The sequence below is a fragment of the Chiloscyllium plagiosum genome, unplaced genomic scaffold (genome assembly GCF_037043375.1).
Source record: "Chiloscyllium plagiosum isolate Xiang-an unplaced genomic scaffold, Cpla_swu_hap1 HiC_scaffold_50, whole genome shotgun sequence".
Classification (NCBI taxonomy): domain Eukaryota; kingdom Metazoa; phylum Chordata; class Chondrichthyes; order Orectolobiformes; family Hemiscylliidae; genus Chiloscyllium; species Chiloscyllium plagiosum.
Window position 1 is genome coordinate 47,989,422 of NW_028270188.1, and position 140,865 is coordinate 48,130,286.

The window sequence follows — 140,865 nt, forward strand, 5'->3', positions numbered from 1 at the left end:
GATGCGGCGGAGACGAAGGAATTGGGAGAATGGGATGGCGTTTTTACAGGGGGCAGGATGGGAGGAGGTGTAGTCCAGGTAGCTGTGGGAGTCGGTCGGTTTATAGTAGATGTCCGTGTCGATTCGGTCACCCGAGATAGAAATGGAAAGGTCTAGGAAAGGGAGGGAGGAGTCTGAGACGGTCCAGGTGAATTTGAGGTCGGGGTGGAAGGTGTTGGTAAAGTGGATGAACTGTTCAACCTCCTCGTGGGAGCACGAGGCAGCGCCGATACAGTCATCAATGTAGCAGAGGAAAAGGTGGGGGGTGGGGCCAGTGTAGCTGTGGAAGATGGACTGTTCCACATATCCTACGAAGAGGCAGGCATAGCTGGGGCCCTTTGCTGGTGCCCATGGCTACTCCTTTGGTTTGGAGGAAGTGGGAGGATTGGAAAGAGAAGTTGTTCAGGGTGAGGACCAGTTCAGTCAGTCGAAGGAGGGTGTCAGTGGAAGGGTACTGGTTGGTACGGCGGGAAAGGAAGAAGCGGAGGGCTTTGAGTCCTTTGTGATGGGGGATGGAGGTGTACAGGGACTGGATGTCCATGGTGAAGATAAGGCGTTGGGGACCGGGGAAGTGAAAATCATGGAGGAGGTGGAGGGTATGGGTGGTGTCCCGAACGTAGGTGGGGAGTTCTTGGACTAAGGGGGACAGGATCGTGTCAAGGTATGCGGAGATGAGTTCGGTGGGGCAGGAGCAGGCGGAGACAATGGGTCGTCCGGGGCAGTCAGGTTTGTGGATTTTGGGCAGGAGGTAGAAGCGGGCGGTGCGGGGTTGTGGGACTATGAGGTTGGAGGCGGTGGATGGGAGGTCCCCTGAGGTGATGAGGTTATGGACGGTCTGGGAGATGATGGTTTGGTCAAGGGAGCAGTAGGAGGAGGTGTCCACGAGCTGGCGTTTAGCCTCAGCAGTGTAAAGATCAGTGTGCCAAACTACCACCGCGCTTCCCTTGTCTGCCGGTTTGATAGTGAGGTTGGGGTTGGAGCAGAGGGAGTGGAGGGCTGCACGTTCCGAGGGTGAGAGGTTGGAGTGGGTGAGAGGGGTGGACAGGTTGAGGCGGTTAATGTTGCGGCGGCAGTTGGCTATGACACTTCCACTGACACCCTCCTTCGACTGGCTGAACTGGTCCTCACTCTGAACAACTTCTCTTTCCAATCCTCCCACTTCCTCCAAACCAAAGGAGTAGCCATGGGCACCCGCATGGGCCCCAGCTATGCCTGCCTCTTCGTAGGATATGTGGAACAGTCCATCTTCCGCAGCTACACTGGCCCCACCCCCCACCTTTTCCTCCGCAGCATCGATGACTGTATCGGCGCTGCCGCATGCTCCCACGAGGAGGTTGAACAGTTCATCCACTTCACCAACACCTTCTACCTAGACTACACCTCCTCCCACCCTGCCCCCTGTAAAAACGCCATCCCATATTCCCAATTCCTTCGTCTCCGCCGCATCTGCTCCCAGGAGGACCAGTTCCAAAAATGTACAACCCAGATGGCCTCCTTCTTCAAGGACCGCAATTTCCCGCCAGACGTAGTCGACGATGCCCTCCACCGTATCTCCTCCACTTCCCGCTCCTCCACCCTTGAGCCCCACCCCTCCAACCGCCACCAGGACAGAACCCCACTGGTCCTCACCTACCTCCCCACCAATCTCCATGTACAGCGCATCATCCGCCGTCATTTCCGCCACCTCCAAACGGACCCCACCACCAGTGATATATTTCCCTCCCCTCCCCTATCAGCGTTCCGAAAAGACCACTCCCTCCGTGACTCCCTCGTCAGGTCCACACCCCCCACCAACCCAACCTCCACTCCTGGCACCTTACTCTGCAACCGCAAGAAATGCAAAACTTGCGCCCACACCTCCCCCCTTACTTCCCTCCAAGGCCCCAAGGGACACTTCCATATCCGCCACAAATTCACCTGCACCTCCACACACATCATCTATTGCATCCGCTGCACCCGATGTGGCCTCCTCTATATTGGGGAGACAGGCCGCCTACTTGCGGAACGTTTCAGAGAACACCTCTGGGACACCCGGACCAACCAACCCAACCACCCCGTGGCTCAACACTTTAACTCCCCCTCCCACTCCACCAAGGACATGCAGGTTCTTGGACTCCTCCATCGCCAGACCATGGCAACACGACAGTTGGAGGAAGAGCGCCTCATCTTCCGCCTAGGAACTCTCCAACCACAAGGGATGAACTCAGATTTCTCCAGTTTCCTCATTTCCCCTCTCCCCACCTTGTCTCAGTCCCAACCCTCAAACTCAGCACCACCTTCCTAACCTGCAATCTTCTTCCTGACCTCTCCACCCCCACCCCACTCCGGCCTATCACCCTCACCTTGACCTCCTTCCACCTATCGCAATTCCAACGCCCCTCCCCCAAATCCCTCCTCCCTACCTTTTATCTTAGCCTGCTGGATACACTTTCCTCATTCCTGAAGAAGGGCTTATGCCCAAAACGTTGATTCTCTTGTTCCTTGGATGCTGCCGGACCTGCTGCGCTTAAATTTACCTGGACCATCTCTGACACCTCCCTCCCCTTCCTGGACCTCTCCATCTCCATTAGTGACGACCGACTTGACACTGACATTTTTTACAAACCCACAGACTCCCACAGCTACCTGGATTACACCTCTTCCCACCCTATCTCTTGCAAAAATGCCATCCCATATTCCCAATTCCTCCACCTCCGCCGTATCTGCTCCCAGGAGGACCAGTTCCACCACAGAACACACCAGATGGCCTCCTTCTTTAGAGACCGCAATTTCCCTTCCCACGTAGTTAAAGATGCCCTCCAACGCATCTCGTCCACATCCCGCACCTCTGCCCTCAGACCCCACCCCTCCAACCGCAACAAGGACAGAACGCCCCTGATGCTCACCTTCCACCCTACCAACCTTCGCATAAACCAAATCATCCGCCGACATTTCCGCCACCTCCAAACAGACCCCACCATCAGGGATATATTTCCCTCCCCACCCCTTTCCACCTTCCGCAAAGACTGTTCCCTCCGTGACTACCTGGTCAGGTCCACGCCCCCCTATGACCCACCCTCCCATCCTGGTACTTTCCCCTGCCACCGCAGGAACTGTAAAACCTGCGCCCACACCTTCTCCCTCACCTCTATCCAAGGCCCTAAAGGGGCCTTCCACGTCCATCAAAGTTTTACCTGCACATCCACTAATATCATTTATCGTATCCATTGCTCCCGATGCGGTCTCCTCTACATTGGGGAGACTGGGCGCCTCCTAGTACAGCGCTTTAGGGAACATCTCCGGGACACCCGCACCAATCAACCACACCGCCCTGTGGCTCAACATTTCAACTCCCCCTCCCACTCTGCTGAGGACATGGAGGTCCTGGGCCTCCTCCACCACCGCTCCATCACCACCAGACGCCTGGAGGAAGAACGCCTCATCTTCCGCCTTGGAACACTTCAACCCCAGAGCATCAATGTGGACTTCAACAGCTTCCTCATTTCCCCTTCCCCCACCTCACCCTAGTTTCAAACTTCCAGCTCAGCACTGTCCCCATGACTTGTCCGGACTTGTCCGACCTGCCTAGCTCCTTTTCCACCTATCCACTCCACCCTCTCCTCCCTGACCTATCACCTTCATCTCCTCCCCCACTCACTCATTGTACTCTATGCTACTCTCTCCCCACCCCCACCCTCCTCTAGCTTATCTCTCCACGCTTCAGGCTCTCTGCCTTTATTCCTGATGAAGGGCTTTTGCCCGAAACGTCGATTTCGAAGCTCCTCGGATGCTGCCTGAACTGGTGTGCTCTTCCAGCACCACTGATCCAGAATATGGTAACACCACCTCCAGCAGGTTCCCCTGCAAGACACTCCCCATCCTGACTTGGAAGTATTTCTCTGTTCCTTCACAGTCGCTGGGTCAAAATCCTGGAATTCCCTCCCTCAGGGACACTGTGCGTCCACCTACAGCACATGGACTGTAGATGTTCAAGGAGGCAGCTCACCCCCACCTTCTCATGGGGCACCTAGGGACGGGCAATAAATGCTGGTCTGGCAATGTCCACATCCCACAAATGAATCAAGCAAAAAAATCAACACCACAACTTTGGACCAACCAGTCTGCAGAGATGCTGCAGCCACATTCTACGACAATACAAGTACAGATTCGTGGAACAGAGTAAAAACCTGAAGGAACTGTGGATGCTGTAAATCAGAAACGAAAAACACAACTTGTTCGAAAAGAGAAGTGACAGAGGAGGATGAAATGGTGTCAGGGATACTGCAGAGAGAGATAAATCACCATAAGGAAATCAGAGATTTATGACTAAATGAGGATTCTGAGAGTTTGATACCAAGGTGTAGTTTATTTACATAATACCCTTTTGAAACATACTGACATGTTAGTAAGTACAAAAGGAGAAATGTATTTGGAAGGCCTGTAGTTGCAGTTTTGCTTTAAATCTCACACTGCTGTGCCCTCTCGGGGAAGAGAGGGTGGCATATACCAGACCAGGAAAGGAGCAGAGGCACATAACAGCATGACCCGAGACTCAGGGGCCAGCTCCCACTCTCAGCCACAAGTCTACAACGCCCCCTTCACAAAGGCTGGGGAGACAAGCAGAGTGAGAATTTACACAGCTCTCATCCTCAAGCAGAGTAGGCCTAAACCCGGAGCCACAGCCAGGAGAGGGTGGTGTCGCTGGGCATTTCGAAGGAACAGAGCAGCTGATGTCATTTCCTGAGCACCCTCAACGTGGACTCCGGAGGCTGACTCATCTGACTGCGATACTTTATTAACTCCTGGGTATTCTCCATCCAGAAACACTGCAGGAAAAACAATATACTGGTGATTCTCTGGAAGGTGAACCCATGATTATAACCAAGTACAAATCTCACAGAGAAACGCAAACTGCACCCGGGAGACAAGCAGAAAGGCTTGGTCACGGTTGCAGTGAATGAAGTGAGAGCCACCCAGATGCTGAGATTTCTCACATGACCAATACCTGTAGAATTCTCTGCCTCAGCAAACTGTTGAGGCAAAACATTGAACATTTTCAAGGAGGAGTTAGATATGGTTTTTAAGGGCTAGAGCATTCAAATACTTTGGGGGAGCAAGTGGGAACCAGGGCCTGAGTTGGATAATCAACCGTGATCATATTGAAAGGGGGAAGCAGGCTCAGAGGGCTGAATGGCCTCCTCCTGGTTTCTGTGTTTCTATATTATCTCGATTATGACCAAATGTGGCTCTTTGCTGTCCCAACACGGGTGCTGGGTTTTTCCCCCATTCATGTCTCGTATATTGATGAGCTGGTGATGTACAAGCCGTAAGCAAGGCTGTAAGTCCCCAGGCGGGTCGCTCTCTCTCTCTCACACACGCACACAGACAGACACAGACACAGACACGTAGAGAGGCATGCTTACCAACACAGAGATACACACAGGGAGACATGGACATGCGTGCATTCACACATTGGCAGACATGCACACAATTACACACACACACACACACTCTCACGTGCACAAATACAAGGCACACACAGGCACACACATACGCACAGTTGCACTCATGCACATACACTCTATATGTTTTTTCAAATGTGAGTAAATCCTGTCTCTAAGAATCTTTTCCAATAATGTCCCCGACATAAGGCTCACTGGCCTGTACTTTCCCAGATTATCCCTGTTGCTGTTCTTAAAGGAACAACATTGGCTATTCTCCAGTCCTCTGGGACCTAGAGAGTCGTGGAGATGTACAGCATGGAAACAGACTCTTCGGCCCAACCCGTCCATGCCGACCAGATATCCCAACACCATCTAGTCCCACCTGCCAGCACCCGGCCCATATCCCTCCGAACCCTTCCTATTCATATACCCATCCAAATGCCTCTTAAATGTTGCAATTGTACAAGCTTCCACCACATCTTCTGGCAGCTCATTCCATACATGTACCACCCTCTGTGTGAAAAAGTTGCCCCTTAGGTCTCTTTTATATCTTTCCCCTCTCACCCGAAACCTATGCCCTCTAGTTCTGGACTCCCCGACCCCAGGGAAAATACTTTGCCTATTTACACTATCCATGCCCCTCATAATTTTGTAAACCTCTATAAGGTCACCCCTCAGCCTTCGACGTTCCAGGGAAAACAGCCCCAGCCTGTTCAGCCTCTCCCTGTAGGTCAGATCCTCCAACCCTGGCAACATCCTTGTAAATCTTTTCTGAACCCTTTCAAGTTTCATAACATCTTTCCGATAGGAAGGAGACCAGAATTGCACGCAATACTCTAACAGTGGCCTAACCAATGACCTGTACAGCCGCAACAGCCTCCCAACTCCTGTACTCAATACTCTGACCAATAAAGGAAAGCATACCAAACGCCTTCTTCACTATCCTATCTACCTGCAACTCCACTTTCAAGGAGCTATGAACCTGCACTCCAAGGTCTCTTTGTTCAGCAACACTCCCTATGACCTTACCATTAAGTGTATAAAGTCCTGCTAAGATTTGCTTTCCCAAAATGCAGCACCTCATATTTATCTGAATTAAACTCCATCTGCCACTTCTCAGCCCATTGGCCCATCTGGTCCAGATCCTGTTGTAATCTGAGGTAACCCTCTTCGCTGTCCACTACACCTCCAATTTTGGTGTCATCTGCAAACTTACTAACTGTAGCTCTTATGCTCGCATCCAAATCATTTATGTAAATGACAAAAAGTAGAGGATCCAGCACCGATCCTTGTGGCACTCCACTGGTCACAGGCCTCCAGTCTGAAAAACAACCCTCCACCACCACCCTCTGTCTTCTACCTTTGAGCCAGTTCTGTACCCAAATGGCTAGTTCTCCCTGAATTCCATGAGATCTAACCTTGCTAACCAGTCTCCCATGGGGAACCTTGTCGAATGCCTTACTGAAGTCCATATAGATCACATCTACTGCTCTGCCCACATCAATCTTCTTTGTTACTTCTTCAAAAAACTCAATCAAGTTTGTGAGACATGATTTCCAACGCACAAAGCCATGTTGACTATCCCGAATCAGTCCTTGCCTTTCCAAATACATGTACGTCCTGTCCCTCAGGATTCCCTCCAACAACTTGCCCACCACCGAGGTCAGGCTCACCGGTCTATAGTTCCTGGCTTGTCGTTACCGCCCTTCTTAAACAGTGGCACCACGTTAGCCAACCTCCAGTCTTCCGGCACCTCACCTGTGACTATCGATGATACAAATATCTCAGCAAGAGGCCCTGCAATCACTTCTCGAGCTTCCCACAGAGTTCTCGGGTACACCTGATCAGGTCCTGGGGATTTGTCCACCTTAACCATTTCAAGACATCCAGCACTTCCACCTCTGTAATCTGGACATTTTGCAAGATGTCACCATCTATTTCCCTACAGTCTATATCTTCCATATCCTTTTCCACAGTAAATACTGATGCAAAATATTCATTTAGTATCACCCCCATTTTCTGTGGCTCCACACAAAGGCTGCCTTGCTGATCTTTGAGGGGCACTATTCTCAACCTAGTTACCCTTTTGTCCTTAATGTATTAGTAAAAATCCTTTGGATTCTCCTTAATTCTATTTGCCAAAGCTATCTCATGTCCCCTTTTTGCCCTCCTGATTTCCCTCTTAAGTATACTCCTACTGCCTTTATACTCTTTTAAGGATTCACTCGATCTATCCTGTCTATACCTGACATATGCTTCCTTCTTTTTCTTAACCCTCAATTTCTTTAGTCATCCAGCATTCCCTATACCTACCAGCCTTCCCTTTCACCCTGACAGAAATATACTTTCTCTGGATTCTCGTTATCTCATTTCTGAAGGCTTCCCATTTTCCAGCCGTCCCTTTACCTGCAAACATCTGCCTCCAATCAGCTTTCAAAAGTTCTTGCCTAATACCGTCAAAATTGGCCTTTCTCCAATTTCAAACTTCAACTTTTAGATCTGGTTTATCCTTTTCCATCACTATTTTAAAACGAATAGAATTATGGTCGCTGGCCCCAAAGTGCTCCCCCACTGACACCTCAGTCACCTGCCCTGCCTTATTTCCCAAGAGTAGGTCAAGTTTTACACCTCTAGTAGGTACATCCACATACTGAATCAGAAAATTGTCTTATATGCACTTAACAAATTCCTCTCTATCTAAACCTTTAACAATACGGCAGTCCCAGTCGATGTTTGGAAAGTTAAAATCCCCTACCATAACTACCCTATTATTCTTACAGATAGCTGAGATCTCCTTACAAGTTTGTTTCTCAATTTCCCTCTGACTATTGGGGGAGTCTATAATACAATCCCAATAAGGTGATCATCCCTTTCTTATTTCTCAGTTCCACCCAAATAACTTCCCTGGATGTATTTCCGGGAATATCCTCCCTCAGCACAGCTGTAATGCTATCCCTTATCAAAAATGCCACTCCCCCTCCTCTCTTGCCTCCCTTTCTCTCCTTCCTGTAGCATTTGTATCCTGGAACATTAAGCTGCCAGTCCTGCCCATCCCTGAGCCATGTTTCTGTAATTGCTATGATATCCCAGTCCCATGTTCCTAACCATGTCCTGAGTTCATCTGCCTTCCCTGTTAGGCCCCTTGCATTGAAATAAATGCAGTTTGATTTATTAGTCCTACCTTGTCCCTGCCTGTTTGACTCACTTCTGTTCTCAGCTGTACCCGTCTCAGATCGATCTCTTTCCTCACTATCTCCCTGAGTCCCACCCCCACCTTACTAGTTCCTTCCTCATTCCTGAAGAAGGGCTTATGCCCGAAATGTCGATTCTCCTTCTCCTTTGATGCTGCCTGACCTGCTGCGCTTTTCCAGCAACACATTTTTCAGTTCTAGTTTAAATCCTCCCAAGCAGTTCTAGCAAATCTCTCTGCCAGTATATTAGTCCCCTTCCAAGTTAGGTACAATCCGTCCTTCTTGTACAGGTCACTTCTACCCCAAAAGAGATTCCAATGATCCAAAAATGTGAATCCTTCTCCCATACACCAGCTCCTCAGCCATGCATTCATCTGTTCTATCCTCCTATTCCTGCCCTCACTAGCTCGTAGCACTGGGAGTAATCCAGATATTACTACTTTCGAGGACCTCCTTTTTAAATTGCTGCCTAACTCTCTGTAATCTCCCTTCAGAATCTCAACTTTTTCCCTTCCAATGTCGTTGGTTCCAATGTGGACAATGACCTCTTGCTGGCCCCCTCTCCTCCTCTGCACCTTCTCTGAGACATCCTTGATCCTGGCACCAGGGAAACAACACACCGTTCTGCTTTTTCTCTACTGGTCACAGAAATGTCTGTCTGTACCTCAAACTAGAGAATCCCCTAACACAATCGATCTCTTGGAACCCGACGTACCCCTCGTTGCATTAGAGCCAGTCTCAATACCAGAAACTTGGCTGTTCGTGCTACGTTCCCCTGAGAATCCATCACCCCCTACATTTTCCAAAACAGCATACCTGTTTGAAATGGGTATATCCACAAAAGATTCCTGCACTAGCTGCCTACCTCTCTTACCCTTCCTGGAGTTAACCCATCTATGTGACTGTATCTGAGACTTTCCCCCCTTCCTATAACTGCCATCCATCACATACTGTTACTGTTGCAAATTCCTCATCGCTTCTATCTGTCTCTCCAACCGATCCACTCGATCGGATAAGATTCGCATCCAACAGCATTTATGGCAGATATAATCCGCAGTAACCCTTAAACTCTCAGTGACTAAAGAGACAAAGATTTTGTTCAAGGCCGCAGCAGTTTCCTCACCTGGCTCCCTCAGCATTCTGGAACAGATCCCATCAGGTCGTAGGGACTTGTCCAGCTTAATATCTTTCAAAAGACCCATTTCACCATCCATGTCATTCTCCTTTGTGAAAACTGCTCCTAAAGGTTCTGCTATTTATACTTCCCTCCTGCACTCAACCTCCCAAAATGCATCACCTCACATTTATCCAGATTGAACTGCACCTGCCATTTCTCTGCCCAAGTCTCCAGCCTATCCCTTATCCTGCTGTATCCTCTGGCAATCTTCCTCACTTTGCACAGCTCCCCCAACCTTTGTGTCGCCCACAAACTACCTAATCAGACATTCACCTCCAAATTGTTTATATATATATCTCAAACAGCATGGGTCCCAGCACTTAACACTACTGGTCACAGATTTCCACTCAGAAAAACACCCTTCTCCCACTACTCTCTGTCCTCTAAACCAGCCTAGCAGCTCACAGTGATCCCATGCGACTTCACCTCCTGTGCAGGCCTGCCATGAGAGACCTTTGCGATTTTTGAGAAGATTTGTAACTCGAGTTGAGGTTCAGGTTGTAAGTTAGCTCACTGAGCTGGAAAGTTTGTTTTCAGATGTTTCGTCACCACACTCGGTAACATCATCAGTGAGTCTCTGGTGAAGCACTGGTGTTCTGTCCCACTTTCTATTTGTGTGTCTCAGTCTGTGAAGGTGAGGGTGAAACCATTTCTGGTTCTTTTTCACAGAGGTTGGCAAATGGGGCATCATGGTAGCGCACAAACCTACCAACACACTGAAACAGCTACTGATGAACCTAAAGGACCCTGTACCAGCAAACAGCAAAACAAATGTCATTTAAAAAACTACCATGCAAGGCTTGCAACAAACACTACATTGGTCAGAGAGGCAGGAGACTAGTCACCAGGATACACAAACACCAACTAGCCACCAAAAGACATGACCAGCTATTATTAGTATCCTTACACACAGACAAAGAAGGACACCACTTCGACTGGGACAACACATCCATCCTAGAACAGGCTAAACAGAGAATTCCTAGAGGGCCGGAAATCCATCAATAAACACACCGATTTGGACCCCCTTTACCAACCTCTGTGAAAAAGAACTGGAAATTATATCCCCCACCTTAACAGACCAAGGCACACAAATAGAAAGTGGGACAGAACCCCAGCGCTTCACCAGAGGCTCACTGATGATGTTACCTAGCGTGGTGACGAAACCTCTGAAAACAAACCTTCCAGCTCAGCGAGCAAACTTGCAACATGACAGACCTTGTTAAGACCTTGCTAAAGTTTAGATTCAAACTGCTGTTGCTTGTTAAATGTTTTCCCCTGACAGGGTACAGGCAGATGTTATCGATCTAACAGAGAACACATCTTCAGTCAGTACACTTTCCCAGCTGGATAGGCTGGGATTACTTTCCCTGGAGGGTAGGAGGTTGAGAGGTGTCCTTATAGAAATTTATAAAATTACGAGGGGTATAGATAGGGTTAATGGAGGCTGCCTTTTCCCTCGGATGGGGGATTTCAAGACTAGGGGCACAGTTTTAAGCTGAGAGAAGAGAGATTTTAAAAAGGCAGAGGTTTTACACAGAGGGTGGTTCGCATGTGGAATAAACTTCCCGAGGAAGGGGTGGGGGTGGGTACGGCTACAACATTTAAAAGACATTTGGGTAAGTACGTGAATAGGAAAGGTTTGGGAGGGATATGGGCCAGGAGCTGGCAGGGTGGGACTAGGTTAGTTTGGGATTATGGTCAGCATGGACTGGTTGGGCTGAAGGGTCTGTTTCAGCGCTGGATGTTCATTCTGGAGTTAGGGCAATCTAATGATGGATTCCTTTGGAGAGCTCATTGTCCATGTGGTGGTGCTGGTCATCATCACAGAGACCAACTATAATCTGATGGAACGGAGGAACAGACTCAAGCAGCTGACAGGAGATGGATAATGGGTTCCTTTGGACTAGGCTGTTTATAATGTCTTTGGACATAAGGTCACATCCTCTCGGATGTAACAAACAATCAGGATTGCCTTCTCCCTCTGCATGGAAGATATAGATTCATAGAGATGTGCAGCAAATTCACTACCTACTCACGACTCCACTTTCAAGGAGCTATGAACTTGCACTCCAAGGTCTCTTTGTTCAGCAACACTCCCCAGGACCTTACCATTAAGTGTATACGTCCTGCTAAGATTCGCCTTTCCAAAATATCAACACTGTTCAAAAGGAATTGGGCCCAGCACCAAGAAATCTTTCATCCTGACAAACATGTAACCAGAGGTTAATCCAATCTTATCTCAGCATTTTGGAGGAGCTGATGGTATCACCTCTAGATTAGTCACCCCGAGATTCTGACCCCCCTCCTGGTGACCAATCCTGCTCCACAGCACACAGGCAGAACGGAATTTAACAATCGCCTGGACATAACGCTCTAAGGTTGACTGTTACTATCACAAAGTCCCATTTTTACAGACACGCTGACAGAAAGGGAGTGAGACCTCGGAACGCTGGACTCTGACGGGGGGACATTCAGCGTGACAGGGATGTGTGTTGCGCTGCAGCCCAGTGACTGGGACACAGCAGCAATCAGCTTCTCACCATGAGCTTATTGACTCGGAGCAGTGAGGCCTGGTACTCGGTGATCTTCTCCATATTCTGGTTAAACCTCTGCATCTCTGTCGCTAGTTCCTGAACAGCCTGAGTCAGCTCTGGGGACAGGACAACATCAAACAGTAAGGAGAGAGTTAATGACAGGGTCATGTTCCAGCAACGACAGAGAGAGGCCGAGAGGGAAACGGGGGCAGGGCAAAGGCAACTGAGGGAAGGAGCAGCACCCTCAGTCACTGAGGCTCCCTCACTCCCTCTCTCCGAGGCTCCCTCACCCCCTCTCTCTGAGGCTCCCTCACTCCCTCTCTCCGAGGCTCCCTCACCCCCTCTCTCCGAGGCTCCCTCACTCCTTCTCTCCGAGGCTCCCTCACTCCCTCTCTCCGAGGCTCCCTCACCCCCTCTCTCCGAGGCTCCCTCACCCCCTCTCTCCGAGGCTCCCTCACCCCCTCTCTCCGAGACTCCCTCACCCCCTCTCTCTGAGGCTCCCTCACCCCTCTCTCTGAGGCTCCCTCACCCCCCTCTCTCTGAGGCTCCCTCACCCCCCTCTCTCTGAGGCTCCCTCATCCCCTCTCACTGAGGCTCCCTCACCCCCCCCTCTCTCTGAGGCTCCCGCACCCCCCTCTCTCTGAGGCTCCCTCACCCCCCTCTCTCTGAGGCTCCCTCACTCCTTCTCTCCGAGGCTCCCTCACTCCTTCTCTCCGAGGCTCCCTCACTCCTTCTCTCCGAGGCTCCCTCACTCCCTCTCTCCGAAGCTCCCTCATCCCCTCTCTCTGAGGCTCCCTCACCCCCCCTCTCTCTGAGGCTCCCTCACCCCCCCTCTCTCTGAGGCTCCCTCACCCCCCTCTCTCTGAGGCTCCCTCACCCCCCTCTCTCTGAGGCTCCCTCACTCCCTCTCCGAGGCTCCCTCACCCCCTCTCTCTCTGAGGCTCCCTCACCCCCCCTCTCTCTGAGGCTCCCTCACCCCCCTCTCTCTGAGGCTCCCTCACCCCCCTCTCTCTGAGGCTCCCTCACTCCTTCTCTCCGAGGCTCCCTCACTCCCTCTCTCTGAGACTCCCTCACCCCCTCTCTCTGAGGCTCCCTCAACCCCCTCTCTCTGAGACTCCCTCACTCCCTCTCTCTGAGGCTCCCTCACCCCCCCTCTCCGAGGCTCCCTCACCCCCCCTCTCCGAGGCTCCCTCACCCCCTCTCTCCGAGGCTCCCTCACCCCCTCTCTCCGAGGCTCCCTCACCCCCTCTCTCTGAGACTCCCTCACTCCCTCTCTCTGAGACTCCCTCACCCCCTCTCTCTGAGGCTCCCTCATCCCCTCTCTCTGAGGCTCCCTCACCCCCCCTCTCTCTGAGGCTCCCTCACGCCCCCTCTCTCTGAGGCTCCCTCACCCCCCTCTCTCTGAGGCTCCCTCACCCCCCTCTCTCTGAGGCTCCCTCACTCCTTCTCTCCGAGGCTCCCTCACTCCCTCTCTCTGAGACGCCCTCACCCCCTCTCTCTGACGCTCCCTCAACCCCCTCTCTCTGAGACTCCCTCACTCCCTCTCTCTGAGGCTCCCTCACCCCCTCTCTCTCCGAGGCTCCCTCACCCCCCCTCTCCGAGGCTCCCTCACCCCCTCTCTCCGAGGCTCCCTCACCCCCTCTCTCCGAGGCTCCCTCACCCCCTCTCTCTGAGACTCCCTCACCCCCTCTCTCTGAGGCTCCCTCACCCCCTCTCTCTGAGACTCCCTCACCCCCCCTCTCTCTGAGACTCCCTCACTCCCTCTCTCTGAGGCTCCCTCACTCCCTCTCTCTGAGGCTCCCTCACCCCCCCTCTCTCTGAGGCTCCCTCACCCCCCCTCTCTCTGAGGCTCCCTCACCCCCCTCTCTCTGAGGCTCCCTCACCCCCCCTCTCTCTGAGGCTCCCTCACCCCCACTTTCTGAGGCTCCCTCACCCCCTCTCTCCGAGGCTCCCTCACCCCCTCTCTCCGAGGCTCCCTCACCCCCTCTCTCTGAGACTCCCTCACCCCCTCTCTCTGAGACTCCCTCACCCCCTCTCTCTGAGGCTCCCTCACCCCCTCTCTCTGAGACTCCCTCACCCCCCCTCTCTCTGAGACTCCCTCACTCCCTCTCTCTGAGGCTCCCTCACTCCCTCTCTCTGAGGCTCCCTCACCCCCCCTCTCTCTGAGGCTCCCTCACCCCCCCTCTCTCTGAGGCTCCCTCACCCCCCTCTCTCTGAGGCTCCCTCACCCCCCCTCTCTCTGAGGCTCCCTCACCCCCTCTCTCTCTGAGGCTCCCTCACCCCCACTCTCTGAGGCTCCCTCACCCCCCTCTCTCTGAGGCTCCCTCACTCCTTCTCTCCGAGGCTCCCTCACTCCCTCTCTCTGAGACTCCCTCACCCCCTCTCTCTGAGGCTCCCTCAACCCCCTCTCTCTGAGACTCTCTCACCCCCTCTCTCCGAGGCTCCCTCACCACCCTCTCCGAGGCTCCCTCACCCCCTCTCTCTGAGACTCCCTCACCCCCTCTCTCTGAGACTCCCTCACCCCCTCTCTCTGAGGCTCCCTCACCCCCTCTCTCTGAGACTCCCTCACCCCCCCCTCTCTGAGACTCCCTCACTCCCTCTCTCTGAGGCTCCCTCACTCCCTCTCCCTGAGGCTCCCTCACCCCCCCCTCTCCGAGGCTCCCTCACCCCCCTCTCCGAGGCTCCCTCACCCCCCCTCTCCGAGGCTCCCTCACCCCCTCTCTCCGAGACTCCCTCACCCCCTCTCTCTGAGGCTCCCTCACCCCCTCTCTCTGAGGCTCCCTCACCCCCTCTCTCTGAGGCTCCCTCACCCCCTCTCTCTGAGACTCCCTCACCCCCCCTCTCTCTGAGGCTCCCTCACCCCCCCTCTCTGAGGCTCCCTCACTCCCTCTCTCTGAGGCTCCCTCACCCCCTCTCTCTGAGGCTCCCTCACTCCCTCTCTCTGAGACTCCCTCACCCCCCCTCTCTGAGACTCCCTCACTCCCTCTCTCTCTGAGGCTCCCTCACCCCCCTCTCTCTGAGGCTCCCTCACCCCCCTCTCTCTGAGGCTCCCTCACTCCCTCTCCGAGGCTCCCTCACCCCCTCTCTCTCTGAGGCTCCCTCATCCCCTCTCTCTGAGGCTCCCTCACCCCCCCTCTCTCTGAGGCTCCCTCACCCCCCCTCTCTCTGAGGCTCCCTCACCCCCCTCTCTCTGAGGCTCCCTCACCCCCCTCTCTCTGAGGCTCCCTCACCCCCCTCTCTCCGAGGCTCCCTCACTCCCTCTCTCTGAGACTCCCTCACCCCCTCTCTCTGAGGCTCCCTCAACCCCCCCTCTCTGAGACTCCCTCACTCCCTCTCTCTCTGAGGCTCCCTCATCCCCTCTCTCTGAGGCTCCCTCACCCCCCCTCTCTCTGAGGCTCCCTCACCCCCCCGCTCTCTGAGGCTCCCTCACCCCCCTCTCTCTGAGGCTCCCTCACCCCCCTCTCTCTGAGGCTCCCTCACTCCCTCTCCGAGGCTCCCTCACCCCCTCTCTCTCTGAGGCTCCCTCATCCCCTCTCTCTGAGGCTCCCTCACCCCCCCTCTCTCTGAGGCTCCCTCACCCCCCCTCTCTCTGAGGCTCCCTCACCCCCCTCTCTCTGAGGCTCCCTCACCCCCCTCTCTCTGAGGCTCCCTCACTCCTTCTCTCCGAGGCTCCCTCACTCCCTCTCTCTGAGACTCCCTCACCCCCTCTCTCTGAGGCTCCCTCAACCCCCTCTCTCTGAGACTCCCTCACTCCCTCTCTCTGAGGCTCCCTCACTCCCTCTCTCTGAGGCTCCCTCACCCCCCCCTCTCCGAGGATCCCTCACCCCCCTCTCCGAGGCTCCCTCACCCCCCCTCTCCGAGGCTCCCTCACGCCCTCTCTCTGAGACTCCCTCACGCCCTCTCTCTGAGACTCCCTCACCCCCTCTCTCTGAGGCTCCCTCACCCCCTCTCTCTGAGGCTCCCTCACCCCCTCTCTCTGAGGCTCCCTCACCCCCTCTCTCTGAGGCTCCCTCACCCCCCCTCTCTGAGGCTCCCTCACCCCCTCTCTCTGAGGCTCCCTCACCCCCCCTCTCTCTGAGGCTCCCTCACTCCCTCTCTCTGAGACTCCCTCACCCCCCCTCTCTCTGAGGCTCCCTCACCCCCTCTCTCTGAGGCTCCCTCACCCCCTCTCTCTGAGACTCCCTCACCCCCCCCTCTCCGAGGCTCCCTCACCCCCCCTCTCCGAGGCTCCCTCAACCCCTATCACTGAGACTCCCTCACCCCCTCTCTCTGAGGCTCCCTCACTCTCTCTCTCTGAGGCTCCCTCACCCCCTCTCTCTGAGGCTCCCTCACCCCTCTCTCTGAGGCTCCCTCACTCCCTCTCTCCGAGGCTCCCTCACCCCCTCTCACTGAGACTCCCTCACCCCCTCTCTCTGAGACTCCCTCACCCCCTCTCTCTGAGGCTCCCTCTCTCTGAGGCTCCCTCACCCCCCCCTCTCTCCGAGGCTCCCTCACCCCCCCTCTCCGAGGCTCCCTCACCCCCTCTCACTGAGACTCCCTCACCCCCTCTCTCTGAGGCTCCCTCAACCCCTCTCTCTGAGGCTCCCTCACTCCCTCTCTCTGAGGCTCCCTCACTCCCTCTCTCTGAGACTCCCTCACTCCCTCTCTCTGAGGCTCCCTCACTCCCTCTCTCTGAGGCTCCCTCACCCCCCCTCTCTCTGAGGCTCCCTCACCCCCCCTCTCCGAGGCTCCCTCACCCCCTCTCACTGAGACTCCCTCACCCCGTCTCTCTGAGGATCCCTCACCCCGTCTCTCTGAGGCTCCCTCAACCCCTCTCTCTGAGGCTCCCTCACCCCCTCTCTCTGAGGCTCCCTCACTCCCTCTCTCTGAGGCTCCCTCACTCCCTCTCTCTGAGGCTCCCTCACCCCCTCTCTCTGAGGCTCCCTCACTCTGAGGCTCCCTCACCCCCTCTCTGAGGCTCCCTCACCCCCCCTCTCTCTGAGGCTCCCTCACCCCCCCTCTCCGAGGCTCCCTCACCCCCTCTCACTGAGACTCCCTCACCCCGTCTCTCTGAGGATCCCTCACCCCGTCTCTCTGAGGCTCCCTCAACCCCTCTCTCTGAGGCTCCCTCACCCCCTCTCTCTGAGGCTCCCTCACTCCCTCTCTCTGAGGCTCCCTCACTCCCTCTCTCTGAGGCTCCCTCACCCCCTCTCTCTGAGGCTCCCTCACTCTGAGGCTCCCTCACCCCCTCTCTGAGGCTCCCTCACCCCCTCTCTCTGAGGCTCCCTCACTCCCTCTCTCTGAGGCTCCCTCTCTCTGAGGCTCCCTCACCCCCTCTCTCTGACACTCCCTCACTCCCTCTCTCTGAGGCTCCCTCACCCCCTCTCTCTGAGGCTCCCTCACCCCCTCTCTCTGAGACTCCCTCACCCCCTCTCTCTGAGACTCCCTCACCCCCCCCTCTCTGAGACTCCCTCACTCCCTCTCTCTGAGGCTCCCTCACTCCCTCTCTCTGAGGCTCCCTCACCCCCCCCTCTCCAAGGCTCCCTCACCCCCCTCTCCGAGGCTCCCTCACCCCCCCTCTCCGAGGCTCCCTCACCCCCCTCTCCGAGGCTCCCTCACCCCCCCTCTCCGAGGCTCCCTCACCCCCTCTCTCTGAGACTCCCTCACCCCCTCTCTCTGAGACTCCCTCACCCCCTCTCTCTGAGACTCCCTCACCCCCTCTCTCTGAGGCTCCCTCACCCCCTCTCTCTGAGGCTCCCTCACCCCCTCTCTCTGAGGCTCCCTCACCCCCTCTCTCTGAGGCTCCCTCACCCCCTCTCTCTGAGACTCCCTCACCCCCCCTCTCTCTGCGGCTCCCTCACTCCCTCTCTCTGAGGCTCCCTCACCCCCTCTCTCTGAGGCTCCCTCACTCCCTCTCTCTGAGGCTCCCTCACTCCCTCTCTCTGAGACTCCCTCACCCCCCCTCTCTGAGACTCCCTCACTCCCTCTCTCTCTGAGGCTCCCTCACCCCCCCTCTCTCTGAGGCTCCCTCACCCCCCCGCTCTCTGAGGCTCCCTCACCCCCCCGCTCTCTGAGGCTCCCTCATCCCCCTCTTTCTGAGGCTCCCTCACCCCCCTCTCTCTGAGGCTCCCTCACCCCCTCTCTCTCTGAGGCTCCCTCATCCCCTCTCTCTGAGGCTCCCTCACCCCCCCTTCTCTGAGGCTCCCTCACCCCCCCTCTCTCTGAGGCTCCCTCACCCCCCTCTCTCTGAGGCTCCCTCACTCCTTCTCTCCGAGGCTCCCTCACTCCCTCTCTCTGAGACTCCCTCACCCCCTCTCTCTGAGGCTCCCTCAACCCCCTCTCTCTGAGACTCCCTCACTCCCTCTCTCTGAGGCTCCCTCACTCCCTCTCTCTGAGGCTCCCTCACCCCCCCTCTCCGAGGCTCCCTCACCCCCCCTCTCCGAGGCTCCCTCACCCCCTCTCTCTGAGACTCCCTCACCCCCTCTCTCTGAGGCTCCCTCACCCCCTCTCTCTGAGGCTCCCTCACCCCCCCTCTCTCTGAGACTCCCTCACCCCCCCTCTCTCTGAGACTCCCTCACTCCCTCTCTCTGAGGCTCCCTCACTCCCTCTCTCCGAGGCTCCCTCACCCCCTCTCTCTGAGACTCCCTCACCCCCTCTCTCTGAGACTCCCTCACCCCCTCTCTCTGAGGCTCCCTCACCCCCTCTCTCTGAGGCTCCCTCACCCCCTCTCTCTGAGGCTCCCTCACCCCCTCTCTCTGAGACTCCCTCACCCCCCCTCTCTCTGCGGCTCCCTCACTCCCTCTCTCTGAGGCTCTCTCACTCCCTTTCTCTGAGGCTCCCTCACCCCCTCTCTCTGAGGCTCCCTCACTCCCTCTCTCTGAGGCTCCCTCACTCCCTCTCTCTGAGACTCCCTCACCCCCCCTCTCTGAGACTCCCTCACTCCCTCTCTCTCTGAGGCTCCCTCATCCCCTCTCTCTGAGGCTCCCTCACCCCCCCTCTCTCTGAGGCTCCCTCACCCCCCCGCTCTCTGAGGCTCCCTCATCCCCCTCTTTCTGAGGCTCCCTCACCCCCCTCTCTCTGAGGCTCCCTCACTCCCTCTCCGAGGCTCCCTCACCCCCTCTCTCTCTGAGGCTCCCTCATCCCCTCTCTCTGAGGCTCCCTCACCCCCCCTTCTCTGAGGCTCCCTCACCCCCCCTCTCTCTGAGGCTCCCTCACCCCCCCTCTCTCTGAGGCTCCCTCACCCCCCTCTCTCTGAGGCTCCCTCACTCCTTCTCTCCGAGGCTCCCTCACTCCCTCTCTCTGAGACTCCCTCACCCCCTCTCTCTGAGGCTCCCTCAACCCCCTCTCTCTGAGACTCCCTCACTCCCTCTCTCTGAGGCTCCCTCACTCCCTCTCTCTGAGGCTCCCTCACCCCCCCTCTCCGAGGCTCCCTCACCCCCCCTCTCCGAGGCTCCCTCACCCCCTCTCTCTGAGACTCCCTCACCCCCTCTCTCTGAGGCTCCCTCACCCCCTCTCTCTGAGGCTCCCTCACCCCCCCTCTCTCTGAGACTCCCTCACCCCCCCTCTCTCTGAGACTCCCTCACTCCCTCTCTCTGAGGCTCCCTCACTCCCTCTCTCCGAGGCTCCCTCACCCCCTCTCTCTGAGGCTCCCTCACCCCCTCTCTCTGAGACTCCCTCACCCCCCATCTCTCTGAGACTCCCTCACTCCCTCTCTCTGAGGCTCCCTCACTCCCTCTCTCTGAGGCTCCCTCACCCCCTCTCTCTGAGGCTCCCTCACCCCCTCTCTCTGAGGCTCCCTCACTCCCTCTCTCTGAGGCTCCCTCACCCCCTCTCTCTGACACTCCCTCACTCCCTCTCTCTGAGGCTCCCTCACCCCCTCTCTCTGAGGCTCCCTCACCCCCTCTCTCTGAGACTCCCTCACCCCCTCTCTCTGAGACTCCCTCTCTCTGAGACTCCCTCACCCCCTCTCTCTGAGACTCCCTCACCCCCTCTCTCTGAGGCTCCCTCTCTCTGAGGCTCCCTCACCCCCTCTCTCTGAGGCTCCCTCACTCCCTCTCTCTGAGGCTCCCTCACTCCCTCTCTCTGAGGCTCCCTCACTCCCTCTCTCTGAGGCTCCCTCACTCTGAGACTCCCTCACTCTGAGGCTCCCTCACCCCCTCTCTCTGAGGCTCCCTCACCCCCTCTCTCTGAGGCTCCCTCACTCCCTCTCTCTGAGGCTCCCTCACTCTGAGGCTCCCTCACCCCCTCTCTCTGAGGCTCCCTCACCCCCTCTCTCTGAGGCTCCCTCACCCCCTCTCTCTGAGACTCCCTCACTCCCTCTCTCTGAGGCTCCCTCACTCCCTCTCTCTGAGGCTCCCTCACTCCCTCTCTCTGAGACTCCCTCACCCCCTCTCTCTGAGATTCCCTCACCCCCTCTCTCTGAGGCTCCCTCACCCCCTCTCTCTGAGGCTCCCTCACTCTGAGGCTCCCTCACCCCCTCTCTCTGAGGCTCCCTCACCCCCTCTCTCTGAGGCTCCCTCACTCCCTCTCTCTGAGGCTCCCTCACCCCCTCTCTCTGAGGCTCCCTCTCTCTGAGGCTCCCTCACCCCCTCTCTCTGAGGCTCCCTCACCCCCTCTCTCTGAGGCTCCCTCACTCCCTCTCTCTGAGACTCCCTCACCCCCTCTCTTGGAAGGTCCCTCACTCCCTCTCTCTGAGACTCCCTCACCCCCTCTCTCTGAGACTCCCTCACCCCCTCTCTCTGAGGCTCCCTCACCCCCTCTCTCTGAGGCTCCCTCACCCCCTCTCTCTGAGACTCCCTCACCCCCTCTCTCTGAGGCTCCCTCACCCCCTCTCTCTGAGGCTCCCTCTCTCTGAGACTCCCTCACCCCCTCTCTCCGAGTCTCCCTCACTCCCTCTCTCTGAGACTCCCTCATCCCCTCTCTCTGAGGCTCCCTCACTCCCTCTCTCTGAGACTCCCTCATTCCCTCTCTCTGAGGCTCCCTCACCCCCTCTCTCTGAGACTCCCTCACTCCCTCTCTCTGAGGCTCCCTCACCCCCTCTCTCTGAGGCTCCCTCTCTCTGAGACTCCCTCACCCCCTCTCTCCGAGGCTCCCTCACTCCCTCTCTCTGAGACTCCCTCACCCCCTCTCTCTGAGGCTCCCTCACTCCCTCTCTCTGAGACTCCCTCACTCCCTCTCTCTGAGACTCCCTCACTGAGGCTCCCTCACCCCCTCTCTCTGAGGCTCCCCTCACCTCTGAGGGCTCCCTCACCCCCTCTCTCTGAGCGCTCCCTCACCCCCTCTCTCCGAGGCTCCCTCACCCCCCTCTCCGAGGCTCCCTCACTCCCTCTCTCTGAGGCTCCCTCACCCCCTCTCTCTGAGGCTCCCTCTCTCTGAGGCTCCCTCACTCCCCTCTCTCTGAGACTCCCTCACTCCCTCTCTCTGAGGCTCCCTCACCCCCTCCTCTCTCGAGGCTCCCTCACTCCCTCTCCGAGGCTCCCTCACCCCCTCTCTCTGAGGCTCCCTCACCCCCTCTCTCTGAGGCTCCCCTCTCTCTGAGACTCCCTCACCCCCTCTCTCGGAGGCTCCCTCACCCCCTCTCTCGAGGCTCCCCTCACCCCCCTCTCTCTGAGGCTCCCTCACCCCCTCTCTCTGAGGCTCCCTCACCTCCCTCTCTCTGAGGCTCCCTCACCCCCTCTCCTCTGAGGCTCCCTCACTCCCCTCTCTCCGAGGCTCCCTCACCCCCTCTCACTGAGACTCCCTCACCCCCTCTCTCTGAGACTCCCTCACCCCCTCTCTCTGAGGCTCCCTCTCTCTGAGGCTCCCTCACCCCCTCTCTCTGAGGCTCCCTCACCCCCCTCTCTCTGAGGCTCCCTCACTCCCTCTCTCTGAGGCTCCCTCACCCCCCCTCTCTCTGAGGCTCCCTCACCCCCTCTCTCTGAGGCTCCCTCACCCCCTCTCTCTGAGGACTCCCTCACCCCCCCTCTCCGAGGCTCCCTCACCCCCCCACTCCGAGGCTCCCTCAACCCCTATCACTGAGACTCCCTCACCCCCTCTCTCTGAGGCTCCCTCCACTCTCTCTCTCTGAGGCTCCCTCACCCCCCTCTCTCTGAGACTCCCTCACCCCTCTCTCTGAGGCTCCCTCACTCCCCTCTCCTCCGAGGCTCCCTCACTCCCTCTCACTGAGACTCCCTCACGCCCTCTCTCTGAGACTCCCTCACCCCCTCTCTCTGAGGCTCCCTCTCTCTGAGGCTCCCTCACCCCCCCTCTCTCCGAGGGCTCCCTCACCCCCCCCTCTCTCCGAGGGCTCCCTCACCCCCCTCTCCGAGGCTCCCTCACCCCCCTCTCACTGAGACTCCCTCACCCCCTCTCTCTGAGGATCCCTCACCCCGTCTCTCTGAGGCTCCCTCAACCCCTCTCTCTGAGGCTCCCTCACCCCCTCTCTCTGAGGCTCCCTCACTCCCTCTCTCTGAGGCTCCCTCACTCCCTCTCTCTGAGACTCCCTCACTCCCTCTCTCTGAGACTCCCTCACCCCCTCTCTCTGAGGCTCCCTCACCCCCTCTCTCTGAGACTCCCCTCACCCCCTCTCTCTGAGACTCCCTCTCTCTGAGACTCCCTCACCCCCTCTCTCTGAGACTCCCTCACCCCCTCTCTCTGAGGCTCCCTCTCTCTGAGGCTCCCTCACCCCCTCTCTCTGAGGCTCCCTCACTCCCTCTCTCTGAGGCTCCCTCACTCCCTCTCTCTGAGGCTCCCTCACTCTGAGACTCCCTCACCTCTGAGGCTCCCTCACCCCCTCTCTCTGAGGCTCCCTCACCTTCTCTCTCTGAGGCTCCCTCACTCCCTCTCTCTGAGGCTCCCTCACTCTGAGGCTCCCTCACCCCCTCTCTCTGAGGCTCCCTCACCCCCTCTCTCTGAGGCTCCCTCACCCCCTCTCTCTGAGGCTCCCTCACCCCCTCTCTCTGAGACTCCCTCACTCCCTCTCTCTGAGGCTCCCTCACTCCCTCTCTCTGAGGCTCCCTCACTCCCTCTCTCTCTGAGACTCCCTCACCCCCTCTCTCTGAGATTCCCTCACCCCCTCTCTCTGAGGCTCCCTCACCCCCTCTCTCTGAGGCTCCCTCACTCTGAGGCTCCCTCACCCCTTTCTCTCTGAGGCTCCCTCACCCCTCTCTCTGAGGCTCCCTCACTCCCTCTCTCTGAGGCTCCCTCACCCCCTCTCTCTGAGGCTCCCTCTCTCTGAGGCTCCCTCACCCCCTCTCTCTGAGGCTCCCTCACCCCCCTCTCTCTGAGGCTCCCTCACTCCCTCTCTCTGAGACTCCCTCATCCCCTCTCTCGGAGGCTCCCTCACTCCCTCTCTCTGAGACTCCCCTCACTCCCTCTCTCTGAGACTCCCTCACCCCCCTCTCTCTGAGGCTCCCTCACCCCCTCTCTCTGAGGCTCCCTCACCCCCTCTCTCTGAGGCTCCCTCACCCCCTCTCTCTGAGACTCCCTCACCCCCTCTCTCTGAGGCTCCCTCACCCCCTCTCTCTGAGGCTCCCTCTCTCTGAGACTCCCTCACCCCCTCTCTCCGAGGCTCACTCACTCCCTCTCTCTGAGACTCCCTCACCCCCTCTCTCTGAGGCTCCCTCACTCCCTCTCTCTGAGACTCCCTCATTCCCTCTCTCTGAGGCTCCCTCACCCCCTCTCTCTGAGACTCCCTCACTCCCTCTCTCTGAGGCTCCCTCACCCCCTCTCTCTGAGGCTCCCTCTCTCTGAGACTCCCTCACCCCCTCTCTCCGAGGCTCCCTCACTCCCTCTCTCTGAGACTCCCTCACCCCCTCTCTCTGAGGCTCCCTCACTCCCTCTCTCTGAGGCTCCCTCACTCCCTCTCTCTGAGACTCCCTCACTCCCTCTCTCTGAGACTCCCTCACCCCCTCTCTCTGAGGCTCCCTCACTCCCTCTCTCTGAGACTCCCTCACTCCCTCTCTCTGAGGCTCCCTCACCCTCTCTCTCTGAGGCTCCCTCAGTCTGAGGCTCCCTCACCCCCTCTCTCTGAGGCTCCCTCACACTCTCTCTCAGAGGCTCCCTCACTCCCTCTCTCTGAGACTCCCTCACCCCCTCTCTCTGAGACTCCCTCACCCCCTCTCTCTGAGGCTCCCTCACCCCCTCTCTCTGAGGCTCCCTCACTCTGAGGCTCCCTCACCCCCCTCTCTCTGAGGCTCCCTCACCCCCTCTCTCTGAGGCTCCCTCACCCCCTCTCTCTGAGGCTCCCTCACCCCCTCTCTCCGAGGCTCCCTCACCCCCTCTCTCCGAGGCTCCCTCACCCCCTCTCTCTGAGGCTCCCTCTCTCTGAGGCTCCCTCACTCCCTCTCTCTGAGACTCCCTCACCCCCTCTCTCTGAGGCTCCCTCACCCCCTCTCTCTGAGGCTCCCTCACCCCCTCTCTCTGAGGCTCCCTCACCCCCTCTCTCTGAGGCTCCCTCACCCCCTCTCTCTGAGGATCCCTCACTCCCTCTCTCTGAGGCTCCCTCACCCCCTCTCTCTGAGGCTCCCTCACTCCCTCTCCGAGGCTCCCTCACCCCCTCTCTCCGAGGCTCCCTCACCCCCTCTCTCCGAGGCTCCCTCACCCCCTCTCTCTGAGGCTCCCTCACCCCCTCTCTCTGAGGCTCCCTCACCTCCTCTCTCTGAGGCTCCCTCACCCCTCTCTCTGAGGCTCCCTCACTCCCTCTCTCCGAGGCTCCCTCACCCCCTCTCACTGAGACTCCCTCACCCCCTCTCTCTGAGACTCCCTCACCCCCTCTCTCTGAGGCTCCCTCTCTCTGAGGCTCCCTCACCCCCCCTCTCTCCGAGGCTCCCTCACCCCCCCTCTCCGAGGCTCCCTCACCCCCTCTCACTGAGACTCCCTCACCCCCTCTCTCTGAGGATCCCTCACCCCGTCTCTCTGAGGCTCCCTCAACCCCTCTCTCTGAGGCTCCCTCACCCCCTCTCTCTGAGGCTCCCTCACCCCCTCTCTCTGAGGCTCCCTCAACCCCCTCTCTCTGAGACTCCCTCACTCCCTCTCTCTGAGGCTCCCTCACCCCCCCTCTGTCTGAGGCTCCCTCACCCCCCCTCTCTCTGAGGCTCCCTCACCCCCCTCTCTCTGAGGCTCCCTCACCCCCCCTCTCTCTGAGGCTCCCTCACCCCCTCTCTCTCTGAGGCTCCCTCACCCCCACTCTCTGAGGCTCCCTCACCCCCCTCTCTCTGAGGCTCCCTCACTCCTTCTCTCCGAGGCTCCCTCACTCCCTCTCTCTGAGACTCCCTCACCCCCTCTCTCTGAGGCTCCCTCAACCCCCTCTCTCTGAGACTCTCTCACCCCCTCTCTCCGAGGCTCCCTCACCACCCTCTCCGAGGCTCCCTCACCCCCTCTCTCTGAGACTCCCTCACCCCCCTCTCTCTGAGACTCCCTCACCCCCTCTCTCTGAGGCTCCCTCACCCCCTCTCTCTGAGACTCCCTCACCCCCCCCTCTCTGAGACTCCCTCACTCCCTCTCTCTGAGGCTCCCTCACTCCCTCTCCCTGAGGCTCCCTCACCCCCCCCTCTCCGAGGCTCCCTCACCCCCCTCTCCGAGGCTCCCTCACCCCCCCCTCTCCGAGGCTCCCCTCACCCCCCTCTCTCCGAGACTCCCTCACCCCCTCTCTCTGAGGCTCCCTCACCCCCTCTCTCTGAGGCTCCCTCACCCCCTCTCTCTGAGGCTCCCTCACCCCCCTCTCTCTGAGACTCCCTCACCCCCCCTCTCTCTGAGGCTCCCTCACCCCCCCCTCTCTGAGGCTCCCTCACTCCCTCTCTCTGAGGCTCCCTCACCCCCTCTCTCTGAGGCTCCCTCACTCCCTCTCTCTGAGACTCCCTCACCCCCCCTCTCTGAGACTCCCTCACTCCCTCTCTCTCTGAGGCTCCCTCATCCCCTCTCTCTGAGGCTCCCTCACCCCCCCTCTCTCTGAGGCTCCCTCACCCCCCCGCTCTCTGAGGCTCCCTCACTCCCTCTCCGAGGCTCCCTCACCCCCTCTCTCTCTGAGGCTCCCTCATCCCCTCTCTCTGAGGCTCCCTCACCCCCCCTCTCTCTGAGGCTCCCTCACCCCCCCCTCTCTCTGAGGCTCCCTCACCCCCCTCTCTCTGAGGCTCCCTCACCCCCCTCTCTCTGAGGCTCCCTCACTCCTTCTCTCCGAGGCTCCCTCACTCCCTCTCTCTGAGACTCCCTCACCCCCTCTCTCTGAGGCTCCCTCAACCCCCCCCTCTCTGAGACTCCCTCACTCCCTCTCTCTCTGAGGCTCCCCTCATCCCCTCTCTCTGAGGCTCCCTCACCCCCCCTCTCTCTGAGGCTCCCCTCACCCCCCCGCTCTCTGAGGCTCCCTCACCCCCCTCTCTCTGAGGCTCCCTCACCCCCCCTCTCCTCTGAGGCTCCCTCACTCCCTCTCCGAGGCTCCCTCACCCCCTCTCTCTCTGAGGCTCCCTCATCCCCTCTCTCTGAGGCTCCCTCACCCCCCCTCTCTCTGAGGCTCCCTCATCCCCCCCTCTCTCTGAGGCTCCCTCACCCCCCTCTCTCTGAGGCTCCCTCACCCCCCCTCTCTCTGAGGCTCCCTCACTCCTTCTCTCCGAGGCTCCCTCACTCCCTCTCTCTGAGACCCCCTCACCCCCTCTCTCTGAGGCTCCCTCAACCCCCTCTCTCTGAGACTCCCTCACTCCCTCTCTCTGAGGCTCCCTCACTCCCTCTCTCTGAGGCTCCCTCACCCCCCCCTCTCCGAGGGCTCCCTCACCCCCCCTCTCCGAGGCTCCCTCACCCCCCCCTCTCCGAGGCTCCCTCACGCCCTCTCTCCGAGACTCCCTCACGCCCTCTCTCTGAGACTCCCTCACCCCCTCTCTCTGAGGCTCCCTCACCCCCTCTCTCTGAGGCTCCCTCACCCCCTCTCTCTGAGGCTCCCTCACCCCCTCTCTCTGAGGCTCCCTCACCCCCCCTCTCTGAGGCTCCCTCACCCCCTCTCTCTGAGGCTCCCTCACCCCCCCTCTCTCTGAGGCTCCCTCACTCCCTCTCTCTGAGACTCCCTCACCCCCCCTCTCTCTGAGGCTCCCTCACCCCCTCTCTCTGAGGCTCCCTCACCCCCTCTCTCTGAGACTCCCTCACCCCCCCCCTCTCCGAGGCTCCCTCACCCCCCCTCTCCGAGGCTCCCTCAACCCCCTATCACTGAGACTCCCTCACCCCCTCTCTCTGAGGCTCCCCTCACTCTCTCTCTCTGAGGCTCCCTCACCCCCTCTCTCTGAGGCTCCCTCACCCCTCTCTCCTGAGGCTCCCTCACTCCCTCTCTCCGAGGCTCCCTCACCCCCTCTCACTGAGACTCCCTCACCCCCTCTCTCTGAGACTCCCTCACCCCCTCTCTCTGAGGCTCCCTCTCTCTGAGGCTCCCTCACCCCCCCCTCTCTCCGAGGCTCCCTCACCCCCCCTCTCCGAGGCTCCCTCACCCCCTCTCACTGAGACTCCCTCACCCCCTCTCTCTGAGGCTCCCTCAACCCCTCTCTCTGAGGCTCCCTCAACCCCCTCTCTCTGAGGCTCCCTCACTCCCTCTCTCTGAGGCTCCCTCACTCCCTCTCTCTGAGACTCCCTCACTCCCTCTCTCTGAGGCTCCCTCACTCCCTCTCTCTGAGACTCCCTCACCCCCCCTCTCTCTGAGGCTCCCTCACCCCCCCTCTCTCTGAGGCTCCCTCACCCCCCCTCACTGAGACTCCCTCACCCCCTCTCTCTGAGGATCCCTCACCCCGTCTCTCTGAGGCTCCCTCAACCCCTCTCTCTGAGGCTCCCTCACCCCCTCTCTCTGAGGCTCCCTCACTCCCTCTCTCTGAGGCTCCCTCACTCCCTCTCTCTGAGGCTCCCTCACCCCCTCTCTCTGAGGCTCCCTCACTCTCAGGCTCCCTCACCCCCTCTCTGAGGCTCCCTCACCCCCTCTCTCTGAGGCTCCCTCACTCCCTCTCTCTGAGGCTCCCTCTCTCTGAGGCTCCCTCACCCCCTCTCTCTGACACTCCCTCACTCCCTCTCTCTGAGGCTCCCTCACCCCCTCTCTCTGAGGCTCCCTCACCCCCTCTCTCTGAGACTCCCTCACCCCCTCTCTCTGAGACTCCCTCACCCCCCCCTCTCTGAGACTCCCTCACTCCCTCTCTCTGAGGCTCCCTCACTCCCTCTCTCTGAGGCTCCCTCACCCCCCCCTCTCCAAGGCTCCCTCACCCCCCTCTCCGAGGCTCCCTCACCCCCCCTCTCCGAGGCTCCCTCACCCCCCTCTCCGAGGCTCCCTCACCCCCCCTCTCCGAGGCTCCCTCACCCCCTCTCTCTGAGACTCCCTCACCCCCTCTCTCTGAGACTCCCTCACCCCCTCTCTCTGAGACTCCCTCACCCCCTCTCTCTGAGGCTCCCTCACCCCCTCTCTCTGAGGCTCCCTCACCCCCTCTCTCTGAGGCTCCCTCACCCCCTCTCTCTGAGACTCCCTCACCCCCCCTCTCTGAGACTCCCTCACTCCCTCTCTCTCTGAGGCTCCCTCATCCCCTCTCTCTGAGGCTCCCTCACCCCCCCTCTCTCTGAGGCTCCCTCACCCCCCCGCTCTCTGAGGCTCCCTCATCCCCCTCTTTCTGAGGCTCCCTCACCCCCCTCTCTCTGAGGCTCCCTCACTCCCTCTCCAAGGCTCCCTCACCCCCTCTCTCTCTGAGGCTCCCTCATCCCCTCTCTCTGAGGCTCCCTCACCCCCCCTTCTCTGAGGCTCCCTCACCCCCCCTCTCTCTGAGGCTCCCTCACCCCCCCTCTCTCTGAGGCTCCCTCACCCCCCTCTCTCTGAGGCTCCCTCACTCCTTCTCTCCGAGGCTCCCTCACTCCCTCTCTCTGAGACTCCCTCACCCCCTCTCTCTGAGGCTCCCTCAACCCCCTCTCTCTGAGACTCCCTCACTCCCTCTCTCTGAGGCTCCCTCACTCCCTCTCTCTGAGGCTCCCTCACCCCCCCTCTCCGAGGCTCCCTCACCCCCCCTCTCCGAGGCTCCCTCACCCCCTCTCTCTGAGACTCCCTCACCCCCTCTCTCTGAGGCTCCCTCACCCCCTCTCTCTGAGGCTCCCTCACCCCCTCTCTCTGAGACTCCCTCACCCCCCCTCTCTCTGAGACTCCCTCACTCCCTCTCTCTGAGGCTCCCTCACTCCCTCTCTCCGAGGCTCCCTCACCCCCTCTCTCTGAGGCTCCCTCACCCCCTCTCTCTGAGGCTCCCTCACCCCCTCTCTCTGAGACTCCCTCACCCCCCCTCTCTCTGAGACACCCTCACTCCCTCTCTCTGAGGCTCCCTCACCCCCTCTCTCTGAGGCTCCCTCACCCCCTCTCTCTGAGGCTCCCTCACCCCCTCTCTCTGAGGCTCCCTCACTCCCTCTCTCTGAGGCTCCCTCACCCCCTCTCTCTGACACTCCCTCACTCCCTCTCTCTGAGGCTCCCTCACCCCCTCTCTCTGAGGCTCCCTCACCCCCTCTCTCTGAGACTCCCTCACCCCCTCTCTCTGAGACTCCCTCTCTCTGAGACTCCCTCACCCCCTCTCTCTGAGACTCCCTCACCCCCTCTCTCTGAGGCTCCCTCTCTCTGAGGCTCCCTCACCCCCTCTCTCTGAGGCTCCCTCACTCCCTCTCTCTGAGGCTCCCTCACTCCCTCTCTCTGAGGCTCCCTCACTCCCTCTCTCTGAGGCTCCCTCACTCTGAGACTCCCTCACTCTGAGGCTCCCTCACCCCCTCTCTCTGAGGCTCCCTCACCCCCTCTCTCTGAGGCTCCCTCACTCCCTCTCTCTGAGGCTCCCTCACTCTGAGGCTCCCTCACCCCCTCTCTCTGAGGCTCCCTCACCCCCTCTCTCTGAGGCTCCCTCACCCCCTCTCTCTGAGGCTCCCTCACCCCCTCTCTCTGAGGCTCCCTCACTCCCTCTCTCTGAGGCTCCCTCACTCCCTCTCTCTGAGACTCCCTCACCCCCTCTCTCTGAGATTCCCTCACCCCCTCTCTCTGAGGCTCCCTCACCCCCTCTCTCTGAGGCTCCCTCACTCTGAGGCTCCCTCACCCCCTCTCTCTGAGGCTCCCTCACCCCCTCTCTCTGAGGCTCCCTCACTCCCTCTCTCTGAGGCTCCCTCACCCCCTCTCTCTGAGGCTCCCTCTCTCTGAGGCTCCCTCACCCCCTCTCTCTGAGGCTCCCTCACCCCCTCTCTCTGAGGCTCCCTCACTCCCTCTCTCTGAGACTCCCTCACCCCCTCTCTCTGAGACTCCCTCACCCCCTCTCTCTGAGGCTCCCTCACCCCCTCTCTCTGAGACTCCCTCACCCCCTCTCTCTGAGGCTCCCTCACCCCCTCTCTCTGAGGCTCCCTCACCCCCTCTCTCTGAGGCTCCCTCTCTCTGAGACTCCCTCACCCCCTCTCTCCGAGGCTCCCTCACTCCCTCTCTCTGAGACTCCCTCATCCCCTCTCTCTGAGGCTCCCTCACTCCCTCTCTCTGAGACTCCCTCATTCCCTCTCTGAGGCTCCCTCACCCCCTCTCTCTGAGACTCCCTCACTCCCTCTCTCTGAGGCTCCCTCACCCCCTCTCTCTGAGGCTCCCTCTCTCTGAGACTCCCTCACCCCCTCTCTCCGAGGCTCCCTCACTCCCTCTCTCTGAGACTCCCTCACCCCCTCTCTCTGAGGCTCCCTCACTCCCTCTCTCTGAGACTCCCTCACTCCCTCTCTCTGAGACTCCCTCACCCCCTCTCTCTGAGGCTCCCTCACTCCCTCTCTCTGAGACTCCCTCACTCCCTCTCTCTGAGGCTCCCTCACCCTCTCTCTCTGAGGCTCCCTCACTCTGAGGCTCCCTCACCCCCTCTCTCTGAGGCTCCCTCACTCTGAGGCTCCCTCACCCCCTCTCTCTGAGGCTCCCTCACCCCCTCTCTCCGAGGCTCCCTCACCCCCTCTCTCCGAGGCTCCCTCACCCCCTCTCTCTGAGGCTCCCTCTCTCTGAGGCTCCCTCACTCCCTCTCTCTGAGACTCCCTCACACCCTCTCTCTGAGGCTCCCTCACCCCCTCTCTCTGAGGCTCCCTCACTCCCTCTCCGAGGCTCCCTCACCCCCTCTCTCTGAGGCTCCCTCACCCCCTCTCTCTGAGGCTCCCTCTCTCTGAGACTCCCTCACCCCCTCTCTCCGAGGCTCCCTCACCCCCTCTCTCCGAGGCTCCCTCACCCCCTCTCTCTGAGGCTCCCTCACCCCCTCTCTCTGAGGCTCCCTCACCTCCTCTCTCTGAGGCTCCCTCACCCCTCTCTCTGAGGCTCCCTCACTCCCTCTCTCCGAGGCTCCCTCACCCCCTCTCACTGAGACTCCCTCACCCCCTCTCTCTGAGACTCCCTCACCCCCTCTCTCTGAGGCTCCCTCTCTCTGAGGCTCCCTCACCCCCTCTCTCTGAGGCTCCCTCACCCCCCCTCTCTCTGAGGCTCCCTCACTCCCTCTCTCTGAGACTCCCTCACCCCCCCTCTCTCTGAGGCTCCCTCACCCCCTCTCTCTGAGGCTCCCTCACCCCCTCTCTCTGAGACTCCCTCACCCCCCCCTCTCCGAGGCTCCCTCACCCCCCCACTCCGAGGCTCCCTCAACCCCTATCACTGAGACTCCCTCACCCCCTCTCTCTGAGGCTCCCTCACTCTCTCTCTCTGAGGCTCCCTCACCCCCTCTCTCTGAGACTCCCTCACCCCTCTCTCTGAGGCTCCCTCACTCCCTCTCTCCGAGGCTCCCTCACTCCCTCTCACTGAGACTCCCTCACCCCCTCTCTCTGAGACTCCCTCACCCCCTCTCTCTGAGGCTCCCTCTCTCTGAGGCTCCCTCACCCCCCCTCTCTCCGAGGCTCCCTCACCCCCCCTCTCTCCGAGGCTCCCTCACCCCCCCTCTCCGAGGCTCCCTCACCCCCTCTCACTGAGACTCCCTCACCCCCTCTCTCTGAGGATCCCTCACCCCGTCTCTCTGAGGCTCCCTCAACCCCTCTCTCTGAGGCTCCCTCACCCCCTCTCTCTGAGGCTCCCTCACTCCCTCTCTCTGAGGCTCCCTCACTCCCTCTCTCTGAGACTCCCTCACTCCCTCTCTCTGAGACTCCCTCACCCCCTCTCTCTGAGGCTCCCTCACCCCCTCTCTCTGAGACTCCCTCACCCCCTCTCTCTGAGACTCCCTCTCTCTGAGACTCCCTCACCCCCTCTCTCTGAGACTCCCTCACCCCCTCTCTCTGAGGCTCCCTCTCTCTGAGGCTCCCTCACCCCCTCTCTCTGAGGCTCCCTCACTCCCTCTCTCTGAGGCTCCCTCACTCCCTCTCTCTGAGGCTCCCTCACTCTGAGGCTCCCTCACTCTGAGACTCCCTCACTCTGAGGCTCCCTCACCCCCTCTCTCTGAGGCTCCCTCACCCCCTCTCTCTGAGGCTCCCTCACCCCCTCTCTCTGAGGCTCCCTCTCTCTGAGACTCCCTCACCCCCTCTCTCCGAGGCTCCCTCACTCCCTCTCTCTGAGACTCCCTCACCCCCTCTCTCTGAGGCTCCCTCACTCCCTCTCTCTGAGACTCCCTCATTCCCTCTCTCTGAGGCTCCCTCACCCCCTCTCTCTGAGACTCCCTCACTCCCTCTCTCTGAGGCTCCCTCACCCCCTCTCTCTGAGGCTCCCTCTCTCTGAGACTCCCTCACCCCCTCTCTCCGAGGCTCCCTCACTCCCTCTCTCTGAGACTCCCTCACCCCCTCTCTCTGAGGCTCCCTCACTCCCTCTCTCTGAGGCTCCCTCACTCCCTCTCTCTGAGACTCCCTCACTCCCTCTCTCTGAGACTCCCTCACCCCCTCTCTCTGAGGCTCCCTCACTCCCTCTCTCTGAGACTCCCTCACTCCCTCTCTCTGAGGCTCCCTCACTCCCTCTCTCTGAGGCTCCCTCACCCTCTCTCTCTGAGGCTCCCTCACTCTGAGGCTCCCTCACCCCCTCTCTCTGAGGCTCCCTCACCCTCTCTCTCAGAGGCTCCCTCACCCCCTCTCTCTGAGACTCCCTCACCCCCTCTCTCTGAGGCTCCCTCACCCCCTCTCTCTGAGGCTCCCTCACTCTGAGGCTCCCTCACCCCCTCTCTCTGAGGCTCCCTCACCCCCTCTCTCTGAGGCTCCCTCACCCCCTCTCTCTGAGGCTCCCTCACCCCCTCTCTCCGAGGCTCCCTCACCCCCTCTCTCCGAGGCTCCCTCACCCCCTCTCTCCGAGGCTCCCTCACCCCCTCTCTCTGAGGCTCCCTCTCTCTGAGGCTCCCTCACTCCCTCTCTCTGAGACTCCCTCACCCCCTCTCTCTGAGGCTCCCTCACCCCCTCTCTCTGAGGCTCCCTCACCCCCTCTCTCTGAGGATCCCTCACTCCCTCTCTCTGAGGCTCCCTCACCCCCTCTCTCTGAGGCTCCCTCACTCCCTCTCCGAGGCTCCCTCACCCCCTCTCTCCGAGGCTCCCTCACCCCCTCTCTCCGAGGCTCCCTCACCCCCTCTCTCTGAGGCTCCCTCACCCCCTCTCTCTGAGGCTCCCTCACCTCCTCTCTCTGAGGCTCCCTCACCCCTCTCTCTGAGGCTCCCTCACTCCCTCTCTCCGAGGCTCCCTCACCCCCTCTCACTGAGACTCCCTCACCCCCTCTCTCTGAGACTCCCTCACCCCCTCTCTCTGAGGCTCCCTCTCTCTGAGGCTCCCTCACCCCCCCTCTCTCCGAGGCTCCCTCACCCCCCCTCTCCGAGGCTCCCTCACCCCCTCTCACTGAGACTCCCTCACCCCCTCTCTCTGAGGATCCCTCACCCCGTCTCTCTGAGGCTCCCTCAACCCCTCTCTCTGAGGCTCCCTCACCCCCTCTCTCTGAGGCTCCCTCACCCCCTCTCTCTGAGGCTCCCTCACCCCCTCTCTCTGAGGCTCCCTCACTCCCTCTCTTTGAGGCTCCCTCACTCCCTCTCTCTGAGACTCCCTCACCCCCTCTCTCTGAGGCTCCCTCACTCCCTCTCTCTGAGGCTCCCTCACTCCCTCTCTCTGAGACTCCCTCACTCCCTCTCTCTGAGGCTCCCTCACCCCCTCTCTCTGAGGCTCCCTCACTCTGAGGCTCCCTCACCCCCTCTCTCTGAGGCTCCCTCACCCCCTCTCTCTGAGGCTCCCTCACCCCCTCTCTCTGAGGCTCCCTCTCTCTGAGGCTCCCTCACCCCCTCTCTCTGACACTCCCTCACTCCCTCTCTCTGAGGCTCCCTCACCCCCTCTCTCTGAGGCTCCCTCACCCCCTCTCTCTGAGACTCCCTCACCCCCTCTCTCTGAGGCTCCCTCTCTCTGAGACTTCCTCACCCCCTCTCTCTGAGACTCCCTCACCCCCTCTCTCTGAGGCTCCCTCTCTCTGAGGCTCCCTCACCCCCTCTCTCTGAGGCTCCCTCACTCCCTCTCTCTGAGGCTCCCTCACTCCCTCTCTCTGAGGCTCCCTCACTCCCTCTCTCTGAGGCTCCCTCACTCTGAGACTCCCTCTCTCTGAGGCTCCCTCACCCCCTCTCTCTGAGGCTCCCTCACCCCCTCTCTCTGAGGCTCCCTCACTCCCTCTCTCTGAGGCTCCCTCACTCTGAGGCTCCCTCACCCCCTCTCTCTGAGACTCCCTCACTCCCTCTCTCTGAGACTCCCTCACTCCCTCTCTCTGAGACTCCCTCACCCCCTCTCTCTGAGACTCCCTCACCCCCTCTCTCTGAGGCTCCCTCACCCCCTCTCTCTGAGGCTCCCTCACCCCCTCTCTCTGAGGCTCCCTCACCCCCTCTCTCTGAGGCTCCCTCACCCCCTCTCTCTGAGGCTCCCTCACTCCCTCTCTCTGAGGCTCCCTCACCCCCTCTCTCTGAGGCTCCCTCTCTCTGAGGCTCCCTCACCCCCTCTCTCTGAGGCTCCCTCACCCCCTCTCTCTGAGGCTCCCTCACTCCCTCTCTCTGAGACTCCCTCACCCTCTCTCTCTGAGGCTCCCTCACTCCCTCTCTCTGAGACTCCCTCACTCCCTCTCTCTGAGACTCCCTCACCCCCTCTCTCTGAGGCTCCCTCACCCCCTCTCTCTGAGACTCCCTCACCCCCTCTCTCTGAGGCTCCCTCACCCCCTCTCTCTGAGGCTCCCTCTCTCTGAGACTCCCTCACCCCCTCTCTCCGAGGCTCCCTCACTCCCTCTCTCTGAGACTCCCTCACCCCCTCTCTCTGAGGCTCCCTCACTCCCTCTCTCTGAGACTCCCTCATTCCCTCTCTCTGAGGCTCCCTCACCCCCTCTCTCTGAGACTCCCTCACCCCCTCTCTCTGAGGCTCCCTCACCCCCTCTCTCTGAGGCTCCCTCTCTCTGAGACTCCCTCACCCCCTCTCTCCGAGGCTCCCTCACTCCCTCTCTCTGAGACTCCCTCACCCCCTCTCTCTGAGGCTCCCTCACTCCCTCTCTCTGAGACTCCCTCACTCCCTCTCTCTGAGACTCCCTCACCCCCTCTCTCTGAGGCTCCCTCACTCCCTCTCTCTGAGACTCCCTCACTCCCTCTCTCTGAGGCTCCCTCACCCTCTCTCTCTGAGACTCACCCCCCCTCTCTCTGAGACTCCCTCACCCCCTCTCTCTGAGGCTCCCTCACCCCCTCTCTCTGAGGCTCCCTCACTCTGAGGCTCCCTCACCCCCTCTCTCTGAGGCTCCCTCACCCCCTCTCTCTGAGGCTCCCTCACCCCCTCTCTCTGAGGCTCCCTCACCCCCTCTCTCCGAGGCTCCCTCACCCCCTCTCTCCGAGGCTCCCTCACTCCCTCTCTCTGAGGCTCCCTCTCCCCCTCTCTCTGAGGCTCCCTCACTCCCTCTCTCTGAGGATCCCTCACCCCCTCTCTCTGTGGCTCCCTCACCCCCTCTCTCTGAGGCTCCCTCACCCCCTCTCTCTGAGGCTCCCTCACCCCCTCTCTCTGAGGCTCCCTCACCCCCTCTCTCTGAGGCTCCCTCACCCCCTCTCTCTGAGGCTCCCTCACCCCCTCTCTCTGAGGCTCCCTGACTCCCTCTCTCTGAGACTCCCTCACTCCCTCTCTCTGAGACTCCCTCTCTCTGAGGCTCCCTCACCCCCTCTCTCTGAGGCTCCCTCACTCCCTCTCCGAGGCTCCCTCACCCCCTCTCTCTGAGGCTCCCTCACTCCCTCTCTCTGAGGCTCCCTCACTCCCTCTCTCTGAGACTCCCTCACTCCCTCTCTCTGAGGCTCCCTCTCCCCCTCTCTCTGAGGCTCCCTCACTCCCTCTCTCTGAGGATCCCTCACCCCCTCTCTCTGAGGCTCCCTCACCCCCTCTCTCTGAGGCTCCCTCACCCCCTCTCTCTGAGGCTCCCTCACCCCCTCTCTCTGAGGCTCCCTCACTCCCTCTCTCTGAGGCTCCCTCACCCCCTCTCTCTGAGGCTCCCTCACCCCCCCTCTCTCTGAGGCTCCCTCACTCCCTCTCTCTGAGGCTCCCTCACCCCCTCTCTCTGAGGCTCCCTCACCCCCCCTCTCTCTGAGGCTCCCTCACTCCCTCTCTCTGAGGCTCCCTCACCCCCTCTCTCTGAGACTCCCTCACCCCCTCTCTCTGAGGCTCCCTCACCCCCCCTCTCTCTGAGGCTCCCTCACTCCCTCTCTCTGAGGCTCCCTCACCCCCTCTCTCTGAGGCTCCCTCACCCCCCCCTCTCTCTGAGGCTCCCTCACTCCCTCTCTCTGAGGCTCCCTCACCCCCTCTCTCTGAGACTCCCTCACCCCCTCTCTCTGAGGCTCCCTCACCCCCTCTCTCTGAGGCTCCCTGACTCCCTCTCTCTGAGGCTCCCTCACTCCCTCTCTCTGAGGCTCCCTGACTCCCTCTCTCTGAGGCTCCCTCACTCCCTCTCTCTGAGGCTCCCTCACTCCCTCTCTCTGAGACTCCCTCACTCCCTCTCTCTGAGACCCCCTCTCTCTGAGGCTCCCTCACTCCCTCTCTCTGCGGCTCCCTCACTCCCTCTCTCTGAGGCTCCCTCACCCCCTCTCTCTGAGACTCCCTCACCCCCTCTCTCTGAGGCTCCCTCACCCCCCCTCTCTCTGAGGCTCCCTCACTCCCTCTCTCTGAGGCTCCCTCACCCCCTCTCTCTGAGGCTCCCTCACCCCCTCTCTCTGAGGCTCCCTCACCCCCTCTCTCTGAGGCTCCCTCACCCCCTCTCTCTGAGACTCCCTCACCCCCTCTCTCTGAGGCTCCCTCACTCCCTCTCTCTGAGGCTCCCTCACCCCCTCTCTCTGAGGCTCCCTCACCCCCTCTCTCTGAGGCTCCCTCACTCCCTCTCTCTGAGACTCCCTCACTCCCTCTCTCTGAGGCTCCCTCACTCCCTCTCTCTGAGACTCCCTCACCCCCTCTCTCTGAGACTCCCTCACTCCCTCTCTCTGAGACTCCCTCACTCCCTCTCTCTGAGACTCCCTCACCCCCTCTCTCTGAGGCTCCCTCACCCCCTCTCTCTGAGGCTCCCTCACCCCCTCTCTCCGAGACTCCCTCACCCCCTCTCTCCGAGGCTCCCTCACCCCCTCTCTCCGAGGCTCCCTCACCCCCTCTCTCAGAGGCTCCCTCACTCCCTCTCTCTGAGACTCCCTCACTCCCTCTCTCTGAGGCTCCCTCACCCCCTCTCTCTGAGGCTCCCTCACCCCCTCTCTCTGAGACTCCCTCACCCCCTCTCTCCGAGGCTCCCTCACCCCCTCTCTCAGAGGCTCCCTCACTCCCTCTCTCTGAGACTCCCTCACTCCCTCTCTCTGAGGCTCCCTCACCCCCTCTCTCTGAGGCTCCCTCACCCCCCTCTCTCTGAGACTCCCTCACCCCCTCTCTCTGAGACTCCCTCACTCCCTCTCTCTGAGACTCCCTCACCCCCTCTCTCTGAGACTCCCTCACCCCCTCTCTCTGAGGCTCCCTCACCCCCTCTCTCTGAGGCTCCCTCACCCCCTCTCTCTGAGACTCCCTCACCCCCTCTCTCTCTGAGGCTCCCTCACCCCCTCTCTCTGAGGCTCCCTCACCCCCTCTCTCTCTGAGACTCCCTCACTCCCTCTCTCTGAGGCTCCCTCACCCCCTCTCTCTGAGACTCCCTCACCCCCTCTCTCTGAGACTCCCTCACCCCCTCTCTCTGAGACTCCCTCACCCCCTCTCTCTCTGAGGCTCCCTCACCCCCTCTCTCTGAGGCTCCCTCACCCCCTCTCTCTCTGAGACTCCCTCACTCCCTCTCTCCGAGGCTCCCTCACCCCCTCTCTCTGAGACTCCCTCACCCCCTCTCTCTGAGACTCCCTCACCCCCTCTCTCTGAGACTCCCTCACTCCCTCTCTCTGAGGCTCCCTCACCCCCTCTCTCTGAGACTCCCTCACCCCCTCTCTCTGAGGCTCCCTCACTCCCTCTCTCTGAGACCCCCTCTCTCTGAGGCTCCCTCACTCCCTCTCTCTGCGGCTCCCTCACTCCCTCTCTCTGAGGCTCCCTCACCCCCTCTCTCTGAGACTCCCTCACCCCCTCTCTCTGAGGCTCCCTCACCCCCCCTCTCTCTGAGGCTCCCTCACTCCCTCTCTCTGAGGCTCCCTCACCCCCTCTCTCTGAGACTCCCTCACCCCCTCTCTCTGAGGCTCCCTCACCCCCTCTCTCTGAGGCTCCCTCACTCCCTCTCTCTGAGACTCCCTCACCCCCTCTCTCTGAGGCTCCCTCACTCCCTCTCTCTGAGGCTCCCTCACTCCCTCTCTCTGAGGCTCCCTCACCCCCTCTCTCTGAGACTCCCTCACCCCCTCTCTCTGAGGCTCCCTCACCCCCCCTCTCTCTGAGGCTCCCTCACTCCCTCTCTCTGAGGCTCCCTCACCCCCTCTCTCTGAGACTCCCTCACCCCCTCTCTCTGAGGCTCCCTCACCCCCTCTCTCTGAGGCTCCCTCACTCCCTCTCTCTGAGACTCCCTCACCCCCTCTCTCTGAGGCTCCCTCACCCCCTCTCTCTGAGGCTCCCTCACCCCCTCTCTCTCTGAGACTCCCTCACCCCCTCTCTCTGAGGCTCCCTCTCCTCCTCCTCCTCCCTCACCCTCCATTTCCTGGTGGTTCCTGATCCTCCTCTGGGTGGCCAACCACATCCTTCCCATGGTCCGGGTGCGAGCGGCCTGCGCTCGGAGTGAGTGGCCGACCATCAGCGAACCCCCATCCGGGGAGTGACAGCTCAGCTCCATTCACTATCACCCAGCACCCCCCACCCCCAGGGTACACACCCCCCACCCCCAGGGTACACACCCCCCACCCCAGGGTACACACTCCCCACCCCCAGGGTACATCCCCCACCCCCAGGGTACACATCCCCCACCCCCAGGGTACACACTCCACACCCCCAGGGTACATCCCCCACCCCCAGGGTACACACCCCCCACCCCCACACACACCCCACCCCCAGGGTACACACTCCCCACCCCCAGGGTACACACCCCCCAACCCCAGGGTACACACTCCCCACCCCCACACACTCCCCACCCCCAGGGTACACACCCCCCACCCCAAGGGTACACACTCCCCACCCCCACACACCCCCCACCCCCAGGGTACACACTCCCCACCCCCAGGGTACACACCCCCCACCCCAAGGGTACACACTCCCCACCCCCACACACACCCCACCCCCAGGGTACACACCCCCCACCCCCACACACACCCCACCCCCAGGGTACACACTCCCCACCCCCAGGGTACACACTCCCCACCCCCACACACCCCCCAACCCCAGGGTACACACTCCCCACCCCCACACACACCCCACCCCCAGGGTACACACCCCCCACCCCCACACACACCCCACCCCCAGGGTACACACTCCCCACCCCCAGGGTACACACCCCCCACCCCCACACACCCCCCAACCCCAGGGTACACACTCCCCACCCCCACACACTCCCCACCCCCAGGGTACACACCCCCCACCCCCACACACACCCCACCCCCAGGGTACACACTCCCCACCCCCAGGGTACACACCCCCCACCCCCACACACCCCCCAACCCCAGGGTACACACTCCCCACCCCCACACACACCCCACCCCCAGGGTACACACTCCCCACCCCCCCACACACTCCCCACCCCCAGGGTACACACTCCCCACCCCCACACACACCCCACCCCCAGGGTACACACTCCCCACCCCCAGGGTACACACTCCCCACCCCCACACACCCCCCAACCCCAGTGTACACACTCCCCACCCCCACACGCTCCCCACCCCCAGGGTACACACTCCCCACCCCCACACGCTCCCCACCCCCAGGGTACACACTCCCCACCCCCACACACACCCCACCCCCAGGGTACACACCCCCCACCCCCAGGGTACACACTCCCCACCCCCACACACCCCCCACCCCCAGGGTACACACTCCCCACCCCCACACACTCCCCACCCCCAGGGTACACACCCCCCACCCCCAGGGTACACACTCCCCACCCCCACACACCCCCCACCCCCAGGGTACACACCCCCCACCCCCAGGGTACACACTCCCCACCCCCACACACTCCCCACCCCCAGGGTATACACTCCCCACCCCCACACACTCCCCACCCCCAGGGTACACACCCCCCACCCCCAGGGTACACACTCCCCACCCCCACACGCTCCCCACCCCCAGGGTACACACTCCCCACCCCCACACGCTCCCCACCCCCAGGGTACACACTCCCCACCCCCACACACTCCCCACCCCCCAGTGTACACACTCCCCACCCCCAGGGTACACACTCCCCACACCCACACACTCCCCAGCACCACACACTCCCCACCCCCAGGGTACACACTCCCCACCCCCACACGCTCCCCACCCCCAGGGTACACACTCCCCACCCCCACACACTCCCCACCCCCCAGTGTACACACTCCCCACCCCCAGGGTACACACTCCCCACACCCACACACTCCCCAGCACCACACACTCCCCATCCCCAGTGTACACACTCCCCACCCCCACACGCTCCCCACCCCCAGGGTACACACTCCCCACACCCACACACTCCCCAGCACCACACACTCCCCATCCCCAGTGTACACACTCCCCACCCCCACACGCTCCCCACCCCCAGGGTACACACTCCCCACCCCCACACACTCCCCACCCCCCAGTGTACACACTCCCCAACCCCAGGGTACACACTCCCCACCCCCACACGCTCCCCACCCCCAGTGTACACACTCCCCACCCCCCAGTGTACACACTCCCCAACCCCAGGGTACACACTCCACACCCCCAAACACTCCCCACACCCCCTTGTACACACTCCCCACACCCACACACTCCCCACCCCCACACACTCCCCACCCCCACACGCTCCCCACCCCCAGTGTACACACTCCCCACCCCCCAGTGTACACACTCCCCAACCCCAGGGTACACACTCCACACCCCCAAACACTCCCCACACCCCCTTGTACACACTCCCCACACCCACACACTCCCCACCCCCACACACTCCCCACCCCCACACACTCCCAATCCCCAGGGCACACACTCCCCACCTCCAGGGTACACTCCCCACCCCAGGGTACACTCCCCACCCCTACGCAGTCCCCACCACCACGGTACACCCCCCAATCCCCACACACTCCCCACCTCCAGGGTACATCCCCACCCCCACACACTCCCCAACCCAGGGTACTCCCCCCAATCCCCACACACTCCCCACCTCCAGGGTACATCCCCACCCCCACACATTCCCCACCCCAGGGTACACTCCCAAACCCCACACACTCCCCAACCCAGGGTACACATCCCACCCCCACACACTCCCCAACCCCAGGGTACACCCACCACCCCCACACATTCCCCACCTCAGGGTACGCCCCCCACCCTCACACACTCCCCACCCCCCAGGGTACACCCCCAGAACTCCCACAGCTCCCAATCCACAAACCACACATGACCCCCACTCCCAGACTCCACAGTCCCCACACAGCCCAAACAACCCACAGAGAAACCCCACCAACAGCTGTCCAACACCCACACCTCCCACCACTACTCTGAATTCCACACCCTGCACTGTCAGACTGTCAGCACTGAGGGAGTGGGTACTGTCAGCACTGAGAGAGTGCCGCACTGTCAGACTGTCAGCACTGAGGGAGTGGGCACTGTCAGACTGTCAGCACTGAGGGAGTGGGCACTGTCAGACTGTCAGCACTGAGGGAGGGGGCACTGTCAGACTGTCAGCACTGAGGGAGCGCCGCACTGTCAGACTGTCAGCACTGAGGGAGTGGGCACTGTCAGACTGTCAGCACTGAGGGAGTGGGCACTGTCAGACTGTCAGCACTGAGGGAGTGGGCACTGTCAGACTGTCAGCACTGAGGGAGTGGGTACTGTCAGACTGTCAGCACTGAGGGAGTGCCGCACTGTCAGACTGTCAGCACTGAGGGAGTGCCGCACTGTCAGACTGTCAGCACTAAGGGAGCGCCGCACTGTCAGACTGTCAGCACTGAGGGAGCGCCGCACTGTCAGACTGTCAGCACTGAGGGAGCGCCGCACTGTCAGACTGTCAGCACTGAGGGAGTGGGCACTGTCAGACTGTCAGCACTGAGGGAGTGGGCACTGTCAGACTGTCAGCACTGAGGGAGTGGGTACTGTCAGACTGTCAGCACTGAGGGAGTGGGCACTGTCAGACTGTCAGCACTGAGGGAGTGCCGCACTGTCAGACTGTCAGCACTGAGGGAGTGCCGCACTGTCAGACGGTCAGCACTGAAGGAGTGCCGCACTGTCAGACTGTCAGCACTGAGGGAGCGCCGCACTGTCAGACTGTCAGCACTGAGGGAGTGGGCACTGTCAGACTGTCAGCACTGAGGGAGTGGGTACTGTCAGACTGTCAGCACTGAGGGAGCGCCGCACTGTCAGACTGTCAGCACTGAGGGAGTGGGCACTATCAGACTGTCAGCACTGAGGGAGCGCCGCACTGTCAGACTGTCAGCACTGAGGGAGTGGGCACTGTCAGACTGTCAGCACTGAGGGAGTGGGCACTGTCAGACTGTCAGCACTGAGGGAGTGCCGCACTGTCAGACTGTCAGCACTGAGGGAGTGGGTACTGTCAGCACTGAGGGAGTGGGCACTGTCAGACTGTCAGCACTGAGGGAGTGGGCACTGTCAGACTGTCAGCACTGAGGGAGTGGGCACTGTCAGACTGTCAGCACTGAGGGAGTGGGCACTGTCGGACTGTCAGCACTGAGGGAGTGGGCGCTGTCAGACTGTCAGCACTGAGGGAGTGGGCGCTATCAGACTGTCAGCACTGAGGGAGTGGGCGCTGTCAGACTGTCAGCACTGAGGGAGTGGGTACTGTCAGACTGTCAGCACTGAGGGAGTGGGCACTGTCAGACTGTCAGCGCTGAGGGAGTGGGCACTGTCAGACTGTCAGCGCTGAGGGAGTGGGCACTGTCAGACTGTCAGCGCTGAGGGAGTGGGCACTGTCAGACTGTCAGCACTGAGGGAGTGGGCACTGTCAGACTGTCAGCACTGAGGGAGGGGGCACTGTCAGACTGTCAGCACTGAGGGAGTGGGCACTGTCAGACTGTCAGCACTGAGGGAGGGGGCACTGTCAGACTGTCAGCACTGAGGGAGGGGGCACTGTCAGACTGTCAGCACTGAGGGAGGGGGCACTGTCAGACTGTCAGCACTGAGGGAGGGGGCACTGTCAGACTGTCAGCACTGAGGGAGGGGGCACTGTCAGACTGTCAGCACTGAGGGAGTGGGCACTGTGAGACTGTCAGCACTGAGGGAGGGGGCACTGTCAGACTGTCAGCACTGAGGGAGTGGGCACTGTCAGACTGTCAGCACTGAGGGAGTGGGCACTGTCAGACTGTGAGCACTGAGGGAGTGGGTACTGTCAGACTGTCAGCACTGAGGGAGTGGGCACTGTCAGACTGTCAGCACTGAGGGAGTGGGCACTGTCAGACTGTCAGCACTGAGGGAGTGGGCACTGTCAGACTGTCAGCACTGAGGGAGTGGGCACTGTCAGACTGTCAGCACTGAGGGAGTGGGCACTGTCAGACTGTCAGCACTGAGGGAGTGGGCACTGTCAGACTGTCAGCACTGAGGGAGGGGGCACTGTCAGACTGTCAGCACTGAGGGAGGGGGCACTGTCAGACTGTCAGCACTGAGGGAGTGGGCACTGTCAGACTGTCAGCACTGAGGGAGTGGGCACTGTCAGACTGTCAGCACTGAGGGAGTGGGCACTGTCAGACTGTCAGCACTGAGGGAGGGGGCACTGTCAGACTGTCAGCACTGAGGGAGTGGGCACTGTCAGACTGTCAGCACTGAGGGAGTGGGCACTGTCAGACTGTCAGCACTGAGGGAGTGGGAACTGTCAGACTGTCAGCACTGAGGGAGTGGGAACTGTCAGACTGTCAGCACTGAGGGAGTGGGCACTGTCAGACTGTCAGCACTGAGGGAGCGCCGCACTGTCAGACTGTCAGCACTGAGGGAGCGCCGCACTGTCAGACTGTCAGCACTGAGGGAGCGCCGCACTGTCAGACTGTCAGCACTGAGGGAGTGGGCACTGTCAGACTGTCAGCACTGAGGGAGTGGGCACTGTCAGACTGTCAGCACTGAGGGAGTGGGTACTGTCAGACTGTCAGCACTGAGGGAGTGGGCACTGTCAGACTGTCAGCACTGAGGGAGTGCCGCACTGTCAGACTGTCAGCACTGAGGGAGTGCCGCACTGTCAGACTGTCAGCACTGAAGGAGTGCCGCACTGTCAGACTGTCAGCACTGAGGGAGCGCCGCACTGTCAGACTGTCAGCACTGAGGGAGTGGGCACTGTCAGACTGTCAGCACTGAGGGAGTGGGTACTGTCAGACTGTCAGCACTGAGGGAGCGCCGCACTGTCAGACTGTCAGCACTGAGGGAGTGGGCACTATCAGACTGTCAGCACTGAGGGAGCGCCGCACTGTCAGACTGTCAGCACTGAGGGAGTGGGCACTGTCAGACTGTCAGCACTGAGGGAGTGGGCACTGTCAGACTGTCAGCACTGAGGGAGTGGGCACTGTCAGACTGTCAGCACTGAGGGAGTGGGCACTGTCGGACTGTCAGCACTGAGGGAGTGGGCGCTGTCAGACTGTCAGCACTGAGGGAGTGGGCGCTATCAGACTGTCAGCACTGAGGGAGTGGGCGCTGTCAGACTGTCAGCACTGAGGGAGTGGGTACTGTCAGACTGTCAGCACTGAGGGAGTGGGCACTGTCAGACTGTCAGCGCTGATGGAGTGGGCACTGTCAGACTGTCAGCGCTGAGGGAGTGGGCACTGTCAGACTGTCAGCACTGAGGGAGTGGGCACTGTCAGACTGTCAGCACTGAGGGAGGGGGCACTGTCAGACTCAGCACTGAGGGAGGGGGCACTGTCAGACTGTCAGCACTGAGGGAGTGGGCACTGTCAGACTGTCAGCACTGAGGGAGGGGGCACTGTCAGACTGTCAGCACTGAGGGAGGGGGCACTGTCAGACTGTCAGCACTGAGGGAGGGGGCACTGTCAGACTGTCAGCACTGAGGGAGGGGGCACTGTCAGACTGTCAGCACTGAGGGAGTGGGCACTGTCAGACTGTCAGCACTGAGGGAGGGGGCACTGTCAGACTGTCAGCACTGAGGGAGTGGGCACTGTCAGACTGTCAGCACTGAGGGAGTGGGCACTGTCAGACTGTGAGCACTGAGGGAGTGGGTACTGTCAGACTGTCAGCACTGAGGGAGTGGGCACTGTCAGACTGTCAGCACTGAGGGAGTGGGCACTGTCAGACTGTCAGCACTGAGGGAGTGGGTACTGTCAGACTGTCAGCACTGAGGGAGTGGGCACTGTCAGACTGTCAGCACTGAGGGAGTGGGCACTGTCAGACTGTCAGCACTGAGGGAGGGGGCACTGTCAGACTGTCAGCACTGAGGGAGTGGGCACTGTCAGACTGTCAGCACTGAGGGAGTGGGCACTGTCAGACTGTCAGCACTGAGGGAGTGGGAACTGTCAGACTGTCAGCACTGAGGGAGTGGGTACTGTCAGACTGTCAGCACTGAGGGAGGGGGCACTGTCAGACTGTCAGCACTGAGGGAGGGGGCACTGTCAGACTGTCAGCACTGAGGGAGGGGGCACTGTCAGACTGTCAGCACTGAGGGAGGGGGCACTGTCAGACTGTCAGCACTGAGGGAGTGGGCACTGTGAGACTGTCAGCACTGAGGGAGGGGGCACTGTCAGACTGTCAGCACTGAGGGAGTGGGCACTGTCAGACTGTCAGCACTGAGGGAGTGGGCACTGTCAGACTGTGAGCACTGAGGGAGTGGGTACTGTCAGACTGTCAGCACTGAGGGAGTGGGCACTGTCAGACTGTCAGCACTGAGGGAGTGGGCACTGTCAGCACTGAGGGAGTGGGCACTGTCAGACTGTCAGCACTGAGGGAGTGGGCACTGTCAGACTGTCAGCACTGAGGGAGTGGGCACTGTCAGACTGTCAGCACTGAGGGAGTGGGCACTGTCAGACTGTCAGCACTGAGGGAGTGGGCACTGTCAGACTGTCAGCACTGAGGGAGGGGGCACTGTCAGACTGTCAGCACTGAGGGAGGGGGCACTGTCAGACTGTCAGCACTGAGGGAGTGGGCACTGTCAGACTGTCAGCACTGAGGGAGTGGGCACTGTCAGACTGTCAGCACTGAGGGAGTGGGCACTGTCAGACTGTCAGCACTGAGGGAGGGGGCACTGTCAGACTGTCAGCACTGAGGGAGTGGGCACTGTCAGACTGTCAGCACTGAGGGAGTGGGCACTGTCAGACTGTCAGCACTGAGGGAGTGGGAACTGTCAGACTGTCAGCACTGAGGGAGTGGGAACTGTCAGACTGTCAGCACTGAGGGAGTGGGCACTGTCAGACTGTCAGCACTGAGGGAGCGCCGCACTGTCAGACTGTCAGCACTGAGGGAGCGCCGCACTGTCAGACTGTCAGCACTGAGGGAGCGCCGCACTGTCAGACTGTCAGCACTGAGGGAGTGGGCACTGTCAGACTGTCAGCACTGAGGGAGTGGGCACTGTCAGACTGTCAGCACTGAGGGAGTGGGTACTGTCAGACTGTCAGCACTGAGGGAGTGGGCACTGTCAGACTGTCAGCACTGAGGGAGTGCCGCACTGTCAGACTGTCAGCACTGAGGGAGTGCCGCACTGTCAGACTGTCAGCACTGAAGGAGTGCCGCACTGTCAGACTGTCAGCACTGAGGGAGCGCCGCACTGTCAGACTGTCAGCACTGAGGGAGTGGGCACTGTCAGACTGTCAGCACTGAGGGAGTGGGTACTGTCAGACTGTCAGCACTGAGGGAGCGCCGCACTGTCAGACTGTCAGCACTGAGGGAGTGGGCACTATCAGACTGTCAGCACTGAGGGAGCGCCGCACTGTCAGACTGTCAGCACTGAGGGAGTGGGCACTGTCAGACTGTCAGCACTGAGGGAGTGGGCACTGTCAGACTGTCAGCACTGAGGGAGTGGGCACTGTCAGACTGTCAGCACTGAGGGAGTGGGCACTGTCGGACTGTCAGCACTGAGGGAGTGGGCGCTGTCAGACTGTCAGCACTGAGGGAGTGGGCGCTATCAGACTGTCAGCACTGAGGGAGTGGGCGCTGTCAGACTGTCAGCACTGAGGGAGTGGGTACTGTCAGACTGTCAGCACTGAGGGAGTGGGCACTGTCAGACTGTCAGCGCTGAGGGAGTGGGCACTGTCAGACTGTCAGCGCTGAGGGAGTGGGCACTGTCAGACTGTCAGCACTGAGGGAGTGGGCACTGTCAGACTGTCAGCACTGAGGGAGGGGGCACTGTCAGACTCAGCACTGAGGGAGGGGGCACTGTCAGACTGTCAGCACTGAGGGAGTGGGCACTGTCAGACTGTCAGCACTGAGGGAGGGGGCACTGTCAGACTGTCAGCACTGAGGGAGGGGGCACTGTCAGACTGTCAGCACTGAGGGAGGGGGCACTGTCAGACTGTCAGCACTGAGGGAGGGGGCACTGTCAGACTGTCAGCACTGAGGGAGTGGGCACTGTCAGACTGTCAGCACTGAGGGAGGGGGCACTGTCAGACTGTCAGCACTGAGGGAGTGGGCACTGTCAGACTGTCAGCACTGAGGGAGTGGGCACTGTCAGACTGTGAGCACTGAGGGAGTGGGTACTGTCAGACTGTCAGCACTGAGGGAGTGGGCACTGTCAGACTGTCAGCACTGAGGGAGTGGGCACTGTCAGACTGTCAGCACTGAGGGAGTGGGTACTGTCAGACTGTCAGCACTGAGGGAGTGGGCACTGTCAGACTGTCAGCACTGAGGGAGTGGGCACTGTCAGACTGTCAGCACTGAGGGAGTGGGCACTGTCAGACTGTCAGCACTGAGGGAGGGGGCACTGTCAGACTGTCAGCACTGAGGGAGTGGGCACTGTCAGACTGTCAGCACTGAGGGAGTGGGCACTGTCAGACTGTCAGCACTGAGGGAGTGGGAACTGTCAGACTGTCAGCACTGAGGGAGTGGGCACTGTCAGACTGTCAGCACTGAGGGAGTGGGCACTGTCAGACTGTCAGCACTGAGGGAGGGGGCACTGTCAGACTGTCAGCACTGAGGGAGTGGGCACTGTCAGACTGTCAGCACTGAGGGAGTGGGCACTGTCAGACTGTCAGCACTCAGAGAGTGGGAACTGTCAGACTGTCAGCACTGAGGGAGTGGGAACTGTCAGACTGTCAGCACTGAGGGAGGGGGCACTGTCAGACTGTCAGCACTGAGGGAGCGCCGCACTGTCAGACTGTCAGCACTGAGGGAGTGGGCACTGTCAGACTGTCAGCACTGAGGGAGTGGGCACTGTCAGACTGTCAGCACTGAGGGAGTGGGCACTGTCAGACTGTCAGCACTGAGGGAGTGGGCACTGTCAGACTGTCAGCACTGAGGGAGGGGGCACTGTCAGACTGTCAGCACTGAGGGAGTGGGCACTGTCAGACTGTCAGCACTGAGGGAGTGGGAACTGTCAGACTGTCAGCACTGAGGGAGTGGGCACTGTCAGACTGTCAGCACTGAGGGAGGGGGCACTGTCAGACTGTCAGCACTGAGGGAGTGGGCGCTGTCAGACTGTCAGCACTGAGGGAGTGGGTGCTGTCAGACTGTCAGCACTGAGGGAGGGGGCGCTGTCAGACTGTCAGCACTGAGGGAGTGGGCACTGTCAGACTGTCAGCACTGAGGGAGTGGGCGCTGTCAGACTGTCAGCACTGAGGGAGTGGGTGCTGTCAGACTGTCAGCACTGAGGGAGTGGGCGCTGTCAGACTGTCAGCACTGAGGGAGTGGGCACTGTCAGACTGTCAGCACTGAGGGAGTGGGTGCTGTCAGACTGTCAGCACTGAGGGAGTGGGCGCTGTCAGACTGTCAGCACTGAGGGAGTGGGCACTGTCAGACTGTCAGCACTGAGGGAGTGCCATACAGTCGGGGGTTAGTACTGAGGGAGTGGGCAGTGTTGGAGGCTCAGTGCTGATGGAGTGGGCACTGTCGGAGGGACAGTGCTGAGGGAGTGCCGCACTGTCGGAGGGTCAGTGCTGAGGGAGTGCCACACTGTCGGAGGGGCAGTGCTCAGGGAGAGGGCACTGTCGGAGGGTCAGTGCTGAGGGAGTGTCGCACTGTCGGAGGGTCAGTGCTGAGGGAGTGCCGCACTGTCAGAGGGTCAGCGCTGAGGGGATGCTGCACTGTTGGAGGGTCAGTGCTGAGGGAGTGCCGCACTGTCAGAGGGTCAGCCCTGAGGGGATGCCACACTGTCGGAGGGGCAGTGCTCAAGGAGTGGGCACTGTCGGAGGGTCAGCGCTGAGGGTGCGCCGCACTGTTGGAGGGTCAGTGCTGAGGGAACGGGCGTTGTCGGAGGGTTAGTTCTGAGGGAGTGCTGCACTGTCGGAGGGTCACTGCTGAGGGAGTGGGCACTGTTGGAGGGTCAGTGCTGAGGGAGTGGGCGTTGTCGGAGGGTCAGTTCTGAGGGAGTGCTGCACTGTCGGAGGGTCACTGCTGAGGGAGTGGGCACTGTCGGAGGGTCAGTGCTGAGGGAGTGGGCGTTGTCGGAGGGTCAGTTCTGAGGGAGTGGGCACTGTCGGAGGGTCAGTGCTGAGGGAGTGCCGCACTGTTGGAGGGTCAGTGTTGAGGGAGTGCCACACTGTCGGAGGGTCCGAGTTGAGGGAGCGCCGCAGTGTCGGAGGGTCAGTGCTGAGGGAGTGCCGCACTGTTGGAGGGTCAGTGCTGAGGGAGTGCCACACTGTCGGAGGGGCAGTGCTCAGGGAGTGGGCACTGTCGGAGGGTCAGCGCTGAGGGAGCGCCGAACTGTTGGATGGTCAGTGCTGAGGGAGCGGGCGTTGTCGGAAGGTCAGTGCTGAGGGAGTGCCGCACTATCAGAGGGTCAGTGCTAAGGGAGTAGGCACTATCGGAGGGTCAGTGCTGAGGGAGTGCCGCACTGTTGGAGGTGCAGTGCTGAGGGAGTGCCGCACTGTCGGAGGGTCAGTGCTGAGGGAGTGGGCACTGTCGGAGGGTCAGTGCTGAGGGAGTGCCGCACTGTCGGAGGGTCAGTGCTGAGGGAGTGCCGCACTGTCGGAGGGTCAGTGCTGAGGGAGTGCCGCACTGTCGGAGGGTCAGCGCTGAGGGAATGCCGCACTGTTGGAGGGTCAGCGCTGAGGGAATGCCGCACTGTCGGAGGGTCAGCGCTGAGGGAGCGGGCACTGTCAGAGGGTCAGTGCTGAGGGGATGCCGCACTGTTGGAGGGTCAGCGCTGAGGGAGTGCCGCACTGTCGGAGGGTCAGCGCTGAGGGAGTGCCGCACTGTCGGAGGGTCAGCGCTGAGGGAGTGCCGTACTGTCGGAGGGTCAGTGCTGAGGGAGTGCCACACTGTCGGAGGGTCAGTGCTGAGAGAGCGGGCACTGTCAGATGGTCAGCGCTGAGGGGATGCCGCACTGTTGGAGGGTCAGCGCTGAGGGAGTGCCGCACTGTCGGAGGGTCAGTGCTGAGGGAGTGCCGCACTGTCAGAGGGTCAGTGCTGAGGGAGTGCCGCACTGTCGGAGGGTCAGTGCTGAGGGAGTGCCGCACTGTCGGAGGGTCAGTGCTGAGGGAGTGCCGCACTGTCGGAGGGTCAGTGCTGAGAGAGCGCCGCGCTGTCAGTGGGTCAGTGCTGAGGGAGTGCCGCACTGTCGGAGGGTCAGTGCTGAGGGAGTGCCGCACTGTCAGAGGGTCAGCGCTGAGGGAGCGGGCACTGTCGGACGGTCAGTGCTGAGGGAGTGGGTGTTGTCGGTGGGTCAGTGCTGAGGGAGTGGGCACTGTCGGAGGGTCAGTGCTGAGAGAGCGCCGTGCTGTCGGAGGGTCAGTGCTGAGGGAGTTGGCACTGTCAGTGGGTCAGTGCTGAGGGAGTGCCGCACTGTCAGAGGGTCAGTGCTGAGGGAGTGCCGCACTGTCAGAGGGTCAGTGCTGAGGGAGTGCCGCACTGTCAGAGGGTCAGCGCTGAGGGAGTGCCACACTGTCGGAGGGTCAGTGCTGAGGGAGCGGGCACTGTCGGAGGGTCAGTGCTGAGGGAGTGGGCGTTGTCGGAGGGTCAGCGCTGACTGGCTCACATGACACATATGCGCATATATATACATACATACACAGTAAAAGTGAAGTTACCATCATCCTAAACCCTAGTGCGCTGCTCTGGGAGAGACAGCTGGTGGTGGTTTAACCTGAGGGTCAGTTTGCCTCAGGTGAGGGGAGAGGTTGTGATGGAGATTCCATCATGGTAACCTCAGCTGGTGCAGGAATTGGACCCACTCTGCTGACGGCTCTCTGTTTTGCAACCTAGTTGTCCAGCCAAACCCAACTGACCAACACTGACAGCCCTCCCCCAAACATTATCTTCTGCCACAGTTCAATTCCAATCCTTGTCCTTTGGAAATTAGCCTGGAATTCTGCATTTCTAGGGAGTGACATTACCCCAATACCACAACCATCCCCACACACATTTTACACATTAATACATGCAGACAGACAGACACAAACACACAGATAGGCACAAACACACACACAGACACAAACACACACACAGACACAAACACACACACAGACACAAATACACAGATAGGCACAGACACAAACACACACACAGACACAAACACACACACAGACACAAACACACACACAGACACAAACACACAGATAGGCACAGACACAAACACACAGATAGGCACAAACACACACACAGACACAAACACACACACAGACACACACACAGACACAAACACACACTCAGACACACATGTATAGATGCACAAGTATACTCACTCACCGACACACGCTCACAGACACATACACACACAAAAACACACATATATACACACTCAGACACAAACACACAGACACATACTCATACAGAGACAAACACACACAGAGACACATACGCACACAAACACATAGACACCTACACGCACACAGACACATATACAGAGACTAACACAGGCACATATGCACATAGACACACAAATACAGACAAACACAGACAGAAACACACATAGACACAAACACAGACATATACTCATACAGACACAAACACATACACACAGATACAAACACACAGACATATATACACTCACGTACATATACACACAGGTGCACACTCATACAGACACATACACGCACGCACTCAGACACAAACACAGACACATACTCACACACACACACAGACACATACTCACACACACAGACACATACACGCATGCACTCACAGACACATATATACACAGACACATACTCATTCAGACACAAACACACACATAAACACAGACATACATACACAAACACACAGGCACATACACATACAGACACACTCACAGACACATACACACATGCATACAGGCACAAACACTCACACACAGACACAAGCACAGACACATACTCGTAGATACACAAACACACAGACACATACGCACACAGACATACTCACACACAAACACATACACACAGAGACATATACATGCAGACACAAACACACATACTCAGATACAAACACACAGACACACATACACTCACAGACACACACGCACAGACACATTCACAAACACATACACACTCACAGACACATAATCATATAAACACATACACACAGAGGCACACATTCACAGACACACAGATACATACACAGACACAAACACACAGAGACATACACGCGCAACATACACACACACACACAGAGACATACACGCGCAACATACACACAGACACAGAGACATACACGCGCAACATACACACACACAGAGACATACACGCGCAACATACACACAGACACAGAGACATATACGCGCAACATACACACAGACACAGAGACATACATGCGCAACATACACACACACAGCGACATACACGCGCAACATACACACAGACACAGAGACATACACGCGCAACATACACACAGACACAGAGACATATACGCGCAACATACACACAGACACAGAGACATACACGCGCAACATACACACAGACACAGAGACATACACGCGCAACATACACACACACAGAGACATACACGCGCAACATACACACACACAGACATACACGCGCAACATACACACACACACAGAGACATACACGCACAACATACACACAGACACACACTCAGACACAAACACACAGATACAAACTCACACAAATGCAACACACAGATACACATATGCACACCTTTATTCACATACACACACAGCACACCTGTGTAAATATATACATATACACACATGCATAGGGACACACAAAGACGTATGTATACACAATACATTAACATACATACACAAACGTATATGTATACATACGCACGCTCAAAAGATATACACTCATACATATATAAATACATGAAAATACATACCAGACTTGTAAATATATTGCCGTTCCTTCACTGTCACTGGGTCATAATCCTGGAATTCCTTCCCTAACAACCCATAGTAGGTGGACAGCAGTGGTTCAAGAAGGCAGCCCCACCCCCACCTTCTCAAGGGGCAACTAGGGATGGGGCAATAAATGCTGGGCCCAGCCAGCGACACCCACATCCCACAAATGAACACATTAAAAATATGTACATGCATACATAAACACAAGTGTATACACGTATGCTTACCACAGATTTATAAATATACACACAGATGCACAAAGCACACATTGTTATGTGGACACGTGCATATGTACACAGAGATACATATCACATTCTTACAAAGAATCACTTAGAGTCATAGAGATGTACAGGACAGAAACAAGTCCTTCGGACCAGCTCATCCATGCCCACCAGACTAATCTAGTCCCATTTGCCAGTATTTGGTCATGCACATGTAAACACACACAGACGTGTACCCCCACACAGACAGACACACACACACACACACACAGGCAGTGTGTGAGTCAGACACAAGCAGTTATCCTTGTAATAAACAGACTGAGACACGGGTGGCGACACTCTCCTTGAGAGAGAGAGAGAGTCACTCAGTCAGCTGATGAATTATGCGGCAGATGTCTCTTGCTGTGGGTCTGCCTGTCCATGGAACAGAGAGAATGACAGATTTCACATAGAGCTGCTGTTGCCATTGCAATAAGAGAGAGCGGGTCCCCTCTCTCTCTCTCTCTCCCCCTCACCCTCTCTGTCCCTCCAGCACTGGGCGCTGTCCAAGGTACTGAAACCCGGCTCCTCGCCATCTCCTCCAGTGTCAGTCTGCTCCCAGGAGAAGGGAGAGGGAGGTAGGCTGTGTATCTACCCCTATCCCAGCCTGAACAACCCCCCCCCCCCCCCAAACCCCTCTGAGGGAGAAGCTGGAGCACCCAGCTCTCCCGGGGGGTGAGGGGCTGGAGGAGGCAGGCTGAGGATGGCCCAGAGCATCCCGAGTGGGAATGAAGATGCTGTTCAGGTCGGAGCTGCTGAGAGGCGGCATTACCTGGTGCTGGTTTAATCGCTGAAGGAGAGAGGGTGGAGGAAGGGAGAGAGACAGGGGGAGAGAGAGAGAGAGAGAGGAAGGCAGGGAGAGAGAAGAGGTAGAAGGAGGGAAGGAGACAGGGGGAGAGAGAGAGGGAGAGAGACAGGGGGAGGGAGGAAAAAGAGAGGGGGAGGGAAGGAGAAAGGGAGAGAGAGATAGAGGGAGGGAAGGATAAAGGGAGAAAGATAGAGAGTGGGAGGAAGAGAGAGGGAAGGAGAAAAGGAGAGAGATAGAGAGAGGGAAGGATAAAGGGAGAAAGAGAGTGGGAGGAAGAGAGAGGGAAGGATAAAGGGAGAAAGAGAGGGGGAAGGAGAAAGACAGTGGGTGGGAGATAGAGAAAGGGAGGGAAATAGAGAGAAGTTGCCTCTCCATGCAGAGGCAGGGCAGTAGGATGGAGAGGGCAGGCAGTGTGAGGGGAGATGGGAGTCAGACCAAGGGCAGTGTCTGCTCCCAGGACTGGGAGCTGGATGGGGAGCTGCCAACACAGAAAGGAGCAGGCACTGGGAGCCCAGACTCGGGGCACATGGCAGGCTGTAGCCCACACCAAGAGGCAGCCCCCTGCCCACACAAGGCAGTGGCATTCCTGCAGAAAACTCCGGGCTCGTGTGAGCAGATCCTGGCAGCGGAGCAGGAGCTAGCAGCCGGCAGTAACACTTTCATGCACCGCCAGATCAGTGCCATGCTTCAGCCGGGGGTCAACAAGTTCTCTCTCCGCATGTTCGGCAGTCACAAGGCAGTGGAGATCGAGCAGGAGAGGGTCAAGTCCGCTGGATTCTGGATTATTCACCCCTACAGTGACTTCAGGTAAACCCAGGGTCCAGGGAGGAGGCCAGGGCATGGGGAACAGTATCAGGCAAACTAGCCCATCCCACACTACAACAGGCAGAAGGCATGACAGAGACTGCTCATGATACAGTATCAGTACACAGGCAGACTGTGTGTGAAACAATGACAGTGTGTTAATCAGTGTGACACAGATTGGATACATTACAGTGAGGCACAGACTGTGTCTGATACAGTGTGAGAGACAGACTGAGTGTGACACAGTGTGAGACAGACTATGTCAGATAGTGAGGCACAGCCTGTGAGTGTAAGTGTGAGACAGACTGTGTGTGATACAGTGTCTGAGACACAGTTTGTCTGTGATACAGTGTGACATAACCTGTGTGTGATACAGTGTGAGACAGACTGTGTGTGCATTAGTTTGCAAATGTGAGTAATTCAGACAGAATTTATGACTAGGTGGCTGCCTTACTTGAGGATGTTTGAGATTGGTGTGTTTGTGTGACTGCAAAATATGTGTATGGCTGCATGAACCTGTATATCAGTGTGTGAGAGAGGGACATTGTGTTTCAATATGTAAGAGAATGTGCATTGGTGTTAGTGTCTGTATGTGGAGGGGAAAGGAGAGAGTGATGGTTTGTGTGTGTGATGGAGCTGTGAGATTATGCCCCTCAGACTAAGCATTGATGTTTGTTAAAACGTATGGATGTTTTAGGAGCAGTGTGCACAAGACTATACATATGTCAGTTTGTGCAGCTGTATTTGTGTATGAGACTGTATCTGTATTAGCTTATGTGATTGTGCCTTACTGTATGCATGTGAGAGTTTGTGACTGCATTTGTGTGTGTGCGTGCACAAATGCATTTGTATGTCTGTGTGTGCCTGTATTTGTGTGTGCCTGTATTTGTGTGTGCCTGTATTTGTGTGTGCCTGCATTTGTGTGTGCCTGTATTTGTGTGTGCCTGTATTTGTGTGTGCCTGCATTTGTGTGTGCCTGTATTTGTGTGTGCCTGTATTTGTGTGTGCCTGCATTTGTGTGTGCCTGCATTTGTGTGTGCCTGTATTTGTGTGTGCCTGTATTTGTGTGTGCCTGTATTTGTGTGTGCCTGTATTTGTGTATGCCTGTATTTGTGTGTGTGTTTGTGCACGATTATATTTGTGTATGTTTGTGGACAACTGTATTCATATGTATGCTTGCACAATTGTACTTGTGTGTATGTGCGTGCAGGTGTGTGTGCATGCATGATGGTATTTACATGTGTGTGAGACTATTTGTGCGTGTGTATGTGACTATGTATGTCTGTGTCTATGTGTACATGTGTGACTGTGTGTGTCTGTGTGAGTCTGTGCCTGTGTATCTCTGTGTGTGTGACTATGTGTGTGACTGTATATCTGTGTGTGTGTATCTGTGTGTGTGTGTGAGACTGTGTGTCTGTGTATGACTATCTGTGTGTCTGTGTATGACTATCTGTGTGTGTGACTATCTGTGTGAGACTGTGTGCGCGAGACTCTGCATCTGTGTGTGAGTGAGACTGTGTTTCTATGTGTGTGTGTGTCACTGCATCTGTGTGTGTATGTGTGTGTGAGAGAGACTGGCATCTGTGTGAGACTGTGTATCTGTGTGTGTGTGTGTCTGTATGAGACTGTGCAGTGGGCCTGGTGGAGGGTGGGTCACTCAACCCATTGACTGACCTCTGCTCCATGATATAGGCCATACCCCTATAGGGTGGATTGGCCATGGGAAATTGTCCCATAGTGCCCAGGGATGTGCAGGTTAGGGTGGATTAGCCGTGGGAAATTGTCTCATAGTGCCCAGAGATGTGCAGGTTAGGGTGGATTGGCCATGGGGAATTGTCCCATAGTGCCCAGGGATGTACAGGTTAGGGTGGATTGGCCATGGGAAATTGTCCCATAGTGCCCAGTGATGTGCAGGTTAGGGTGGATTGGCCATGGGGAATTGTCCCATAGTGCCCAGGGATGTACAGGTTAGGGTGGATTGGCCATGGGAAATTGTCCCATAGTGCCCAGGGATGTGCAGGTTAGGATGGATTGGCCATGGGAAATTGTCCCATAGTGCCCAGGGATGTGCAGGTTAGGATGGATTGGCTATGGGAAATATAGGCTTACAGGGAAAGGGTAGGGATGTAGATCCGGATAGGATGCTCTTTGGAGGGTTGTTACAGACTTGATTGGCCGAATGGCCTGCTTCTGCTCTATAGGGGTTCTATGATTCTATGAATGTAGATACTGTCATCATATTTTAGAGTTCACAGAAATATTGTGCCCTTAGTCTCTTCCCACACACAGTCTACAAATAAAAGTCACTGGCCCCTCATCAGATTGTAACTAGTTACGAAGGAAACTTGCAGGGGGTGGTGTACCCACGTACCTGCTGCCCTTGTCCTTCTAGATGGAAGTGCTTGTGGGTTTGGAAGGTGCTGTCTGAGGAGCTTTGGTGAATTTCTGCAGTGCACCTTGTAGACAGTACACACACTGCCGCTACTGAGTGTGGGGGTTGGAGGGAGGGGATGTTTGTGGATGTGGGGCCAATCAAGCGGGGGCTGCTTTGTCCCTGGGTGGTGTCGAGCTTTGTGTGTATCACTGGAGCTGCACTGACCTCTAACCTGCACAAAGTGACAAGGGATATTTATGGAATCGGGACTCCCAGTGCTCTATATTTCCACTGCTCCACTGCTGTCTTGTTCCATCTATTACAGTTAATTGAATCTCTGGGGCTCATTACCCACAGGCCTGTGGCCTGCAGTTTCAAGGTGAGTGCTTCAGTCTTGCTTGTTGCTGGGACTGAGAGCTCTCCCTGGTAACAGGCAGGTGTGGCAGTACGGTGCCTTGCTCCTGCTCTATTCCAGTAAGTGAGTCCGTGTGGAACCCGGGACGGGGAGTGGGTGTTGAGGGGGGGAGTGGGCACCCTGTCACAGTGGCTGTGCAGTGCATTGTCAGTGACCCCCCCCCCCCCACCCTGTCACACTGGCTGTGCAGTGAATTGCCAGTGATCCCCCCCCACCCTGTCACACTGGCTGTGCAGTGCATTGCCAGTGACCCCCCCCCCCACACCCTGTCACACTGGCTGTACAATGCATTGCCAGTGACCCCCGACCCCCCACCCTGTCACACTGGCTGTGCAGTGCATTGCCAGTGACCCCCCCCCCCCCGTCACACTGGCTGTGCAGTGAATTGCCAGTGATCCCCCCCACCCTGTCACACTGGCTGTACAGTGCATTGCCAGTGACCCCCCCCCCCCCCCCCCCCACCCTGTCACACTGGCTGTACAGTGCATTATCATTGTGTGAGATTGGGTGAGGGTGAGTGGGTGAGTGTGTAAAATTGGGTGAGTGTGAGTACAAGCAAGTGAGGCTGAATGTGTGAGATTGGGTGAGAGTGAGTGGGTGAGTGTGTAAGATTGGGTGAGTGTGAGTGGGTGAGTGTGTAAGATTGGGTGAGTGTGAGTACAAGCAAGTGAGGCTGAGTGTGTGAGATTGGGTGAGAGTGAGTGGGTGAGTGTGTGAGATTGGGTGAGAGTCAGTGGGTGAGTGTGTAAGATTGGGTGAGTGTGAGTACAAGCAAGTGAGGCTGAGTGTGTGAGATTGGGTGAGGGTGAGTGGGTGAGTGTGTAAGATTGGGTGAGAGTGAGTACAAGCAAGAGAGGCTGAGTGTGTGAGATTGGGTGAGAGTGAGTGGGTGAGTGTGTAAGATTGGGTGAGAGAGAGTACAAGCAAGAGAGGCTGAGTGTGTGAGATTGGGTGAGTGTGAGGGTGAGTGAGTGAGGGTGAGTGTGTAAGATTGGGTAAGGATGAGTGTGATCAGGTGACTGTCTGGTTAAGTGTGTAAGATTGGGTGTGGATGAATGTGAGATTGAGCGACTGAGGGTGAGTGTGAGAGCTTGGGCGAGTGTGAGGCTGTGTGAGATTAGGTGAGTGCGTGAGACTGAGTGAGTGTGAGGGTGAGTGTGAGACTGAGTGTATGGGATTTGGTGACTGTGAGGGTGAGTGTGAGAGACTGGGTGAGTGTGTGAGATTGGGTGTGAGTGTGAGTGTGAGACTGAGTGTGTGGGATTTGGTGACTGAGGGTGAGTGTGAGAGACTGGGTGAGTGTGTGAGATTGGGTGTGAGGGTGAGTGTGAGACTGAGTGTGTGGGATTTGGTGAACTGTGAGGGTGAGTGTGAGAGACTGGGTGAGTGTGTGAGATTGTGTGTGAGACTGGGTGAGTGTGTGAGATTGGGTGTGAGGGTGTGTGTGAGAGACTGGGTGAGTGTGTGAGATTGGGTGTGAGGGTGTGTGTGTGCGAGACTGGGTGAGTGTGTGAAACTGGGTGTGAGGATGTGTGTGAGAGACCGGGTGAGTGTGAGAGATTGGGTGTGAGGGTGAGTGTGTGTGAGACCGGGTGAGTGTGTGAGATTGGGTGTGAGGGTGAGTGTGTGTGAGACTGGGTGAGTGTGTGAGATTGGGTGTGAGGTGAGTGTGTGAGACTGGGTGAGTGTGTGAGATTGGGTGTGAGGGTGAGTGTGTGTGAGACCGGGTGAGTGTGTGAAACTGGGTGTGAGGATGTGTGTGTGAGACCGGGTGAGTGTGTGAGATTGGGTGTGAGGGTGAGTGTGAGAGACTGGGTGAGTGTGTGAGATTGGGTGTGAGGGTGAGTGTGTGTGAGACCGGGTGAGTGTGTGAGATTGGGTGTGAGGGTGAGTGTGAGAGACCGGATGAGTGTGTGAGATTGGGTGTGAGGGTGAGTGTGTGAGATTGGGTGTGAGGGTGAGTGTGTGAGACTGGGTGAGTGTGTGAGATTGGGTGTGAGGGTGTGTGTGTGAGACTGGGTGAGTGTGAGAGATTGGGTGTGAGGGTGAGTGTGAGAGACCGGGTGAGTGTGTGAGATTGGGTGTGAGGGTGAGTGTGAGAGACCGGATGAGTGTGTGAGATTGGGTGTGAGGGTGAGTGTGTGAGACCGGGTGAGTGTGTGAGACCGGGTGAGTGTGTGAGATTGGGTGTGAGGGTGTGTGTGTGAGACCGGGTGAGTGTGTGAGATTGGGTGTGAGGGTGTGTGTGTGTGAGACCGGGTGAGTGTGTGAGATTGGGTGTGAGGGTGTGTGTGTGTGAGACTGGGTGAGTGTGTGAGACTGGGTGAGTGTGTGAGACTGGGTGAGTGTGTGAGATTGGGTGAGTGTGTGAGATTGGGTGAGTGTGTGAGATTGGGTGAGTGTGTGAGACCGGGTGAGTGTGTGAGATTGGGTGTGAGGGTGTGTGTGTGAGACCGGGTGAGTGTGTGAGATTGGGTGTGAGGGTGTGTGTGTGTGAGACCGGGTGAGTGTGTGAGATTGGGTGTGAGGGTGAGTGTGTGAGAGACCGGGTGAGTGTGTGAGATTGGGTGTGAGGGTGTGTGTGTGAGAGACCGGGTGAGTGTGTGAGATTGGGTGTGAGGGTGAGTGTGTGAGACCGGGTGAGTGTGTGAGACCGGGTGAGTGTGTGAGATTGGGTGAGTGTGTGAGATTGGGTGTGTGGGTGTGTGTGTGAGACCGGGTGAGTGTGTGAGATTGGGTGTGAGGGTGTGTGTGTGTGAGACCGGGTGAGTGTGTGAGATTGGGTGTGAGGGTGTGTGTGTGTGAGACCGGGTGAGTGTGTGAGACCGGGTGAGTGTGTGAGATTGGGTGTGAGGGTGTGTGTGTGTGAGACCGGGTGAGTGTGTGAGATTGGGTGTGAGGGTGAGTGTGTGAGAGACCGGGTGAGTGTGTGAGATTGGGTGTGAGGGTGTGTGTGTGAGAGACCGGGTGAGTGTGTGAGATTGGGTGTGAGGGTGAGTGTGTGTGACCGGGTGAGTGTGTGAGACCGGGTGAGTGTGTGAGACCGGGTGAGTGTGTGAGATTGGGTGTGAGGGTGTGTGTGTGAGACCGGGTGAGTGTGTGAGATTGGGTGTGAGGGTGTGTGTGTGTGAGACCGGGTGAGTGTGTGAGATTGGGTGTGAGGGTGAGTGTGTGAGATTGGGTGTGAGGGTGAGTGTGTGAGAGACCGGGTGAGTGTGTGAGATTGGGTGTGAGGGTGAGTGTGTGAGAGACCGGGTGAGTGTGTGAGATTGGGTGTGAGGGTGTGAGATTGGGTGAGTGTGTGAGACCGGGTGAGTGTGTGAGATTGGGTGTGAGGGTGTGTGTGTGAGACCGGGTGAGTGTGTGAGATTGGGTGTGAGGGTGCGTGTGTGAGACCGGGTGAGTGTGTGAGATTGGGTGTGAGGGTGTGTGTGTGTGAGACCGGGTGAGTGTGTGAGATTGGGTGTGAGGGTGTGTGTGTGTGAGACCGGGTGAGTGTGTGAGACCGGGTGAGTGTGTGAGACCGGGTGAGTGTGTGAGATTGGGTGTGAGGGTGAGTGTGTGAGAGACTGGGTGAGTGTGTAAGATTGGGTGTGAGGGTGTGTGTGTGTGAGACTGGGTGAGTGTGTGAGATTGGGTGTGAGGGTGAGTGTGTGAGACCGGGTGAGTGTGTGAGATTGGGTGTGAGGGTGAGTGTGTGAGACCGGGTGAGTGTGTGAGATTGGGTGTGAGGGTGTGTGTGTGAGACCGGGTGAGTGTGTGAGATTGGGTGTGAGGGTGTGTGTGTGTGAGACTGGGTGAGTGTGTGAGATTGGGTGTGAGGGTGTGTGTGTGTGTGAGACTGGGTGAGTGTGTGAGATTGGGTGTGAGGGTGTGTGTGTGAGAGACTGGGTGAGTGTGTGAGATTGGGTGTGAGGGTGTGTGTGTGAGACTGGGTGAGTGTGTGAGATTGGGTGTGAGGGTGAGTGTGAGAGACTGGGTGAGTGTGTGAGATTGGGTGTGAGGGTGTGTGTGTGTGAGACTGGGTGAGTGTGTGAGATTGGGTGTGAGGGTGAGTGTGTGAGACCGGGTGAGTGTGTGAGATTGGGTGTGAGGGTGAGTGTGTGAGACCGGGTGAGTGTGTGAGATTGGGTGTGAGGGTGTGTGTGTGTGAGACCGGGTGAGTGTGAGATTGGGTGTGAGGGTGAGTGTGTGAGACCGGGTGAGTGTGTGAGATTGGGTGTGAGGGTGTGTGTGTGAGACCGGGTGAGTGTGTGAGATTGGGTGTGAGGGTGTGTGTGTGTGAGACTGGGTGAGTGTGTGAGATTGGGTGTGAGGGTGTGTGTGTGTGTGAGACTGGGTGAGTGTGTGAGATTGGGTGTGAGGGTGTGTGTGTGAGAGACTGGGTGAGTGTGTGAGATTGGGTGTGAGGGTGTGTGTGTGAGACCGGGTGAGTGTGTGAGATTGGGTGTGAGGGTGTGTGTGTGAGACCGGGTGAGTGTGTGAGATTGGGTGTGAGGGTGTGTGTGTGAGACTGGGTGTGTGTGTGAGACCGGGTGAGTGTGTGAGATTGGGTGTGAGGGTGTGTGTGTGAGACTGGGTGAGTGTGTGAGATTGGGTGTGAGGGTGTGTGTGTGAGACCGCGTGAGTGTGTGAGATGGGTGTGAGGTGTGCTTGTGTGTGGAATTGGCTGAGGGTGAGTGTGAGAGCGGGTGGGTGAGGCTGAGAGTGAGCGGGTGTGTACCTGTGACCGTGCGAGGCATGGACGATGAGCTCGGTGTGAGCGCCCCTGTCCTGCCTGTTTGTGTTTTTTCTTTGGGGCAGGTTTTACTGGGATCTTGCTATGCTGCTGCTGATGGTGGGGAACCTGATCATCTTGCCGGTGGGCATCACCTTTTTCAAGGACGAGAACACGCCTCCGTGGATCGTCTTCAACGTGGTGTCCGACACCTTCTTCCTGATCGACCTGGTGCTGAACTTCCGAACGGGAATCGTGGTGGAGGATAACACGGAGATTATCCTCGACCCTCACACCATTAAGATGAAATACCTGAAGAGTTGGTTCCTGGTCGATTTTGTCTCCTCCATCCCAGTCGACTATGTCTTCCTGATTGTGGACCTGGAGACCAGGGTTGACTCGGAGGTCTATAAAACGGCCAGGGCACTCCGGATTGTGCGCTTTGCCAAGATCCTCAGTCTCCTGAGGCTCCTGAGGCTCTCTCGGCTTATTCGCTACATCCACCAGTGGGAGGAGGTACGTTTGATCGGGGTGGTGCTGGTTGGGATTGCGGGGGAGGCCACTCAGCCTGTCCATCCTGTGCTGGCCCGGTCAAAGAGCTGTCCAGTTCATTCCCACTGTCATTTTGCCCACCCCTGACTCTCACGCTCCCCGGTTCTGCCGATTTCACCTCGACAAAGCTTTTTTGAAAATTCTAGTTGAGTCTGCTCCCTTCCAGGCACCACGTCCCAGATCACAACAACTCACTGACTGTCAATCAAACAAACTCTCCTCTTCCTCCAACCCCGTCCTCCCTATCTCTGGTGTCTTGGCCAATTGTCTCCTCGAAGGGACCAGTTACTCCCTGTTCCCACTCTCTCCGCTGTAACCTTTCATCCCTTTAGTGCTAAGAATTATGTTTAACCCTTTCTTGGAAGCGTTCAATGTTTTGGCCTGGTGCTAGTGACATCCTCAGGTTCCCCACTCTGTGGCTGAAGATATGAGCCCTCCTCCCAGCCCTGCTGGAGAACGAGCCCTTGGCTCAGGGCCAGCTGTTCTGAGGAATCATAGAATGAGCAAACACAGGAGGAGTCCATTCAGCCTAATGTGCCTGTACTAGCTCTTTGGAAAGGCAGCCCTCACGATGTTGTTCTATTGGCCCATTGATTTCCCCTTGAGAGATTTTATCTTGACCCAGCATTGATGACTCTGATGTCAACATGTCCAACATTTTCATCAATGACCTTCCCTTTGTCATAAATAAGGGGGGGGGGGGATGTTCACCGATGATTGCACAAGGTACAGCACCATTCGCAACTCCTCAGATACTGAAGCAGTCCGTGTCCAAAGGCAGCAAGATCTGGACAATATCCAGGCCTGGGCTGACAAGTTGCAAGTAACATTCGTATCACACACATGCCAGACAATGACCACCACCAACAAGAGACAACCTAACCACTATCCCCTTGACAATCAACGATGCTACCATCCCCCTAGCTATGGAGAGAGGTTGAGTAGGTTAGGTTTATTTTCATTAGAAAAAAGGAGATTGAGGAGGGACCTGATTGAGGTTTATAAAATCATGAAGGGTATAGACCGGGTGGATAGAGACAAGCTTTTTCCCAGGGTGAAGGATTCAATAACGAGAGGTCACACTTTCAAGGTGAGAGGTGGAAAGTTTAAGGGGGATACACGCGGCTAGTACTTCACACACCGGGTGGTGGGTGTTTGGAACACGTTGCCAGCAGAGGTGGGAGAGGCAGGCACGGTAGATTCATTTAAGATGCATCTGGATAAATACATGAGTAGGTGGGGAGTAGAGGGATACAGATGTTTAGGAATTGACCGACAGGTTTAGACAGTGGATTTGGATCAGCTCAGGCTTGGAGGGCCGAAGGGCCTGTCCCTGGGCTGTAAATTTTCTTTGTGCTTTGTTCTATCACTGAATCCCCCCCCACTATCAACGTCCTGGGGGTTATCATTGACCAGAAACTCAACTGGGCTCACCACATAAACCCAGTGGCTGCAAGAGCAGGCCAGACGCTGGGAATCCTGCAGCAAGTAACCCACCTCCTGACTCCCCCAAACCCTGTCCACCATCTACAAGGCACAAGTTAGGGGTGTGAGGGAATACTCCCCACTTGCCCTGGATGGGGGCAGTCCCAATAACACTCAAGAAGCTCAACACCATCCAGGGCAAAGCAACCCACTTATTTGGCACCACATCCACAAACATCCCCTCCCACCACCGACGCTCAGTAGCAGCAGTGAGCACCGTCTACAAGGTGCACTGCAGAAACTCACCAAAGATCCTCAGACAGCACCTTCCAAACCCATGGCCACTTCCACCTGAAACAGCAAGGGCAGCAGATACATGGGAACGCTACCACCAAGCCTCTCACCACCCTGACTTGGAAATATATCCCCATTCCTTCAGTATCAAAATCCTGGAATTCCCTCCCTAAGGGCATTGTGGGTCTACCTGCAGCACATGGACTGCACCGGGTCATGAAGTCAATGGTAGCCCTGATGTGGGGATGCTGGTATTGGACCAGGGTGGAAGTCACAGAACAGGACCGAAACCTGATGAAGGGCCAGTGCTCCGAAACCTGTTGGGCTCTAACCTGGTGTCATGCGAGGTCAGGCACTGTTCATAAAGCCAGCTCACCCTCACCTTCCCCAAGGGGCAGCTGTGCACAGTCCTGTCCCCTGGATGAGTGACTGATGTGGTATAAAGGCTGTGCCCTCCTTCCTCCTGTGTTGTTTAGATTTTCCACATGACCTATGACCTTGCGAGTGCAGTGGTGAGGATAGTGAATCTGATCGGAATGATGCTGTTGTTGTGTCACTGGGACGGCTGTCTGCAGTTCCTTGTGCCCATGCTCCAGGACTTTCCTGAAGACTGCTGGGTCTCCATTAACCACATGCAGGTATGGGGAGAGGGGGATGGGGGAGAGGGGGATGGGGGAGAGGGGGATGGGGGAGAGGGGGATGGGGGAGAGGGGGAGAGGGGGATGGGGGAGAGGGGAAGAGGGGGAGCTGGGGGAGAGGGGGAGCTGGGGGAGAGGGGGAGCTGGGGGAGAGGGGGAGCTGGGGGATGGGGAACGGGGAGAGGGGGAACGGGGAGAGGGGGATGGGGGAAAGGGGGAGCTGGGAGAGAGGGGGATGGGGGAGAGGGGGAGCTGAGGGAGAGGGGGAGTTGAGGGAGAGAGGGAGTTGAGGGAGAGGGGGATGGGGGAGAGGGGGGTGGGGGAGAGGGGGGTGGGGGGGAGGGGGAGCTGGGGGAGAGGGATGGGGAGAGGGGAGCTGGGGGAGAGGGGGGTGGGGAGAGAGGGGTATGGGGGAGAGGGGGAGCTGGGGGAGAGGGGGAGCTGGGGGAGAGGGGGAGCTGGGGGAGAGGGGGGTGGGGAGAGGGGGATGGGGAAAGGATGAGATGGGGGATGGGAAGAGGGGGATGGGGGAAAGGGGAGCTGGGGGAGAGGGGGATGGGGAGAGGGGGAGCCGGGGGAGAGGGGGATGGGGGAGGGGGGATGGGGAGAGGGGGAGCTTGGAGAGAGGGGGATGGGGGAGAGGGGGAGCTGATGGAGAGGGGGGTGGGGGAGAGGGGGATGGGGAGAGGGGGATGGGGGAAGAGGGGGATGGGGAGAGGGGGATGGGGGAAGAGGGGGATGGGGAAAGGGGGAGCTGGGGGAGAGGGGGAGCTGGGGGAGAGGGGGATGGGGGAAAGGGAGATGGGGAAAGGGGGAGCTGGGGGAGAGGGAGCTGGGGGAGAGGGGGATGGGGAAAGGGGGAGCTGGGGGAGAGGGGAAAGGGGGAGAGGGGGAGTTGGGGGATGGGGAGAGGGAGCTGGGGGAGAGGGGGAGCTGGGGGAGAGGGGGATGGGGGAGAGGGGGATGGGGAGAGGGAGCTGGGGGAGAGGGGGAGCTGGGGGAGAGGGGGATGGGGGAGAGGGGGATGGGGAAAGGGAGAGCTGGGGGAGAGGGGGAGCTGGGGGAGAGGGGGGGATGGGGAGAGGGGACGGGGAGAGAGGGGATGGGAAAAGGGGGAGCTGGGGGAGATGGGACGGGGAGAGAGGAGGGTGGGGGAGAGGGGGAGCTGGGGGAGAGGGGGAGCTGGGGGAGAGGGGGGGTTGGGGAGAGGGGATGGGGAGAGAGGGGATGGGGAAAGGGGGAGCTGGGGGACATGGGACGGGGAGAGAGGGCGAGGGGGGTGGGGGAGAGGGGGAGCTGGGGGAGAGTGGGAGCGGGGGGAGAGGGGGAGCTGGGGGAGAGAGGGGGTTGGGGAGAGGGGACAGGGAGAGTGTGGATGGGGAGAGAGGGGATGAGGAAAGGGGGAGCTGGGGGAGAGAGGGGATGAGGAAAGGGGGAGCTGGGGGAGAGAGGGAATGGGGAATGGAGGAGCTGGGAGAGAGGGGATGGGGAGAGAGGGGATGGGGGAGGGGGAGGCTGGGGAGAGAGGGGATGGGGGAGAGGGGGAGGCTGGGGAGTGAGGGGATGGGGAGAGAGGGGGAGCTGGGGGAGAGGGGGATGGGGAGAGAGGGAGCTGGGGGAGAGAAGGGACGGGGAGAGAGGGGATGGGGAAAGGGGGAGCTGGGGGAGAGAGGGGATGGGGAGAGGGGGGGCTGGGGGTGACGGGGGATGGGGAGAGGGGGGATTGGGAAAGGGGGAGCTGGGGGAGAGAGGCATGTGGAGAGAGGGGGTGAGGGAGAGGGGTAGGCTGGGGAGAGGGGGATGGGGAAAGGGGGAGCTGGGGGAGAGGGGACGGGGAGAGAGGGGATGGGGAAAGGGGGAGAGGGGGATGGGGAGAGGGGCAGCTGGGAGAGAGGGGGAGCTGGGGGAGAGGGGGATGGGGAGAGGGGATGGGGAAAGGGGGAGCTGGGGGAGAGAAGGGATGGGGAGAGAGGGGATGGGGAGAGAGGAAGGGGAGAGGGGGGATTGGGAGAGGAGTGAAGGGGAAACGGGGAGCGGGGGGAGAGGGGGATGGGGAGGGGGGATGGGGAGAGAGGGGATGGGGAAAGGGGAAGCTGGGGAAGAGAGGGGATAGGGAGAGAGGGGATGGGGAGAGGGGATGGGGAAAGGGGGAGCTGGGGAAGAGGGGGATGAGGAGAGGGGATGGGGAGAGAGGGGATGGGGAAAGGGGGAGCTGGCAGAGAAGGGATGGGGAGAGAGGGGATGGGGATGGGGAGATGGGGAGAAGGGGGATGGGGATAGGGTGTAGCTGGGGTAGAGGGGAATTGGGAGAGGGGACGGGGTGAGGGGGAGGCTGAGGAGAGAGGGGATGGGGAGAGAGAGGGGGTGGGGAGAGAAGGGATGGGGAGAGGGGGGATGGGGAGAGAGGGAATGGGGAGAGAGGGGATCGGGAGAGGGGGGATCGGGAGAGAGGGACTGGGGAGAGGGGGATGGGAGAGAGGGAATGGGGAGAGGGGATGGGGAAAGGGGGAGCTGGGGGAGGGGAGTTGGGGAGAGGGGCATGGGGAGAGGGGCATGGGGAGAGGGGGGATGGGGAGAGGGGCATGGGGAGAGAGGGGATGGGGAGAGGGGCATGGGGAGAGAGGGGATGGGGAGAGGGGATGGGGAGAGGGGGAATGGGGAGACGGGGATGGGGAGAGAGGGGATGAGGGAGAGGGTGAGGCTGGGGGGGAGAGGTGATGGAGAGTGGGGGTGAGGGGGAGAGGGGGATGAGGAGAGGGGGAATAGGGGGAGAGGGGCGATGGGGAGAGGGGATGGGAAAGGGGGAGCTGGGGGAGAAGGGGATGGGGAAAGTGGATGGGGAAAGGGGGAGCTGGGGGAGAGGGGGGTGGGGAGAGGGGATAGCAAAAGGGGGAGCTGGGGGAGAGGGGGAATGCGGAGAGCGGGGATGGGGAGAGCGGGATGGGGAGAGGGGGAATGGGGAGGGGGGGATGTGGAGTGGGTGAATGGGGAGGGAAGGGATGAGGAGGGAGGTGATGGGAAGATGGGGATGGGGAGACGGGGATGGGGAGAGAGGGGATGGGGAGGGAGGGGATGGAGAGAGAGGGGATGTGGAGAGGGGTGGTGGGGAGAGAGGGGATGGGGAGAGGGTCAGGCTGGGGGGAGAGGGGATGGGGGATGTGGAGACGGGGGATGGGGAGAGGGGGGATGGGGAGGGAGGGGATGTGGAGACGGGGGATGGGGAGAGGGGGGATGGGGAGGGAGGGGATGGGGAGGGAGGGGATGGGGAGGGAGGGGATGGGGAGGGAGGGGATGGAGAGAGAGGGGATGGGGAGAGAGGGGATGGGGAGAGTGGGAATGGGGAGGGAGGTGATGGGGTGACAGGGGATGGGGAGAGAGGGGATGAGGAGGGAGGTGATGGGGAGAGGATGAATGGGGAGGGAGGGGATGGGGTGGGAGTGGATTGGCAGAGAGGAGTTGGGGAGGGAGGGGATGGGGAGAGAGGGGTTGGGGAGGGAGGGGATGGGGGAGAGGGGGAGGCTGGGGAGTGAGGGGATGGGGAGAGAGGGGGAGCTGGGGGAGAGGGGGATGGGGAGAGAGGGAGCTGGGGGGGAGAGGGGGCGGGGAGAGAGGGGATGGGGAAAGGGGGAGCTGGGGGAGAGAGGGGATGGGGAGAGGGGGAGCTGGGGGATTCGGGGGATGGGGAGAGGGGGGATGGGGAAAGGGGGAGCTGGGGGAGAGGGGGATGGGGAGAGGGGGGATGGGGAAAGGGGGAGCTGGGGGAGAGAGGGATGGGGAGAGAGGGGATGGGGGAGGCTGGGGAGTGAGGGGATGGGGAGAGAGGGGGAGCTGGGGGAGAGGGGGATGGGGAGAGAGGCAGCTGGGGGAGAGGGGGATGGGGGAGCGGGGACTGGGAGAGAGGCGATGGGGAAAGGGGGAGCTGGGGGAGAGGGGGATGGGGAGAGAGGGAGCTGGGGGAGAGGGGGATGGGGGAGCGGGGATGGGGAGAGAGGCGATGGGGAAAGGGGGAGCTGGGGGAGAGGGGGATGGGGAGAGAGGGGCAGCTGGGGAGAGAGGCGGAGCTGGGGGTGAGGAGGATGGGGAGAGGGGATGGGGAAAGGGGGAGCTGGGGGAGAGAAGGGATGGGGAGAGAGGGGATGGGGAGAGAGGAAGGGGAGAGGGGAGATTGGGAGAGGGGGTTGGGGAAACGGGAAGCTGGGGGAGAGGGGGATGGGGGAGGGGGGTGGGGAGTGGGGATGGGGAGAGAGGGGATGGGGAAAGGGGGAGCTGGGGGTGAGAGGGGATGGGGAGAGAGGGAATGGGGAGAGGGGATGGGGAAAGGGGGAGCTGGGGGAGAGGGGGATGGGGAGAGGGGATGTGGAGAGAGGGGATGGGTAAAGGGGGAGCTGGGAGAGAGGGGTTGGGTAGAGAGGGGATGGGGATGGGGAGATGGGGAGAGGGGGGATTGGGAAAGGGTGTAGCTGGGGTAGATGGGGATTGGGAGAGGGGACGGGGTGAGGGGGAGGCTGAGGAGAGATGGGATGGGGAGAGAGGGGGAGCTGGGGGAAGGGGGATGGGGAGATGGGAATGGGGAGAGAAGGGATCGGGAGAGAGGGGATCGGGAGAAGGGGAATGGGGAGAGTGGGGATGGGGAGAGAGGGAATGGGGAGAGGGGATGGGGAAAGGGGGAGCTGGGGGAGGGGCGTTGGGGAGAGGGGATGGGGAGAGGGGATGGGGAGAGGGTGAGGCTGTGGGGGAGAGGTGATGGAGAGTGGGGGTGAGGGGGAGAGGGGGGATGAGGAGAGGGGGAATGGGGGGAGAGGGGCGATGGGGAGAGGGGATGGGGAGAGGGGGATGGGGAGAGAGGAAGGGGAGAGGGGGGATTGGGAGAGGGGGGATGGGGAAACGGGAAGCTGGGGGAGAGAGGGATGGGGGAGTGGGGATGGGGAGAGAGGGGATGGGGAAAGGGGGAGCTGGGGGTGAGAGGGGATGGGGAGAGAGGGAATGGGGAGAGGGGATGGAAAAAGGGGGAGCTGGGGGAGAGGGGGATGGGGAGAGGGGATGGGGAGAGGGGATGGGGAAAGGGGGAGCTGGGGGAGAGAAGGGATGGGGAGAGAGGGGATGGGGAGAGAGGAAGGGGAGAGGGGGGATTGGGAGAGGGGGGATGGGGAAACGGGAAGCTGGGGGAGAGGGGGATGGGGAGGGGGGGGTGGGGAGTGGGAATGGGGAGAGAGGGGATGGGGAAAGGGGGAGCTGGGGGTGAGAGGGGATGGGGAGAGTGGGAATGGGGAGAGGGGATGGGGAAAGGGGGAGCTGGGGGAGAGGGGGATGGGGAGAGGGGATGTGGAGAGAGGGGATGGGGAAAGGGGGAGCTGGGGGTGAGAGGGGATGGGGAGAGAGGGAATGGGGAGAGGGGATGGGGAAAGGGGGAGCTGGGGGAGAGGGGGATGGGGAGAGGGGATGTGGAGAGAGGGGATGGGGAAAGGGGGAGCTGGGAGAGAGGGGTTGGGTAGAGAGGGGATGGGGAGATGGGGAGAGGGGGGATTGGGAAAGGGTGTAGCTGGGGTAGATGGGGATTGGGAGAGGGGACGGGGTGAGGGGGAGGCTGAGGAGAGATGGGATGGGGAGAGAGGGAGCTGGGGGAGAGGGGGATGGGGAGATGGGAATGGGGAGAGAAGGGATCGGGAGAGAGGGGATCGGGAGAGGGGGGATGGGGAGAGAGGGAATGGGGAGAGTGGGGATGGGGAGAGAGGGAAGGGGGAGCTGGGGGAGGGGCGTTGGGGAGAGGGGATGGGGAGAGGGGATGGGGAGAGGGTGAGGCTGTGGGGGAGAGGTGATGGAGAGTGGGGGTGAGGGGGAGAGGGGGGATGAGGTGAGGGGAAATGGGGGGAGAGGGGCGATGGGGAGAGGGGATGGGGAGAGGGGGATGGGGAGAGAGGAAGGGGAGAGGGGGGATTGGGAGAGGGGGGATGGGGAAACGGGAAGCTGGGGGAGAGAGGGATGGGGGAGTGGGGATGGGGAGAGAGGGGATGGGGAAAGGGGGAGCTGGGGGTGAGAGGGGATGGGGAGAGAGGGAATGGGGAGAGGGGATGGAAAAAGGGGGAGCTGGGGGAGAGGGGGATGGGGAGAGGGGATGGGGAGAGGGGATGGGGAAAGGGGGAGCTGGGGGAGAGAAGGGATGGGGAGAGAGGGGATGGGGAGAGAGGAAGGGGAGAGGGGGGATTGGGAGAGGGGGGATGGGGAAACGGGAAGCTGGGGGAGAGAGGGATGGGGAGGGGGGATGGGGAGTGGGGATGGGGAGAGAGGGGATGGGGAAAGGGGGAGCTGGGGGTGAGAGGGGATGGGGAGAGTGGGAATGGGGAGAGGGGATGGGGAAAGGGGGAGCTGGGGGAGAGGGGGATGGGGAGAGGGGATGGGGAGAGAGGGGATGGGGAGAGGGGGAGCTGGGAGAGAGGGGATGGGGAGAGAAGGGATGGGGATGGGGAGATGGGGGGAGAGGGGATGGGGAAAGGAGGAGCTGGGTGAGCGGGGGATGGGGAGAGGGGATGGGGAGAGAGGGGGAGCTGGGGGAGAGGGGAATGGGGAGATGGGAATGGGGAGAGAAGGGATCGGGAGAGAGGGGTTCGGGAGAGGAGGGATGGGGAGAGGGAATGGGGAGAGTGGGGATGGGGAGAGAGGGAATGGGGAGAGGGGATGGGGAAAGGGGAAGCTGGGGGAGGGGTGTTGGGGAGAGGGGGATGGGGAGAGGGGGATGGGGAGAGAGGGGATGGGGAGAGGGGGAGGGGGAGAGAGGGGATGGGGAGAGGGGCATGGGGAGAGAGGGGATGGGGAGAGGGGGAATGGGGAGATGGGGATGGGGAGAGAGGGGATGAGGGAGAGGGTGAGGCTGGGGGTGAGAGGTGATGGAGAGTGGGGGTGAGGGGGAGAGGGGGGATGAGGAGAGGGGGAATGGGGGGAGAGGGGCGATGGGGAGAGGGGATGGGAAAGGGGGAGCTGGGGGAGAGGGGGATGGGGAGGGGGGGAGAGGGGGATGGGGAGCAGGAATGGGAGAGAGGCGATGGGGAGAGAGGGGATGGGGGGAGGGGAAGCTGGGGGAGAAGGGGATGGGGGAGAGGGGAGGGGGAAAGGGGGAGCTGGGGGAGATGGGGGTGGGGAAAGGGAATGGGGATGGGGAGATGGGGAGAGGGGAGATGGGGATAGGGTGTAGCTGGGGAGAGGGGGATTGGGAGAGGGGACGGGGTGAGGGGGAGGCTGAGGAGAGAGGGGATGGGGAGATGGGAATGGGGAGAGAAGGGATGGGGAGAAGGGGGATGGGCAGAGGGGGGATGGGGAGAGAGGGAATGGGGAGATAGGGGATCGGGAGAGGGGGGATGGGGAAAGGGGGAGCTGGGGGAGGGCAGTTGGGGAGAGGGGGATGGGGAGGGAGGGGATGAGGGAGAGGGTGAGGCTGGGGGGGAGAGGTGATGGAGAGTGGGGTTGAGGGGGAGAGGGGGGATGAGGAGAGTGGGAATGGGGGGAGAGTGGCGATGGGGAGAGGGGATGGGAAAGGGGGAGCTGGGGGAGAGGGGGATGGGGAGGGGGGGGAGGGGGGTGGGGAGGAGGGATGGGGGAGAGACGATGGGAGAGAGGGGATGGGGAGAGGGGAAGCTGGGGAAGAAGGGGATGGGGGAGAGGGGAGGGGGAAAGGAGATGGGGAAAGGGGGAGCTGGGGGAGAGGGGGATGGGGAGATGGGAATTGGGAGAGAAGGGATCGGGAGAGAGGGGATCGGGAGAGGGTGGATGGGGAGAGAGGGAATGGGGAGAATGGGGATGGGGAGAGAGGGAATGGGGAGAGGGGATGGGGAAAGGGGGAGCTGGGGGAGGGGTGTTGGGGAGAGGGGATGGGGAGAGGGGGATGGGGAGAGAGGGGATGGGGAGAGGGGCATGGGAAGAGGGGCATGGGGAGAGAGGGGATGGGGAGAGGGGGAATGGGGAGACAGGGATGGGGAGAGAGGGGATGAGGGAGAGGGTGAGGCTGGGGGGGGAGAGGTGATGGAGAGTGGGGGTGAGGGGGAGAGAGGGAATGGGGGGCGAGGGGCGATAGGGGGAGAGGGGCGATGGGATGGGGAAAGGGGGAGCTGGGGGAGAGGGGGATGGGAGGGGGGGAGAGGGGCATGGGGAGGAGTGATGGGAGAGAGGGGATGGGGAGAGGGGAAGCTGGGGGAGAAGGGGATGGGGGAGAGGGGAGGGGGAAAGGGGATGGGGAAAGGGGGAGCTGGGGGAGAGGGGGATTGGGAGAGGGGACGGGGTGAGGGGGAGGCTGAGGAGAGAGGGGATGGGGAGAGAGGGAATGGGGAGATGGGGGATGGGGAGAGAGGGAATGGGGAGAGGGGATGGGGAAAGGGGGTGCTGGGGGAGGGGAGTTGGGGAGAGGGGGATGGGGAGAGGGGCATGGGGAGAGAGGGGATGAGGGAGAGGGTGAGGCTGGGGGGGAGAGGTGATGGAGAGTGGGGGTGAGGGGAAGAGGGGGGATGAGGAGAGGGGGAATGGGGGGAGAGGGGCGATGGGGAGAGGGGATGGGAAAGGGGGAGCTGGGGGAGAAGGGGATGGGGGAGAGGGGAGTGGGAAAGTGGATGGGGAAAGGGGGAGCTGGGGGAGAGGGGGGTGGGGAGAGGGAATGGCAAAAGGGGGAGCTGGGGGAGAGGGGGTGGGGAGAGGGGATGGGGAGAGGGGATGGCGAAAGGGGGAGCTGGGGGAGAGGGGGAATGCGGAGAGCAGGGATGGGGAGAGCAGGATGGGGAGGGGGGATGTGGAGTGGGTGAATGGGGAGGGAGGGGATGAGGAGGGAGGTGATGGGAAGATGGGGATGGGGAGAGAGGGGATGGGGAGGGAGGTGATGGGGAGAGGATGAATGGGGAGGGAGGGGATGAGGAGGGAGGTGATGGGAAGATGGGGATGGGGAGAGAGGGGATGGGGAGGGAGGGGATGGGGAGAGGGGGGATGGGGAGGGAGGGGATGGGGAGAGCGGGGATGGGGAGGGAGGGGATGGGGAGAGGGGGGATGGGGAGGGAGGGGATGGGGAGAGGGGGGATGGGGAGGGAGGGGATGGGGAGAGGGGGGATGGGGAGAGCGGGGATGGGGAGGGAGGGGATGGGGAGAGGGGGGATGGGGAAAGGGTGTAGCTGGAGTAGAGGGGGATTGGGAGAGGGGACGGGGTGAGGGGGAGGCTGAGGAGAGAGGGGATGGGGAGAGAGGGGAGCTGGGGGAGAGGGGGATGGGGAGATGGGAATGGGGAGAGAAGGGATCGGGATGGGGGGATGGGGAGAGAGGGAATGGGGAGAGTGGGGATGGGGAGAGAGGGAATGGGGAGAGGGGATGGGGAAAGGGGGAGCTGGGGGAGGGGCGTTGGGGAGAGGGGATGGGGAGAGGGGATGGGGAGAGAGGGATGGGGAGAGGGGGATGGGGAGAGGGGGATGGGGAGAGGGGGATGGGGAGAGAGGGGTTGGGGAGAGGGGGATGGGGAGAGAGGGGATGGGGAGAGAGGCGATGGGGAGAGGGGGAATGGGGAGACAGGCATGGGGAGAGAGGGGATGAGGGAGGGGGGGATGGGGAGAGAGGGAATGGGGAGAGTGGGGATGGGGAGAGAGAGAATGGGGAGAGGGGATGGGGAAAGGGGGAGCTGGGGGAGGGGCGTTGGGGAGAGGGGATGGGGTGAGGGGGATGGGGTGAGGGGGATGGGGTGAGGGGGATGGGGAGAGGGGGATGGGGAGAGAGGTGATGGGGAGAGGGGGATGGGGAGAGAGGGGATGGGGAGAGGGGGAATGGGGAGAGAGGGGATGAGGGAGAGGGTGAGGCTGGGGGGGAGAGGTGATGGAGAGAGGGGGAGAGGGGGGATGAGGAGAGGGGGAATGGGGGGAGAGGGGCGATGGGGAGAGGGGATGGGAAAGGAGGAGCTGGGGGAGAGGGGGATGGGGAGGGGGGGACAGGGGGATGGGGAGGAGGGATGGGAGAGAGGAGATGGGGAGAGAGGGGATGGGAAGAGGGGAAGCTGGGGGAGAAGGGGATGGGGGAGAGGGGATGGGGAGAGGGGATGGCGAAAGGGTGAGCTGGGGGAGAGGGGGAGCTGGGGGAGAGGGGGAATGCGGAGAGCGGGATGGGGAGAGTGGGAATGGGGAGGGGGGATGTGGAGTGGGTGAATGGGGAGGGAGGGGATGAGGAGGGAGGTGATGGGAAGATGGGGATGGGGAGAGAGGGGATGGGGAGAGAGGGGATGGGGAGAGAGGGGATGGGGAGAGAGGGGATGGGGAGGGAGGTGATGGGGTGACAGGGGATGTGGAGAGGGGGGATGAGGAGGGAAGTGATGGGGAGAGGATGAATGGGGAGGGAGGGGATGGGGTGGGAGTGGATTGGCAGAGAGGAGTTGGGGTGGGACGGGATGGGGAGAGAGGGGTTGGGGAGTGAGGGGATGGGGAGAGACGGGGAGCTGGGGGAGAGGGGGATGGGGAGAGAGGGAGCTGGGGGGGGAGAGGGGATGGGGAGAGAGGAGATGGGGAAAGGGGGAGCTGGGGGAGAGAGGGGATGGGGAGAGGGGGAGCTGGCGGATTCGGGGGATGGGGAGAGGGGGGATGGGGAAAGGGGGAGCTGGGGGAAAGGGGGATGGGGAGAGGGGGGATGGGGAAAGGGGGAGCTGGGGGAGAGAGGGATGGGGAGAGAAGGGATGGGGGAGGCTGGGGAGTGAGGGGATGGGGAGAGAGGGGATGGGGAGAGCGGGGATGGGGAGGGAGGGTATGTGGGAGAGGGGATAGGGAGATAGGGGATGGGGAGGGAGGGGATTAGGAGAGAGGTGATGGAGAGAGTGGGGATGGGGAGAGGGGGAATGGGGAGGGAGGGGATGGGGAGGGAGGGGATGGAGAGAGGGGGGATGGGGAGAGTGGGAATGGGGAGGGGGGTATGTGGAGTGGGTGAATGGAGAGGGAGGGGATGAGGAGGGAGGTGATGGGGAGAGAGAGAGGAGATGGGGAGACGGGGGATGGGGAGAGAAGAGTTGGGAGGGAGGGGATGGGGAGAGAGGAGATGGGGAGGGAGGGGATGGGGTGGGAGGGGATGGGGAGAGAGGGAATGGGGAGAGAGGGGATGGGGAGACGAGAGATGGGGTGGGAGGGGGTAGGGTGCAGGTGAGTGGTCGGATGGGGAGAGGGTGATATGGAGAGGGAGGGGAGTTGTGTGGTGAGGTGGGTGGGGAGAGGGTTGCATGAGGAGAGGGGGAATGTGGAGAATGTGGGTGGGTGAGTGGTGTGGGGAGAGGGGGGATGTGGCAGAGGGAGTGGGATGTTGGAGGGATGGGGTGGGGTGAGGGATGTGGGGAGAGTGAAGAGTGGGAGAGACATGTGTGGTGTGTGTGTGTGGGTTGTGTGTGTGTGGGTTGTGTGTGGGTGTGTGTGTGTATGTGTATCGGTGTGTGTGTGTGGGGTGTGTGTGTGGGTGTGAGGGAGAGGTTGGTGTGTGTGTGTGGGGGGAGGTGTGTGTGTGGGGAGCTGTGTGTGTGGGGTGTGTGGGGATGATGTGTGTGTGTGGGGGGTGTGGGGGTGTGGGGTGTGTGTATGGGGTGATGTGTGTGTGGGGGTGATGTGTGTGTGTGGGGGTGTTGTGTGTGTGTGTGGGGGGTGGGGGGTGTGTGTATGGGGTGATGTGTGTGTGGGGGTGATGTGTGTGTGGGGGGGGGTGATGAATGTGTGTGGGGTGTGTGTGTTGATGTGTGTGTGTGGATGTGTGTGCGGTGTGTGTGTATGCAGTGTGTGTGTAGGCGGTGTGTGTGGGGGTGATGTGTGTGTGTGTGTTGGGTGTGTGTGTGTGTGTGTGTGTGGTGTGGGTGTGTGGTGTGTGTGTGTAAGGGGTGTGTGTGGGGGGGTGGGGGTGTGTATGGGGTGTGTGTGCGTGGGGGGGGTTTATGTGTGTGTGGGGTGTGTTTGTGAGTGAGTGTGTCGGGGGTGTGTGTGCGGGGTGTGTGTATAGGGGGGTTGTGGGTGTATGTGGGGATGTGTGGGTGTGTGTGTGGGGTTGTGTGTGTGTGGGGTTGTGTTTGTGAGTGAGTGTGTGGGGTGTGTGTGGGTGGGGATGTGTGGGTGTGTGTGGGATGTGTTTGTGAGTGGGTGTGGGTGTGGGTATGTGTGTGGGGTTGTGTATGTGTGGGGGGGTGTGGGTGTGTGGTGTGTGTGTGTGGGGTGTGTGTGTGTGGTGTGTGGGGTGTGTGGTGTGTGCGTGTGGTGTGTGTGTGTGGGGTGTGGGGTGTGTGTGGGGGGGGTGTGCGTGTGGGATGTGGGGTGTGTGGTGTGTGTGGTGTGTGGTGTGTGATGTGGGGTGTGTGGTGTATGTGGGGTGTGTGTGGGGTGTGTGTGGTGTGTGTGGTGTGTGGTGTGGGGTGTGTGGTGTGTGGGGTGTGTGGGGTGTGTGGTGTGTGTGGTGTGTGTGTGGGATGTGTGTGTGTGTGGGGTGTGTGGGGTGTGTGTGGTGTGTGTGGTGTGGGGTGTGTGTGTGGGGTGTGTGGTGTGTGTGTGTCTGTATGTGTGTGGGGTGTGTGATGTGGGCTGTGCATATGTGTGGGGTGTGTGGGGTGTGTGTGGGGTGTGTGGTGTGTGTGTGTGTGTGGGGTGTGTGTATGTGTGTGGGGTGTGTGGTGTGTGTGGTGTGTGGTGTGTGTGGTGTGTGGTGTGTGTGGTGTGGGGTGTGTGTGTGTCTGTGTGTGTGGTGTGGGGTGTGTGTGGGGTGTGCGTGTGTGTGGGGTGTGTGTGGTGTGTGTGTATGGGGTGTGTGTGTGTGTGGTGTGGGGTGTGTGGTGTGTGGTGTGGGATGTGGGGTGTGTGTGTGTGGTGTGTGGGGTGTGTGTGTGGGGTGTGTGGTGTGTGGGGTGTGTGGTGTGTGGGGTGTGTGTGTGGGGTGTGTGGTGTGTGTGTGTGGTGTGTGTGGGGTGTGTGTATGTGTGTGTGTGTGGGGTGCGTGGTGTGGGGTGTGTGTGTGTGGTGTGTGTGGTGTGGGGTGTGTGTGTGTGTGGGGTGTGTGTGTGTGTGGTGTGTGTGGTGTGTGTGGTGTGTGGTGTGTGTGGTGTGTGTGTGTGTGTGTATGTGTGGTGTGTGTGTGTGTGGTGTGTGTGGTGTGTGTGGTGTGTGTGGTGTGTGTGGTGTGTGGTGTGTGTGTGTGGGGTGTGTGTATGTGTGTGGTGTGTGTGGTGTGTGTGTGTGGGGTGTGGGGTGTGTGTGGTGTGTGTGTGGGATGTGTGTGTGTGTGTGTGGTGTGTGTGGTGTGTGTGGTGTGTGTGGTGTGTGTGGTGTGTGGGGTGTGTGTGTGGGGTGTGTGTGTGTGGTGTGGGGTGTGTGTGGGGGGGTGTGCGTGTGGGATGTGGGGTGTGTGGTGTGTGTGGTGTGTGGTGTGTGATGTGGGATGTGGGGTGTGTGGTGTATGTGGGGTGTGTGTGGGGTGTGGTGTGTGGTCTGTGGTGTGTGTGGTGTGTGGTGTGTGGTGTGGGGTGTGTGTGGTGTGTGATGTGGGATGTGGGGTGTGTGGTGTGTGGGGTGTGTGTGGTGTGTGGTGTGTGGTCTGTGGTGTGTGTGGTGTGTGGTGTGGGGTGTGTGTGGTGTGTGTGTGGGATGTGTGTGTGTGTGGGGTGTGTGGGGTGTGTGTGTGGTGTGTGTGGTGTGGGGTGTGTGTGTGGGGTGTGTGGTGTGTGTGTGTCTGTATGTGTGTGGGGTGTGTGATGTGGGGTGTGCGTATGTGTGGGGTGTGTGGTGTGTGGGGTGTGTGTGGTGTGTGGTGTGTGTGTGGGGTGTGTGTATGTGTGTGGTGTGTGTGGTGTGTGGTGTGTGTGGTGTGTGGTGTGTGTGGTGTGGGGTGTGTGTGTGTCTGTGTGTGTGGTGTGGGGTGTGTGTGGGGTGTGCGTGTGTGTGGGGTGTGTGTGGTGTGTGTGTATGGGGTGTGTGTGGTGTGGGGTGTGTGGTGTGTGGTGTGGGATGTGGGGTGTGGGGTGTGTGGGGTGTGGGGTGTGTGGTGTGTGGGGTGTGTGTGTGGTGTGTGTGTGTGGGGTGTGTGTATGTGTGTGTGTGTGGGGTGCGTGGTGTGGGGTGTGTGTGTGTCTGTGTGTGTGTGGGGTGTGTGGTGTGGGGTGTGTGTGGTGTGTGTGGTGTGTGTGGTGTGTGTGGTGAGTGTGTGTATGTGTGGTGTGTGGTGTGTGTGGTGTGTGTGGTGTGTGGTGTGTGTGTGTGGGGTGTGTGTATGTGTGTGGTGTGTGGGGTGTGTGTATGTGTGTGGTGTTTGTGGTGTGTGTGGTGTGTGGTGTGTGGTGTGTGTGGTGTGGGGTGTGTGTGTGTCTGTGTGTGTGGTGTGGGGTGTGTGTGGGGTGTGCGTGTGTGTGGGGTGTGTGTGGTGTGTGTGTATGGGGTGTGTGTGTGTGTGGTGTGGGGTGTGTGGTGTGTGGTGTGGGATGTGGGGTGTGTGTGTGTGGTGTGTGGGGTGTGTGTGTGGGGTGTGTGGGGTGTGTGGTGTGTGGGGTGCGTGTGTGGTGTGTGGTGTGTGTGTGTGGGGTGTGTGTATGTGTGTGTGTGTGTGGGGTGCGTGGTGTGGGGTGTGTGTGTGTCTGTGTGTGTGTGGGGTGTGTGGTGTGGGGTGTGTGTGTGTGTGGGGTGTGCGTGTGTGTGGGGTGTGTGTGGTGTGTGTGGTGTGTGTGGTGAGTGTGTGTGTGTGTATGTGTGGTGTGTGGTGTGTGTGGTGTGTGTGGTGTGTGTGGTGTGTGTGGTGTGTGTGGTGAGTGTGTGTGTGTGTATGTGTGGTGTGTGGTGTGGGGTGTGTGTGGTGTGTGTGGTGTGTGTGGTGTGTGGTGTGTGTGTGTGGGGTGTGTGTATGTGTGTGGTGTGTGTGGTGTGTGTGTGTGGGGTGTGGTGTGTGTGGGGTGTGTGTATGTGTGTGTGTGTGGGGTGTGTGGTGTGGGGTGTGTGTGTCTGTGTGTGTGTGGGGTGTGTGGTGTGCGTGTGTGTGGGGTGTGCGTGTGTGTGGGGTGTGCGTGTGTGTGGGGTGTGTGTGTGTATGTGTGGTGTGGGGTGTGTGTGGTGTGTGGGGTGTGTGTATGTGTGTGGTGTGTGTGGTGTGTGTGTGGGTGTGGGGTGTGGGGTGTGTGGTGTGTGTGTGTGTGTGTATGTGTGTGTGTGTGTGTGTGTGTGGTGTGTGTGGGGTGTGTGTGTGTGAGGTGTGTGGGGGGGGTGTGAGGTGTGTGGGGGGTGTGTGTGTGTGGTGTGTGGGGTGTGAGGTGTGTGGGGGGTGTGTGTGGTGTGTGTGGTGTGTGGTGTGGGGTGTGTGTGTGGTGTGGGGTGTGTGTGTGGTGTGTGTGTGTGTGTGGTGTGGGGTGTGTGTGTGTGGTGTGGGGTGTGTGTGTGTGGTGTGTGTGGTGTGGGGTGTGTGTGTGGTGTGGGGTGTGTGGCGTGTGGGGTGTGTGTGTGTGGTGTGGGGTGTGTGTGTGGGGTGTGTGTGGTGTGGGGTGTGTGTGGTGTGGGGGGTGTGGGGTGTGTGTGGTGTGTGGGGTGGGGGGTGTGTGGGGTGTGTGGTGTGGGGTGTGTGGTGTGGGGTGTGTGGGGTGTGTGTGTGTGGTGTGTGTGTGGTGTGTGTGGTGTGTGTGTGTGGGGGGTGTGTGTGGTGTGTGTGGTGTGTGTGTGTGTGTGGTGTGTGTGTGTGTGTGTGTGTGTGTGGTGTGTGTGTGTGTGGTGTGTGTGTGTGTGGTGTGTGTGGTGTGGGGTGTGTGTGTGTCTGTGTGTGTGGGGTGTGTGGTGTGGGGTGTGTGTGTGTCGGTGTGGGGTGTGCGTGTGTGTGGGGTGTGTGTGTGTATGGGGTGTGTGTGTGTGTGGTGTGTGTGGTGTGGGGTGTGTGTGTGTCTGTGTGTGTGGGGTGTGTGTGTGTCTGTGTGTGTGTGGGGTGTGTGGTGTGGGGTGTGTGTGTGTCGGTGTGGGGTGTGCGTGTGTGTGGGGTGTGTGTGTGTATGGGGTGTGTGTGTGTGTGGTGTGGGGTGTGTGGGGTGTGGTGTGGGATGTGGGGTGTGTGTGTGGTGTGTGGTGTGTGGGGTGTGTGTGTGGGGTGTGTGGTGTGTGGGGTGTGGGGTGTGTGTGTGGGTGGTGTGTGGTGTGTGTGGGGTGCGTGGTGTGGGGTGTGTGTGTGTCTGTGTGTGTGTGGGGTGTGTGGTGTGGGGTGTGCGTGTGTGTGGGGTGTGCGTGTGTGGGGGGTGTGCGTGTGTGTGGGGTGTGTGTGGTGTGTGTGGTGTGTGTGTGTGTGTATGTGTGGTGTGTGGTGTGTGTGGTGTGTGTGGTGTGTGTGGTGTGTGTGTGTGTGTGTGTGGGGTGTGTGTGGGGATGTGAGGTGTGTGGGGGGTGTGTGTGGTGTGTGTGGGGTGTGTGTATGTGTGTGTGTGGTGTGTGTGGTGTGGGGTGTGTGTATGTGTGTGTGTGGTGTGTGGGGTGTGGTGTGGGATGTGGGGTGTGTGTGTGGTGTGTGGGGTGTGTGGTGTGTGGTGTGTGGTGTGTGGGGTGTGTGTGTGGGGTGTGTGGTGTGTGGTGTGTGTGTGTGGTGTGTGTGGGGTGTGTGGTGTGTGGGGTGTGTGTGTGGGGTGTGTGGTGTGTGGGGTGTGTGGTGTGTGGGGTGTGTGTGTGGGGTGTGTGGTGTGTGGTGTGTGTGGGGTGTGTGTATGTGTGTGTGGGGGGTGTGTGGTGTGTGTGGGGTGCGTGGTGTGGGGTGCGTGGTGTGGGGTGCGTGGGTGTCTGTGTGTGTGTGGGGTGTGTGGTGTGGGGTGTGCGTGTGTGTGGGGTGTGCGTGTGTGTGGGGTGTGTGTGGTGTGTGTGGTGTGTGTTGTGTGGTGTGTGGTGTGTGTGTGTGTGTGTGGTGTGTGGTGTGTGGGGTGTGTGTATGTGTGTGGTGTGTGTGGTGTGTGTGTGTGTATGTGTGGGGTGTGTGTGTGTGAGGTATGTGGGGGGGGTGTGAGGTGTGTGGGGGGTGTGTGTGGTGTGTGGTGTGTGTGGTGTGTGTGGTGTGTGTGGTGTGTGTGGTGTGTGTGGTGTGTGTGTGTGGTGTGTGGTGTGTGTGGTGTGTGTGGTGTGTGTGGGGTGTGTGTATGTGTGTGTGTGGGGTGTGAGGTGTGTGGGGGGTGTGTGTGGTGTGTGTGGTGTGGGGTGTGTGTGTGGTGTGTGTGTGTGTGGTGTGTGTGTGTGTGGTGTGGGGTGTGTGTGTGTGGTGTGGGGTGTGTGGGGTGTGTGTGTGGGGTGTGTGTGTGTGGTGTGTGTGGTGTGGGGTGTGTGGCGTGTGCGTGTGGGGTGTGTGTGTGTGGTGTGGGGTGTGTGTGTGTGGTGTGTGTGGGGGGTGTGTGTGGTGTGTGTGGTGTGTGGTGTGTGTGGTGTGGGGTGTGTGGGGTGTGTGTGGTGTGGGGTGTGTGTGGTGTGGGGTGTGTGTGGTGTGGGGTGTGTGTGGTGTGGGGGGTGTGTGGTGTGTGTGGTGTGTGTGTGTGGTGTGTGTGGTGTGTGTGGTGTGCGTGTGTGTGGGGTGTGTGTGGTGTGTGGTGTGTGTGTGGTGTGGTGTGTGTGTGTGGTGTGTGGTGTGGGGTGTGCGTGTGTGTGGGGTGTGTGTGGTGTGGGGTGTGTGGTGTGTGTGGTGTGTGTGTGTGTGTGGTGTGTGTGTGTGTGTGGTGTGTGGTGTGGGGTGTGTGTGTCTGTGTGTGTGGGGTGTGTGTGTGTCTGTGTGTGTGTGTGGTGTGGGGTATGTGTGTGTCTGTGTGTGTGGGGTGTGTGGTGTGGGGTGTGCGTGTGTGTGGGGTGTGTGTGTGTATGGGGTGTGCGTGTGTGTGGGGTGTGTGTGTGTATGGGGTGTGTGTGTATGGGGTGTGTGTGTGTGTGGTGTGGGGTGTGTGGTGTGGGATGTGGGGTGTGGGGTGTGTGTGTGGGGTGTGTGCTGTGTGGTGTGTGGGGTGTGTGGGGTGTGTGTGTGGGGTTTGTGGTGTGTGGTGTGTGTGTGTGGTGTGTGTGGGGTGTGTGTATGTGTGGGGTGTGTGGTGTGTGGTGTGTGTGGTGTGTGTGGGGTGCGTGGGGTGTGTGTATGTGTGGGGTGTGTGGTGTGTGGTGTGTGTGGTGTGTGTGGGGTGCGTGGTGTGGGGTGTGTGTGTGTCTGTGTGTGTGTGTGGTGTGGGATGTGGGGTGTGTGTGTGGGGTGTGTGTGTGGGGTGTGTGCTGTGGGGTGTGTGTGTGGGGTTTGTGGTGTGTGGTGTGTGTGTGTGGTGTGTGGGGTGTGTGTATGTGTGGGGTGTGTGGTGTGTGGTGTGTGTGGTGTGTGTGGGGTGCGTGGTGTGGGGTGTGTGTGTGTCTGTGTGTGTGTGGTGTGGGATGTGGGGTGTGTGTGTGGGGTGTGTGTGTGGGGTGTGTGCTGTGGGGTGTGTGTGTGGGGTTTGTGGTGTGTGGTGTGTGTGTGTGGTGTGTGGGGTGTGTGTATGTGTGTGTGTGTGGGGTGTGTGGTGTGTGGTGTGTGGGGTGCGTGGTGTGGGGTGCGTGGTGTGGGGTGTGTGTGTGTCTGTGTGGTGTGGGGTGTGTGGTGTGTGTGTGTATGTGTGGTGTGTGGTGTGGGGTGTGTGTGGTGTGTGAGGTGTGTGTATGTGTGTGTGTGTGGTGTGTGTGGTGTGTGTGGGGTGTGTGTGTGTGAGGTGTGTGGGGGGTGTGTGTGGTGTGTGTGGTGTGTGGTGTGTGTGGGGTGTGTGTGTGTGGTGTGGGGTGTGTGTGTGTGGTGTGTGGTGTGTGTGGGGTGTGTGTATGTGTGTGTGTGGTGTGTGGGGTGTGTGGTGTGTGGGGGGTGTGTGTGGTGTGGGGTGTGTGTGTGTGGTGTGGGGTGTGTGTGTGGTGTGGGGTGTGTGTGTGTGGTGTGGGGTGTGTGTGTGTGGTGTGTGTGGTGTGGGGGGTGTGTGGCGTGTGCGTGTGTGGTGTGGGGTGTGTGTGTGTGGTGTGTGTGGTGTGGGTGTGGGGTGTGTGTGGTGTGGGGGGTGTGGGGTGTGAGGGGTGTTGGGTGTGTGTGGTGTGGGGGGTGTGTGGTGTGTGTGGTGTGGGGTGTGTGTGGTGTGGGGGGTGTGGGGTGTGAGGGGTGTTGGGTGTGTGTGGTGTGGGGGGTGTGTGGTGTGTGTGGTGTGGGGTGTGTGTGTGTTTGGTGTGTGTGTGTGGGGGGTGTGCATGTGTGTGTGTGGTGTGTGTGGTGTGGGGTGTGTGTGTGGGGTGTGTGTGTGGTGTGGGGTGTGTGTGTGGTGTGTGTGGTGTGGGGTGTGTGTGTGTGGTGTGTGTGTGGTGTGGGGTGTGTGTGTGGTGTGGGGTGTGTGTGTGTGGTGTCTGTGTGTGGGGTGTGTGTGTGTGTGTGTGTGTGTGGTGTGCGTGTGTGTGGGGTGTGCATGAGTGTGTGGTTTGTGTGGTGTGTGTGTGTGGTGTGGGGTGTGTGTGGTGTGGGGTGTGTGTGGTGTGGGGGGTGTGTGGTGTGGGGTGTGTGTTGTGTGTGTGTGGTGTGTGTGGTGTGGGGTATGTGTGTGGTGTGGGGTGTGTGGGGTGTGTGTGTGTGTGGTGTGGGGTGTGTGTGTGTGGTGTGTGTGGGGTGTGTGTGTGGGGTGTGCGTTTGTGTGTGTGGGGTGTGTGTGTGTGGTGTGTGGTGTGTGTGGTGTGTGTGGTATGTGTGTGTGTGTGGTGTGTGATGGGTGTGTGTGTGTGGGGTGTGTGGGTGTGTGGTGTGGTGTGTGTGGGGTGTGTGTGGTGTGTGGTGTGTGTGGTGTGTGTGTGGGGTGTGTGGTGTGGGGTGTGGTGTGTGTGTGTGTGTGTGTGGTGTGTGGTGTGTGTGGTGTGGGGTGTGTGTGGGGTGTGTGTGTGTGGTGTGTGTGTGTGTGGTGTGTGTGGTGTGGGGTGTGGTGTGTGTGTGTGTGTGTGTGTGGGGTGTGTGGTGTGTGTGGTGTGGGGTGTGTGTGGGGTGTGTGTGTGTGGTGTGTGGTGTGTGTGGTGTGTGGTGTGTGTGGTGTGGGGTGTGTGTGGGGTGTGTGTGTGTGGTGTGTGTGTGTGTGGTGTGTGTGGTGTGGGGTGTGTGGTGTGGTGTGTGTGGTGTGTGTGGTATGTGTGTGTGTGTGGTGTGTGATGGGTGTGTGTGTGTGGGGTGTGTGGGTGTGTGGTGTGGTGTGTGTGGTGTGTGGTGTGTGTGGTGTGTGTGGGGTGTGTGGTGTGGGGTGTGGTGTGTGTGTGTGTGTGTGTGTGGTGTGTGGTGTGGGGTGTGGTGTGTGTGTGTGTGGGTGTGTGTGTGTGGTGTGGTGTGTGTGTGTGTGTGGGTGTGTGTGTGGTGTGTGTGTGGTGTGTGTGTGGGGTGTGTGTGTGGTGTGTGTGTGTGGGGTGTGTGGTGTGTGTGGTGTGGTGTGTGTGTGTGGTGTGGTGTGTGTGTGTGTGTGGGTGTGTGTGTGGTGTGTGTGTGTGGTGTGTGTGTGGGGTGTGTGTGTGGTGTGTGTGTGTGGGGTGTGTGGTGTGTGTGTGTGGTGTGGTGTGTGGGGTGTGTGTGTGTGGGGTGTGTGGTGTGGGGTGTGGTGTGTGTGTGTGTGTGTGTGTGTGTGTGTGTGGTGTGTGTGTGTGGTGTGTGTGTGTGGTGTGTGTGTGTGGTGTGTGTGTGTGGGGTGTGGTGTGTGTGTGGTGTGGGGTGTGTGGGTGTGTGTGTGTGGTGTGTGGGGTGTGTGTGTGTGGTGTGTGGGGTGTGTGGTGTGGGGTGTGGTGTGTGTGTGTGTGTGGGTGTGTGTGTGTGGTGTGTGTGTGTGGTGTGGGGTGTGGTGTGTGTGTGTGTGGGTGGGTATGTGTGTGTGTGGTGTGTGTGGGGTGTGTGTGTGGGGTGTGTGGGGTGTGTGTGGTGTGTGGGGTGTGTGGTGTGTGGTGTGGGGTGTGTGTGTGGTGTGGGGTGTGTGGGGTGTGTGGTGTGTGGTGTGTGTGTGTGTGTGGTGTGGGGTGAGTGTGGGGTGTGTGGGGTGTGTGGTGTGGGGTGTGCGTGTGTGTGGGGTGTGCGTGTGTGTGGGGTGTGCGTGTGTGGGGGGTGTAGGGGGTGTGGGGTGTGTGTGGGGTGTGTGGGGTGTGTGGTGTGTGTGTGGGGTGTGTGGTGTGTGTGTGTGGGGTGTGTGGTGTGTGGGGTGTGTGTGTGGGGTGTGTGTGTGGGGTGTGTGGGGTGTGTGTGTGGGGTGTGGGGTGTGTGGTGTGTGGGGTGTGTGTGTGGGGTGTGTGGGGTGTGTGTGTGGGGTGTGTGTGGTGTGGGGTGTGTGGTGTGTGGTGTGTGCTGTGTGGGGTGTGTGGTGTGGGGTGTGTGGTGTGTGGTGTGTGTGGGGTGTGTGTGTGGTGTGGGGTGTGTGTGTGTGGTGTGTGTGGTGTGGGGTGTGTGTGTGTGGTGTGTGTGGTGTGGGGTGTGTGGTGTGTGGGGGGTGTGTGTGGGGTGTGTGTGTGGGGTGTGTGGGGTGTGTGTGTGGGGTGTGTGGTGTGGGGTGTGTGGTGTGTGGTGTGTGCTGTGTGGGGTGTGTGGTGTGTGCTGTGTGGGGTGTGTGGTGTGGGGTGTGTGGTGTGTGGTGTGTGTGGGGTGTGTGTGTGGTGTGGGGTGTGTGTGTGTGGTGTGTGTGGTGTGGGGTGTGTGTGTGTGGTGTGTGTGGTGTGGGGTGTGTGGTGTGTGGGGGGTGTGGGTTGTGTGGTGTGGGGTGTGTGGGGTGTGTGGTGGGTGTGTGTGGTGTGGGGTGTGTGTGGTGTGTGGTGTGGGGGGTGTGTGTGTGTGTGGGGTGTGTGTGTGTGTGGGGTGTGTGTGTGTGGTGTGGGGGGTGTGTGTGTGTGTGGGGTGTGTGTGTGTGGTGTGGGGGGTGTGTGTGTGTGTGGTGTGGGGGGTGTGTGTGGTGTGGGGTGTGTGTGTGTGTGTGGGGTGTGTGTGTGTGTGGGGTGTGTGTGTGTGGTGTGGGGGGTGTGTGTGTGTGGTGTGGGGGGTGTGTGTGAGGGGTGTGTGTGTGTGGTGTGTGGGGTGTGTGTGAGGGGTGTGTGTGTGGTGTGGGGGGTGTGTGTGTGTGGTGTGGGGGGTGTGTGTGAGGGGTGTGTGTGTGTGGTGTGGGGGGTGTGTGTGAGGGGTGTGTGTGTGTGGTGTGTGGGGTGTGTGTGAGGGGTGTGTGTGTGTGGTGTGTGGGGTGTGTGTGAGGGGTGTGTGTGTGTGGTGTGTGGGGTGTGTGTGTGTGGTGTGGGGGGTGTGTGTAAGGGGTGTGTGTGTGTGGTGTGGGGGGTGTGTGTGTGTGGTGTGGGGGGTGTGTGTGTGTGGTGTGTGGGGTGTGTGTGTGGGGTGTGTGGTGTGTGGGGTGTGGGGGGTGTGGGGTGTGTGGTGTGGGGGGTGTGTGTGAGGGGTGTGTGTGTGTGGTGTGGGGGGTGTGTGTGAGGGGTGTGTGTGTGTGGTGTGTGGGGTGTGTGTGTGGGGTGTGTGGTGTGGGGTGTGGTGTGTGTGTGGGGTGTGTGGTGTGTGGGGGGTCTCTCTCTGGGAGGCAGCGTGCTCCAGGCTGGGCCCACTCTAACCTGTGCTGCCTGTTGTTTTGTAGAACGACTCCTGGGGAAAGCAGTATTCCCACGCCCTGTTCAAGGCCATGAGCCACATGCTGTGTATCGGTTATGGCCAACAGGCCCCCAAGGGAATGACTGATGTCTGGCTCACTATGCTCAGTATGATCGTGGGGGCCACCTGCTACGCCATGTTCATTGGACATGCCACCGCACTCATCCAATCCCTCGACTCATCACGACGTCAATACCAGGAGAAGGTAAGGCCAGGCCGAGGATAGAACACAGGACGGAAGGGAATGCAAGGAAACAAGACAAATTAGCTGAGAAGCCGAGTGGGACAGAGAGGGAGAGAGAAAGAGAGAGAGTGGGGTGGGAGGGGGGGAGAGAGCGAGAGAGTGGGAGATATAGAGTGGGACAGAGAGGGAGAGAGAAAGAGAGAGAGTGGGAGAGAGAGAGAGAGCACATGGGACAGCGAGAGAGAGAGAGAGAGAGAAACAGTGGGACAGAGAGAGAGACAGAGAGTGAGAGAGAGAGAGAGAGAGAGAGACAGAGCGTGGGACAGTGAGAGACAGAGAGAGAAGCAGAGTGGGAAAGAGAAGGAGAACAAAAAATGGAGAAAGATTGAGAGAAGAATAGAAAGCAGGACAGGAAGAAACACAGACAACAGAGGGAGAGAAACCCTCCGACAGTGCGGCGCTCCCTCAGCACTGACCCTCCGACAGTGCAGCACTCCCTCAGCACTGACCCTCCGACAGTGCAGCACTCCCTCAGCACTGACCCTCCGACAGTGCAGCACTCCCTCAGCACTGACCCTCCGACAGTGCGGCGCTCCCTCAGCACTGACCCTCCGACAGTGCGGCACTCCCTCAGCACTGACCCTCCGACAGTGCGGCACTCCCTCAGCACTGACCCTCCGACAGTGCAGCACTCCCTCAGCACTGACCCTCCGACAGTGCGGCGCTCCCTCAGCACTGACCCTCCGACAGTGCGGCACTCCCTCAGCACTGACCCTCCGACAGTGCGGCGCTCCCTCAGCACTGACCCTCCGACAGTGCGGCACTCCCTCAGCACTGACCCTCCGACAGTGCGGCACTCCCTCAGCACTGACCCTCCGACAGTGCCCACTCCCTCAGCGCTGACCCTCCGACAGTGCGACGCTCCCTCAGCGCTGACCCTCCGACAGTGCAGCACTCCCTCAGCACTGACCCTCCGACAGTGCGGCACTCGCTGAGCACTGACCCTCCGACAGTGCGGCGCTCCCTCAACACTGACCCTCCGACAGTGCGGCACTCCCTCAGCACTGACCCACCAACAGTGCAGCGCACCCTCAGCGCTGATCCTCCGACAGTACCCATTCCCTCAGCACTGACCCACTGACTGTGCAGCACTCCCTCAGCACTGACCCTCCAACAGTGCGGCACTCCCTCAGCACTGACCCTCCGACAGTGCGGCGCTCCCTCAACACTGACCCTCCGACAGTGCGGCACTCCCTCAGCACTGACCCTCCGACAGTGCAGCACTCCCTCAGCACTGAACCTCCGACAGTGCGGCGCTCCCTCAGCACTGACCCTCCGACAGTGCAGCACTCCCTCAGCACTGACCCTCCGACAGTGCGGCACTCCCTCAGCACTGACCCTCCGACAGTGCGGCGCTCCCTCAGCACTGACCCTCCGACAGTGCGGCGCTCCCTCAGCACTGACCCTCCGACAGTGCAGCACTCCCTCAGCACTGACCCTCCGACAGTGCGGCGCTCCCTCAGCACTGACCCTCCGACAGTGCGGCACTCCCTCAGCACTGACCCTCCGACAGTGCGGCGCTCCCTCAACACTGACCCTCCGACAGTGCGGCACTCCCTCAGCACTGACCCTCCGACAGTGCCCACTACCTCAGCACTGACCCTCCGACAGTGCCCACTCCCTCAGCACTGACCCTCCGACAGTGCCCACTCCCTCAGCACTGACCCTCCGACAGTGCCCACTCCCTCAGCACTGACCCTCCGACAGTGCGGCACTCCCTCAGCACTGATCCTCTGACAGTGCCCACTCCCTCAGCACTGACCCTCCGACAGTGCGGCACTCCCTCAGCACTGACCCTCCGACAGTGCCCACTCCCTCAGCACTGACCCTCTGATAGTGCCCACTCCCTCAGCACTGACCCTCCGATAGTGCCCACTCCCTCAGCACTGACCCTCTGACAGTGCCCACTCCCTCAGCACTGACCCTCCGACAGTGCGGCACTCCCTCAGCACTGACCCTCTGACAGTGCCCACTCCCTCAGCACTGACCCTCTGATAGTGCCCACTCCCTGAACCCTGACCCTCTGCCAGTGCGGCACTCCCTCAGCACTGACCCTCCGACAGTGCGGCGCTCCCATGGCACTGACCCTCCGACAATGCCCACTCCCTCATTACTGACCCACCAACAGTGCAGCACTCCCTCAGCACTGACCCTCCGACAGTACCCACTCCCTCAGCACTGAACCTCCGAAAGTGCCCACTCCCTCAGCCCTGACACTACGACAGTGCCCACTCCCTCAGCACTGACCCTCCGACAGTGCCCACTCCCTCAGCACTGACCCCCCGACAGTGCCCACTCCCTCAGCACTGACCCTCCGACAGTGCCCACTCCCTCAGCACTGACCCTCCGACAGTGCGGCATTCCCTCAGCACTGACCCTCCGACAGTGCCCACTCCCTCAGCACTGACTCCCCCACAGTGCGGCATTCCCTCAGCACTGACCCTCCGACAGTGCCCACTCCCTCAGCACTGACCCTCCGACAGTGCGGCGCTCGCTCAGCACTGACCCTCTGACAGTGCGGCATTCCCTCAGCACTGACCCTCTGACAGTGCCCACTCCCTCAGCACTGACCCTCCGAAAGTGCGGCATTCCCTCAGCGCTGACCCTCCGACAATGCCCACTCCCTCAGCGCTGACCCTCTGACAGTGCCCACTCCCTGAACCCTGACCCTCTGCCAGTGCGGCACTCCCTCAGCACTGACCCTCCGACAGTGCGGCGCTCTCATGGCACTGACCCTCCGACAATGCCCACTCCCTCATTACTGACCCACCAACAGTGCAGCACTCCCTCAGCACTGACCCTCCGACAGTACCCACTCCCTCAGCACTGACCCTCCGAAAGTGCCCACTCCCTCAGCCCTGACACTACGACAGTGCCCACTCCCTCAGCACTGACCCTCCGACAGTGCCCACTCCCTCAGCACTGACCCTCCGACAGTGCCCACTCCCTCAGCACTGACCCTCCGACAGTGCCCACTCCCTCAGCACTGACCCTCCGACAGTGCCCACTCCCTCAGCACTGACCCTCCGACAGTGCGGCACTCCCTCAGCACTGATCCTCTGACAGTGCCCACTCCCTCAGCACTGACCCTCCGACAGTGCGGCACTCCCTCAGCACTGACCCTCCGACAGTGCCCACTCCCTCAGCACTGACCCTCTGATAGTGCCCACTCCCTCAGCACTGACCCTCCGATAGTGCCCACTCCCTCAGCACTGACCCTCTGACAGTGCCCACTCCCTCAGCACTGACCCTCCGACAGTGCGGCACTCCCTCAGCACTGACCCTCTGACAGTGCCCACTCCCTCAGCACTGACCCTCTGATAGTGCCCACTCCCTGAACCCTGACCCTCTGCCAGTGCGGCACTCCCTCAGCACTGACCCTCCGACAGTGCGGCGCTCCCATGGCACTGACCCTCCGACAATGCCCACTCCCTCATTACTGACCCACCAACAGTGCAGCACTCCCTCAGCACTGACCCTCCGACAGTACCCACTCCCTCAGCACTGAACCTCCGAAAGTGCCCACTCCCTCAGCCCTGACACTACGACAGTGCCCACTCCCTCAGCACTGACCCTCCGACAGTGCCCACTCCCTCAGCACTGACCCCCCGACAGTGCCCACTCCCTCAGCACTGACCCTCCGACAGTGCCCACTCCCTCAGCACTGACCCTCCGACAGTGCGGCATTCCCTCAGCACTGACCCTCCGACAGTGCCCACTCCCTCAGCACTGACTCCCCCACAGTGCGGCATTCCCTCAGCACTGACCCTCCGACAGTGCCCACTCCCTCAGCACTGACCCTCCGACAGTGCGGCGCTCGCTCAGCACTGACCCTCTGACAGTGCGGCATTCCCTCAGCACTGACCCTCTGACAGTGCCCACTCCCTCAGCACTGACCCTCCGAAAGTGCGGCATTCCCTCAGCGCTGACCCTCCGACAATGCCCACTCCCTCAGCGCTGACCCTCTGACAGTGCCCACTCCCTGAACCCTGACCCTCTGCCAGTGCGGCACTCCCTCAGCACTGACCCTCCGACAGTGCGGCGCTCTCATGGCACTGACCCTCCGACAATGCCCACTCCCTCATTACTGACCCACCAACAGTGCAGCACTCCCTCAGCACTGACCCTCCGACAGTACCCACTCCCTCAGCACTGACCCTCCGAAAGTGCCCACTCCCTCAGCCCTGACACTACGACAGTGCCCACTCCCTCAGCACTGACCCTCCGACAGTGCCCACTCCCTCAGCACTGACCCTCCGACAGTGCGGCGCTCCCTCAGCACTGACCCTCTGACAGTGCGGAACTCCCTCAGCACTGACCCTCTGACATTGCCCACTCCCTCAGCGTTGACCCTCTGACAGTGCCCACTCCCTCAGCACTGACCCTCCGACAGTGCCCACTCCCTCAGCGCTGACCCTCCGACAGTGCCCACTCCCTCAGCAATGACCCTCCGACAGTTTCCCTCCCTCAGCACTGACCCTCCAACAGTGCCCACTCCCTCAGCACTGACCCTCCGACAATGCCCACTCCCTCAGCGCTGACCCTCCAACAGTGCCCACTCCCTCAGCAATGACCCTCCGACAGTTTCCCTCCCTCAGCACTGACCCTCCAACAGTGCCCACTCCCTCAGCACTGACCCTCCGACAGTGCCCACTCTCTCAGCACTGACCCTCCGACAGTGTCCAGTCCCTCAGCACTGACCCTCCGACAGTGCCCACTCCCTCAGCGCAGACCCTCCGACAGTGCCCACTCCCTCAGCAATGACCCTCCGACAGTTTCCCTCCCTCAGCACTGACCCTCCAACAGTGCCCACTCCCTCAGCACTGACCCTCCGACAGTGCCCACTCTCTCAGCACTGACCCTCCGACAGTGTCCAGTCCCTCAGCACTGACCCCCACGACAGTGCCATCTCCCACAACACTGACCCTCTGACAGTGCCCACTCCCTCAGCACTGACCCTCCAACAGTGTGACTCTCCCTGAGCACTGACCCTCCGACAGTGCCCACTCCCTCAGCACTGACCCTCCGACAGTGCCCACTCTCTCAGCACTGACCCTCCGACAGTGTCCAGTCCCTCAGCACTGACCCCCACGACAGTGCCATCTCCCACAACACTGACCCTCTGACAGTGCCCACTCTCTCAGCACTGACCCTCCGACAGTGTCCAGTCCCTCAGCACTGACCCTCCGACAGTGCCCACTCCCTCAGCGCTGACCCTCCGACAGTGCCCACTCCCTCAGCAATGACCCACCGACAGTTTCCCTCCCTCAGCACTGACCCTCCAACAGTGCCCACTCACTCAGCACTCACCCTCCGTCAGTGCCCATTCCCTCAGCATTGACCCTTTGACAGTGCCCACTCCCTCAGCACTGACCCTCTGTCAGTGCCCACTCCCTCAGCACTGACCGTACGACAGTGCCCACTCCCTCAGCACTGACCCTCCGACAGTGCCCACTCCCTCAGCACTGACCCTCCGACAGTGCCCACTCCCTCAGCACTGACCCTCCGACAGTGCCCACTCTCTCAGCACTGACTCTCCGACAGTGCCCACTCACTCAGCACTCACCCTCCGTCAGTGCCCATTCCCTCAGCATTGACCCTTTGACAGTGCCCACTCCCTCAGCACTGACTCTCTGTCAGTGCCCACTCCCTCAGCACTGACCGTACGACAGTGCCCACTCCCTCAGCACTGACCCTCCGACAGTGCCCACTCCCTCAGCACTGACCCTCCGACAGTGCCCGTTCCCTCAGCACTGACCCTCCGACAGTGCCCACTCCCTCAGCACTGACTCTCCGACAGTGCCCACTCCCTCAGCACTGACCCTCCGACAGTGCCCGTTCCCTCAGCCCTGACCCTCCGACAGTGCCCACTCCCTCAGCACTGACCCTCCGACAGTGTCCAGTCCCTCAGCACTGACCCCCACGACAATGCCCACTCCCTCAGCACTGACCCTCCAACAGTGCCCACTCCCTCAGCACTGACCCTCTGACAGTGCCCACTCCCTGAGCCCTGACCCTCCGACAGTGCCTGCTCCCTCAGCACTGACCCTCCGACAGTGCCCGCTCCCACAGCACTGACCCTCCGACAGTGCCCAGTCCCTGAGCACTGACCCTCCGACAGTGCCCACTCCCTCAGCACTGACCCTCCGACAGTGTGGCACTCCCTCAGCACTGACCCTCCGACAGTGCCCACTCCCTCAGCACTGACCCTCCAACAGTGCACACTCCTTCAGCGCTTACCCTCCGACAGTGTGGCACTCCCTCAGCACTGACCCTCCGACAATGCCCACTCCCTCAGCACTGACCCTCCGACAGTGCCCACTCCCTCAGCACTGACCCTCCGACAGTGTGGCACTCCCTCAGCACTGACCCTCCGACAGTGCCCACTCCCTCAGCACTGACCCTCCAACAGCGCACACTCCTTCAGCGCTTACCCTCTGACAGTGCGGCACTCCCTCAGCACTGACCCTCCGACAATGCACACTCCCTCAGCACTGACCCTCCGACAGTGCCCACTCCCTCAGCACTGACCCTCCGACAGTGTGGCACTCCCTCAGCACTGACCCTCCGACAGTGCCCACTCCCTCTGCACTGACCCTCCAACAGTGCACACTCCTTCAGCGCTTACCCTCCGACAGTGCGGCACTCCCTCAGCACTGACCCTCTGACAGTGCCCGCTCCCTTAGCATTGACCCTCCGACAGTGCCCACTCTCTCAGCACTGACCCTCCAACAGTGCCCACTCCCTCAGCACTGACCCTCGGACAGTGCGGCGCTCGCTCAGCGCTGACCCTCCGACAGGGCCTACTCCCTCAGCCCTGACCCTCAGACAGTGCGGCGCTCCCTCAGTGCTGACCCTCCGACAGTGCCCACTCCCTCAGTACTGACCCTCCCACAGTGCCCACTCCCTCAGCACTGACCCACTGACAATGCGGCACTCCCTCAGAACTGACCCTCCAACAGTGCCCACTCCCTCAGCACTGACCCTCCGACAGTGCCCACTCCCTCAGTACTGACCCTCCGACAGTGCCCACTCCCTCAGCACTGACCCTCCGACAGTGCCCACTCCCTCAGCACTGACCCTCCAACAGTGCCCACTCCCTCAGCACTGACCCTCCGACAGTGCGGCACTCCCTCAGCACTGACCCTCCAACAGTGTGACTCTCTCTGAGCACTGACCCTCCGACAGTGCCCACTCCCTCAGCACTGACCCTCTGACAGTGCCCACTCCCTCAGCACTGACACTCCGACAGAGCACACTCCCTCAGCGCTGACTCTACGACAGTGCCCACTCCCTCATCATTGACCTTCCAGCAGTGCCCATGCCTTCAACACTGACCCTCCGACAGTGCGGTACTCCCTCAGCACTGACCCTCTGACAGTGCGGCACTCCCTCAGCACTGACCCTCTGACAGTGCCCACTCCCTCAGCACTGACCCTCCGACAGTGCCCACTCCCTCAGCACTGACCCTCCGACAGTGCCCACTCCCTCAGCACTGACCCTCCGACAGTGCCCACTCCCTCAGCACTGACCCTCCGACAGAGCACACTCCCTCAGCACTGACCCTCCAACAGTGCCACTCCCTCAGCACTGACCCTCCGACAATGCCCACTCCCTCAGCACTGACCCTCCGACAGTGCCAACTCCCTCAGCACTGACCCTCCGACAATGCCCACTCCCTCAGCACTGACCCTCCAACAGTGCCACTCCCTCAGCACTGACCCTCCAACAATGCCCACTCCCTCAGCACTGACCCTCCGACAGTGCCCTCTCCCTCAGCACTGACCCTCCGACAGTGCCCACTCCCTCAGCACTGACCCTCCGACAGGGCCCACTCCCTCAGCACTGACCCTCTGACAGTGCCCACTCCCTCAGCACTGACCCTCCGACAGTGCCCACTCCCTCAGCACTGACCCTCCGACAGTGCCCACTCCCTCAGCACTGACCCCCCACCACTGCCTTCTGCGACAGTTACACTGATTATTACCTGAGAGAAACAGTGCTGTATAATTAATGTGAACAGTTGGCCTTACACTTCACTCGGTCTGAGGAACACGCAGGGAAATAGTGGATAATGACCCAATTATCGACACTGACACCTCCTATATCACCAGGGAGAGACTTCACCCACTGAGATGGACTGGGTGTAGAGGAGAGAGACTGCAGGAGGGAAAGAACAGAGAGAGAGAGAGAGAGACTGAGACAGAGAGAGCGAGGGAGAGGGAGAGGGAGGTAGAGAGAGAGACAGACAGACAGAGAGGGAGAGGGAGAGAGAGACACAGAGAGAGAGAGAGAGAGAGGGGGGGACTGAGACAGAAAGAGACTGACTGAGAGAGACTGAGACAGAGACAGAGAGAGAGGGGGAGAGAGAGAGAGGGAGAGAGAGAGACTGAGACAGAGAGAGAGGGAGAGAGAGCGAGAGAGAGAGGGACTGAGACAGAAAGAGACTGACTGAGAGAGACAGAGAGAGAGGGAGAGGGGGAGAGAGAGACAGGCAGACAGACAGTGAGAGACTGAGACAGAGAGACTGAGACAGAAGGAGACTGACTAAGAGAGAGAGAGACTGAAACAGAGAGAGGGGGAGAGAGAGAGTCTGAGACAGAGAGGGACTGACAGACAGAGAGAGAGAGACTGAAACAGAGAGAGGGGGAGAGAGAGAGACAGAGAGAGACTGAGACAGAGAGAGAGAGGGGGGGGGAGAGAGAGAGAGAGAGAGACAGAGAGAGAGAGAGAGACTGAGACAGAAAGAGACTGACTGAGAGAGACAGAGAGAGAGGGAGAAGGGGAGAGAGAGACAGGCAGACAGACAGAGAGAGACTGAGACAGAAGGAGACTGACTAAGAGAGAGAGAGAGACTGAAACAGAGAGAGAGGGGGAGAGAGACTGAGACAGAGAGAGAGAGACAGAGAGAGAGAGAGGGAGAGAGAGACAGAGAGAGACTGAGACAGAGAAAGAGAGAGAGGGAGAGAGAGAGAGAGAGACAGAGAGAGATTGAGACAGAGAGAGAGAGAGAGTGAGAGACTGATGAGGGGCAAGTATCAGAGAGGGAGGGATTAGAGGAGGGAATGGGAACAGAGACTGAGGGAGGGAGAAAAAGAGAGAGATTGGACAAAGGAATTAGAACAGAGAGGGAATGAGACAGAAGAGAGAGAACTGGAAGAGGGAAATGTCAGAAAGGTGGGGCAAAGGGAGACTGGGAGAATGAAGAAGGGGCTAGTGTGACAGGAGGATTCAGAGTTTGGAATGGAGAGAGAGAGAGAGGAGTAAACAGAGAGAGAGATGAAATGAGGAGAGAGGTTGTGTGAGGGTGGCTGTGAATAATGCACAGTGAAAGTTGGTGGTGTATTCAGGGAGTTGGGAGTTGCTTCAGTCAGCCTGCCACAGTCGGGGAGGGCAGGAGGCAATGTTTCAGGAGCTGGGGCAGACCCGGGCTAACCGAGTGACACCTCCTCCTGCCTGTGTTTAGTACAAACAGGTGGAGCAGTACATGTCCTTTCACAAACTCCCTGCCGAGATGCGCCAGCGAATCCACGAGTACTACGAACACCGTTACCAGGGCAAAATGTTTGACGAAGAGAATATCCTGGGGGAGCTGAGTGTTCCACTGAGAGAGGTGAGTGAGCTTGGAGAGGTGTTCAGCCCCAGACCTTCCCCACTCTGTTACCGCTCCCCAAATCAGTCAACCTCTGGGCCGAAAGGACGGGGGAAATGAACCGCCTCATTATTCACCACCCCTTCCTCTGTGGTTCGATGGCACAAGATTAAATCGTTCTCGCCACACCCAAATTTACTCTGATTTCACAAAGGAGCCAATTTATTCAGGCTCGCCCTCAGTTTGACAAGAGAGAGTTCAATCATTATTGTGTCTGAAAAGACCCAACAGCACAACCCAGTTATACACACACAGAGTACACGCGACAGGGGTCGGGACAGGGGTCGGGACAAGGGTTGGGACAGGGGTCAGCCTGTGGGACAGGGGTCAGTCTGTGGGACAGGGGTCGGTCTGTGGGACAGGGGTCAGCCTGTGGGACAGGGGTCGGGACAGGGGTCAGTCTGTGGGACAGGGCTCAGTCTGTGGGACAGGGGTCAGCCTGTGGGACAGGGGTCGGGACAGGGGTCAGTCTGTGGGACAGGGCTCAGTCTGTGGGACAGGGGTCAGCCTGTGGGACAGGGGTCGGGACAGGGGTCAGTCTGTGGGACAGGGCTCAGTCTGTGGGACAGGGGTCGGGACAGGGGTCAGTCTGTGGGACAGGGCTCGGTCTGTGGGACAGGGGTCGGGACAGGGGTCAGTCTGTGGGACAGGGGGTGGTCTGTGGGACAGGGGTCAGTCTGTGGGACAGGGGTCAGGACAGGGGTCAGTCTGTGGGACAGGGGTCAGTCTGTGGGACAGGGGTCGGGACAGGGGTTCTGTCTGTGGGACAGGGGTCAGGACAGGGGTCGGTCTGTGGGACAGGGGTCAGGACAGGGGTCGGTCTGTGGGACAGGGGTCAGTCTGTGGGACAGGGGTCGGTCTGTGGGACAAGGGTCAGGACAGGGGTCGGTCTGTGGGACAGGGGTCGAGACAGGGGTCAGTCTGTGGGACAGGGGTCAGTCTGTGGGACAGGGGTCACTCTGTGGGACAGGGGTCGGGACAGGGGTCAGACTGTGGGACAGGGGTCGGTCTGTGGGACAAGGGTCAGGACAGGGGTCGGTCTGTGAGACAGGGGTCGGGACAGGGGTCAGTCTGTGGGACAGGGGTCGGGACAGGAGTCAGTCTGTGGGACAGGGGTCGGTCTGTGGGACAGGGGTCAGTCTGTGGGACAGGGGTCAGGACAGAGGTCAGTCTGTGGGACAGGGGTCAGTCTGTGGGACAGGGGTCGGGACAGGGGTTCGGTCTGTGGGACAGGGGTCAGGACAGGGGTCGGTCTGTGGGACAGGGGTCAGGGCAGGCGTCGGTCTGTGGGACAGGGGTCGGTCTGTGGGACAGGGTACCCAAGCGGGGTATATCTGTAAATATCCCCGGGGTGTATCCCTGACGGGGGTATATCAGTAAATACCCGAGGGGTGTGTCCCCAGAGAGGGGTATATCTGTAAATACACCCGGGGTGTGTCACCGAGGGGGGTATATCTGTAAATACACCCGGGGTGTGTCCCCGAGGGGGGTATATCTGTAAATACCCCCAGGGTGTGTCCCCGAGAGGGGTATATCTGTAAATACCCCCAGGGTGTGTCCCTGACAGGGGTATATCTGTTAGTACCCCCGGTGTGTGTCCCCGAGAGGGGTATACCTGTAAATACTCCCGGTGTGAGTCCCCGAGAGGGGTATATCTGTAAATACCCCCGGTGTGAGTCCCCGAGAGGGGTATACCAGTAAATACCCCCGGTGTGAGTCCCCGAGAGGGGTATATCTGTAAATACCCCCGGTGTGAGTCCCCGAGAGGGGTATACCAGTAAATACCCCCAGGGTGTGTCCCCGAGTGGGGTATATCTGTAAATACCACCGAGGTGTGTCCCTGAGAGGGGTATATCTGTAAATACCCCCGGTGTTTGTCACCGAGAGGGGTATATCTGTAAATACCCCCGGTGTTTGTCACCGAGAGGGGTATATCTGTAAATACCTCCGGTGTGTGTCCCCGAGAGGGGTATATCTGTAAATACCCCCAGGGTGTGTCCCCGAGAGGGGTATACCTGTACATACCCCCGGGGTGTGTCCCTGAGGGGGGTATATCTGTACATACCCCCGTGGTGTGTCCCTGAGGGGGGTATATCTGTACATACCCCCGGGGTGTGTCCCTGAGGGGGGTATATCTCTACATACCCCCAGGGTGTGTCCCTGAGGGGGGTATATCTGTACATATCCCCGGGGTGTGTCCCTGAGGGGGGTATATCTGTACATACTCCCGGGGTGTGTCCCTGAGGGGGGTATATCTGTACATACCCCCAGGGTGTGTCCCTGAGGGGGGTATATCTGTACATATCCCCGCGGTGTGTCCCTGAGGGGGGTATATCTGTACATATCCCCGGGGTGTGTCCCTGAGGGGGGTATATCTGTACATACCCCCAGGGTGTGTCCCTGAGGGGGGTATATCTGTACATACTCCTGGGGTGTGTCCCTGAGGGGGGTATATCTGTACATACTCCCGGGGTGTGTCCCTGAGGGGGGTATATCTGTACATACTCCCGGGGTGTGTCCCTGAGGGGGGTATATCTGTACATACCCCCAGGGTGTGTCCCTGAGGGGGGTATATCTGTACATACACCCAGGGTGTGTCCCTGAGGGAGGTATATCTGTACATACTCCCGGGGTGTGTCCCTGAGGGGGGTAAATCTGTACATACCCCCGGGGTGTGTCCCTGAGGGGGTTATATTTGTACATACCCCCAGGGTGTGTACCTGAGGGGGGTATATCTGTACACTCTCCTGCGGTGTGTCCCTGAGGGGGGTATATCTGTATATACCCCCAGGGTGTGTCCCTGAGGGGGGTATATCTGTACATACCCCCGGGGTGTGTCCCTGAGGGGGGTATATCTGTACATACCCCCGCGGTGTGTCCCTGAGGGGTGTATATCTGTACATATCTCCGTGGTGTGTCCCTGAGGGGGGTATATCTGTACATACCCCCAGGGTGTGTACCTGAGGGGGGTATATCTGTACACTCCCCTGCGGTGTGTCCCTGACGGGGGTATATCTGTATATACCCCCAGGGTGTGTCCCTGAGGGGGGGTATATCTGTACATACCCCTGGGGTGTGTCCCTGAGGGGGGTATATCTGTACATACCCCCAGGGTGTGTCCCTGAGGGGGGTATATCTGTACATACCCCCAGGGTGTGTCCCTGAGGGGGGTATATCTGTACATACCCCCGGGGTGTGTCCCTGAGGGGGGTATATCTGTACATACCCCCGGGGTGTGTCCCTGGGGGGGGTATATCTGTATATACCCCCTGGGGTGTGTCCCTGAGGGGGGTATATCTGTACATACTCCCGGGGTGTGTCCCTGAGGGGGGTATATCTGTACATACCCCCGGGGTGTGTCCCTGAGGAGGGTATATCTGTACATACCCCCGGGGTGTGTCCCTGAGGGGGTTATATCTGTACATACCCCCAGGGTGTGTCCCTGAGGGGGGTATATCTGTACATACCCCCGGGGTGTGTCCCTGCGGGGGGTATATCTGTATATACCTCCTGGGGTGTGTCCCTGAGGGGGGTATATCTGTACATACTCCCGGGGTGTGTCCCTGAGGGGGGTATATCTGTACATACCCACGGGGTGTGTCCCTGGGGGGGGTATATCTGTATATACCCCCTGGGATGTGTCCCTGAGGGGGGTATATCTGTACATACCCCCAGGGTGTGTCCCTGAGGGGGTTATATCTGTACATACCCCCGGGGTGTGTCCCCGAGAGGGGTATACCTGTACATACCCCTGGGGTGTGTCCCTGAGGGGGGTATATCTGTACATACCCCCGGGGTGTGTCCCTGGGGGGGGTATATCTGTATATACCCCCTGGGGTGTGTCCCTGAGGGGGGTATATCTGTACATACTCCCGGGGTGTGTCCCTGAGGGGGGTATATCTGTACATACCCCCGGGGTGTGTCCCTGGGGGGGGTATATCTGTATATACCCCCTGGGGTGTGTCCCTGAGGGGGGTATATCTGTACATACCCCCAGGGTGTGTCCCTGAGGGGGTTATATCTGTACATACCCCCGGGGTGTATCCCCGAGAGGGGTATACCTGTACATACCCCCGGGGTGTGTCCCTGAGGGGGGTATATCTGTACATACCCCCGGGGTGTGTCCCTGAGGGGGGTATATCTGTATATACCCCCAGGGTGTGTCCCTGAGGGGGGTATATCTGTACATACCCCCGGGGTGTGTCCCTGAGGGGGGTATATCTGTATATACCCCCGGGGTGTGTCCCTGAGGGGGGTATATCTGTATATACCCCCAGGGTGTGTCCCTGAGGGGGGTATATCTGTACATACCCCCGGGGTGTGTCCCTGAGGGGGGTATATCTGTACATACCCCCGGGGTGTGTCCCTGAGGGGGGTATATCTGTATATACCCCCAGGGTGTGTCCCTGAGGGGGGTATATCTGTACATACCCCCGGGGTGTGTCCCTGAGGGGGGTATATCTGTATATACCCCCGGGGTGTGTCCCTGAGGGGGGTATATCTGTATATACCCCCAGGGTGTGTCCCTGAGGGGGGTATATCTGTACATACCCCCGGGGTGTGTCCCTGAGGGGGGTATATCTGTACATACCCCCGCGGTGTGTCCCTGAGGGGGGTATATCTGTACATACCCCCGCGGTGTGTCCCTGAGGGGGGTATATCTGTACATACCCCCGGGGTGTGTCCCTGAGGGGGGTATATCTGTACATACCCCCGGGGTGTGTCCCTGAGGGGGGTATATCTGTACATACCCCCGGGGTGTTTCTGATGTTATTTTGGTTTATGAATCCCCTCCCCCCGGGTTTTAATGTTCTGGTTCCTCTTTGTTCTCTCCCCCCTCCCTCCCCCTCTCTCCATCCCTCCCCCTCTCTCTGTCTCTCCCCCCTCCCTCTCCCCCCTCCCCTCTCTTCCCCCCCCTCTCTTCCCCCCCCTCTCTTCCCCCCCCTCTCTCCCCCTCCCTCTCTCCCTCCCTCTCTCCCTCCCTCTCTCTCTCTCCCTCCCTCTCTCCCTCCCTCTCTCCCTCCCTCCTTCTCTCCCTCCCTCTCTCCCTCCCTCTCTCCCCCTCCCTCTCCCCTCCCTCCCTCTCTCTCACTCTCCCTCTCTCCCCCCTCCCCTCTCTCTCCCCCTCCCTCCCTCTCCCCCCCTCCCTCTCTCTCCCCCTCCCTCTCCCCCTCCCTCTCTCCCACCCCCTCCCTCTCTCCCCCCCTCACTCTCCTCCTCCCTCTCTCTCCCCCTCCGTCTCCCCTCCCTCCGTCTCTCCCACTCTCCCTCTCTCCCCCCTCCCTCTCTCTCCCCCTCCCTCTCCCCCTCCTCCCTCTCCCCCTCCCTCTCTACCCCCCTACCTCCCCCCCTCCCTCTCCCCTCCCTCCCTCTCTCCCCCCTTCCCTCCCCTCCCTCTCTCTCCCCCTTCCCTCCCCTCCCTCTCTCCCCCCCTCCCTCTCCCCCTCCCTCTCTCTCCCCCCTCCCACTCCCCTCCCCCCCTCCCTCTCTCCCCCCCCCCCCTGCCCTCCCTCCTCTCTCCCCCTGCCCTGTGCCCAGGAGATTGTTAACTTTAACTGCCGGAACCTGGTTGCGACCATGCCCCTGTTTGCGAATGCTGACCCGAACTTTGTGACTGCGATGTTGACCAAGCTTCGATTCGAGGTGTTCCAGCCAGCAGACTACATCGTGCGAGAGGGCACTGTGGGCAAGAAGATGTACTTCATCCAGCACGGAGTGGTCACCATTCTCACTAAAGGCAGCAAGGAGACCAAGCTCTCAGATGGCTGTTACTTTGGAGGTAAAAACAGCTGCCCCATCATCATCATCATCGACTCGACATCTGCCCCTGTCACCCTCCTCCCCATGCCTGGGCAGGCCAGGGGGATTAGACACCAGGAACATCTCTGTCCGGGATATCCTGCAGAGAGCTCAGAGGAGATCAAACCCAGCGGTCCTGCTCTGATTGTATAGAGAGTTTTTGAGGTTAAGATTCAGAGAGAGAGAGACCGACACGGAGAGAGAGAGAGACACACACACACAGACCGACAGAGGGAGAGAGATAGACAGAGAGAGACAGACAGAGCAAGAGAGAGAGAGAGAGAGAGAGGGGGGCTTTTGCCTGAAACATCGATTTTACTGCTCTTCGGATGCTGCCTGAACTGCTGTGCTTTTCCAGCACCACTAATCCAGAATCTGGTTTCCAGCATCTGCAGTCATTGTTTTTACCTAGAGAGAGAGAGAGAGACAGAGCAAGAGAGAACAGAGAGACACAGGCATACAGAGGGAGAGAGAGAGAGAGACAGACAGAGGGAGATATACATAGAGAGAGAGAGAGACAGAGCAAGAGAGACAGAGATAGAGAGAGAGAGATAGACAGATTGACCGAGCAATCAAGAGAGACAGAGAGTTAGACAGAGAGAGAAGTGGACCAACAGCGAGACAGACTGTGAGAGACAGAGACATTGACGAAGAGAAAGAGATACAGAGAGAGACTGGGACAGAAGAAGTGAGAGAGAGAGAGAGAGAGACAGAGACCATGAGAGACACAGAAAGAAATAGAGACACAGACAGTGAGGCAAAGTGAGAGAATGACACAGAGAGAGAGAGAGAGAGAGAGAGACATTGGCAGTGAGGGAGAGGCAGAGAGAGTGAGCGAGACATAGGCAGTGAGAGAGAGGCAGAGAGAGTGAGCGAGACATAGGCAGTGAGAGAGAGGTAGAGAGAGAGAGAGAGACAGAGGCAGTAAGAGAGAGGCAGAGAGAGTGAGCGAGACAGAGGCAGTGAGAGAGAGGCAGAGAGAGAGAGAGAGACATAATCAGTGAGAGTGAGGCAGAGAGAGAGAGACAGGCATTGAGAGATAGGCAGTGAGAGAGAGAGAGAGACATAGTCAGTGAGAGTGAGGCAGAGAGAGAGAGAGACAGGCATTGAGGCATTGAGAGAGAGGCAGGGAGAGAGACAGAGAGAGAGAGAGGCAGAGAGAGAGAGAGAGACATAGGCAGTGAGAGTGAGGCAGAGTGAGAGTGAGGCAGAGAGAGAGAGAGAGAGAGAGGCAGAGAGAGAGAGAGACATAGGCAATGAGAGAGGCAGAGAGAGAGAGAGAGACAGAGAGAGAGAGAGGCAGAGAGAGAGAGACAGAGAGAGAGAGAGGCAGAGAGAGAGAGACAGAGAGAGAGAGAGGCAGAGAGAGAGAGAGACAGGCAGTGAGAGTGAGGCAGAGAGAGAGAGAGAGGCAGAGAGAGAGAGAGACATAGGCAATGAGAGAGGCAGAGAGAGAGAGACAGAGAGAGAGAGGCAGTGAGAGAGAGGCAGAGAGAGCGTGAGCGAGACATAGGCAGTGAGAGAGCAGAGAGAGAGAGAGAGACATAGGCAGTGAGACAGAGAGACATAGGCAGTGAGAGTGAGGCAGAGAGAGTGTGAGCGAGACATAGGCAGTGAGAGAGCAGAGAGAGAGAGAGACATAGGCAGTGAGACAGAGAGACAGAGAGAGAGAGACATAGGCAGTGAGAGAGAGGCAGAGAGAGCGTGAGCGAGACATAGGCAGTGAGAGAGCAGAGAGAGAGAGAGACATAGGCAGTGAGACAGAGAGACACAGGCAGTGAGAGAGAGGCAGAGAGAGAGAGAGAGACAGGCAGTGAGAGAGAGGCAGAGAGGGCGTGAGCGAGACATAGGCAGTGAGAGAGCAGAGAGAGAGAGACGTAGTCAATGAGAGTGAGGCAGAGAGAGAGAGAGAAAGAGAGAGAGACATAGGCAGTAAGAGAGAGGCAGAGAGAGAGAGAGACATAGGCAGAGAGAGAGAGGCAGGGAGAGAGAGAGACTTAGGCAGTGAGAGAGGCAGAGAGAGAGAGAGAGAGAGACATAGGCAGAGAGAGAGGCAGAGAGAGAGACAGACATAGGCAGTGAGAGTGAGGCAGAGAGAGAGAGAGACATAGGCAGTGAGAGGGAGGCAGGGCGAGAGACAGAGAGAGAGAGACATAGGCAGAGAGAGAGAGGCAGGGAGAGAGAGAGACTTAGGCAGTGAGAGAGGCAGAGAGAGAGAGAGACATAGGCAGAGAGAGAGGCAGAGAGAGAGACAGACATAGGCAGTAAGAGAGAGGCAGAGAGAGAGAGAGACATAGGCAGTAAGAGAGAGGCAGAGAGAGCGTGAGTGAGACATAGGCAGTGAGAGAGGCAGAGAGAGAGAGAGAGACATAGGCAGAGAGAGAGAGATAGGCAGTGAGAGTGAGGCAGGGAGAGTGAGGCAAGGAGAGAGAGAGAGACATAGGCAGTGGGAGAGAGGCAGAGAGAGAGAGACAAAGGCAGAGAGAGAGAGAGAGAGAGACATAGGCAGTGAGAGAGGCAGAGAGAGAGAGAGAGAGAGACATAGGCAGAGAGAGAGAGGCAGAGAGAGAGAGAGAGATAGGCAGTGAGAGTGAGGCAGGGAGAGAGAGAGAGACATAGGCAGTGAGAGAGAGGCAGGGAGAGAGAGAGAGAGACATAGGCAGTGAGAGTGAGGCAGAGAGAGAGAGAGACAGGCAGTGAGAGAGAGAGAGAGAGACATAGGCAGTGAGAGTGAGGCAGAGAGAGAGACATAGTGAGAGTGAGGCAGAGAGAGAGAGAGACAGGCAGTGAGAGAGAGAGAGAGACATAGGCAGTGAGAGGGAGGCAGGGAGAGAGAGGCAGAGAGAGAGAGACATAGGCAGTGTGAGTGAGGCAGAGAGAGAGAGACATAGGCAGTGTGAGTGAGGCAGAGAGACCGTGAGCGGGACATAGGCAGTAAGAGAGAGGCAGAGAGAGCGTGAGCGAGACATAGGCAGTGAGAGAGGCAGAGTGAGTGAGACAGAGGCAGTGAGAGAGAGGCAGAGAGTGAGCGAGACATAGGCAGTGAGAGAGAGGCAGTGGGAGAGAGAGAGAGTTAATGAAGTCAGAGTGACACAGAGCACAAGAAAGAGAGTGAGAGTGAGAATTTGAGAGAGAGAGAACACAGCAGAGAAAGGGAGGGGGAAAGAAAGAGTGTTTGACAGAGTGAGCAACCAGAGAAAGATGGCATCAGAGAGAAAGACAGCACTACAGAGAAACAGCACAGATCAGCCAGGGTTCCTTCTCCTGGTCACTGCCCACTGACCCCTATATTAGAGAGAGAGGGGGGAAATCAGCCAGGGTTCCTGCTCCTGGTCACTGCCCACTGACCCCTATATTAGAGAGAGAAGGGGGGAAAACAGACAGGGTTCCTGCTCCTGGTCACTGCCCACTGACCCCTATATTTGAGAGAGGGGGGAAATCAGCCAGGGTTCCTGCTCCTGGTCACTGCCCACTGACCCCTATATTAGAGAGAGAAGGGGGGAAAACAGACAGGGTTCCTGCTCCTGGTCACTGTCCACTGACCCCTATATTAGAGAGACAGAGAGGGGGGAAATCAGCCAGGGTTCCTGCTCCTGGTCACTGCCCACTGACCCCTATATTAGAGAGAGAGGTGGGGGGGGGAAAATCAGCCAGGGTTCCTGCTCCTGGTCACTGCCCACTGACTCCTACATTAGAGAGAGAGGGGGGAAATCAGCCAGGGTTCCTGCTCCTGGTCACTGCCCACTGACCCCTATATTAGAGAGAGGGGGGGAAATCAGACAGGGTTCCTGCTCCTGGTCACTGTCCACGGACCCCTATATTGGAGAGAGAGGGGGGAAATCAGCCAGGGTTCCTGCTCCTGGTCACTGTCCACTGACCCCTATATTAGAGAGAGGGGGGAAATCAGCCAGGGTTCCTGCTCCTGGTCACTGCCAGAAGGGACCTGAACAAAGGGATTAGGAGAGCTAAGAGAGGGCATGAAAAATCATTGGCGGATAGGATCAAGGATAACCCCAAGGCATTTTATGCGTATGTGAGAAACCTGAGAATGACGAGAACGAGGGTAGGTCCGATCAAGGACAGTAGTGGGAGACTGTGTATTGAGTCGGAAGAGATAGGAGAGGTCTTGAACAAGTACTTCTCTTCAGTATTTACGAACGAGAGGGACCGTATTGTAGAAGAGGAGAGTGTGAAATGGACTGGTAAGCTAGAAGAGATACCTGCTAGGAAGGAAGATGTGTTGGACATTTTGAACAACTTGAGGATAGACAAGTCCCCTGGGCCTGACGGGATATATCCTAGGATTATGTGGGAAGCAAGAGAGGAAATTGCAGTACCGTTGGCAATGATCTTCTCGTCTTCACTGGCAACGGGGGTGGTATCAGGGGACTGGAGAGTAGCGAATGTTGTGCCCCTGTTCAAAAAAGGGAATAGGGATAACCCCGGGAATTACAGGCCTGTTAGTCTTATTTCTGTGGTAGGCAAAGTAATGGAAAGGGTACTGAGGGATAGGATTTATGAGTATCTGGAAAGACACTGCTTGATTAGGGACAGCCAGCACGGATTTGTGAAGGGTAGGTCTTGCCTTACAAGTCTGATTGAATTCTTCGAGGAGGTGACCAAGCATGTGGATGAGGGTAGAGCAGTGGATGTAGTGTACATGGATTTTAGTAAGGCATTTGATAAGGTTCCCCATGGTAGGCTTATGCGGAAAATCAGGAGGCATGGGATAGAGGGAAATTTGGCCAATTGGATAGAAAACTGGCTAACCGGTCGAAGGCAGAGAGTGGTGGTAGATGGTAAATATTCAGCCTGGAGCCCAGTTACAAGTGGAGTTCCGCAGGGATCAGTTCTGGGTCCTCTGCTGTTTGTAATTTTTATTAATGACTTAGATGAGGGAGTAGAAGGGTGGGTCAGTAAATTTGCAGATGATACGAAGATTGGTGGAGTTGTGGACAGTGAGGAGGGCTGTTGTCGGCTGCAGAGGGACTTAGATATGATGCAGAGCTGGGCTGAGGAGTGGCAGATGGAGTTCAACCCTGCCAAGTGTGAGGTTGTCCATTTTGGAAGAACAAATAAGAATGCGGAATACAGGGTTAATGGTAGGGTTCTTAGTGAGGTGGAGGAACAGAGGGATCTTGGGGTCTATGTACATAGATCTTTGAAGGTTGCCACTCAGGTGGATAGAGTTTGTAAGAAGGCCTATGGAGTATTATCGTTCATTAGCAGAGGGATTGAATTCAAGAGTCGTGAAGTGATGTTGCAGCTGTACAGGACCTTGGTAAGGCCACATTTGGAGTACTGTGTGCAGTTCTGGTCGCCTCACTTTAGGAAAGATGTGGAAGCTTTGGAGAGGGTGCAGAGAAGATTTACCAGGATGTTGCCTGGAATGGAGAGGAAGTCGTACGAGGATAGGTTGAGAGTTCTCGGCCTTTTCTTGTTGGAACGGCGAAGGATGAGGGGTGACTTGATAGAGGTTTATAAGATGATCAGGGGAATAGATAGAGTAGACAGTCAGAAACTTTTTCCCCGGGTACAACAGAGTGTTACAAGGGGACATAAATTTAAGGTGAAGGGTGGAAGGTATAGGGGAGATGTCAGGGGTGGGTTCTTTACCCAGAGAGTGGTGGGGGCATGGAATGCGCTGCCCGTGGGAGTGGCAGAGTCAGAATCATTGGCGACCTTTAAGCGGCATTTGGATAGGTACATGGATGGGTACTTAATCTAGGTTAGAAGTTCAGCACAACATCGTGGGCCGAAGGGCCTGTTCTGTGCTGTATTGTTCTATGTTCTATGTTCTATGAATCAGCCAGGGTTCCTGCTCCTGGTCACTGCCCACTGACCCCTATGTTAGAGAGAGAGGGGGGGGGTGGAAATCAGCCAGGGTTCCTGCTCCTGGTCACTGCCCACTGACCCCTATATTAGAGAGAGAGGGGGGAATCAGCCAGGGTTCCTGCTCCTGGTCACTGCCCACTGACCCCTATATTAGAGAGAGAGAGTGGGGGGGAAATCAGCCATGGTTCCTGCTCCTGGTCACTGCCCAATGACCCCTATATTAGAGAGAGAGAATGGGGGGGAAATCAGCCAGGGTTCCTGCTCCTGGTCACTGCCCACTGACCCCTATATTAGAGAGAGAGGGGGGAATCAGCCAGGGTTCCTGCTCCTGGTCACTGCCCACTGACCCCTATATTAGAGAGAGAGGGGGGGGGAAATCAGCCAGGGTTCCTGCTCCTGGTCACTGCCCACTGACCCCTATATTAGAGAGAGAGGGGGGGGGAAATCAGCCAGGGTTCCTGCTCCTGGTCACTGCCCACTGACCTCTATATTAGAGAGAGAGGGGGGGGGAAATCAGCCAGGGTTCCTGCTCCTGGATGGGGTTGCGGTGTGATAATGGTGGGGAACGTGGAACGGTGTGTTTGAAAACGTGCCCTTGGTTTGATCTCAGAGATCTGCCTGTTAACGCGAGGAAGGAGAACAGCGAGTGTTCGTGCTGACACCTACTGCCGGCTATACTCCCTGTCGGTGGACCACTTCAACGAGGTGCTGGAGGAGTACCCCATGATGAGACGGGCTTTCGAAACAGTGGCCATGGACCGACTGAACAGGATCGGTAGGTGGGACAGAGGGGTAAGAGAGGGATGGGGGGGGGGATGGACGAGGGGGGGGGATAGACAGGGGGGAGGGGGAGGGGAGGGAGGGAGAGAGGGGACCATGGACCGACTGAACAGGATCGGTAGGTGGGACAGAGGGGTAAGAGAGGGGGGGGGGGGGGGGATGGACGGGGGGGGTGGTGGGGGGATAGACAGGGGGGGGGGAGGGGGAGGGAGGGAGGGGACCATGGACTGACTGAACAGGATCGGTAGGTGGGACAGAGGGGTAAGAGAGGGATGGGGGGGGATGGACGAGGGGGGGGAAGGGAGGGAGAGGGGAGGGGAGGGAGAGATGGAGAGAAGGAGGGAGGGGGAGAGGGAGAGAGTGTGTGGGTGAGAGGAAGGGAGCGGGGAGGGAGGGAGTCAGGGAGAGAGGGAGGGGGACGGAGCAAGCAAAGGAGAGAGGGAAGGAGGGAGTGAGAAAGGGAGGGAGAGAGGGAGGAAGGGAGAGCGGAGGGACGAGGGAAGGAGGGAGAGTAAGAGGGAGGGAGGGAGGGACGGTGGGGTGATAAGTTGGGGGGGGTGGTGCTCCCCTCTCCCTGACTCTCTGCTGGCCCAGTGTCAGTGACCTGGCCTACTCCCTGACCTCAAATACCCCACAAGGGAATGAATAACAGCAGGAGGCCATTCAGCCCCTTCTCCAGCCTGTCCCGCGGGAACAGCGGGAGGCCATTCAGCCCCTTCTCCAGCCTGTCCCGCAGGAACAGCAGGAGGCCATTCAGCCCCTTCTCCAGCCTGTCCCGCGGGAACAGCAGGAGGCCATTCAGCCCCTTCTCCAGCCTGTCCAGCGGGAACAGCAGGAGGCCATTCAGCCCCTTCTCCAGCCTGTCCCGCGGGAACAGCAGGAGGCCATTCAGCCCCTTCTCCAGCCTGTCCCGCGGGAACAGCAGGAGGCCATTCAGCCCCTTCTCCAGCCTGTCCCGCAGGAACAGCAGGAGGCCATTCAGCCCCTTCTCCAGCCTGTCCCACAGGAACAGCAGGAGGCCATTCAGCCCCTTCTCCAGCCTGTCCCGCAGGAACAGCAGGAGGCCATTCTCCAGCCTGTCCCGCAGGAACAGCAGGAGGGCATTCAGCCCCTTCTCCAGCCTGTCCTACAGGAACAGCAGGAGGCCATTCAGCCCCTTCTCCAGCCTGTCCCGCAGGAACAGCAGGAGGCCATTCAGTCCCTTCTCCAGCCTGTCCCGCAGGAACAGCAGGAGGCCATTCAGCCCCTTCTCCAGCCTGTCCTACAGGAACAGCAGGAGGCCATTCAGTCCCTTCTCCAGCCTGTCCCGCAGGAACAGCAGGAGGCCATTCAGCCCCTTCTCCAGCATGTCCCACAGGAACAGCAGGAGGCCATTCAGCCCCTTCTCCAGCCCGTCCCACAGGAACAGCAGGAGGCCATTCAGCCCCTTCTCCAGCCTGTCCCGCGGGAACAGCAGGAGGCCATTCAGCCCCTTCTCCAGCCTGTCCCACAGGAAGAGCAGGAGGTCATTCAGCCCCATTCCAATGCCTTGTGTTTTTGTTCTCTCAGGCAAGAAGAACTCCGTCCTGCTGAGGAAGGGGAAGGACGGCTCCAACTCAGGTTCACTGAACTACCGGGACAATGAGATCATCCAGCAGATCGTGAGGCATGACCGAGAGACGGCCCACAGCATCCAGGAGCAGAGGCTAGCAGCAGTGAGGGCTGAGCGGCCGAAACCTGTCATCTGGGCGCCGCTAGTTCATGCTCCCCTCCAGACAGCGGCTGCCACCACCTCGGTAGCTATCGCCCTGACCCCCCGCCACATGCCGACTGCCATCTTCCTGCCACCTGCAGCCTCCTCGCCCCTGGGGGTGGGCCCAGAATCCGGCCTCCCCCGGCAACAGCAGCTCCGTGCCTCCCACCTCCAGGGCATGGCCTCTCCTCCCTCCTCCACCACCTCCTCGGCGGCTCACACTCCCGGGGCCGGCTCCCCCCTGGTCCCTCAGCCTTCCCCGGGGCAGGGAGCTCCCCCACTAACCGGGCCCCAGGCTCCTGGTGGGACTAGGCCTCAGGTCGGGGAGCAGGCTGGAGCCCGCAGCTTAGGCCTCAGGACAGTGCCTCGCTCGGTCTCGGCTTTCCAGCGGGGGGCAGCAGGGAGCCGTCGGGGTTCGAGCCCGGCAGGGAGCCCTCTTTCCGGGAAGACTTTCCACTACAGCCCACCCGAGGTGACAGGCTCCCGGGCTTCGCTTCCCGGTCACCAGGCCCTTCCAGGTGGGCCCCATCCTCCCCGCAGCGCCCAGAGCATTCCCCTCGGACGTCTGACCCAGGACGCCAGGCTCCTGTCTGCCTCCCAGCCCGTCTTACCGGCCAGGCCTGGCCCAGCCCCAGCTCGATCCTCCCGGGACTCGGCTGCAGCCTGCCCCAGGCTCTCCTCTTCCTCCCTATCTGCTGGGCCGCTGCTGCCCCCCCTCAGACCATTGCCCAAAGACCCTTCACCCGGCCGCAGGAGCTCAGTCACCTCCAGCTCGGCCCCGGACTCAGAGAGACCCCGGCTCCCCTCCAATATGTAGTGACCAGGCTCCTAACCCATTCACCTGGGGAGGGGGTGCTGCCCAGGGCCCTCAGGACCCCCCCCAGCAACAAACACCCGCCCTGGCTCCCCCAGCACAGGCACTGCCCTCACCAGGGTTGGGGGGGAGGGGGGAATTGGCAGTGATACCCTTCTTGCACACCCCCTTCAGAGCCCCAGAGAGAAGGCAACATAGACTTCCAGAGGGAACACTTCCAGGAAAGGAGGAACATCCTCTCCCAGAGGGAACACACCCTCCCAGAGGGAACACACTCTCCCCAGAGGGAACACACCCTCCCCAGAGGGAACACACCCTCCCAGAGGGAACACACTCTCCCCAGAGGGAACACACTCTCCCCAGAGGGAACACACTCTCCCCAGAGGGAACACACCCTCCCCAGAGGGAACACACTCTCCCCAGAGGGAACACACTCTCCCAGAGGGAACACACCCTCCCAGAGGGAACACACTCTCCCAGAGGGTACACACCCTCCCCAGAGGGTACACACCCTCCCCAGAGGGAACACACCCTCCCAGAGGGAACACACTCTCCCCAGAGGGAACACACTCTCCCCAGAGGGAACACACTCTCCCAGAGGGAACACACTCTCCCCAGAGGGAACACACACTCCCAGTGGGAACACACTCTCCCAGAGGGAACACACTCTCCCAGTGGGATCACACTCTCCCAGTGGGAACACACTCTCCCCAGAGGGAACACACTCTCCCAGAGGGAACACACCCTCCCAGAGGGAACACACTCTCCCAGTGGGATCACACTCTCCCAGTGGGAACACACTCTCCCCAGTGGGATCACACTCTCCCAGTGGGATCACACTCTCCCAGTGGGAACACACTCTCCCAGAGGGAATACACTCTCCCAGAGGGAACACACTCTCCCCAGAGGGAACACACCCTCCCAGAGGGAACACACTCTCCCAGAGGGAACACACTCTCCCAGTGGGAACACACTCTCCCAGAGGGAACACACTCTCCCAGAGGGAACACACTCTCCCCAGAGGGAACACACTCTCCCCTGAGAGAACACACTCTCCCCTGAGGGAACACACTCTCCCCAGAGGGAACACACTCTCCCAGAGGGAACACACCCTCCCAGAGGGAACACACTCTCCCAGAGGGTACACACCCTCCCCAGAGGGTACACACCCTCCCCAGAGGGAACACACCCTCCCAGAGGGAACACACTCTCCCCAGAGGGAACACACTCTCCCCAGAGGGAACACACTCTCCCAGAGGGAACACACTCTCCCCAGAGGGAACACACACTCCCAGTGGGAACACACTCTCCCAGTGGGATCACACTCTCCCAGTGGGAACACACTCTCCCCAGAGGGAACACACTCTCCCAGAGGGAACACACCCTCCCAGAGGGAACACACTCTCCCAGTGGGATCACACTCTCCCAGTGGGAACACACTCTCCCCAGTGGGATCACACTCTCCCAGTGGGATCACACTCTCCCAGTGGGAACACACTCTCCCAGAGGGAATACACTCTCCCAGAGGGAACACACCCTCCCAGAGGGAACACACTCTCCCAGTGGGAACACACTCTCCCAGAGGGAATACACTCTCCCAGAGGGAACATACCCTCCCCAGAGGGAACACACTCTCCCCGTGGGAACACACTCTCCCCAGAGGGAACACACCCTACCCAGAGGGAACACACTCTCCCAGAGGGAACATACCCTCCCCAGAGGGAACACACTCTCCCAGTGGGAACACACTCTCCCCAGAGAGAACACACTCTCCCCAGAGAGAACACACTCTCCCAGCGGAACACACCCTCCCAGAGAGAATACACTCTCCCAGAGGGAACAGACTCTCCCCAGAGGGAACACACCCTCACCAGAGGGAACACACTCTCCCCAGAGGGAACACACTCTCCCCAGAGGGAACACACTCTCCCAAGAGGGAACACACCCTCCCAGAGGGAACACACTCTCCCAGAGGGAACACACTCTCCCAGAGGGAACACACTCTCCCAGAGGGATCATACTCTCCCCAGAGGGAACACACTCTCCCCTGAGAGAACACACTCTCCCCAGAGGGAACACACCCTCCCCAGAGGGAACACACTCTCCCAGCGGGAACGCACTCACCCAGTGGGAATGCACTCTCCCCAGAGGGAACACACTCTCCCCAGAGGGAACCCACTCTCCCAGAGGGAACCCACTCTCCCAGAGGGAACACACTCTCCCAGAGGGAACACACCCTCCCCAGAGGGAACACACTCTCCCCAGAGAGAACACAATCTCCCAGAGGGAACACACTCTCCCCTGAGGGAACACACTCTCCCCAGAGAGAACACTCTCTCCAGAGGGAACACACTCTCTCCAGAGGGAACACACTCTCCCAGAGGGAACTCACTCTCCCAGAGGGAACACACCCTCCCCAGAGGGAACACACTCTCTCCAAAGGGAACACACTCTTCCAGAGGGAACACACACTCCCACGTGGAAGGGAACACACTTCCCAGAGGGAACACACTCTCCCAGAGGGAACACACTCTCCCAGAGGGAACACACCCTCCCCAGAGAGAACATCCTCTCCCCAGAGAGAACACCCTCTCCCCAGAGAGAACACCCTCTCCCCAGAGAGAACACCCTCTCCCCAGAGAGAACACACTCTCCTCTGAGAGAACACACCCTCCCCAGAGGGAACGCCCTCTCCCAGAGGGAACACACTCTTCCAGAGAGAACACATTCTCCCCAGAAAGAACACTTTCTCCCCAGAAAGAACACACCCTCCCCAGAGGGAACACACTCTCCCCAGAGGGAACACACCCTCCCCAGAGGGAACACAGTCTCCCAGAGGGAACACACCACCCCAGAGGGAACACACCCTCCCCAGAGGGAACACACTCTCCCAGAGGGAACACACTCTCCCCAGAGGGAACACACCCTCCCCAGAGGGAACACACCCTCCCCAGAGGGAACACACCCTCCCCAGAGGGAACACACTCTCCCAGAGGGAACACTCCCTCCCCAGAGGGAACACATCCTCCCCAGGGGGAACACACTCTCCCCAGAGGGAACACACCCTCCCAGAGGGAACACACTCTTCCAGAGAGAACACACTCTCCCCAGAGAGAACACACCCTCCCCAGAGGGAACATACTCTTCCAGAGGGAACACACCCTCCCCAGAGGGAACACACTCTCCCAGAGGGAACACACCCTCCCCAGAGGGAACACACCCTCCCCAGAGGGAACACACTCTCCCCAGAGGGAACACACTCTCCCCAGAGGGAACACACCCTCCAAGAGGGAACACACTCTCCCCAGAGGGAACACACCCTCCCCAGAGGGAACACACTCTCCCAGGCGGAACACACTCTCCCAGGGGAACACACCCTCCCACGGGGAAGGTAACATGGTTTTGGACCAAGCCCCGCCTCTAGTCAATGTGCAATCAGATTAAATGAGGGAGTCTCGGACAGCCTCCTCCCCACTCCCCATGACTGATCGTACAAAGCATGGGCCCTGTACCTGACTTTGTGCACTGAGGACAGAGCTCTCCTCAAATTAGAACAACTGAGGGAAGGTGGGAGGGAGAGGGCTAACAGAGAAAGGAAGGGATTGAAGATGGGAGGGAAAGAGAGAGAGAGAGAAAAGAAGTAATGGAGATAGGGAGAGAGATAGGAGGAGGAGGAAAGGATGAGAGTAGGAGAGGGAGAGAATGAAAGGGACAAAGACTGAGAAAGGAAGGATGGCTGGAAGTGGGAAGGAGGTGATGGAAGAGAAGAGGAGAGAGGGAATTGGAGGGAATGTGCTCCAAGGAGGATACCCTGACACTGATGAGGAAATGGGGTGTCCGAGTATCTGGCACCTCACAGGCGAACACGGAGAGCTGCTGGAGAGGGGGCTGGTGCCCAGAGCGTGACCAATCGGTCAGAGCACTGAGCAGGGAGAGCCTGTCCTTGCTGAAATCTGTGTGTGTGTGTGTGTGTGTGTCTGCTTTTAAACTTCACTCATTCCAGCCTCAAACAATGCAGGATCCAAACATCAGCATTATCTCTCCGAGCGGTCGATAGAAAATTAAACTCAGGATTGTTTTGTCTGACAGTGTTAGTCCCTCTGACGGTTACTCACACAGTGGGGGTGTGTGTGTGTGGGGGGGGGGGGGGGGTGTTGGGCTGCAGATACTGCACTGTAAGATTCCCTTCCCCCCCCCCCCAAACCCTCGCGGCTCACTTCACTGGACACAGAGGGTCAAACCCAACCAAGCAGCACAGAGGGCACCCCCTGAACCCCACTCCTCCCAGCACCACTCAGTCCGTCTGAAAGGGTGGGAGGGAAGAAAGAGGGTGGGGAGGGGGAGACAGTCCCCATTCTGGGGGAGGGGGTGAAACTGGATAGCAGTCATTAACAAGCTGAACACACCCTCATCATCAAAGAAAGCTAGCGGAATGCTGATTAGATACATCTCCTGTGTTGCACTTGCTTTCTCTCCCACCCTCGCTACGTTACTCATTTACAGGATAAAGTGTGTGTAGGTGTCAGGGAGCCGGCTGGGCACAGGCAGCAGAGTTAGGCTGGGGCTGTCAGACCAAACTGATCCACTGTTCTTGTCACTGCCCAAGGTCTTCCTGATGCCTCCAAGTTCATAAAGAAAGTGCAATCACTGAAATCACTCGAACCTTGTGTGTGTGAGTGTATGTATACAATTCTGTGTGTGTATGTGTGTCTACAAGTCTTGTGTGTGCGTGTCTGTGTTTATGGGTCTGTATGTGTGTACGAGTCTGCATGTGTGTGTACTGGTATGTGTGTATTTATGGGTCTGTGTGTGTATACAAGTCTGTGTGATATGTGTACGAGTTGTAAAAACGTCTGTCTCTTTCTCCCATGTATATATGTCTGTGTGTGTATGTGTACATGTCTGTCTACCTCGGAGTGTGCCCATCTCTGTATGTCCGTCTGTATGCATGTGTACCTCAGCCTGTATATATGCATTTGTTTGTACGTGTTTGTTCATCTTTGTTAGCATCTCTGTGTGAATGTATCTGTGTTTCTGTATATGTATTTGTACATGTTCACCTGTATGGATTTCTGTATGAATGATTGTGTGTGCATATCTATCCATGCACTATTTGAATGTGTGTGTTTGTGATAAAGAATATATTTGCACATGTCTCTCGATGTGTGTGTACAGCTGTTCGTGTGTGTTCATAAATCTATCTGACTTTGTATATATCAGTGTGAGTGCCTGTAGATGTATTAAAATGTGTTGGAATCTCTGCCTGTATGTGAGGACACATGTGTCTGATTATCTGTGTATCTTTGTGTATATCTCTGTGTGTGTATATCTGTGTGGGTGTTTAGGTAGCTCTGTCTATCAATGGGTGTGTCTGTATGTGTCAACATATCTGTAACTGCATGTATTTGCAATGTGTCTCGCTGTGTCGGTATATCTGCAGATCTAGTTGTGTTTCGATGTGGGCGTCTGTGTGCGTAAACATGTCTATACCAAATTTTGTGTCAATCTTTGCATAACGGTATGATTTATACACGTGTCTGTCTGTGTCTATATCTGCCTGTGTGTGCATCTGTTGTTATGTCACCATCTATATGCATGTGTGTGTGTCCGTGCCTGTGTATGTATCTCTGTAAAATATGTTCATATGCACCAGAGTGTCTCTCATCAGTATGTATCTCTGTGTAGGTGTTTGTCAACACATAAGTGACTCTAGGTGTGTATCTGCAAATGTCTGCGACTGAGCATATACGTGTGTCAGTGTCTGTCTGCATGTGTGTGTATGTATGTGTGTGTCTGATTCTGTGTGTGCATGTGTTATATGCAAGAGTGTGTCTTAGTGTGTGTTTGTGTCAGCGCATGTCTGTGTATTAGTGTGTGTGCCTGTGTCTAACACTGTCAGTGTGTGAGAGCCTGTGTGTGTTAGTGTGTGCGTGTGTCTGTGTTTGGCACTGTCAGTATATGAGAACCTGTATGTGTTTGACACTGTCAATGTGTGAAAACCTGTCTGTATTTTAGGATGTGCGTGTGTGTTTGACACTCAGTGTCAAACAGACACACACAGGCTCTCACAGACTGACTGTCAAATACAGACACATACACATAGGTTCTCACACAGTGACAGTGTCAAACACAGACACACACGCACACACTAACAGTGTCAAACAGACACACAGGCTCTCACACTGTCAGTGTGTGACAGCCTGTGTGTATGCGTGTGTGTGTTTGACACTGTCACTGTGTGAGAACCTGTGTGTATGTGTCTGTGTTTGACAGTCAGTGTGTGAGTCTATGTGTGTGTTTCAGTGTATTTGAACAGAGTCCCTGCCTCTCCTGAAGATTTGAGAGTGCAGACAGTGAGTAGCACTGACCGCGGAGTCGATGGGCTAGAATGACTTGGGCAGATACCTGATTGAATCTTTCACAGGCCCAAAAGCGCCAAGCTGCAACGTGGTCTGTGTTCAGACAAGGCTCACTCACACCCACAGTGACATTGCCAGATCCAAAGGACCTGATGCTGACTCTGACTCCCAGATCAGAGCTGAGCCACTGGAGAGACAGCAGCAGGAGAGGAAACCTGTCCAGTTTGGAGTGGGCCCTCCAGTGACCCTGAAACTGGGAAGCAGGAGGCTGGGGGGAGGAGAGGGGGGGGGGGGGGGGAGCTGCAGCTGGAGGGAGGGAGGGAGGGAAGGGCAGATGAACCACAGGGTAGCCACTGACACATTGAGCAAGTGCTTCAGGTAGCTCAGTGTCTGTGCCCAGACCAGGTTAACCTGACCCAGGTAGACTCAGTGTGCGCACGTTCAGTTACCAGAGTGTTGTCTGCCCCTTAACCCTCTCGTGCACACATTTTTAATTTTGAATTTGTGTACATAGCTTGTAGGTTTCATAATGCAGAGTAATTTTTTTATTTTACCTGTTGTATATAAATGATTCAGAAATTTAAAAAAAGTTTGTAACTGCAAATCATGTAAATAAACAACACGAAATAATCTTCTCAGCCAATGAGTCCATTCTGCCTGATGCCATTGTAACACAAATCATCAAATGTGGACAATGTGTCTCCAACATTTCAGTCAATGCATTCTCCTTCCCATTCACTCCCACCGTATCAGCAGCTGGACTGAGAGCAGTTACTGCATCCTCCGACAGTGCGGCGCTCCCTCAGCACTGACCCTCCGACAGTGCCCACTCCCTCAGCACTGACCCTCCGACAGTGCGGCGCTCCCTCAGCACTGACCCTCCGACAGTGCGGCGCTCCCTCAGCACTGACCCTCCGACAGTGCGGCGCTCCCTCAGCACTGACCCTCCGACAGTGCGGCGCTCCCTCAGCACTGACCCTCCGACAGTGCGGCGCTCCCTCAGCACTGACCCTCCGACAGTGCGGCGCTCCCTTAGCACTGACCCTCCCACAGTGCGGCGCTCCCTCAGCACTGACCCTCCGATAGGGCCCACTCCCTCAGTACTGACCCTCCGACAGTGCGGCACTCCCTCAGCACTGACCCTCCGACAGTGCCCACTCCCTCAGCACTGACTCTCCGACAGAGCGGCGCTCCCTCAGCACTGACCCTCCAACAGAGCGGCGCTCCCTCAGCACTGACCCTCCCACAGTGCGGCGCTCCCTCAGCACTGACCCTCCAACAGAGCGGCGCTCCCTCAGCACTGACCCTCCAACAGTGCAACACTCCCTCAGCACTGACCCTCCGACAGTGCGGCGCTCCCTCAGCACTGACCCTCCGACAGTGCGGCGCTCCCTCAGCACTGACCCTCCGATAGGGCCCACTCCCTCAGTACTGACCCTCCGACAGTGCGGCGCTCCCTCAGCACTGACCCTCCGACAGTGCGGCGCTCCCTCAGCACTGACCCTCCGATAGGGCCCACTCCCTCAGCACTGACCCTCTGACAGTGCGGCACTCCCTCAGCACTGACCCTCCGACAGTGCCCACTCCCTCAGCACTGACCCTCCGACAGTGCCCACTCCCTCAGCACTGACTCTCCGACAGTGCCCACTCCCTCAGCACTGACCCTCCGACAGTGCGGCACTCCCTCAGCACTGACCCTCCGACAGTGCCCACTCCCACAGCACTGACCCTCCAACAGTGCCCACTCCCTCAGCACTGACCCTCCGACAGTGCACACTCCCTCAGCACTGACCCTCCGACAGTGCGGCGCTCCCTCAGCACTGACCTTCCGACAGTGCCCACTCCCTCAGCACTGACCCTCCGACATTGCGGCGCTCCCTCAGCACTGACCCTCTGACAGTGCGGCGCTCCCTCAGCTCTGACCTTCTGACAGTGCGGCACTCCCTGAGCACTGACCCTCCGACAGTGCGGCACTCCCTCAGCGTTGACCCTCTGACAGTGCCCACTCCCTCAGCACTGACCCTCCAACAGTGCCCACTCCCTGAGCACTGACCCTCCGACAGTGCGGCACTCCCTCAGCGTTGACCCTCTGACAGTGCCCACTCCCTCAGCACTGACCCTCCGACAGTGCGGCACTCCCTCAGCACTGACCCTCCGACAGTGCGGCACTCCCTCAGCACTGACCCTCCGACAGTGCGGCACTCCCTCAGCACTCACCCTCCGACAGTGCTCACTCCCTCAGAACTGACCCTCCAACAGTGCCCTCTCCCTCAGCGCTGAACCTCCGACAGTGTGGCACTCCCTCAGAACTGACCCTCCGACAGTGCGGCACTCCCTCAGCACTGACCCTCTGACAGTGCCCTCTCCCTCAGCGCTGACCCTCCGACAGTGCCCACTCCCTTAGCACTGACCCTCTGACAGTGCGGCACTCCCTCAGCACTGACCCTCCGACAGTGCCCACTCCCTCAGCACTGACCCTCCGACAGTGCCCACTCCCTCAGCACTGACTCTCCGACAGTGCCCACTCCCTCAGCACTGACCCTCCGACAGTGCGGCACTCCCTCAGCACTGACCCTCCGACAGTGCCCACTCCCACAGCACTGACCCTCCAACAGTGCCCACTCCCTCAGCACTGACCCTCCAACAGTGCACACTCCCTCAGCACTGACCCTCCGACAGTGCGGCGCTCCCTCAGCACTGACCTTCCGACAGTGCCCACTCCCTCAGCACTGACCCTCCGACATTGCGGCGCTCCCTCAGCACTGACCCTCTGACAGTGCGGCGCTCCCTCAGCTCTGACCTTCTGACAGTGCGGCGCTCCCTGAGCACTGACCCTCCGACAGTGCGGCACTCCCTCAGCGTTGACCCTCTGACAGTGCCCACTCCCTCAGCACTGACCCTCCGACAGTGCGGCACTCCCTCAGCACTGACCCTCCGACAGTGCGGCACTCCCTCAGCACTGACCCTCCGACAGTGCGGCACTCCCTCAGCACTCACCCTCCGACAGTGCTCACTCCCTGAGAACTGACCCTCCAACAGTGCCCTCTCCCTCAGCGCTGAACCTCCGACAGTGTGGCACTCCCTCAGCACTCACCCTCCGACAGTGCGGCACTCCCTCAGCACTCACCCTCCGACAGTGCGGCACTCCCTCAGCACTGACCCTCCGACAGTGCGGCACTCCCTCAGCACTGACCCTCCGACAGTGCCCACTCCCTCAGCACTGACCCTCCGACAGTGCGGCACTCCCTCAGCACTGACCCTCTGACAGTGCCCAGTCCCTCAGCACTGACCCTCCGACAGTGCCCACTCCCTCAGCACTGACCCTCCAACAGTGCCCACTCCCTCGGCACTGACCCTCCAACAGTGCGGCACACCCTCAGCACTGACCTTCCGACAGTGCCCACTCCCTCAGCACTGACCCTCCGACATTGCGGCGCTCCCTCAGCACTGACCCTCTGACAGTGCGGCGCTCCCTCAGCACTGACCTTCCGACAGTGCCCACTCCCTCAGCACTGACCCTCTGACAGCGCGGCACTCCCTCAGCACTGCCCTCCGACAGTGCGGCACTCCCTCAGCACTGACCCTCTGACAGCGCCCACTCCCTCCACTGACCCTCCGACAGTGCGGCACTCCCTCAGCACTGACCCTCCAACAGTGCAGCACTCCCTCAGCGCAGACCCTCCAACAGTGCAGCACTCCCTCAGCGCTGACCCTCCGACAGTGCCCACTCCCTCAGCAATGACCCTCCGACAGTGCCCACTCTCTCAGCACTGACCCTACGACAGTGCGGCACTCCCTCAGCACTGACCCTCCGACAGTGCCCACTCCCTCAGCAATGACCCTCCGACAGTGCCCACTCCCTCAGCGCTGACCCTCCGACAGTGCCCACTCCCTCAGCAATGACCCTCCGACAGTGCCCACTCTCTCAGCACTGACCCTACGACAGTGCGGCACTCCCTCAGCACTGACCCTCCGACAGTGCCCACTCCCTCAGCACTGACCCTCCGACAGTACGGCGCACCCACAGCACTGACCCCCCGACAGTGCCCACTCCCTCAGCACTGACCCCCCGACAGTGCGGCACTCCCTCAGCACTGAACCTACGACAGTGCGGCGCTCCCTCAGCACTGACACCCCGACAGTGCCCACTCCCTCAGCACTGACCCTCCGACAGTGCCCACTCTTTCAGCACTGACCCTACGACAGTGCGGCGCTCCCTCAGCACTGACCCTCCGACAGTGCCCACTCCCTCAGCACTGACCCTCCGACAGTGCCCACTCTCTCAGCGCTGACCCTCCGACAGTGCAGCGCTCCCTCAGCACTGACCCTCCGACAGTGCCCACTCCCTCAGCACTGACTCTCCGACAGTGCGGCACTCCCTCAGCACTGACCCTCCGACAGTGCCCACTCCCTCAGCACTGACCATCCGACAGTGCCCACTCCCTCAGCACTGACCTTCCGACAGTGCCCACTCCCTCAGCACTGACCCTACGACTGTGCGGCGATCGCTCAGCACTGACCCTCTGACAGTGCGGCGCTCCCTCAGCTCTGACCTTCTGACAGTGCGGCACTCCCTCAGCACTGACCCTCCGACAGTGCCCACTCCCTCAGCGTTGACCCTCTGACAGTGCCCACTCCCTCAGCACTGACCCTCCGACAGTGCGGCACTCCCTCAGGACTGACTCTCCGACAGTGCCCACTCCCTCAGCTCTGACCCTCCGACAGGGCCCACTCTCTCAGCGCTGACCCTCCGACAGTGCAGCGCTCCCTCAGCACTGACCCTCCGACAGTGCCCACTCCCTCAGCACTGACTCTCCGACAGTGCGGCACTCCCTCAGCACTGACCCTCCGACAGTGCCCACTCCCTCAGCACTGACCCTCCGACAGTGCCCACTCCCTAAGCACTGACCCTCCGACATTGCGGCGCTCCCTCAGCACTGACCCTCTGACAGTGCGGCGCTTCCTCAGCTCTGACCTTCTGACAGTGCGGCACTCCCTGAGCACTGACTCTCCGACAGTGCGGCACTCCCTCAGCGTTGACCCTCTGACAGTGCCCATTGCCTCAGCACTGACCCTCCGACAGTGCGGCACTCCCTCAGCACTGACCCTCCGATAGTGCGGCACTCCCTCAGCACAGACCCTCCGACAGTGCAGCACTCCCTCAGCACTCACCCTCCGACAGTGCCCACTCCCTGAGCACTGACCCTCTGACGGTGCGGCACTCCCTGAGCACTGACCCCCTGACAGTGCGGCGCTCCCTCAGCACTGACCCTCCAACAGTGCAGCACTCCCTCAGCATTGACCCTCCGACAGTGTCCACTCTCTCAGCGCTGACCCTTCGACAGTGCCCACTCCCTCAGCATTGACCTTCCGACAGTGCCCACTCCCTCAGCATTGACCATCCGACAGTGCCCACTCCCTCAGCATCGACCCTCCGACAGTGCCCACTCCCTCAGCAATGACCCTCCGACAGTGCCCACTCCCTCAGCACTGACCCTATGACAGTGCGGCGCTCCCTCAGCACTGACCCCCCGACAGTGCCCACTCCCTCAGCACTGACCCCCCGACAGTGCGGCACTCCCTCAGCACTGACCCTACGACAGTGCGGCACTCCCTCAGCACTGACCCCCCGACAGTGCCCACTCCCTCAGCACTGACCCTCCGACAGTGCCCACTCCCTCAGCACTGACCCTCCGACAGTGCCCACTCCCTCTGCACTGACCCTACGACAGTGCCCACTCCCTCAGCACTGACCCTACGACAGTGCCCACTCCCTCAGCACTGACCCTACGACAGTGCCCACTCCCTCAGCACTGACCCTACGACAGTGCGGCGCTCCCTCAGCACTGACCCTCCGACAGTGCGGCGCTCCCTCAGCACTGACCCTCCGACAGTGCCCACTCCCTCAGCACTGACCCTCCGACAGTGCGGCGCTCCCTCAGCACTGACCCTCCGACAGTGCCCATTCCCGCAGCACTGACCCTACGACAGTGCCCACTCCCTCAGCACTGACCCTCCGACAGTGCTGCACTCCCTCAGCACTGACCCTCCGACAGTGCCCACTCCCTCAGCACTGATCCTCCGACAGTGCCCACTCTCTCAGCATTGACCCTACGACAGTGCCCACTCCCTCAGCACTGACCCTCCGACATTGCGGCGCTCCCTCAGCACTGACCCTCTGACAGTGCGGCGCTCCCTCAGCTCTGACCTTCTGACAGTGCGGCACTCCCTCAGCACTGACCCTCCGACAGTGCGGCACTCCCTCAGCACTGACCCTCCGACAGTGCGGCACTCCCTCAGCACTCACCCTCCGACAGTGCGGCACTCCCTCAGCACTGACCCTCCGACAGTGCGGCACTCCCTCAGCACTGACCCTCCGACAGTGCCTACTCCCTCAGCACTGACCCTCCGACAGTGCCCAATCACTCTGCACTGACCCTACGACAGTGCCCACTCACTCTGCACTGACCCTACGACAGTGCCCACTCCCTCAGCACTGACCCTCCGACAGTGCCCACTCCCTCAGCACTGACCCTACGACAGTGCGGTGCTCCCTCAGCACTGACCCTCCGACAGTGCGGCGCTCCCTCAGCACTGACCCTCCGACAGTGCGGCGCTCCCTCAGCACTGACCCTCCGACAGTGCCCATTCCCGCAGCACTGACCCTCCGACAGTGCGGCACTCCCTCAGCACTGACCCTCCGACAGTGCCCACTCCCTCAGCACTGACCCTACGACAGTGCCCACTCCCTCAGCACTGACCCTCCGACAGTGCTGCACTCCCTCAGCACTGACCCTCCGACAGTGCCCACTCCCTCAGCACTGATCCTCCGACAGTGCCCACTCTCTCAGCACTGACCCTACGACAGTGCCCACTCCCTCAGCACTGACCCTCCGACATTGCGGCGCTCCCTCAGTTCTGACCTTCTGACAGTGCGGCACTCCCTCAGCACTTACCCTCCGATAGTGCGGCACTCCCTCAGCACTGACCCTCCGACAGTGCGGCACTCCCTCAGCACTCACCCTCCGACAGTGCCCACTCCCTCAGAACTGACCCTCCAACAGTGCCCTCTCCCTCAGCGCTGAACCTCCGACAGTGTGGCACTCCCTCAGCACTCACCCTCCGACAGTGCGGCACTCCCTCAGCACTGACTCTCCAACAGTGCGGCACTCCCTCAGCTCTGACCCTCCGACAGTGCCCACTCCCTCAGCACTGACCCTCCGACAGTGCGGCACTCCCTCAGCACTGACCCTCTGACAGTGCCCAGTCCCTCAGCACTGACCCTCCGACAGTGCCCACTCCCTCAGCACTGACCCTCCAACAGTGCCCACTCCCTCAGCACTGACCCTCCAACAGTGCTCACTCCCTCGGCACTGACCCTCCAACAGTGCGGCACACCCTCAGCACTGACCTTCCGACAGTGCCCGCTCCCTCAGCACTGACCCTCCGACATTGCGGCGCTACCTCAGCACTGACCCTCTGACAGTGCGGCGCTCCCTCAGCACTGACCCTCCAACAGTGCAGCACTCACTCAGCGCAGACCGTCCAACAGTGCAGCACTCCCTCAGCGCAGACCGTCCAACAGTGCAGCACTCCCTCAGCGCTGACCCTCCGACAGTGCCCACTCCCTGAGCACTGACCCTCTGACAGTGCGGCACTCCCTGAGCACTGACCCTCCGACAGTGTCCACTCTCTCAGCGCTGACCCTTCGACAGTGCCCACTCCCTCAGCATTGACCTTCCGACAGTGCCCACTCCCTCAGCATTGACCATCCGACAGTGCCCACTCCCTCAGCACTGACCCTCCGACAGTGCCCACTCCCTCAGCAATGACCCTCCGACAGTGCCCACTCCCTCAGCACTGACCCTATGACAGTGCGGCGCTCCCTCAGCACTGACCCCCCGACAGTGCCCACTCCCTCAGCACTTACCCCCCGACAGTGCGGCACTCCCTCAGCACTGACCCTACGACAGTGCGGCGCTCCCTCAGCACTGACCCCCCGACAGTGCCCACTCCCTCAACACTGACCCCCCGACAGTGCGGCACTCCCTCAGCACTGACCCTACGACAGTGCGGCGCTCCCTCAGCACTGACCCTCCGACAGTGCCCACTCCCTCAGCACTGACCCTCCGACAGTGCCCACTCCCTCAGCACTGACCCTCCGACAGTGCCCACTCTTTCAGCACTGACCCTCCAACAGTGCTCACTCCCTCGGCACTGACCCTCCAACAGTGCGGCACACCCTCAGCACTGACCTTCCGACAGTGCCCGCTCCCTCAGCACTGACCCTCCGACATTGCGGCGCTCCCTCAGCACTGACCCTCTGACAGTGCGGCGCTCCCTCAGCACTGACCCTACGACAGTGCCCACTCCCTCAGCACTGACCCTCCGACAGTGCCCACTCCCTCAGCACTGACCCTCCGACAGTGCCCACTCACTCTGCACTGACCCTACGACAGTGCCCACTCCCTCAGCACTGACCCTCCGACAGTGCCCACTCCCTCAGCACTGACCCTACGACAGTGCGGCGCTCCCTCAGCACTGACCCTCCGACAGTGCGGCGCTCCCTCAGCACTGACCCTCCGACAGTGCCCACTCCCTCAGCACTGACCCTCCGACAGTGCGGCGCTCCCTCAGCACTGACCCTCCGACAGTGCCCATTCCCTCAGCACTGACCCTCCTACAGTGCGGCACTCCCTCAGCACTGACCCTCCGACAGTGCCCACTCCCTCAGCACTGACCCGACGACAGTGCCCGCTCCCTCAGCACTGACCCTCCAACAGTGCTGCACTCCCTCAGCACTGACCCTCCGACAGTGCCCACTCCCTCAGCACTGATCCTCCGACAGTGCCCACTCTCTCAGCACTGACCCTCCGACAGTGCCCACTCCATCAGCACTGACCCTACGACAGTGCGGCGCTCCCTCAGCACTGACCCTCCGACAGTGCCCACTCCCTCAGCACTGACCGTCCGTCAGTGCCCACTCCCTCAGCACTGACCCTCCGACAGTGCCCACTCCCTCAGCACTGACCCTACGACAGTGCCCACTCCCTCTGCCCTGACCCTCCGACAGTGCCCACTCCCTCAGCACTGACCCTACGACAGTGCGGCGCTCCCTCAGCACTGACCCTCCGACAGTGCGGCGCTCCCTCAGCACTGACCCTCCGACAGGGCCCACTCCCTCAGCACTGACCCTACGACAGTGCCCACTCCCTCAGCACTGACCCTCCGTCAGTGCCCACTCCCTCAGCACTGACACTCCGACAGTGCGGCACACCATCAGCACTGACCCTCCGACAGTGCCCACTCCCTCAGCACTGACCCTACGACAGTGCCCACTCCCTCAGCACTGACCCTCCGACAGTGCCCACTCCCTCAGCACTGACCCTACGACAGTGCCCACTCCCTCAGCACTGACCCTCCGACAGTGCCCACTCCCTCAGCACTGACCCTACGACAGTGCGGCGCTCCCTCAGCACTGACCCTCCGACAGTGCGGCGCTCCCTCAGCACTGACCCTCCGACAGGGCCCACTCCCTCAGCACTGACCCTACGACAGTGCCTACTCCCTCAGCACTGACCCTCCGACAGTGCCCACTCCCTCAGTACTGACCCTACGACAGTGCCCACTCCCTCAGCACTGACCCTCCGACAGTGCGGCCCTCCCTCAGCACTGACCCTCCGACAGGGCCCACTCCCTCAGCACTGACCCTACGACAGTGCGGCACTCCCTCAGCACTGACCCTCCGACAGTGCCCACTCCCTCAGCACTGACCCTCCGACAGTGCCCACTCCCTCAGCACTGACCCTCCGACAGCGCCCACTCCCTCAGCACTGACCCTCCGACAGCGCCCACTCCCTCAGCACTGACCCTCCGACAGTGCGGCGCTCCCTCAGCACTGACCCTCCGACAACGCCCGCTCCCTCAGCACTGACCCTCCGACAGTGCCCACTCCCTCAGCACTGACGCTCCGACAGGGCCCACTCCCTCAGCACTGACCCTACGACAGTGCGGCACTCCCTCAGCACTGACCCTCTGACAGTGCCCACTCCCTCAGCACTGACCCTACGACAGTGCCCACTCCCTCAGCACTGACCCTCCGACAGTGCCCACTCCCTCAGCACTGACCCTCCGACAGTGCCCACTCCCTCAGCACTGACGCTCCGACAGGGCCCACTCCCTCAGCACTGACCCTACGACAGTGCGGCACTCCCTCAGCACTGACCCTACGACAGTGCCCACTCCCTCAGTACTGACCCTACGACAGTGCCCACTCCCTCAGCACTGACCCTACGACAGTGCGGCGCTCCCTCAGCACTGACCCTCCGACAGTGCGGCGCTCCCTCAGCACTGACCCTCCGACAGTGCCCACTCACTCTGCACTGACCCTACGACAGTGCCCACTCCCTCAGCACTGACCCTCCGACAGTGCCCACTCCCTCAGCACTGACCCTACGACAGTGCGGCGCTCCCTCAGCACTGACCCTCCGACAGTGCGGCGCTCCCTCAGCACTGACCCTCCGACAGTGCCCACTCCCTCAGCACTGACCCTCCGACAGTGCGGCGCTCCCTCAGCACTGACCCTCCGACAGTGCCCATTCCCTCAGCACTGACCCTCCTACAGTGCGGCACTCCCTCAGCACTGACCCTCCGACAGTGCCCACTCCCTCAGCACTGACCCGACGACAGTGCCCACTCCCTCAGCACTGACCCTCCAACAGTGCTGCACTCCCTCAGCACTGACCCTCCGACAGTGCCCACTCCCTCAGCACTGATCCTCCGACAGTGCCCACTCTCTCAGCACTGACCCTCCGACAGTGCCCACTCCATCAGCACTGACCCTACGACAGTGCGGCGCTCCCTCAGCACTGACCCTCCGACAGTGCCCACTCCCTCAGCACTGACCGTCCGTCAGTGCCCACTCCCTCAGCACTGACCCTCCGACAGTGCCCACTCCCTCAGCACTGACCCTACGACAGTGCCCACTCCCTCTGCCCTGACCCTCCGACAGTGCCCACTCCCTCAGCACTGACCCTACGACAGTGCGGCGCTCCCTCAGCACTGACCCTCCGACAGTGCAGCGCTCCCTCAGCACTGACCCTCCGACAGGGCCCACTCCCTCAGCACTGACCCTACGACAGTGCCCACTCCCTCAGCACTGACCCTCCGTCAGTGCCCACTCCCTCAGCACTGACACTCCGACAGTGCGGCACACCATCAGCACTGACCCTCCGACAGTGCCCACTCCCTCAGCACTGACCCTACGACAGTGCCCACTCCCTCAGCACTGACCCTCCGACAGTGCCCACTCCCTCAGCACTGACCCTACGACAGTGCCCACTCCCTCAGCACTGACCCTCCGACAGTGCCCACTCCCTCAGCACTGACCCTCCGACAGTGCGGCGCTCCCTCAGCACTGACCCTCCGACAGGGCCCACTCCCTCAGCACTGACCCTACGACAGTGCCTACTCCCTCAGCACTGACCCTCCGACAGTGCCCACTCCCTCAGTACTGACCCTACGACAGTGCCCACTCCCTCAGCACTGACCCTCCGACAGTGCGGCCCTCCCTCAGCACTGACCCTCCGACAGGGCCCACTCCCTCAGCACTGACCCTACGACAGTGCGGCACTCCCTCAGCACTGACCCTCCGACAGTGCCCACTCCCTCAGCACTGACCCTCCGACAGTGCCCACTCCCTCAGCACTGACCCTACGACAGTGCCCACTCCCTCAGCACTGACCCTCCGACAGTGCCCACTCCCTCAGCACTGACCCTACGACAGTGCCCACTCCCTCAGCACTGACCCTCCGACAGTGCCCACTCCCTCAGCACTGACCCTACGACAGTGCGGCGCTCCCTCAGCACTGACCCTCCGACAGTGCGGCGCTCCCTCAGCACTGACCCTCCGACAGGGCCCACTCCCTCAGCACTGACCCTACGACAGTGCCTACTCCCTCAGCACTGACCCTCCGACAGTGCCCACTCCCTCAGTACTGACCCTACGACAGTGCCCACTCCCTCAGCACTGACCCTCCGACAGTGCGGCCCTCCCTCAGCACTGACCCTCCGACAGGGCCCACTCCCTCAGCACTGACCCTACGACAGTGCGGCACTCCCTCAGCACTGACCCTCCGACAGTGCCCACTCCCTCAGCACTGACCCTCCGACAGTGCCCACTCCCTCAGCACTGACCCTCCGACAGCGCCCACTCCCTCAGCACTGACCCTCCGACAGTGCGGCGCTCCCTCAGCACTGACCCTCCGACAACGCCCGCTCCCTCAGCACTGACCCTCCGACAGTGCCCACTCCCTCAGCACTGACGCTCCGACAGGGCCCACTCCCTCAGCACTGACCCTACGACAGTGCGGCACTCCCTCAGCACTGACCCTCTGACAGTGCCCACTCCCTCAGCACTGACCCTACGACAGTGCCCACTCCCTCAGCACTGACCCTCCGACAGTGCCCACTCCCTCAGCACTGACCCTCCGACAGTGCCCACTCCCTCAGCACTGACGCTCCGACAGGGCCCACTCCCTCAGCACTGACCCTGCGACAGTGCGGCACTCCCTCAGCACTGACCCTACGACAGTGCCCACTCCCTCAGTACTGACCCTACGACAGTGCCCACTCCCTCAGCACTGACCCTACGACAGTGCCCACTCCCTCAGCACTGACCCTACGACAGTGCCCACTCCCTCAGCACTGACCCTACGACAGTGCGGCACTCCCTCAGCACTGACCCTACGACAGTGCCCACTCCCTCAGCACTGACCCTACGACAGTGCCCACTCTCTCAGCACTGACCCTACGACAGTGCCCACGCCCTCAGCACTGACCCTACGACAGTGCCCACTCCCTCAGCACTGACCCTACGACAGTGCCCACTCTCTCAGCACTGACCCTACGACAGTGCCCACTCTCTCAGTACTGACCCTACGACAGTGCCCACTCCCTCAGCACTGACCCTACGACAGTGCCCACTCCCTCAGCACTGACCCTACGACAGTGCCCACTCCCTCAGCACTGACCCTACGACAGTGCCCACTCCCTCAGCACTGACCCTCCGACAGTGCCCACTCTCTCAGAACTGACCCTACGACAGTGCCCACTCCCTCAGCACTGACCCTCCGACAGTGCCCACTCCCTCAGCACTGACCCTACGACAGTGCCCACTCCCTCAGCACTGACCCTACGACAGTGCCCACTCCCTCAGCACTGACCCTACGACAGTGCCCACTCTCTCAGCACTGACCCTCAGACAGTGCCCACTCTCTCAGCACTGACCCTCCGACAGTGCCCACTCTCTCAGCACTGACCCTCAGACAGTGCCCACTCTCTCAGCACTGACCCTCAGACAGTGCCCACTCCCTCAGCACTGACCCTACGACAAGGCCCACTCCCTCAGCACTGACCCTACGACAGTGCGGCACTCCCTCAGCACTGACCCTCCGACAGTGCCCACTCCCTCAGCACTGACCATCCGGCAGTGCCCACTCTCTCAGCACTGACCCTCAGACAGTGCCCACTCTCTCAGCACTGACCCTACAACAGTGCCCACTCCCTCAGCACTGACCCTCCGACATTGCGGCGCTCCCTCAGCACTGACCCTCCAACAGTGCAGCACTCACTCAGCGCAGACCGTCCAACAGTGCAGCACTCCCTCAGCGCTGACCCTCCGACAGTGCCCACTCCCTGAGCACTGACCCTCTGACAGTGCGGCACTCCCTGAGCACTGACCCTCCGACAGTGTCCACTCTCTCAGCGCTGACCCTTCGACAGTGCCCACTCCCTCAGCATTGACCTTCCGACAGTGCCCACTCCCTCAGCATTGACCATCCGACAGTGCCCACTCCCTCAGCACTGACCCTCCGACAGTGCCCACTCCCTCAGCAATGACCCTCCGACAGTGCCCACTCCCTCAGCACTGACCCCATGACAGTGCGGCGCTCCCTCAGCACTGACCCCCCGACAGTGCCCACTCCCTCAGCACTTACCCCCCGACAGTGAGGCACTCCCTCAGCACTGACCCTACGACAGTGCGGCGCTCCCTCAGCACTGACCCCCCGACAGTGCCCACTCCCTCAACACTGACCCCCCGACAGTGCGGCACTCCCTCAGCACTGACCCTACGACAGTGCGGCGCTCCCTCAGCACTGACCCTCCGACAGTGCCCACTCCCTCAGCACTGACCCTCCGACAGTGCCCACTCCCTCAGCACTGACCCTCCGACAGTGCCCACTTTTTCAGCACTGACCCTCCAACAGTGCTCACTTCCTCGGCACTGACCCTCCAACAGAGCGGCACACCCTCAGCACTGACCTTCCGACAGTGCCCGCTCCCTCAGCACTGACCCTCCGACATTGCGGCGCTCCCTCAGCACTGACCCTCTGACAGTGCGGCGCTCCCTCAGCACTGACCCTACGACAGTGCCCACTCCCTCAGCACTGACCCTCCGACAGTGCCCACTCCCTCAGCACTGACCCTCCGACAGTGCCCACTCACTCTGCACTGACCCTACGACAGTGCCCACTCCCTCAGCACTGACCCTCCGACAGTGCCCACTCCCTCAGCACTGACCCTACGACAGTGCGGCGCTCCCTCAGCACTGACCCTCCGACAGTGCGGCGCTCCCTCACCACTGACCCTCCGACAGTGCCCACTCCCTCAGCACTGACCCTCCGACAGTGCCCACTCCCTCAGCACTGACCCTACGACAGTGCCCACTCCCTCAGCACTGACCCTCCGACAGTGCCCACTCCCTCAGCACTGACCCTACGACAGTGCCCACTCCCTCAGCACTGACCCTACGACAGTGCCCACTCCCTCAGCACTGACCCTACGACAGTGCGGCGCTCCCTCAGCACTGACCCTCCGACAGTGCGGCGCTCCCTCAGCACTGACCCTCCGACAGGGCCCACTCCCTCAGCACTGACCCTACGACAGTGCCTACTCCCTCAGCACTGACCCTCCGACAGTGCCCACTCCCTCAGTACTGACCCTACGACAGTGCCCACTCCCTCAGCACTGACCCTCCGACAGTGCGGCCCTCCCTCAGCACTGACCCTCCGACAGGGCCCACTCCCTCAGCACTGACCCTACGACAGTGCGGCACTCCCTCAGCACTGACCCTCCGACAGTGCCCACTCCCTCAGCACTGACCCTCCGACAGTGCCCACTCCCTCAGCACTGACCCTCCGACAGCGCCCACTCCCTCAGCACTGACCCTCCGACAGTGCGGCGCTCCCTCAGCACTGACCCTCCGACAACGCCCGCTCCCTCAGCACTGACCCTCCGACAGTGCCCACTCCCTCAGCACTGACGCTCCGACAGGGCCCACTCCCTCAGCACTGACCCTACGACAGTGCGGCACTCCCTCAGCACTGACCCTCTGACAGTGCCCACTCCCTCAGCACTGACCCTACGACAGTGCCCACTCCCTCAGCACTGACCCTCCGACAGTGCCCACTCCCTCAGCACTGACCCTCCGACAGTGCCCACTCCCTCAGCACTGACGCTCCGACAGGGCCCACTCCCTCAGCACTGACCCTGCGACAGTGCGGCACTCCCTCAGCACTGACCCTACGACAGTGCCCACTCCCTCAGTACTGACCCTACGACAGTGCCCACTCCCTCAGCACTGACCCTACGACAGTGCCCACTCCCTCAGCACTGACCCTACGACAGTGCGGCACTCCCTCAGCACTGACCCTACGACAGTGCCCACTCCCTCAGCACTGACCCTACGACAGTGCCCACTCTCTCAGCACTGACCCTACGACAGTGCCCACGCCCTCAGCACTGACCCTACGACAGTGCCCACTCCCTCAGCACTGACCCTACGACAGTGCCCACTCTCTCAGCACTGACCCTACGACAGTGCCCACTCTCTCAGTACTGACCCTACGACAGTGCCCACTCCCTCAGCACTGACCCTACGACAGTGCCCACTCCCTCAGCACTGACCCTACGACAGTGCCCACTCCCTCAGCACTGACCCTACGACAGTGCCCACTCCCTCAGCACTGACCCTACGACAGTGCCCACTCTCTCAGAACTGACCCTACGACAGTGCCCACTCCCTCAGCACTGACCCTACGACAGTGCCCACTCCCTCAGCACTGACCCTACGACAGTGCCCACTCCCTCAGCACTGACCCTACGACAGTGCCCACTCTCTCAGCACTGACCCTCAGACAGTGCCCACTCTCTCAGCACTGACCCTCCGACAGTGCCCACTCTCTCAGCACTGACCCTCAGACAGTGCCCACTCCCTCAGCACTGACCCTACGACAAGGCCCACTCCCTCAGCACTGACCCTACGACAGTGCGGCACTCCCTCAGCACTGACCCTCCGACAGTGCCCACTCCCTCAGCACTGACCATCCGGCAGTGCCCACTCTCTCAGCACTGACCCTCAGACAGTGCCCACTCTCTCAGCACTGACCCTACGACAGTGCCCACTCCCTCAGCACTGACCCTCCGACATTGCGGCGCTCCCTCAGCACTGACCCTCCAACAGTGCAGCACTCACTCAGCGCAGACCGTCCAACAGTGCAGCACTCCCTCAGCGCTGACCCTCCGACACTGCCCACTCCCTGAGCACTGACCCTCTGACAGTGCGGCACTCCCTGAGCACTGACCCTCCGACAGTGTCCACTCTCTCAGCGCTGACCCTTCGACAGTGCCCACTCCCTCAGCATTGACCTTCCGACAGTGCCCACTCCCTCAGCATTGACCATCCGACAGTGCCCACTCCCTCAGCACTGACCCTCCGACAGTGCCCACTCCCTCAGCAATGACCCTCCGACAGTGCCCACTCCCTCAGCACTGACCCCATGACAGTGCGGCGCTCCCTCAGCACTGAACCCCCGACAGTGCCCACTCCCTCAGCACTTACCCCCCGACAGTGAGGCACTCCCTCAGCACTGACCCTACGACAGTGCGGCGCTCCCTCAGCACTGACCCCCCGACAGTGCCCACTCCCTCAACACTGACCCCCCGACAGTGCGGCACTCCCTCAGCACTGACCCTACGACAGTGCGGCGCTCCCTCAGCACTGACCCTCCGACAGTGCCCACTCCCTCAGCACTGACCCTCCGACAGTGCCCACTCCCTCAGCACTGACCCTCCGACAGTGCCCACTTTTTCAGCACTGACCCTCCAACAGTGCTCACTTCCTCGGCACTGACCCTCCAACAGAGCGGCACACCCTCAGCACTGACCTTCCGACAGTGCCCGCTCCCTCAGCACTGACCCTCCGACATTGCGGCGCTCCCTCAGCACTGACCCTCTGACAGTGCGGCGCTCCCTCAGCACTGACCCTACGACAGTGCCCACTCCCTCAGCACTGACCCTCCGACAGTGCCCACTCCCTCAGCACTGACCCTCCGACAGTGCCCACTCACTCTGCACTGACCCTACGACAGTGCCCACTCCCTCAGCACTGACCCTCCGACAGTGCCCACTCCCTCAGCACTGACCCTACGACAGTGCGGCGCTCCCTCAGCACTGACCCTCCGACAGTGCGGCGCTCCCTCACCACTGACCCTCCGACAGTGCCCACTCCCTCAGCACTGACCCTCCGACAGTGCGGCGCTCCCTCAGCACTGACCCTCCGACAGTGCCCACTCCCTCAGCACTGACCCTCCGACAGTGCCCACTCCCTCAGCACTGACCCTACGACAGTGCCCACTCCCTCAGCACTGACCCTCCGACAGTGCGGCGCTCCCTCAGCACTGACCCTCCGACAGGGCCCACTCCCTCAGCACTGACCCTACGACAGTGCCTACTCCCTCAGCACTGACCCTCCGACAGTGCCCACTCCCTCAGTACTGACCCTACGACAGTGCCCACTCCCTCAGCACTGACCCTCCGACAGTGCGGCCCTCCCTCAGCACTGACCCTCCGACAGGGCCCACTCCCTCAGCACTGACCCTACGACAGTGCGGCACTCCCTCAGCACTGACCCTCCGACAGTGCCCACTCCCTCAGCACTGACCCTCCGACAGTGCCCACTCCCTCAGCACTGACCCTCCGACAGCGCCCACTCCCTCAGCACTGACCCTCCGACAGTGCGGCGCTCCCTCAGCACTGACCCTCCGACAACGCCCGCTCCCTCAGCACTGACCCTCCGACAGTGCCCACTCCCTCAGCACTGACGCTCCGACAGGGCCCACTCCCTCAGCACTGACCCTACGACAGTGCGGCACTCCCTCAGCACTGACCCTCTGACAGTGCCCACTCCCTCAGCACTGACCCTACGACAGTGCCCACTCCCTCAGCACTGACCCTCCGACAGTGCCCACTCCCTCAGCACTGACCCTCCGACAGTGCCCACTCCCTCAGCACTGACGCTCCGACAGGGCCCACTCCCTCAGCACTGACCCTGCGACAGTGCGGCACTCCCTCAGCACTGACCCTACGACAGTGCCCACTCCCTCAGTACTGACCCTACGACAGTGCCCACTCCCTCAGCACTGACCCTACGACAGTGCCCACTCCCTCAGCACTGACCCTACGACAGTGCGGCACTCCCTCAGCACTGACCCTACGACAGTGCCCACTCCCTCAGCACTGACCCTACGACAGTGCCCACTCTCTCAGCACTGACCCTACGACAGTGCCCACGCCCTCAGCACTGACCCTACGACAGTGCCCACTCCCTCAGCACTGACCCTACGACAGTGCCCACTCTCTCAGCACTGACCCTACGACAGTGCCCACTCTCTCAGTACTGACCCTACGACAGTGCCCACTCCCTCAGCACTGACCCTACGACAGTGCCCACTCCCTCAGCACTGACCCTACGACAGTGCCCACTCCCTCAGCACTGACCCTACGACAGTGCCCACTCCCTCAGCACTGACCCTATGACAGTGCCCACTCTCTCAGAACTGACCCTACGACAGTGCCCACTCCCTCAGCACTGACCCTCCGACAGTGCCCACTCCCTCAGCACTGACCCTACGACAGTGCCCACTCCCTCAGCACTGACCCTACGACAGTGCCCACTCCCTCAGCACTGACCCTACGACAGTGCCCACTCTCTCAGCACTGACCCTCAGACAGTGCCCACTCTCTCAGCACTGACCCTCCGACAGTGCCCACTCTCTCAGCACTGACCCTCAGACAGTGCCCACTCCCTCAGCACTGACCCTACGACAAGGCCCACTCCCTCAGCACTGACCCTACGACAGTGCCCACTCCCTCAGCACTGACCCTCCGACATTGCGGCGCTCCCTCAGCACTGACCCTCCAACAGTGCAGCACTCACTCAGCGCAGACCGTCCAACAGTGCAGCACTCCCTCAGCGCTGACCCTCCGACAGTGCCCACTCCCTGAGCACTGACCCTCTGACAGTGCGGCACTCCCTGAGCACTGACCCTCCGACAGTGTCCACTCTCTCAGCGCTGACCCTTCGACAGTGCCCACTCCCTCAGCATTGACCTTCCGACAGTGCCCACTCCCTCAGCATTGACCATCCGACAGTGCCCACTCCCTCAGCACTGACCCTCCGACAGTGCCCACTCCCTCAGCAATGACCCTCCGACAGTGCCCACTCCCTCAGCACTGACCCCATGACAGTGCGGCGCTCCCTCAGCACTGAACCCCCGACAGTGCCCACTCCCTCAGCACTTACCCCCCGACAGTGAGGCACTCCCTCAGCACTGACCCTACGACAGTGCGGCGCTCCCTCAGCACTGACCCCCCGACAGTGCCCACTCCCTCAACACTGACCCCCCGACAGTGCGGCACTCCCTCAGCACTGACCCTACGACAGTGCGGCGCTCCCTCAGCACTGACCCTCCGACAGTGCCCACTCCCTCAGCACTGACCCTCCGACAGTGCCCACTCCCTCAGCACTGACCCTCCGACAGTGCCCACTTTTTCAGCACTGACCCTCCAACAGTGCTCACTTCCTCGGCACTGACCCTCCAACAGAGCGGCACACCCTCAGCACTGACCTTCCGACAGTGCCCGCTCCCTCAGCACTGACCCTCCGACATTGCGGCGCTCCCTCAGCACTGACCCTCTGACAGTGCGGCGCTCCCTCAGCACTGACCCTACGACAGTGCCCACTCCCTCAGCACTGACCCTCCGACAGTGCCCACTCCCTCAGCACTGACCCTCCGACAGTGCCCACTCACTCTGCACTGACCCTACGACAGTGCCCACTCCCTCAGCACTGACCCTCCGACAGTGCCCACTCCCTCAGCACTGACCCTACGACAGTGCGGCGCTCCCTCAGCACTGACCCTCCGACAGTGCGGCGCTCCCTCACCACTGACCCTCCGACAGTGCCCACTCCCTCAGCACTGACCCTCCGACAGTGCGGCGCTCCCTCAGCACTGACCCTCCGACAGTGCCCACTCCCTCAGCACTGACCCTCCGACAGTGCCCACTCCCTCAGCACTGACCCTACGACAGTGCCCACTCCCTCAGCACTGACCCTCCGACAGTGCGGCGCTCCCTCAGCACTGACCCTCCGACAGGGCCCACTCCCTCAGCACTGACCCTACGACAGTGCCTACTCCCTCAGCACTGACCCTCCGACAGTGCCCACTCCCTCAGTACTGACCCTACGACAGTGCCCACTCCCTCAG

At 59.9% G+C, this 140,865-nt stretch overlaps 1 protein-coding gene and 1 long non-coding RNA gene across 5 annotated transcripts; one reads left to right on the plus strand and one right to left on the minus strand.

Moving 5' to 3' along the window:
- Positions 1-4,364: 4,364 nt before the first annotated feature.
- Positions 4,365-55,236, minus strand: LOC148135295 (uncharacterized). 3 transcript variants are annotated; one of them, XR_015755402.1, is made up of 3 exons: positions 55,212-55,236; positions 12,371-12,480; positions 4,365-4,844 (listed from the first exon to the last, which is right to left on the minus strand). It is a non-coding gene; the product is annotated as an uncharacterized LOC148135295 (long non-coding RNA). The 3 variants fall into 3 exon arrangements; XR_015755401.1 differs by lacking the exon at positions 55,212-55,236 and adding an exon at positions 54,158-54,576; XR_015755399.1 differs by lacking the exon at positions 55,212-55,236 and adding an exon at positions 39,347-39,427.
- Positions 55,237-55,595: 359 nt separating this feature from the next.
- LOC122545572 (potassium/sodium hyperpolarization-activated cyclic nucleotide-gated channel 3-like) lies at positions 55,596-114,172 on the plus strand. Of its 2 annotated transcripts, none has more exons than XM_087985159.1 (8): positions 55,596-56,054; positions 63,644-64,073; positions 66,305-66,466; positions 89,031-89,249; positions 98,755-98,901; positions 104,482-104,719; positions 111,185-111,349; positions 112,903-114,172. In XM_087985159.1, exons 1-8 carry the CDS (start codon positions 55,621-55,623, stop codon positions 113,901-113,903), a joined length of 2,796 nt encoding a protein of 931 aa, XP_087841285.1. In that variant the 5' UTR covers positions 55,596-55,620; the 3' UTR covers positions 113,904-114,172. The 2 variants fall into 2 exon arrangements, with proteins under 2 accessions (XP_087841285.1, XP_087841284.1); XM_087985158.1 differs by having other exon boundaries at positions 55,597-56,054; positions 104,479-104,719.
- Positions 114,173-140,865: the final 26,693 nt, after the last annotated feature.

Bases quoted from the DNA above. Each gene is read 5' to 3' on its own strand.
- LOC122545572 (XM_087985158.1), top strand. From the start codon at position 55,621: ATGCAGAGGCAGGGCAGTAGGATGGAGAGGGCAGGCAGTGTGAGGGGA. The intron at 89,250-98,754 runs GTAAGGCCAGGC...GCCTGTGTTTAG, and splicing joins GACGTCAATACCAGGAGAAG to TACAAACAGGTGGAGCAGTA. The intron at 104,720-111,184 runs GTAAAAACAGCT...GTTTGATCTCAG, and splicing joins AGATGGCTGTTACTTTGGAG to AGATCTGCCTGTTAACGCGA.